This window comes from Erinaceus europaeus, chromosome 4 (genome assembly GCF_950295315.1).
Source record: "Erinaceus europaeus chromosome 4, mEriEur2.1, whole genome shotgun sequence".
NCBI lineage: Eukaryota > Metazoa > Chordata > Mammalia > Eulipotyphla > Erinaceidae > Erinaceus > Erinaceus europaeus.
Window position 1 is genome coordinate 18,853,070 of NC_080165.1, and position 117,476 is coordinate 18,970,545.

A 117,476-nucleotide genomic window follows, 5' to 3' on the forward strand; every position below is an offset into this window, starting at 1 on the left:
CAATTTCTTTTTAAATCCATGCAAAGTATTTTCGGGGGGGACCTGAGGCACTACAGCTGGCAGGCCGCAGAGCAAGTGTGTGTGTGTGTGTGTGTGTGTGTGTGTGTGTGTGGTCATAGTCATTAATTCCTCTCCACCTTCTGAGAGGCACCTCAGGTCACCTGTGGAGACTGTACCTGGTGATGAGTTGGGGCTGAACTTGAAGAAAACCACACATCACCGCATCCTCAGAGATGAAGATGTGCAAATGAAATGCAGATCAAAGAGAGTCAAGAGCTGGGGCCTAATGAAACTTCCTGAATGTGAACATTGCACAGTGTAGTGTTTAGGCTAACAGGAAGCATTTCCTTCCAGGTGACACTGATGATCAGAGATCCACAGGAAACTTCCCCCCAAACTGATGTTGGCAGGGGTCCCCCATTTACCACCAGGACCAAACGTGTCCTACATCCACTAGGCTCAAGCAGAGACTCCACAGCCATGCTGAAGGGAGCTTCTTGGAAAAGCAGGACAGCTCACCTGGGTAGATATCCCACCAAGAACAAGAATTGAGATCAAACCTCAGGTGAGTTGCTTCCCAGCCTTCTCTAGAAAGGCTGCCATGATGGGGGCCAGGTGGTGGCACACCTGGTTAAGCACTCACATTACAGTGCACAAGGATCCAGGTTCAAGTCCCTGGTCCCCACCTGCAAGGAGAAAGCTTGACAAGTGGTGAAGCAGGACTGTGAGTATCTCTCTTGTCTCTCTACCTCTCTCCCCTACAATTTCTCTCCATCTCTATCCAATAATAAATAAATTTTTAAAGAATATTAAAAAATAAAACTTTTAAAGAGAGAGAAGGAAAGGAAGGAAAGAGAGGAAGGAAGGAAGGAAGGAAGGAAGGAAGGAAGGAAGGAAGGAAGGAAGGAAGGAAGGAAGGCTGCCGCCACTAGGATGGGAGAAAGGTTCCCAAGGTGATGTATTGTGCCCACACCCGGCAAGTCCCCAGAGCCCAGAGGTAGAGGGGTACAGCCTGCACGTGAGCCTCCAGGATGGGCGTCAGTTCATTCAGAGAGACAGACGTCTGGGGAGGGCGGGGTGGACCAGCAGGGCTGGCTGCCATGGAAGCAGGAAGTGACAAGCCTCCCATGAAACCCTTAAGCCTTCCAGGCTCCTTTCGGTCCTCCTGGATCCAGCACGGAGGGCTCCAACTATGATCAAGCAGTCTCAATGTTGATCAGAAGGGGGCGTCTGTGTCCACAGGAGGGCCGCAGCAGGCAGGCCGCTCACTCCAGGAAACACTGAGCTCTAGGTCCCCACAGAAGGAATGTGGGCTGACAGAGCTCAAGGCCATTCTGTATCTCCTAATGACACATTCTTTCAAGTCTGGGGTGCACAAGTCTTTCATTTGTCCCCTTCAACTCTGAAAGATCTTTTCTTAGAGTTCTAGACTGAGCTTTTCTTGCCATCCTTCAACAGTGGGGTCTACAAGTTGTCTTCGGGTCTGTATTGTTTCTGGGCAGGAATCAGTGCTCAATGATTGTTTTTGTCACCAGGGTTTCCACTGGGCTTTGGAACCTGTATGATTCCACTGCTCCCACCAGACTATTCTTTCATAGAGAAAGAGAAAGAGAGAGAGAACAAGACACCGCAGCACTGTTCCACCATTTATAATGCTTCCCCTTCGCATGATGCTCCTAGGTGTTCAAACCCAGTTTTGATTGCACTCTACCAGGTGAGTTTTCTCCTGACCCGTCAGCAGTTAGGTTTTTTTTTAATTATTTTATTTTATTTTTATTTTTCCCTTTAGTTCCCCTTGTTTATCATTGTTGTCGTTATTGCTATTGTCTTTGTTGGATAGTACAGAGAGAAATGGAGAGAGGAGGGGAAGACAGAGAGGGGGAGAGAAAGAGAGACACCTGCAGACCTGCTTTACCACCTGTGAAGCGACTCCGCTGCAGGTGGGGAGCTGGGGGCTTGAACCAGGATCCTTACGCCGGTCCTTGCACGTTGTACCATGTGCACTTAACACACTGCGCTACCACCCGACGTCCCAGCAGTTAGTTTCATCTCTGCTCCTCCATCTGCATTTAAAATTCTCTCAAGGGGGTCAGGCAGTCACGCCGCAGGTTAAGCGCACATGGCGTGAAGCGCAAGGACCGGAGTAAGGATCCTGGTTTGAGCCCCCAGCTCCCCACCTACACGGGGGTCGCTTCACAGGCGGTGAAGCAGGTCTGTAGGTGTCTATCTTTCTCTCCCCCTCTCTCCATTTCTCTCTGCCCTATCCAACAACGGCATCAACAATAACTACAACAACAATAAAAAAACAAGGGCAACAAAAGGGAAAATAAATTTTTTTTTAAGTTAAAAAAAATTATCTCTTGGAATTCAGAGGTTAAGCGCATGTGGTATGAAGCACAAGGACCGACCGGTGTAATCAATAATAACTACAACAATAAAACAACAAGGGCAACAAAAGGGAATAAATAAGTAAATATTTTTTTTAAAAAATCTCTCTTGAACCATCATTTATAGAAACACATCTTAGTGTCACTTCCGGAATATGGATGTTGACAGGTCGATCCATACTCCCAGCCTGTCTCTCTCTTTCTCTAGTGGGGCGGGGTTCTGGGGAAATGAGGTTCCAGGACACATTGGTGGGGTCATCTGTCCAGGGAAGTCCGGTTGGCATCATGGTAGCATCTGGAACCTGGTGGCCAGAATTCCTACCCTCACCCGAACTTCCCAGTTTTGAAGCTGTGCAGCCAGAGAAGGACATTGTCCTGTAAGTCACACTACTGACCTTGGCTCTCAGAAGGGGACGGCAAGTGGGTCAGGACCAGCCCTGTGAGCAGAGTGCCAGGCAGGAGGCCTGGTGGGGAGCCACGGGCCCTGGGCCCGGGCAGCCTCCCCATCACCTGGCTCCAGCTTCCAACCCCCAGAATAAATATTACAGCAGGTGTCATCAATGGCATGGCTTAATGAAGAGATAATGACAATGAAATCAAGCGGTGGGGGGGGGGGGGGGGCTCTGACTGCCACCCAAGCCCTGAAATAACTCTGGGATCAGATATTAATAAACCATGATGCACATTGTTTAGGGAGAATTACCCTATTTTTCAACTGCTTTCAAACTTTTATTTTTCTTTCATGGTCTCTCAGTTTTCTCTGGCCCTGTTGCTGATTAGTTCCAGCAAAATCTGCCTACACTCATCAAAAGAAAGATCAGGCATTTTATTTTCAATTAACTTGCAGGAATCCATCAGAAGTCATACAGGGAAGCTCATCACTCATCGTCCAATTTCTCAAACGCCAGGAACAGGGGGGCGAGAGCAGAAACGGGGTGGGAAGCCACAGCAGCTCTCTCCATCTCAGGGCTGCTGTGTGCAGGTCTCCTGAGAGCAGGAGTGGGAGGAAGAGCTCCCAGCACGATTCCAGACCCCACCCCACCCCCGCCCTGCCACGCCACCGTCAATCCGGTCCTCTCCAGTCACAGGAGTGGTGACTGACCTGACCTCCCCTCTGCCATCTCCCAGAAGGTGGGTGGAGCTAGGGGTGCAGCACCCCAGCAAAACCAGAGCTGACCTGAGGGGTCGTCAGTGCCTTACATTCCCCGAATCTTCCAGTGGAGGCTGTCCAAGGAGGTGCTGACACTCTCGGCCTGTGCCCCCACCTGGCCTCACACTAGACTGTTCACAGCCGTGAACAGTCGCCTTCTCTGGTGCCTGTTCCTTGTCACAAATAATGTTCCACTCCCTAGTACCATGCATCACATTCCTGGCATGGAGAAAATGAGTGAAAAAGGGGGACAGAGCCAAGATGGCGACTCGGAGACAACACATAGCCTGAGCTCTGCAAGGAGGCTGCTTCAAAACTGGAAACTTTGGGTGAGGGTAGGAATTCTGGCCACTGGGTTCCAGATGCTAGCATGATGCCAACCGGACTTCCCTGGACAGACAACCCCACCAGTGTGTCCTGAAGCCCCGCTTCCCAAAGCCTTGCCCCACTAGGGCAAGAGAGAGGCAGGCTGGGAGTATGGATCAACCTGTCAACGCCCATGTTCAGCGGGGAAGCAATGACAGAAGCCAGACCTTCCACCTTCTGCACCCCACCATGACCCTGGGTCCATGCTCCCAGAGGGTTAAAGAATAGGAAAGGTATCAGGGGAGGGGATGAGATATGGAGTTCTGGTGGTGGGAACTGTGTGGAATTGTGTCCCTCTTATCCTATGGTCTTGTCAGTGTTTCCATTTTATAAATACAAAATATAAAAAATGAGTGAAAAAAACACCACGTGTATGGCATCAAAGAAAAGGACTCGAGGAAGGAGGGGGTGGACAGCGGGCTGGGTCCTGGGGAGAGGGGCGCAGGACCCAGGGCAACACGGCCAGTGGGCAAGAACAGAGAGGGAGTCAGAGGCAGTGACGAGCAGAGCTCCCAATGGCCCAGCTGCCCCCAGACTGATATGTGATAATGGCTATCTCTGGGTCAAGTGCTGCCAGCCCTGCCAGAAGAGGGTGGAGTGTTGGGTAGTATGCCAGCTCCCCCTGGCTTCTGCTTAACCAAGCACCGGTATGCCTGTATAGGGATTGGTTTGATCCCACTCAAAGCTGCGGTCTATTTACATAAATCACTTTTACATTTACATAAAGCACCACCCTCCCTCCAGGGCATTGGTGGTTCAGTGGTAGAATTCTCGCCTGCTCCGCCCCCTCTCCTTGTCACACCCTGATCTTCCACGAGTCACTTTTCTCTCCACCCTCTCTACCTCACATCCTGTTCACACCCTACTTGGAAAGTATATATAAGGACAGCATTGTTCGTTTTTAGTTTAGTTTTAGTTTAGCTCGGCTTAGATTGTGCTGCATCCTGCATGAATAAAGAGATACTGCCTACAGCTCAACCATGAGTCCCGGGTCGTCTGTCTCCCATCAGTGAAGCTCAGCCTGACAGTGGAGGAAGCCTTAAGTCTTGGGGAAGCAGTGATGGGTTCCCCAGCATCTCCCCACCCTCAGGTGACCCACTTCCCCAGGCTGGTGTGCGGCCGTCTGTCCACGTTCCTCCACGCGCTCCTCCTGATCACATATGCTCAGGGCCTCCTCAGACACATCACCGGGTCGGTCACAACACATGCCCGAGGCAGCACTCAGAGCACAGGAGGTGGCTCAGGTCCTCATGGTGGTGAAGCGTCCTCTCTCTCAGAGCTTTCTCCTGGCCAACGGACATGACAGCTTCTTTTTTTTTAAGTTTTTTTTTAATATGTATTTATTTTCCCCTTTGTTGCCCTTGTTGTTTTAACATTGTTGTGGTTATTATTGTTGATGTTGATGTCATTTGTTGTTGGATAGGACAGAGAGAAGTGGAGAGAGGAGGGGAAGACTGAGAGGGGGAGAGAAAGACAGACACCTGCAGACCTGCTTCACCGCCTGTGAAGCGACTCCCCTGCAGGTGGGGAGCCGGGGGCTCGAACTGGGATCCTTACGCCGGTCCCTGAGCTTTGCACCACGTGTGCTTAACCCGCTGCACTACTGCCTGACCCCCCACGACAGCTTTTTCTTGTCATCAGCACTACTGGGATGTCCAGGGCCATGTTGACCTGTGTCATCGAAGCCAAGAGAAGGGTCAGCCTGGACACCTCGGGCCCTCTTCCTAGGTGTCCTTGATTAGTGACCTCTCCACCTGCTCTTTCTCCCGTCTTCTCCACCCTCCTGTGCTTGGGCTCTTCTTTATCCCAAGATACCCTTCCCCTCCCTCATCCACATCTTCACACATCTACCTGGCTCCACAGGTATATCCTGGGACTTCCTGCTTGGACAGAAGACAAGGAGGTAAGAGTCACAGGTGTGTGTGCACGCGCCAGCCAGAGGGCTGCCTGTTGTAAGAGGCTTAAAGGACAGAGGAGCTCCTGGGGGGAAGTCAGGGCTCAGTTGGATGGGTGGAGGTGGGTTGGACTGGGAGAACCCTTCTGGCTTTTGTAATTGCTTCCCTAATAATCACAACTAGCATTATAGGAAATTAACCCCAATAATATTAAAGCTTATAGTGGGAAGTCTCAGTTTTAGAAGACAGTCATCACTACAACGCAGATTTGAAAGCAGCCTGTGGGATGGTGCCCTAGAATCCCTGCCCTGAGAGGGAACTGGGCCTGGTGTCGTTGCTCACAAGTGAAGTGCAGCAAAGTGATGTGATGTCACTTCAGCGATGAGGTTATGAAACACTTTGTTGTGCTGAAGGTTCAACTGCCCCTACTAGGGTGTGAGCCATTCTACAAACTCACCCACAGAGGAAGAAACTGGGAGAGGACATGCCAGCATGTGTGGGCACGGACATGCAGCTTCCCTGCTCAGCTTGCTGGAAAGCCATCACAGCTCACAACGTCACTTCACGAGGTGAGGCATGCCTGTACCCCATACAGAAACAGAGACAGTAAACGTCAGCGACTTACAGCCGCCAGAGCTTTGCTGGGGCTTCATACCTGCACAATTCCATCACTGCTGGAAGATTTCTTTTTCCTACTTAGGAGGGGAGAAAAAGGGAGAGAAAAGAGAGAGCACAGCACCACTGCACTGCTTATGAAGCTTCCTCTACATACATGGCATTCCTATGTGGTGGCCGGGTGCTCGCACCCAGGTCCTCATGTGTTCCAGTGAGTGCATTTTGGAATAACTACTGTACTGCTATGTATTACACACCCATCATTAACTCCTGGTGACAACCTTAAGAGGTAGCTATTCTTTTTTATTTATTCCCTTTTGTTGCCCTTGTTTTATTGTTGTAGTTTTTGATGTTGTTGTTGGATAGGACAGAGAGAAATGGAGAGAGGAGGGGAAGACAGAGGGGGAGAGAAAGACAGACACCTGCAGACCTGCTTCACCACTTGCGAAGCGACTCCCCTGCAGGTGGGGAGCCAGGGGGCTCGAACTGGGATCCTCACACCGGTCCTTGTACTTTGTGCTACGTGCACTTAACCCGCTGTGCTACCACCCGACTCCCAGAGGTAGCAATTTTTATTCTGACCTACTAATGGGAGAGGTACGCTCATCATGCAAACAGAGCCCAGCAATAACCCTAGAAATAATGAAAAGCACATTTTGAAGTGTCTGGATGCAGCGTCTTCCCTTCCAAGCTGCCCTCTGGGTCAGGCTGAATGATGGCACGTGCTGCCCACACGCGTGGGACGACACACCAGGGTGGAGACTGGAGACCGCGTGTAAAGTCAGTGCCCATCTCCACATTCAGGGGCTTGGGTAATTGTTCCCGTGAGGCACAGGTCTCTGTAGGTTCTCTCCAAATCTGCAGAAAAGATTCAAGTTCCTTGAGCCTCAACCTTGAAAAATCACAGCTGTCTTGGTGACACACATAGGGGCTCAGAGCACAGATGAATTTTTAATTTTCAATATCCTGGTGTAGATCATATTTTAAGACCAAATAAAATAACCCCTCCGAGCTATCAAAGCATTTATTTTTAAGTAAAACCCTCATGGATAAACCTCAGTGATCAGCATGAAACTGTGCCCACACTGAGCCTGTAAGTCAGTGACAATCAAGCACCGTGATAGTACCACATATGGAGTTTTATTTGATCATTGTTGGTATGCTTAACACTATTCTATTTACATAACTACTGTATTCTATTTACATAACCACTGCAGGGCATTAGTTCAATCCCCACTGGTTCATGATATGTTTTTGCTCTGCCCCCTCTCCTTGTCACACTCTGATTTTCACCAGTCACTTTTCTCTCCACCCTCTCTATGTCACATCCTGTTCACACCCTACTTGGGAAGTATATATAAAGACAACATTGTTCGTTTTAGTTTAGTTTAGTTTAGCTTAGCTTGGTATAGACTGCCCTGCGTCCTGCATGAATAAAGAGATACTGCGTACAACCCAGCCGTGAGTCCCTGTTCGTCTGTTTCCCGCCTGTGAAGCCAGCCCGGCGAAAACAACATAGCCCAGCAAAAACAACAGATCATTTTGGATAGAGACGGAGAAATTAAGAGGGAGACACGTCGAGTGCACGTTACAATGGGCAAGGACCCAGGTTCAAGCCCCCAGTCCCCACCTACAGGGGGAAAACTTTGCATTGCAGGTGGTGAAGCAGTGCTGCAGGTATCTGTGTTATCTCCTTCTCTACTGTTCCCTTCCCTCTCTATCCAATAAAGATAATACCAACAAAAATAATGCTACTAGCCCTGACAATTTTTTATAGAACAATTTATTATCCAGCAATTCAAAGTATTCTATGTCCTTTATATAGTTTCTTCTGCGATAATGACAAAATAACTTTTCAGCCATTTCCGTCATCTTCTTGATCAAATCTCCTTTACCGAATGTTCCACGTTATTACCCTTGATGCAAGGAGTGAGTCCACATTACAGCAAGACTTGAAAATTGTTGGCTACCTTATTAACATGTGTAGTGCTTCTAGTGGGTTTAGTCAGCCATTCACCATACTGTCTTCTGGGAAACAGGATGACCTCCATAATTGTTCAATTTATGTTCTGATGCATAAAATACGCCTTAGCTGGCATGGAGCAGAGTCTGAGTGGACGAAAGGTGCAAAGGCGCCGCGTGGAGGCCCCGGGAGCCTGCATAAACCCCCGAAACCAAGACGGGTATGATCTCCAGCACGGACTCGGGAGTCCCAGCAGGAAAAGAAGTAAAGCCGCGGGAACCCCAACATCCTGGAAGTCGAGGCCAGGCCTGCGCCACACCGGAGGGGCGCACTGCCCACATTGCTACACGCACTGAATATGCTCCCTGCTCCGAGGCCGAGCGGGAAAGGCTTAAATTTTTTTTATATTTATTCATTTATTCCCTTTTGTTGCCCTTGCTGTTTTGTTGTTGTAATTGATGTCGTTGTTAGATAGGTCAGAGAGAAATGGAGAAGAGAGGAAGACAGAGGGGGAGAGAAAGACAAGACACCTGCAGACCTGCTTCACCACTTGTGAATTGACTCCCCTGCAGGTGGGGAGCTGGGGGATGCAACCGGGATCCTTATGCCGGTCCTTGCGCTTTGTGCCACGTGTGCTTAACCCGCTGTGCTACTGCTCGACTCCCACCTCTGAATTTTTAAGGTGAAGGTCTATCAAGTGCCTAAGTGAGCCGGACTGTGACAAGCTGCAGGAACCCTCACCCCTTACCAGCATTCAGACCATACCCAACTCCAGCATGCCTGTCAGTGGTTAGGAATGAATGGCCACACAGTCCAAATCTTGACTTTATTTTTTTAATATAAAAAATGCAATTTTGGAAACCCACCCAACCTTTTCCCCTAACATAATGCTTTTACCTCTTAAAAATAAAAATAAAGTACTAATTCTATATACATCACATGTACCATACAAAAATGTATCCAAAGTTTCTATTGCTACCAAAGTGTTCTAAATTAAAACAAGTTACAGAAAGCCCCTCATTGTAAACAAAAGGTTACAAGTTACAAAATCAAATAACACACAGCCAGAGTCATTTATAGAACCACCAACACATCCTGCTCCCAAAGCAAGTTGAATTTTATGTGCCTGTATAAAAATGCCTATCAATATACTTTTGCAAATTTATTTTTCATTATAAAGCAAATGGATACACTTTCTACAATAAATAATCTGCTGGGAGGCACGCCCGTGGGAAGCTGGGGTGGGTTGGGGGAGGAGGCAGGCAGACGAGGACAATGAAGAGGACAAACACCCAGAGGAAGTGCCCGCCCCGCCCCGCCCCGCCCGCACAGGGTCGGCGGAGTGTTTTTGGTGATCTGCAAGTGATGTGCATGGCATAAATTTATTCTCCACCTCTCCACAAAGTACCATTCAAAATAATGTCATTTTCTTTCTTAAAATACACATTTGTCATTGTAAATTTACATCCCATCTTATTAAATAAGTGGTACTCTGTGTAAAGAATATGATTTATAAAATTATTAAACATTCAAAAGTCTTTTAAAAAGGGGGGGGGGAGGAAAAAAAAAAAGCTAGAGACCAAAGAAGTGAGGCCAGTGGCGCCCTTCAGTGTGACCCGTGGCGGGGACAGAATCACGCCTAGAGACGCGCCTGAGCCCCTCAGAGCGCCCATGACAGGGATGGTTCCACAGAAGGCTTGGAAATAAGACCTCCCCCCCGCCCTCCCCAGGGAAGAATGAAAGAACTACACCTAAAAATCAGAATAAGTTAAGTTTTGAACCATATACAAATATGTACAGCCTATCAACACTATGGACAAGCCCATGAATGGCACGGCAGCCTGGCCTCCGCATGCAGGTGTCAATCAATGTCACTGAGGTCACTGGCTGGCTCCCCGTGCACTCGGCTCAGGTGGTTCATGGCACGGTCAAAGGCGATCCGCACAGCTTTCCGGATGCTGGAGTTTCTCCCTTCCATCATTTTCAGCTTGTCTATCGTCTCATCAATACCCAGTGGAACCATTTTAGACTTCGGGAGCCACTGCCTTTTTAAAATAAAACATAAAATAAAAGAGGGGACAGTCAGAACTCCATACGTAATAACTTATCCATGCTTCATTCACATAGCTCAAAGCTCCCTATCCCTCAGACAGAAACACACAGCTGCTACAACCATCTCTGGACTCAAGTAGAAACGCCACTCAGGCAATCCGACTAGCAGGGAAAACTAGTCTGTCTGGACTCACAGGGTAGGGGACTCACAAAAACCAAGTGCCCAGCTCTCCATTAGCAGCCCCAGGACCCGCCACTTCCTGGAGGAGACACAAAGCAGGTGCCCAGTAGTCTTTCCTGAGCGGCCACCAAGGCCATACACAGGACAGAAACACTCCACTGCACATATGCTTAAGTGCACAGACATGCACACACCCACACAGGTTTGCACGAGTACATGTCTGCACACAGGGACACAGGCACAGCATCAGGTCGATGGCGTGGCCAGGGAGACCCTCTGAGGGTATGGAAGCCCAGCAGTAGGACAGGACTTGGCGCAGCATGAGCCTCTATACTAATCCAGGAGCAGCTGTCACGGGCCAGGCACGGGTCAGGGTGAGGAAAAGACTGAGGTCGGGGGTGCACGATGCCAGCACCCTGCCTGCCATACAACTCAACCCTGTATCCCTGCCAGTGCTCGTGACTGCCCAGGCAGACAGAGGCCGGCTCCGAGGCGCATGGAGCACCTCTACCTTCCTAAAAGCTGTGCCGGACTCCACACTAAACGCCCAGGGTACAGAAGGACCATGATTCCCAGGGACAGAGGAACTGTGTGGAAATCTCCAGGCACCGCCATCAACATATTGCCGACAAGTACTGTGGTAGTGGCTCCTTCAGCACAGCAGACAAACAGAGGAGTCAGGGTCTCAGCATGGCTCATCAGGGGGCTGAGGCAAGTGAGGCCAAAGGCATTGGCCTCTTACTGTGAGTACGTATAGATCCACACAGGTGAGGAGACTTCAGGGGCAGAAAAGAAAGCTGTGGGAGAAGAAATGTGGGGGAGCCCAGTCCAGCAGCAGAGTCCCCCCCCCACCTTGAACATCAGTGGAGACCACCAGCAGCAGGGTGTAGGGGTTCACACAACCTCCCTGCTTCTGGTAAGCTTATGTGTTGGCGCCAGGTGCCTAGAGCCCAGGGAGGCCAGAAGCAGAGCCAGACAGAGATACCCAGACAGAGAGCCAGCAAACCCAAGACCTTCCTCCGTGGCTTAAGGCACTTGCACTCACCAGCTCCTCTTGTTATCAAAGAACAGAACTAAGAAGAGTTTCTCATCTGCCTTGGTCTGCATATGCTCGCCGATCTTCAGCACATCCAGAGGTGGGGCGGGAATGGTGACCCCGTTGTGGTGTCCGGGCACACGTGGCATCTTGGGGTCAATAATCTGCCCAAAGAAGCACATGCGTGGGTCACAACCGAGTCCCACTCAACATACCCCTCCTCCCTCCAAGTCGTCTCCACCCTAAAGAAGGCTTTAAAGGAGCTCTAAACACCCCATCACCCCACACATGGTCTTGCAGTAAGTCAGCCACCCCCACCACGGTGGGTAAGGCAGCCCCAGGCCTGGAAGCACACAGCCATGTTGCTCAAGGTCTCCACTGTCGGCAGGGCAGCGGGACCACACCGCCATGCCTGACAAATGGACGTCCACCATCCCCAAAGCTCACCAGGGCTGGGTATGAGGGATAGCCACTGCACTTGGCCCACACGACTTTCAGGGGCTCGAGAACAGAGGCATCAGTCGAAATCCACATGTTGTTCTGACCAACTTCTGGGGAAAGAACGAACAAAGCGCGCTAAGGAACCAGGAAGAGGGCAGCACAGCCCTAGGGCCCAACATGCACCACGCCAATGTGAGGTTTCGCCAGGGACAGGTTTCCCTCTACAGCCCACCCCCCACCGCCACCGCCACCCCCAGCACCTGCCCCAGTCTGTAGAGGCAGACAGTCAAGCCTCAGTCTCTGTGGGTGTCTCACCCCCCGATGTAACCCTCTAGAGAGGTGCCCCCAGTCTACCTCTCCAATGATATCAGAATCAACCCATGGCCTGCCTTCTTCCAAAGAACCAACTGCCCTCTCCTCCCTTATGTACCCAACCCCGCAGGGAGCCCTATCCAATATACAAAACATCGCTGGAAACTAAGAGTGTGTGTGTGGTGGGTGTGTGTGGGGGGGCACCCATACCAAGCCCACCCACATTTATTCAAGGCACTGGCTTGATAAATCTCCCTGCTCAGAAGCTCACGTGCCTCCCTGCTGTGGGTGCTTCCCCAAACCCTGCTCAGTACACCTCCCAGGGCTCCAGTTCAACCACGTCCCATGGATTCTATCCCTCCACCAGTACTAAAAGCTGAGGGCCCACACCACCACATCCTACATTCAGCTGCAAAGGACAGATAAAAATAAGGAGATGTGGATGGTTTTGACTGATGCCCAGGAACCACTGGAGCTGAGCGCTTCACACAAAAACTATAGAAGTTGTTACTGGCCCTGTGGTGGTCCCAGACATGTGGCAGGTCCTGTCGAAAGTTCCTCACCGACCTACTGCTTTATGGGAAGCAGCATGGGCAGGCAAGGCTTGGACAAAGGGCACTGGAGACCCTGGCTCTGCTCCCACTTGGACAGAGTCCATTTCCCAACAACACCTGACACTGTGGTTTTTTTGGGATGCATTGGATCGACCTTCTCGTGGTGCATCCCGTGAGTACCCATTCATTGGGGAAACTGACGATCCTTCCTAGCCGACTGAATCCACATGGATCCCAGTCACTTTCAAAGCCAGCAACAAGCAGCTCCTGCCAGCTTTCAACCTGACCTGTTGACTGGCTACGGAAGAAGGGCAAACGCTAGAAGAAGAACTATGTGGTTGCTCGCATCCCAGCAGCATTCTGGACACATCAGAGAAGGCATAAAAGGAGGCCGAGCGTAAGCTTACCTGCAGCGATCCTGGCAGCTTTGGCATAGTTGCCATTCTCGATGCAGGAGATCAGCTCACTGCGGTCCTCCAGCGTGTGCCGCCGCACCAGGGCTGGCTTGCCCCGCCCACACTTGGGAGCACTGAAACTGGACGGAGAGAAGCAGGACAGTCAGCAGCTGCCACGGTTTCCCCAAGACACACAGACATGGGGTAGGGGGTGGAAATCCCTGTTACAGAGTGGTCTCCTCAGGGCAGACAAGCAGGGCTGAAAGTGAGCATGAGATTCTCATGAAAGCAAGCACTGGGAAAGAAGGACAAATGTAAGAACAGATTGTGAAACCAAGTCAATTGTTGGGTAATGGTGTGGTCTCTCCCGTCTCTGTTTCAGCTCTCTAACAAGTGAACATCACAGGAATGGGTTGGGGGTTAGTTAGTGCCCTGCAGGGAAGAGGACCTCACCTCGAGTCACAGAGTGGACCACTGCTAGAGGACAGGCTGGATTCAGAGGCACAGCGTCGGCGGGGCGCAGCCTTCCTCCCTGGGGTGCTGCCCAGCTCCTGTTCATTCCTGTCGCCCCCAAAGCCATTGGTGAGACCTGCAATCCAATGCACACAGGTCTTGAGTTCACAGCGTATTAAACAAACCTCTTCTCGGTTACCCCCCAGCAGACCTCAAAACACAGAAGTACTTGCTGAGCAGAACAAACTCAACAAATTATAAACTAGTACAGAGAACACTGGCCCAAAGGAGGTGTTCTGGCCATCCTAGAGTAAGTAGTCCGTCCATCTAGTCCATATCCTGAAGGCCACTTCGTTAGTGGACACCACTAGAGTGTGTTCCCCAGCCCAACTTCAACGGAACTACACAGTTAGGTTTTCAGAGGAAAGGCTTTAACATGAACCTCACACACCCTGGTGAGACACTAACACAACCTGAGTGCCCAACAGCATCTGAAACTCCTTGGGTGGTAGTGCCAGGTCAGCCCCAGAAACCAAAATTCACTGGTTTCCTAACATGCCAAGTAACTACGCAAAACCTAATACCATCATCTCAGTGTTTGAGAAACGATTATATCAGGAAAAAAGGAAGACATATTTGCCTAAGCCCAGCCTGCAATATCAGCACAGGAAGGGATGGCCGGCTAGGGGCAGATGAAAGAGCCTTAAGTCTGAAGCCCGACTTCAGGAGAATGTACAGCTATCCTGCCCCACCTTACCTCACCATTCTTAAAAATTAATTTTCAGAAGTTCATTTCTTTTAAAGTTATTTCCAGGAATATCCAAACTACAGGTTATTTTCACCTGCTGTGTATACGTTTGTGTTTTTTCAATGAGTATGGCTTATTTTTGTACATATAGTAAATAAACTTTGATGGCAACTATGAAATCAAGAAGCAGAAGCTTAATGGTCATGCAAAGAGACTCTCATGCCTGAGACTCCAAAGTCCCAAGTGTGATCCCCTGCACTACCATAAACCAGAGCTGAGCAGTGCTCTGGCCAAAAAAAAAAAAAAAGTCTCAAAGAAAAAGAAAAAAAAAATTAAAAAGCAGATGCCAAGAATATTTGCTAATCGCCCAGAAGAGAAAAGCACCTTCCTGGCAAGTTCATGCCAGATCTGCTGTGTTTCTGTTGAATTTAACATTTAACAATGAGCTTAAAGGGAAACAGGATTTTTCACATTTCACCCCATTGACATGCATAAGCAATCATTGCAACAGTCACTATCAGAATCTGCACATTTGTAAAAGTCTAACAAATTACTCTGGAAAAAGAAAAACAGATCCATGTAACATTATGGGACTAACACAAAGGTGGAACCATGGAACTCTATGAAGAATGACTCTATGATGGGAGCAGATAGCATAATGGTTATGTAGAGAAGACTCATTCCTGAGGCTCCAGAAGTCCAGGTTCAATCCCCTGCACCACCATAAGGCAAGAGCTGAGCAGTGCTCTGGTTAAAAAAAAAAAAAAAAAAATTGCTCTAGTTTGGAATATTTTCCCAGGACTCAGAAGGCTGGGGACAACAGAGAAGTTAAGGAAGACATCGAAGATTCCACAGTTCTCAGGAAAGGATGCCACAATCCCCCAGAAAAGAAATGCCCCAATGATTCTGAATCAGGCAAGTGAGCAGCAGTTCACCCAGCCAGGCAGATGAAGCCTAACATCCAGGATCTAAGATTAAGTTCTGAGAGCAGAAGCCACAGTCCTGTAGGGTCATAGCTAAGTCCTAGGGGGAAGCCCCGAGATGTCACCCACACAAGAACCAGGGTCAGACACACCCCATGGCAACAGTACAGGTCGACAACAATAAAAAAGTTGTGAAGACACTCCTTGTGGAGCCACATGGAGCTGAGGCTCAGAAATCCTCAACAGTCTCACTCAGAATCCAATACCCCTTCCCCTGCAAGTGAAGAGGTCTTTCTAGTGAAGTGAGTGTCGCCAGCAGTGACAGCTGTGTCGAGGCTCTTGGGAAAGCTCAACAAGGAGCAATGGGGGTCAGGAGTTAGTGAAAGGCTAATCCCAGTCCTAAAACAAGTGGTAGACAGCTGTGAAACCAAGCGAAGGGCAGGGTTTGCCTGTGCCTGGCGAAAACAATGTAAACTCCTGCTCCCTCATGGCCGGAAGCAGCAAAAATACGTAGGGAAAGCCATAATTTGGGAAATAAAGACAGGATAAACATCTCCCCTTTCACCTTCCTATAGATTAAGAGTGCACAGATGTGAGGGGGACAACTCTTCATCTACTATTCCAGCCTTTAGGTTCATGATTAGTCAACAACTTGTTTGGCTTTGTATGTTAACTCTCTTTTCAGCCACCAGGTTTCAGATGCTACCATGATGCCAACCGGACTTGCCTGGACAGACAACACCACCAATATGTCCTGGAGCTCCGATTCCCCAGAGCCCTGCCCCACTAGGGAAAGAGAGAGACAGGCTGGGAGTATGAATCCACCTGCCAATGCCCATGTTCAGCGGGGAAGTAATTACAGAAGCCAGACCTTCTACCTTCTGCACCCCATAATGACCCTGGGTTCATACTCCCAGAGGGGAGGGGATGGGATACAAAGTTCTGGTGGTGGGAATTGTGTGGAGTTGTACCCCTCTTATCCTATGATTTAGTCAATGTTTCCTTATATAAAGAAAAGAAAGAAAGAAAAAAAAAAGATGTGTGTGTGTGTGTGTGTGGGGGGGGGGGGTTCAGTTCAGCACACCCATAGACTGTCACTGAGCACCTACTAAGTACAGGCACTGCGAAACAAGCCCAGAGCGGTGAGGCCACTGTTGACTAGAAGTGGGCCCCACAAGAGCAGTGGAACTAGCCGGCCTAGACCTTCCTCCTGGTGGCAGTCACATCCCAGTCCTGTGCAAGCTTGGCTGCTGCCGCTCAGTGAGCCCATGGGGCCGGCCTGCCACAACTGGCGACAACACTCAACAAAGGAGCTCAGATGTCATGGGAGCTGGAGGTTTGCAGAGGCCCAGGAGTCATTCACAACAGCAGGTCTCCATGCAGCACAGAGCCCTTTGTCTAGCGCTACACATAGCAGAGCGCACTCCGGCGACTACTTCAGCATGAGGTGATTTCCTAGGAGCTAAAAGTTCACCAAAGGGGAAAAAAAGTTTTACGACAAGAGGCTGAAAGGAAAAAACCAAGAGCCACCGACTGACTGGTGAGCAAAACACTCCTGCTATCAGGCGACCTACACACGGTCATCAGAGGTGAAGCAAAAACTCAAACACCTTCTCTGGGCCCCCCCAAAGGCATGCATGACACACTGCATCAAGAGGCCCCCGGCCTAGCTGCTCCTCAGACCCCGTCTAGGACTGTTCTATGAAGGGCCACATGGGAGAGGGGTCCCCAAAGGGCCTTGAGATTCCAATCGGCAATAACTAAAACGAATCTTCTGGAGACGGGGACCTCCTCTACAACAAGAAGCCTCTGACGTTCCTCAAGGTCGGTAGCCACCGCATGCTCACTGGGCCCGAAGAACATTCCAGTTAGCAGCCCAACCACGAGACAGAGCAAGCAGGTGCTCCCTCCCTGCCACCACCCAGGCAGCCTCTCCGCTTCCCCTGAAGAGGACGCGGGTGACATGGGGCAGCTGGAGGGCCAGCAAGCACAGCACTACACTCAGCTCCCAGGGTGTTGGGGCAGCAGCGTCACTTTTTTACATTTTTATTTTTACTATTGGCAAGAGAATTGCATCGTGTGTGCATTTTCAACCTTTCAACAAAATCACAGCAAATAAGATTCCGACCACCCTGCGTTTGCCTAAACTGGTTCTGCAAAGCTATGATGGTGGGCAAGGAAGAGTGTCCTGGACCCAAGACGATCAAAGGCTCTTGGGGGAGGGGGGAGCACAGGAGCCAGGCGATGTTCAGCTTTGAAGACAGATGCCTTAGCTCGGTAATCCGGTGGGGCTCCAGAAGGAAATGAAGGGGAGAGAAATAAAGGGTGAAGGGGGTCTGGCAGAACCGCAAGTGAAGGTGTGACACGGAGGGAGAGGACAATGGTGTGTGGCCACATCGTCCAGCTGTGCGGCGGGAAGCACCCAGATGCCCCAACCCAGGACTCTGGGTCATTTCAGGCCCGCTGTGCCTGCTGAGGGTGGAATCAGAATTTCTGTCCACGAATGTCATCTGTGGAAGCAGCCGGCCTCTGAGCAACTGGACACTAAGGCTCCCTGTGCCTCAGTCAAGCCTATCAACAGGAGGGACCGCAGCCAAAGACACATCCCAGGCTGGCGGAAGGCGCGGCGTTCCCAGGCACCAGCGCGTTCCTCCGGCAGAGTCTGGCTCGGACTTACAGAGGGGGTGAGTGGGAAGGGGCAGGTCTCCTCCAAATGATGGTGTTTGTATTTTTGCTTAGAGGATGGCTTAACTGAGGTTTCCACCGTCATCCGCAAGAATTACGTGAAATGCAAGGAGGCAGTGATCCCTCTGAGTTCCAAAATGACCGCTTAGCAGAAGTCCAGTCCAGGTTGAGTAAGAGAAAATTATTAGGATCCAAAGAGTGAACTACCCAGCATGTTAGTAGTTAAAATGAGAACCTGGAAAACAGCGAAAAAGCCATTTAGTCTGACTGAAAGGCACAAGAGAACAGCCTCCTCCCTGAGCAGCCTAAGGACACGACGGGCCCTTCTCCCGCCCTCGTGCTCCCTCTCTCTGACACTCCCTGTCAGGTGACAAGGGAGTCACCCAGCGGGAGTCTCAAAAGAACAAAGACATTCTGGCCTGGTGGCTCAATGCTGAAAACAGATGAGTAGTCACAGAGGAGAGGAATTAGCTCTGAACCCCCAAAGGCCTTCTCACTCACAGCATTTCTGACCACAAGCGCAAGATGGCCCAGCATCTCAGAAAGAACACATCTTCTTTTTATTATTGTTATCTTTGTCTATTGGATAGAGACCGTCAGAAATCAAGAGGGAAGGGGATGATGGAGAGGGAGAGAGATACCTGCAGCCCTGCTTCAGCATTCGCAAAGCTTTCCCCCTGCAGGTGTGGACCAGGGGCTTGAACCTGGGTCCTCGCGCATTCTTTTTTTTTTTTTTAAATTTAATTTTATATTTATTTATTTATTCCCTTTTGTTGCCCTTGTTGTTTTATTGTTGTAGTTATTGATGTCGTCGTTGTTGGATAGGACAGAGAGAAATGGAGAGAGGAGGGGAAGACAGAGAGGGGGAGAGAAAGATAGACACCTGCAGACCTGATTCACCGCCTGTGAAGCGACTCCCCTGCAGGTGGGGAGCCAGGGCTCGAACCGGGATCCTTATGCCAGTCCTTGTGCTTTGTGCCACCTGCACTTAACCCGCTGAGCTACAGCCCGACTCCCAAGGGTCCTCACGCATTCTAACATGTGTGCCACCACCCGGCCCCACATCTTTTTTTTTTTTAACTCTAACTTGGAAATCTTGCAACACATGGGGGGAAACAGAGAACTCCCCACAAGGCAGAAAGGCAGATCACAGATGAATCTAGAAAATTCCAAAGATTTAGAACACTTCCAAGATTTCAGACTGAGAACTTGTGTCTCTGCAAGAAATTCAGGGCTTGCAGAGACACGCTAAGCAGCAGGCAGGGGTGAAGCCAAAACAGACACAGAATGAACAGCATCCAGATGTGCACCTCTGCTCTAGCACAGAGCAGAAGTCAGCTCTCGCTCTGATCAGAGGCCTCTGATCCCAGTGCTACCGAGGCCCGCAGGGTGTACAGGAGAGCATTACAGCTCAGCACACATCCCTGCAACTACTGCCATTCTGCAATCAGAAAGCCCAAATCTGTTTCAGCTGGGACCAGAACATTCCTCCAGAAGCATGCTCTGCGATCTCACCCCTGAAGTCAACAGTCAACTCCTAGAGAACTCACCAACATTACAGAAAACATGCAAGATTCTCAAGTGCAGGGAGTGGAAGGAAACAGAGGCATCATTTACACAACAGATGTCGTTGGTATTGAGCCCAAGTGTCCCAGACACCATGATCACCACCTGATGCAGCTTCACTGACATTCAGAAGTCAATGGTAGATCGGGGGTCCTAGACAGCCCCTCCATGAGCACGGTTACACAGCAGGTCTTTGAGCAACACTGTCAGCAGCCCATGCTGTTAACGGGACAAAAGATTCTGGCAGGGTGTGGGAACCATGGGCAAGCAGACACACCCTGACTTACCTCCTACAACGGACTAACTTCCCAATGCACTTAAAACAAAGGTGAGAGCGCCTAGAGGGCAGCTGTATATGGAACTTGTATACTTGTATACCCCCTATTGTATTAGTTACACCAATAGCCAGATCTAAGTAGTGTTCCAGTCAAAAGAAAGTGGGGCTAGGGGGTAGAAATATTTCACTAAACTTGGCAAAGAAAGGCCAAGGTATAGTTAAGAGCAACCTACCAATGCTGTAAAGTAAGCTCAGTCTCTATCTTTATTCTTTATATCTATGAACTCTGAAATAGCTCCTATTATTTAGAAACAACATATATCTAATAAATTATTTTTTAAAAAAGGCCTAGGGGGGCCCAGATGGTAGATCACCCAGTAAAGCACACGCAATACCATACACGTGGAGCTGGGTTTACGTCCCTGGTCCCCACCTTCGAAAAATAAACTTCACAAAGCAGTGCTGTATGTATCTCTCTACCTCCCCTACCCCTTCTTCCTCTCTCCCTATATCACCCGCTATAAAAAAATTTTTTAATTAAGATTTATTTATGGGACCAGGCAGTGGCGCACCGGGTTAAGTGCACATAGTACAAAGCACAAGGATCCCAGTTTGATCCCCCAGCACCCCACCTGCAGGGAAATCATGTTACAAGCAGTGAAGCAGATCTGCAGGGGTCTATCTCTCCCTCTCTGTCTACCCCCCACCCTCTCAATTTCTCTGTCCTATCCAAAATGAAAGAAAAAAAGGCTTCCAGGAGCAGTACAGATTTGTAGTGGCAGCACCAAGTCCCAGTGATAACCCCACAGGCATTGAAAGAAGAAAAACTATTTATTTATTTATTCATTTGTTTATTTATGAGAAAGATAGGAGGGATAAAAAGAACCAAACATCAGTCTGGTACATGTGCTGTCGGAGACTGAACTCAGGACCACATGTTTGAGAATACAGTGCTTTATTGACTGTGCCATCTCCTGGACCACCTAAAAAAAATAGAAATGGCCATCTGGTACAGTGGAGCTGTACAAGCACCAAGGTCCAGCAATATTCTTGGTGGCAAAAAATAAAATAAAATAAAATCTATCTATGTGGGTCCAACCTACCAAAACAAAAGCACATAGAGAATGCCTAGTGGTCCGGGATGTGGCACAGGAGATAAAGCACTAGACTCTCAAGCATGAGGTCCTGAGTTCATTTCCCGGCAGCACACGTACCAGAGTGATGTCTGGTTCTTCCTCTCCCGTTATCTTTCCCATTAACAAATAAAATCTTTAAAATAAAAAAATAATAATAAAATAAAATAGAGTTTCTACAAAATTAACAACATGTGCAAAAGTTCCCCACATGGTAAAAGGAAGATTTTAAGAAGCTACTTTCACAACAGAAAGAACGCAGGGCATAAAGTCAGTGTTAGGGCCTGAGAAATCCCCGCCACCAGGCACATCCATCAGCCAGACCAACAGTTGGTCTGGAAGCAGATGCAATGCCCTGCAAAGGGTTTCCCCAGTAATTTTCCATCTGACCCTGTCAGATTCACTTGTTGCCAGAAAAGAGCCACGCTGTGTCCCCCAGCTCCGTGCTCTCACAGCTAAAATAAAAGGCCAACCAGAAGAAGAAAATACCACTTCTCTTTGCAGACAGATCAGTGGACCAGAAGCAAACACAAACCCAGAGGGCGAGCCCAGTCAAGCACCATCCAGGGAGATGCCAGAGATAGTTCATGCCGAAGACTCTCAGATGCACAACCAGACTGCCTAACCAGAGGGAGAGGAGGGGCCATCCAGGCCTTCCTCTGAGATCAGAAGCAGCTATAAGGAGACATTCAGCCGAATAAAAAAAGTCCAGGAAAGGGTTGGCAAGAGGACTTCTCAGTTAATAAAACAGAGTTAAGTTACAGAAGCTTAGGAGTAAATGAGAAACACTTAACTTCCAAGTGTCATGTCAGCAGGTGGCAATAATCTAGCATATGTTACTAATAAAGCTACAAAGAACAGTGAAAAATATCAAAATGTCCTTTCATCAACTGGGCGGTGGGCTGCCTTTCACCCCAACCAACTTCCAGTAAGACTCTACAGGCCAGGCCCCACCTCTCACAAGTCTACCTGGAAACACACACCACATGAGATGACGGAGCACAGATCACAATATGAAGCTACACAACCCACAGGAGGACAGGTGGGACCACCCACACCAGACTTTCCCAGCCCGCCTCAACCTGTAGCAGAGGCTTTTCAAATAAAACCAGCACAGACTGTCTTCTTATCTGGGAACTAAGAGAATTCTGAACAAGAAGAATCAGCAGAACCAAAGAAGGTGGTACCCTCCCACCCAAACAACTTGCCGTGAGACCCACTCCCCACCCCCACCCCACCCCCCAGAAAGAGAGCGTGGCAGGGCAGGGCAGGGCAGGGCAGGGCAAGGCAAGAACAAGGCGCTCTGTGGCATTTACCTGTGTCCAGGCGCTTTCCCGGGGACCCCTCCTCCGCCTCGGAGTCTCCACAGGTGCTCCTCGACCTTTTTCTTGGCTGCAGAAGAGTCTCCAACCTCGGAAGGACTACAGACAAAAAGGTTTTGGTCCCTAGCTGAGGAGAAGTTGGCTGGGTTTCAGTGTTCTTGGCAGACTTTGGGGGGCTTACACTTTTCGATTTGCAGAAGAGAACAGAGGTGCGTCTGTTTACATCGCTTGATGGCTCCGCCACCGCGGAGGCCGCCGCCGCCGGCGCATCGCCACTACTGGCGAGAGTGGGCTCTGGAGGGTGTCCGATTACCAGTGCGCTCTGAGTGCAAGTGCTATGTGATTCATTATCAAATGTGACTCTTTTGAAAAGTTTACTCTGCTCGGGGTTGAGTTCTACTGGTTTGAGGGTTGGTGGTTCTGAATTAGTCTCCGAGTTTGAAGGAAGAGGTAATGCATCTGATGGTTCAAGTTTAGGGGGAGATTTATCTCCTGAAAAAATTATAAATAAAGTGATTTTTGAAAACTGATAATTATAAAAATCTATTATAAAACTTACTACAAATGTGAAGTCCACCAAAATACTAATTCAATTAAGGAAACAAAGCATCACACATAATTGTCTGCTAAGCAGCAGGGCCCAGTGGCCTGTGACCATCAGTCACACTGTGTGCCTTTCCCTAATCCCCAAGGTTGGTGTGGCCTGGCGCCTAGGTCCAGGTGCCCAGGAGCATAAAGTTACTCTCTGAAAAAAAACTGAAAGATTATCTCACATAAGCCAAAATTAAACACATCACACAATGATTTCTACGATCACTTACCTTGAAGAAGAAAAAGTATTTCCCACAGCTATGAACTGATCACCCCAGGACCCCAGGGATTCCTCCCCCACAACCCTGCCGTGGGCCAGAAGATCAGCAAACCCAAAGGAACATTTAGGTTTGATTCAGACCAGGGCTGAATACTTGGCGGCAATACCAAGGAGTGGCGGGCAGCTGGAATGGTTCTCAAGAGCAGGAGACCTATCGCTCAGCTCCACGCTGACTTCTGCACATACGCTGAAATGCTACTGTGCAATTGATTTTTTTTCCCCTTTAGTCTGACTTTAAGAATAAAAGCACAACTTTTGGAATAAGACTAATCTCTCTCAAAGGGTTTCAAAAATGACTAAGGACCAGGTTGATGGTGTCATCAGACTTTCCATCTAAGAAACAAAAGTCCCAGGTTCTCTCCATAGCACCACCATTAAGTCAGAAGTGAGCAGTGCTTCGTTAAAAAAAAAAAAGAAGAAATGAAAAAAGAAATCACAAACATAAAAATAAGTCTTTGTCCTGGAAAGCTGCTCTGCTTGTGAGTGCCCAGAGAGAGGTTCTCCAGGATACTGTGTCCTGGTCATCCCTGGCAGTATCCTGCTGGTACTCGCTGCTACCACAAAGAGGCAACAGGGGTTTCTTTCCTAGCAAGACTGCTTCTGGCTACAGGATGTGACAGGAAGCCAAAACTAACGACTTCAATGATCCTAAAGAAAATGCATTATCATGTGGTCTGGGTGATGGCACAATGGATCAAGTATTGGACTCTCAAGCATGAGGTCTTGAGTTCAATAACTGGTAGTACATGTTCCAGAGTGATGTCTTTCCTATCTTTCTCATCAATAAATAAAATCTTTTAAAAAACAAGAAAAAGTATTGTCATTAATATGGTTTTTATTTTGTAAACCAGAAAAATTCCCCAAAACCATCTGAAATGTGTACGGTTAATATTTTAAATGCAATAGATATTTGAAAAGCTCACTCTCAGGGTTTACTTCCAGGTTTACTTGTGTCTCTGGGTAATCATTTCCTGGGTGTTCCCTAGCTGACTTGAGTAGTGTCACAGATATGAAACCGGAAGCTACTTTTCTCTCTGCTCTTCTCTCAGAAGCTCTGGGCAGGCCTTAGTACACTTTGATGGCAACTTGCTTTCAAAAGTCCTTTGAAATATGCTGGAGCACACCGTGGGTAAGCCAAATACCATAGTAAAGTGTCTCCTCAGAAAAAGGTCATCTTGCAAAGAAATCAGTTTTAACAAGAAACACAAGCTTATTATTGAACTGGGTGTTCCAATACAAAAAGATTTGTATTGGATTTACAAAAAAAAAAAAAAAATGGGGCTAAGCTATCAGGGATCATACTGATGAGGGGGTGATGAGATTCTTCCAATCTACTGATTAAAATCACAAATAGGTTTAACAAAGTATTTGCAAAATACAGAGAAATACTGACCAAAACATTAGGAAGAAGAAGTAGGACTGTTAAATACATTTTGTTATTGACTAAGCTCTTACAGAGATTAACTCTTAAATCCCTGGTGCTGTTCGTGCAGACATAGAAGCTTCAGAGTATGCACACACAGGCTCAACCAGCTCTGGGAACAACAAGCTAGCATGTCTTCGCCTCCCTTGTCCTGCAGATTCCTCACTGTACTTTCTGCATCTTCTTCCTGCCCAGGCCCCGTAACAGACTTTGATCATGACTGTTACACTAGAAAGATTCTCCTAAGATCCTTGAGGCCTCTGCAAGGCTGCCAGTGGCAAATGCAGTGAAATGGGTCCTCCCTGCCTTCCCCTCACAGCTCCTCCTGGTCTAGAGTTCTCCGGGTCTCCTCACAGGTCCTCCTCCCCAGTCCAGCTCCCTCCTCCGCCTGGCAGGCTCAGACAGACACCCTGTCCCTGGCCGTACACAAGGAGGTCCTGGGCAACAGTGGTCCCCCCACCTTCTCCCACCTTCTGTGGTTCTGTGGCTGTTCTGTGTACCCACTGTTCCTGCTCTGCCATCACCTGAGTGCCCACTATCCCTGTTCAGTGGTCTGTGGTCTGCCAGGTCAGCTCACAGCAACTGTTTAAGGGCACTAACAAGGACAGATGGAAGGCAGTGGTCAAGCACAGAGGGCTCAGGTGACCAAGTGCAGACTGTCACCACGAGCTGAGGAACCCACACAGGCCACTATGTCCGTAGAGTCCCAATTTCCTCAAACACAAGAAGCAGAAAAGGCAGCGCCTTTGCCTCTGAGGTCACCAAAGAGAGTAAAATCCACAGCTGTGTGGGCCATCAGTCGTCACTATGTTGTCCGGTCCACCACAGGAGGTGTGGACTTATTAGGACCCGAGAGGGGCAATCTGGCTAAAGTGCATATACAACCTGAAAATAATTCTTAATAAGTCATTTGCTGCTAACGATTACATGTTACCTCACTGAATGTAAGACACACGCTCAATTAACTTATAGAACAAACTCTGGGGGGCTTGACTGTAGAGACTCATCAGAGTTTGTAAGAATAAAAATCAGCATCTGAACTTCCACTCATTGGAACTTATCATAGACACAAAAATGATTAACCACTCAAATGGTTTCAGACTCAAAATACCTAGCCTTGTCAATATTTCCAATAAATAAATAAATAAATACCTAACCTAAACTAGCTACTACAAGACAAATCTGCAAGAACAGCTCTACAATATTTTAACAGATGGTCACCAACTATAGTGGCCAAAGGCTTCCAAATCAAAATCCTAAGAGGATTCCTTCAGGCCATTTCTGGCCCACAACTGGTACATACACTGTCACATCACCATCCCTGCTTCTGCTTCCTCTCCTCACACCCTAAAAAGCTACACCTCTGTGTACTTCAGTGTATAAAGTACATACGCTCCGGGGAGGAGTGCACAATAAAGCAGAGCCTAGCTGTACAGAATCTCAGCTGCCCCTAAAGCCAACCTTCTCGAGCCTTCAGTGAGAAGGCCACAGTGCTGCAAAAGGACCAAACTCACCACATGACCAGCCCCACTCAGAGCCTTATGGCAACCACTACCTGTAGGTCCCCACTCTCCTCCCCAGAACCCTCATCAGCTCAAATCACGTTCTGTGAAAAGCAGAGACTAAGACCTGCTAATCACTCCCACAGGATTTACCAGGCATGGGGAATCAATGTTCTCTCCAGGTCCCAATAATACCTTCCCAGCACCTGCCCAGTAACCTGCAGTCAATGAAGAAAACCACTGCACCTAAGGCACTCGGCAGACCCCTCTGGAACACAAACTTGAGCGTGGGCAAGGAGGCCCACTGCTGATGCACATGGCCCACCACCTTCATCAGGCCTCCTTCAGGGCCAAGCCAAGGGACCCCCTGCCTTCATGTGAGTCACTCCAGCAGAACTGACAACCTACCATTACTCCCGTTCAAGTTTCTTCAGATAGAAACAACATCGTGACAAATTACATTGACACTACATTTGATATTAAGGAGTTGTTACTTTATTAAATATGATGGTTATAGTGCAGCAATGAGCTCTTGTCTTCAGAATTCTCTTGGCTTTTGTCCCATGGGAATTAACACAGGTGAAGATTTCTATGCTAATTCACACCTATCTGTGTTGGGCTGTTTTCACCAGTATTTACATAATTAAATACAGCTTCCTCTCCAGTTTTATGGAGATTCAGTATTTCTTTAGAAATCAGGACGGGAAGAAGCATTCCTGCCTCATAATCTCACTGGACTTGCAAGTTCTCTCATTTTTACCAAAAGACATGAGGTTTGACAAGTAGTTTCATTGTATGTACTTCCTTTTAAAATTACCCTGCTGCCCCAGGGCAGCAAAGCTGGTTCTGCTTTGAATCATGAGCAAAGGGAGGGTCAATGGCCAGACTGTAGGAGTGAAGTGCCGCTGGGATAACCCTTGAAGCAAAGCAGGCTTAGGGAGACCACCAAACTGGCAGGACAAACGACTCTGATGATGGAGAATTAACCTGGCTGACAAACTTTCCCTACTACTCTTCTCAGAGCGAATAATTGGCCAAGAGTGGTTCTCCCTAAAGAGAAGCAAATCATTCAACCAGGGCTGCCTGGGCTGCTAAGGAGACTGGCCGGAAGAAAACACAGCCTCTTCCAGGGGCGAACACTGCCAGTACTGCCATGTGCTAGAGTCTCATCCCCCAAAAGACAACAGGCCAGACAAACCAACCCACACTAAACCCCAGAGAGATCTGCTGTCAAAGGTCCCTGCCACCCAATGCTCCTAGAACAAAGCTCACCAAAGTCTCCAAGGCAGGGAAGAAAAGTAACCTATCGATGGGAGGGGCTTCACTCCACTCCTGTGTCTATATTTAGTTTACCCGAAAAGAAGTCTGCAGTCTGCATCTTACAGTATGCTAAGTCAAACACAGGAATCAAAGCAGAAACAAAAATAGACATACAAGGAAGAAAAGGATAAATTTTAAAAACCTGACTTGTGTGCACAGAAGATAAATTTCCTAAGAAGAAAAACAAAAATACAAGCTTACCAGAACTCTCTAACTCTGGTTTATGCTAGCCAGTTCATGCACCAAGATAAAAAGGAAGAGTAACCACAGAATATGGCTTTGATTTAGAGGAGTCAAAGGCGATTATCAACCTCTGCTTCATGGACTCCACCTAGATGGGGGTGAACCCCCAAGAAACTGCATGGCCATCACAATGAGCCTGGTGGGACATACCTACTGATACAAATGTGCATAGCAGACAAAAGGGCTTTTTGTTTGTTTGGCAAATTGAATAATTTTGGATGTGTCTTGTCTTAGTGTCTGTAATCCTTATTTGGATGGGGATAATATATCAAACCAACAGTTATGGTGGGGGGGGGAATCTTACTCCATCTCCTATTTTGTGCAACTAAAACTGCTCAGACTAAAATTAGACAACGAGTAAGGAGAACTCTCTATTAATAAATTCTACATGCTCAAACATTTCATCTTGAATCTTTCACAGAAGTCCATTTCAAACCCATTTCCACTACAGGGTTTCAGTGGTTGTTCCACTAGGCAGACTGGAGTTCTCCTGTGCGTATCTGCCTTCCATAAAACATCCCTGAATAGAAATCCTTTCCTCGACACACCTCCACAACAACTAAGAGCTGTGCCAAGGACCTTCAGGCAGCTGGTCTGGCCATATTGGCAGAAGGAAGTTCTGTCTTTAGTTTCCAGCTCACTGGTGACCAGCTGTGAGTTCCCTCCTTTCTTCAAAGCATCAGAGAGCAACGTTTTAAGAGACTAGTGCAAATTAAATGGCACGGCCTCATTCACACAACACATAATTGTTGCCCATCAAAACAAGCCACCTTCATGCTCAACCATTCTGGTAGGGTGGCATAAGACCTAAACCACTCCATGTAACATTTTAACCAAGGTAAGGGGCAGGGGGAGAATCTCATCTTGTGCCTTACACTTCATAACTAAGTGCCAAGATACAGTTCAGATGGCTTGAATTGTGAAGTCTTTTAAAAAGAAAGCAAAGAACTCCGTGATTGGGGCTTTGTGAATCCCCAACACAAAGCGAGTGGGAGTACTGGGAATCAACTCATTTTGACAGAGACACTGTCTGCACTCGGCCCGCAGTAGGAGGGCCTGCCCAGAGGCCCAAGTCTGTGTGCTTACCTTCCTCTCCTGTCTCCTGCCCCAGCAGAGTGCCTTCCTCTTCGAGGCTTCCAATACCTGATTCTGCGGGAGGGGGCTGGCTGTGCTGTTGGCTCAGCTTATTTCGAAGAAGGGCAATTTCTTTTTTTAGTAACTTGGCCCGCTTGCTCCGTGACCCGCTGGACTTCATGGCGCACGTGAGATCCAGTTTGTCCAGCAGCTCTCTCAGCTGCTCCTCCAAGACCATGTGTGCCCTGTTGGCTGGGTTCAGTAGCCTGTCCACTGAGGTCAAAGAATACTCCTATTAGTCATCAAATACTGGTGACTAAAAATGGACTAATCCCATATCCTCCCAAGTAAAGCTGGCCAGGACCCCTACCCCAGCCGTATGACCCAGTGGCTCAGGTCACGTCTGCTAAAAGCCCCAAAGGCCCATCCACCACAGTGAGCTAGCAGGAAAGGTGCTGGCACCAGAGGCAGGTGTATTCCAGTCCATGGGTATTAGATACTCTGGGCCAAGGACATGGAAAAAGTGCCTAGAGCATGCACCAAGCCAGTCTGGTGCCACCAAATTTGGCCCTCTTGTGAACACCAACAAACAGCCTGTGCTCGGTGAAGGCAGAATACAGAATACAATGACCTCAGAAGTGTGACCTCTACCACCTGGCAACAGGACCAGTATGCTGGCTTTATGTGCACTCGCTGGAGCTAGCATATCCTGACTGGAGTTATAGCACATGCTGACATATATATATATATATATTTTTTTTTTAATCACTAAAAGTTATTCCAATCAAGAGTTTGTATGCCAATGCTAGCCTTGAGATTTCATTTTTTTTTTTAAAAAAAAAAAAAAAGGTCCCGGGAGTCAGGCTGTAGCGCAGCGGGTTAAGTGCAGGTGGCGCAAAGCACAAGGACCGGCATAAGGATCCCGGTTCGAACCCCGGCATAAGGATCCCGGTTCGAACCCTGGCTCCCCACCTGCAGGGGAGTCGCTTCACAGGCAGTGAAGCAGGTCTGCAGGTGTCTTTCTCTCCTCCTCTCTGTCTTCCCCTCCTCTCTCCATTTCTCTCTGTCCTATCCAACAACGACAACAACAATAATAACTACAACAGTAAAACAACAAGGGCAACAAAAGGGAATAAAATAAAATAAATATTTTTTTAAAAAAAGGTCCCCTGGGAATCTGTGTGCTGTCTATCGACAACAACGATTCAGTTTACTCTAGCTAGTTCTGAGCAGGGTTGTCAGCACACCCTAAGTGATTCTGACAGGTCTGCCCGCGCATCCTGAGGTACATCTCCAGACACAGGTGATGGTTGTCAGCACACCCTGAGCGATTCTAACTGGGTCTGCCTGCGCATCTTGAGGTGCGTCTCCAGACACAGGTAACTACGTGGCTTTATTAAAACTGGGCTAGAAAATTTCCAAATCTGAATATCAAGGGTATTTACCAGAAAAACACTCAGGACTGTTTGTTGTTGTTGTTGTTGTTGTTGTTTTGGGGGGGATGGCCCCACTGAGGCACATGTGCATCTTTTTTTAAGATTTTTTAAAATATTTATTTCCTTTTGTTGTTTTTTGTTGTTGTAGTTATTATTATTGTTGTTGATGTCATCGTTGGATAGGACAAAAAGAAATGGAGAGAGGAGGGGAAGACAGAGGGGGAGAGAAAGATAGACACCTACAGACCTGCTTCACCGCCTGTGAAGCGACTCCCCAGCAGGTGGGGAGCCGGGGGCTTGAACCAGGATCCTTCGCCGATCCTTGCTCTTAGAATCACCTGCACTTAACCTGCTGCGCTACTGCCCGAATCCCCCTCACATATGCATTTTTTCATCACTCTCAAGATAGCTTTATTTCAGATAGGAAGAGACCACAGCACTGGAACTCCCCCTCATGCCGTGGCACTGTCATGTGGTGCCAGGACTCAAGTCCAGGCTTCATGCTGGTGTGGCACCTACCACCAGCAAAACAGCCAGATATATTAAGCACAAACTGCCTTAAATAAACAGCAAGGGGGGTTGGAGTGCAGGTAAGGGGTGGGGGGAGAACTCTCCTTCAGCATCACTGGTGATGAAACTGGTAAGAATAACAATCCAGCATCCTGCAGGATGGCTCAGCAGGGAGAGTTTGATTCTCAGCACTGAATGTGACAGAGTAGAGTCCTTTGTGGTTAGTGTAGGGGTATGGGGGGGGGTGTGTCATTAATAATCTTTTTATTTATTTATTCCCTTTTGTTGCCCTTGTTGTTTTATCATTAATAATCTTTTAAAAATAATTTTTTTAAAAAAGTTTACTTCCTTTTATTGGAACTTTGTATTTTGTTTGTTTGTTTGTTTAAGAAAGGATTAATTAACAAAACCATAAGGTAGGAGGGGTACAACTCCACACAATTCCCACCATCCAATCTCCATAACCCACCCCCTCCCCCGATAGCTTTCCCATTCTCTGTCCCTCTGGGAGCATGGACCCAGGGTCATTGAGGGTTGCAGAAGGGAGAAGGTCTGGCTTCTGTAATTGTTTCCCCGCTGAACATGGGCGTTGACTGGTCAGTCCATACTCCCAGTCTGCCTCTCTCTTTCCCTAGTAGCGTGGGTCTCTGGGGAAGCGGAGCTCCAGGACACATTGGTGGGGTAAAAATTAATATTTTTAAAAAGTGGGGAACAAAATGGAAATAAAGCACAAAGGGAAATGACGACTGTCTAAAATAGGACAGCCCAGTTCATATCACTCTAACAAAGTCCATAAATAAACACAACCTCAAAGATGTTAATGTCCACAAACAGAGCACTGGTGGGAGTCCCAAAGAGAACCTCTTATGAGAGCTTTATTCTGTCAGCAGGAGGGAGAGCTCTGCATATGCCCAGGCACACCTCAGGGCAGCCGGGAGGAGGTAGGCAGCACTGCCCATATTCCAGTGCAGAACCTCAAATCTTCCAGGCAGTGGACACTAGGCTGCAGAAATTTAGTCAAACAACTTCATAGTGACTTGCATGATTATTTTTTCTTTTTTTCCTCTAGGGCTGTCACTGGGACTCAGTGCCATTTTTTTTTCTTTCTTCCTATTGTATTCAACAGGACAGAGAGAAACTAGGGGGAGACACCTGCAGACCTCTTCACCACTCGTAAAGCGTCCCTGCTACAGGTGGGGAACAGGGACTTGAACCAGCTCCTCGCGTGGGTCCTTGCTCGTCATCAGGGGCACCACCACCCAAAGCTCACATGACTATTTTCAAGATGATCAATATTTATTTAATGGTTCCCTTAATCCCAGTCATTTGAGGGAGATCTCATGGGAGCCAGAGTGTGAGAGCCAGAGCACAATGGCCAATCAAGGTACAGAGAAGTCAGCCCCAAGCTCACAGGATGGGCGAAGGAGACAACAGCTGGGGCGTGTGAGAGGCATGCAGTGTGCTCAGGCTGAGCGCTGAGCAGGCTACCCCACAGGCCCCGTGTGCCGTACATACAAACAGCAGCCAGAATGTTGGCGGGAAAGCTAACTTGGCTTTCGGCACTTGTTTGTTTGCTTCCTCTTCTCTGAGACACAGCTAATAATCTTTCTCTTGCCTCAACGCAGTCTCAAGACTGATCAAGGGCCCTGCATATACAACCACAAGCAATCTGCTTCTAGGTCCATATCAAGTAGACCTGGGCTGGTTCATATGCCATCAATGGCTCTGTGTATCTCATGAATGAGCACCTGTGATGGTCTGCAAAGAGATGTGCTATGCATGTAAAATACACAGCCAATGACACAGAAGAAACCTAAAACCAATGAGACAATCCTGTCGCTTTTATGCTGGTGACATGCCCAAGTCTCCATACCCGAGATATGCTAGAATAAAGACAGAGTCTGTGTACAACTTCATTTGTTTAAAGGGCCACTCGACTATCTCAGTGGGGCCGGGTGGTGGTGCACCTGGTTGAGCGCACATGTTACAACGCACAAGGACCCAGGTTCAAGCCCCTGGTCCCCACCTGTAGGGGGAGAGCTTTGCAAGTGGTGAAGCAGTGCTACAGGTGTCTCTCTGTCTCTCTCCCTATCACCCCTTGATGTCTGGCTGTTACTATCCAATAAATAAAGATAATAAAAATGAGAAAAGGAAAATTTAAGTCACTCTCATAGTCTGTACTATTTCTATTTGGCCCGTGCTGACCAGGCTCTGTGGGAAGAGCGCTCTTCCGCCTGTTGCTGGACCAGCCCCAGTGCTTACCGTCATCCCAGGAGAAAGGACGCCGAGGGGCCGCAGCAGGCCGCTCAGGCAGGTGCATCCCCGTGGCCTCCTCAAAGCCGATGCTGTCCACCTGGCGCCTGGCCTGCCTCAGAACAACACCTCCCTGATCACGCAGCCTCACTGCGGCTCTATAAAACACCGTGTCCTTGGCATTGTACTTCATGCAGTTATCTACAATGAGATCAAAATCCTCCTCAAACTCAGTGAGGTTTTTATACCCTTGAGCTTCTAACCGTTTCCTCATCGTGGAAAAGTCCATGGGGTGTTTAATGTGATCCAAATAGTCTGGCACCTAGTTTCAAAGAGGAAAAACAGTCATTTGCAAACAAAACGAAAACTCTCATTCTAAATAACCAGTACACGCACTGAAAACTGCATATACACACAGCCCGTGACTCTTACACTGACTAGGGGCAGCACTAGGACACATCAAACAGAACCTGTGTCCTTCCCGGGGCCTGAGTGACTCATGTTTTCTTAGTCAAAAACAGTACCAGTGAGGTGGCCTGTGCAGATGCTTGCCAGTTACTACAAAGACCTCAGTGAAAATATTCATTCTCGTGTGTAGTATTTATACTCACGCACTACTTCCACGATTTAAAAGAGGAATTACATGACACAAAAGAGAGGAATACGAGTAGCGGTACCCACTCTTTGCTGAGTCACCAAGCGAGCAGCAGAACAGAGCAAGCCCTCACAGGCACAGAGCACTCACCTCCTTTAGACTCACTGGCTGGGCAAAGATCCGGGCAGGGTCTTTCTCCTGAAGTTGGTCCAGGACCGAGCGCAGCAGCACTGTGAGTGGGGTCAGTCGCAGCTCCAGGGCCATCTGCTCCACCTTCACCTGGGAAATGAGGGAATTCAGTCTCAGCCAGCACGTTAGCACCAGCAAACCCAGGTCTCCTGTCTGGTGGCTCAGCATGACCCAATGGGCCACAGTCAAGTAAAAACCCCATTATGCACTGCTGTATGTTTTACCTCAGTCACTGTCCCAAAATTACGAACATCAATGTCATACACAACCTGCCCCAACACCCACTGTTGGACAGCACAGTCCCTATGTCCCCCGGGCTACTAGTGCCATCTGGGACCTTGTGCCATCCTGCATCATCTTCGACAAAGACTACTATCACTCCTCCATAAAGCACCTGCAAATTCAGGACAGGGGGTCAGATGGCCTGTGTCCCAAAGGTTCACATGGAGTCTGAGGAAAGAAGGCTGAAAGTGGCCGGGGCACGGGCCATAGACGCAGAGGCTACGAGTCTCTGTATCCACCAGCAGGAGTCAAGTCTCGGGTACTGGAAGTCCACGTCACCCAAAACCCACTTGCAGGCTTCGAAGGTCCTAGGAGGCTCAGGGGAAACTGCCCCGCACTCAAGGGGCCACAGGCCCAGGCTCACCTGCTCCCGCTTGAGCTTCTCACGTTTGCGCAGCAGCTCAATCAGCAGCCGTGCGCGCTCCAGGTCATGCCGCAGCCTCTGCCAGTACTTCAGCTTCTCTTTGGCAGCTTGAATTTCCTCATCATTCTCTCTCTGGGAAAATAAACCAAGGGCAGGGATAGATATAGTTATGCAAAGAGACTCTCATGCCTGAAGCTCCAAAGTCCCAGGTTCAATCCCCCACACTATCATAAACCAAAACTGAGCAATGCTCTGATGATGATGATGATAAACAAAACTAAATCAATAACTGACCTCATGTCCTTCACAGTGAGGACCTGGTGGCAGACCCTGGGGAGCCCCACCCCTAACCACCTATAATGGCACATAAGAGTTGTATGCCATCTGGGCACTGACCACAGCTGGTAAGAGGGTCCTGCCGAGTACTGACAGACCTAAGGAAGCACTGAGCACAAGCGTACAGGCTCTGCTGCAAAAAGCAGTGGGAGAAGGGGTCTTCATTAGATGTAGAAAATGCTAGAAGCCCTTGAAGTGGGCAGCCACACAGACATACACCTTGGCCTTAGCACAGGAGTTGCCATCTAAGGGCACCTGTTGACCAGTGCCCCCCCCCCAATATCTCCAGGCATGTGTATGGATGGGGCTGCACAGGACAATACACCCTTCCCCAGGGAGGTTATCACCATGAAAACAAAACCCCACATCTCAAGGGTGGGACCTCCAACTTCCTGAACAGATGTACGTGGCCACCAAACACAGCCACAGACTATTCTTCTACATTCTAGCATTTCAAAAAACTAAAATGTCACAGAGCCAAGGGATCACTCACCAGTACAGTGCATGCCTTATAGCATGCATGAGTCCCTGTATTCAAGCCTGACCCCTGACCCTTGACCCATGCCCTATGAGAGCACCATAAGCTAAACCAGGGAAGCCCCACAAATGAAGCAGTATGCTGGTGTGTCTCCCTCTCCTCTGTCTCTCCTACCTCATTCACTCTTCCTCTTTAAAAAGACAGAATTCAGGGAGTCGGGCTGTAGCGCAGCAGGTTAAGCGCAGGTGGCGCAAAGCACAAGGACCGTCATAAGGATCCCGGTTCGAACCCCGGCTCCCCACCTGCAGGGGAGTCGCTTCACAGGCGGTGAAGCAGGTCTGCAGGTGTCTATCTTTCTCTCCTCCTCTCTGTCTTCCCCTCCTCTCTCCATTTCTCTCTGTCCTATCCAACAACGACAACAACAATAATAACTACAACAATAAAACAAGGGCAACAAAAGGGAATAAATAAATAAAATAAATATTAAAAAAAGAGAGAGAATTCTAGGGGCTGGGTGGTGGCACACCTGGTTGAGTGCACATGTTACTGTGAGCAAGGACCTGGGTTCAACCCCCCAGCTTGAACCTGCAGAAGGAAAGTTTCACGAGTGGTGAAGCAGGGCTGCAGATGTCTGTCTCTCTCTATCCCCCCATTCCTCTCGATTCCTGGCTGCTTCTATCCAATAAATGAATAAAGATAACAAAAACAAAAAATGTAAAGGAAAAAAAGTTTAAAAAAATAAAGAATTCTAAAAAACAGCCAGGAAGACTGATCTGAAAGTGTGCGTGAGTGAGGCCCTTGGTTCATTCCTTGCTACAGCAAGAAGAAAAATGTCATACCAATAAAGCCAAGGATCAGAGGGGGGTGAGGCCCAGGGGAAGGCCAGAGGGAGTGGGTCTTTGATGAGCACCAAGGTCCCAGGAAGCAGTTGAAACCAAAGTGCAGGAAAAGCTGCTTACGAAGACATGTTTACACAGCAACGTGACATGCATCCCCCAATTAGGCAGCTGGAGACCTTCCCAACATCAAGTCAGTCTTCCAGCTCCTGGAAATCACTACCACAGGCACTCCGTGTGCTATCAACCTGTCGCACACCAAACTGCTGTGCCCAAAGATCTATGGCGGCTCCTATGTCTCCCGTCCAGCCCACAGCTCCCGCCCACCCCTCTACCGCCAAGGCCCTGCCAGCCTCCTACTCTCAGGCACTTCCTGGCCCTTTCCTCTCAGCAGGGTTGGTCCTCCTCACACATACCTCAAGCAGTCATGGTCTACCCTACATGCAAACCAGCTCAATCAAACCAGAACCCCTGTGCTCATGGCACCAAGCACTTCGGCCAGGAGTGAGTGACTGGCCGGCTCTGCAGGAGGAGTACTCAGCAAGTGCACCTGAGACCCAGGACACTACCTCACGCAAGGAACCCCAAAGGTCAGCAATCCCAGCCCCCAAAATAAGATGCAGAGGAGCACAGCTCCTGCTGCTGAACCTCATACAACTTAACACCGTGTTCAGAGCCACCAGTCAGGCAGGCACACAGACACACTCCTGTCAATGGAAAAGCCTCTGTGAAATGGTGGACATGCGCACAAGGGCAGCACAGGAAGGAGGGGTTCACTCTGCAGAATGGTAGCGAGCAGGCACCCTAGGAAAGTGTCTGCCCTACACACCCAGCCAGGACGTACAGGGCCCCACCAGACAAGAGTCCAGTGCCTAGACTCAGGGATGGGCAGGGAGACCACACCCAGTCTCTCTCAGGGCCTGGATCAGAAAACAGATTTCTCAAGAAAGAGATGAGTGGTCCGGGAGGTGGCACAAAGGGTAAAGCACTAGACTCTCAAGCATGAGGCCCTGAGCTCAATCCCCAGCGGCACATGTACCAGAGTGATGTCTGGTTCTTCTCACCCCTCCTATCCTTCTCACTAATAAATGAATAAATTAAAGGGGGGGCGGCCAGGAGGAAGCACACGTGTGAAACGCAAAGACTGGCACAAGAATCTCAGTTTGAGCCCCCGGCTCCCCACCTGCAGAGGAGTCGCTTCACAAGCAGTGGAGCAGGTCTGCAGGTGTCTCTCTCTCTCCCGCTCTGTCTATCCCATCTCTCTGATTTCTCTCTGTCCTATCCAACAACAGCAACAACAATGGAAAAAATGTCACCAAAAGCATTTGTAGTGGATCTGTAGTGCTGGCACAGGGCCCAGCAATAAGAAGGGGGGGGATAGACAGAGACAGAGAGAGAGAGAGAGAGGGGTGGATGGGTCAAAATATAAAATTCTAATAACAAGAAGCAAGCAGCAGAGTGTAACAGTTATGCAAAAAGATTCTCATGCCTGAGACTCCAAAGTCCTAGGATCAACCACCAGCACTACCATAAGCCAGAGCTGAGCAGTGCTCTGATAAAAAAATTCTAGAGCAGGGGGAGATAGCATAATGGTTATGCAGAGACTCTCATGCCTGAGGCTCCAATGCCCCATGTTCAATTCCCTGCACCACCATAAGTCAGAGCTGAGCGGTGTGCTGGTGTAAAAAAAAAAAAAAAAAGGAAAAATTCTAATGAGTACTTTTTAAATTAAAAAAAAAAAGTAATAAAATTACACCAAAGCAAGGGAACAACTTGCAACCGTGAGGCTCCCAATTTGACTTCCACTGCCACATGTGTAGAGTGGTGTCCTGGCTTCTCTCTCATATAAAATAAGCATCTTTTCAATCCTATCAAGCAGCTGAGATGGCTCAGCTGGCAGTGTACACAGTTTGATCCCAAGCACTACATGTGCCAACCAGTGGAGTTATGGCTTCTCTCCCTCCGTCCTGGCTCTGTCTCTTGTGGCTTCTCTCATGTGTATAGATAAATCTTTTTGGGGGGGTGGGCGGGGGCCAGGAGGTAGCGCACTGGGTTAAGTGCACATGGCGCGAAGTGCACGGGCTGGCATGAGGATCCCAGTTCGAGCCTCCAGCTCCCCACCTGCAGAAGGGTTGCTTCACAAGTGGCGAAGCAGGCCTGCGGGTGTCTTTCTCCATCCCATCTTTCCTCCCTCTCTTCTCTTGATTTCTCTCTCTTATCCAACAACAGCAGTAACAATAACAACAACAGCAACAAAATGAAAAAATGGCCACCAGGAGCAGTGGATTTGTAGTGTAGGCACCAAGTCGCAGCAATAACCCTGGAGGCAAATAAATAAATGAGTAAATAAACATAATCATAATGAATAAAGTAACTTTTTTAAGTCTTAGCTAAAAATCACACCAAGACTTAAATGATCCATATGGAATATGACTGTTCTGGGCTTACCCCCTCCCCCAAAGGGCAACCCTTCAAAGACCAGCTAGGAAAGTACAGTGTATGCAGGCAGCCCTTCCACTCCCCCACCTCCCACAGTGAGACACTGGCTAGCCACTGCTTCTGCTTGGAGTGGTGGGTGGGGAACCAGGCTGACCCAAACCTCTAGTCAGAAACAGACTCTTGGGCTAAGAGATGGCCTGAGGTGAGGCGCAAAGCTCCCAGGCTGCAGCCCCAGTACCACCTAAGCCAGGGCTGAGAAGGGGAGAAAGACTCTTCTGCTTCTCAGTTTGTTGTAAGTGAATTTCCCTATTCCTATAAATTCAGCCTATTTATGTCGCAAGATATGACACCTCAAGGTGGCTAGTTCCAAACCAGCAAGTCAGCGTCCACTCTGACCCAGCACTCCAGGTCTTTGAGGCCAGCACTCCCCCTGCCCCAACTCTGCCATCATTAGAACAGGATTAAGGTCGCACATCCCTTAGAGTCTCAATCCTCCAGCAATGTCACACTTGCTTTCTGTCACCTCTGAAACTATTCTCTGGCCCATTCACCTACAAAGACCCACACCAACCTCCTGACCCCACTTGGGCCAGCTTCTGAGAAAGGGTTCCAGGCCAGCTGTGTCACAGTCTCTCCCTCCCGGCAGCATCCTAGAAGCCCAAGGAACCCAGTGGTCAGCACAACACAAACCAGCAGCCCCTGTGGGCTCACCAGTCCCATGGGCACTAGTCCCGATGGGGGAACACACTGCAGCCCCCAAACGGAGGAGGAGCACGCACAAGCAGGTCACTTTATAGAGGTCATAATAAAGACTCGATCACAGTAACTTCAGAACACTGTGCATGGACCCTGACCAGGGAAGAGAGAACAGCCCTATCGCCATACTCTGAGGAATGAAGGGGCTGAGAAGCACAGCACCCCAAACCTCTTTTCCAGAGTGTGGAAAGGAAACTCGGGGGCCGGGTGGTGGCGCATCTGGTTGAGGGTACATGGCGAAATGTGCAGGGACCATGTGCAAGGACCTGGGTTCGAGCCTCCAGTCCCCACCTGCAGGGGGAAACACTGCGAATGGTCAAGCAGTGCTGCAGGTGTCTCTGTCTCTCTCCCATCTCCACCACCCCATTCCCTCTCGATTTCTGGCTGTCTCTATCCAATAAATAAATAAAGATAATAAAATATTAAGGGGGTCGGGCAGTAGCACAGCGGGTTAAGCACATGTGGTACGAAGCATAAGGCCCGGTGTTCAGGATCCTGCTTCGAGCCCCCGGCTCCCCACCTGCAGGGGGCTCGCTTCACAAGCAGTGAGGCAGGTCTGCAGGTGTCTATCTTTCTCTTTCACCCTGTCTTCCCCATCTCCCTCCATTTCTCTCTGTCCTATCCAATAACAATGACATCAGTAAAGTCAATAATAATAACCACAACAACCTTAAACAAGGGCAACAAAAGGGGGAGAAAAATAGCCTCCAGGAGCAGTGGGTTTGTGGTGCAAGCACCGAGCCCCAGCAATACACTGGAGGCAAAAATAAAATAAAATAAAACAAAACAAAATATTAAAAAGTAGTAGTAGTAGTAGTAAAAGAAGGAAAATAGCTCAGGGAGCGCAATCTTCCCATCAGAGACCCAGAACCTTAATCATGTCCCTGACTAAGAAGTATATTTTTAACATCGAAATTTCCAAAACCACGGAACATCAGGCCAAGAGAGAGTCCACCTGGGAAGGCACGTGCCTCCCGTATGAAAGCCCTGTATTCAGGGCCCAGCAGCACCGGAGAGCAGCATGGATGACAACAAGGAAATTCAGGCAATGCGAAGAGCTGCTGGGCCCCCTCTCTCTCATCTGTCTCTATCTCTCCCTCACCCTCTTCTTCTCAAAAGGAAAGAATGACAAAACTAAGCCGAAGAGGTCATTCAGCAATGGTTTATCACTCATGTAGCAGCCCTGGGATCATTTCCCAGCACTACATAAAATTAGGAAATTTAAAATTTTTTAAAAAATTAAACCACAGGGAGTTGGGCGGTAGTGCAGCAGGTTAAGTGCAGGTGGCGCGAAGCGCAAGGACCAGTGTTAAGGATCCCGGTTCAACCCCCTGGCTCCCCACCTGCAGGGGAGTCGCTTCACAGGCTTTAGTAAAGCAGGTCTGTAGGTGTCTCTTTCTCTCCCCCCTCTGTCTTCCCCTCCTCTCTCCATTTCTCTCTGTCCTATCCAATGATGACAACAACAACAACAATAAATACAACAATAAAAATCAACAAGGGCAACAAAAGGGAATATTTTAAAAAACTTATTTAAAAAAAATTGAACCAGGGAGTCGGGCGAGAGTGCAACGGATTAAGCGCAGGTGGCACAAAGCACAAGGACCAGCTTAAGGATCCTCATTCAAGCCTCCCGCTCCCCACCTGCAGGGGAGTCGCTTCACAGATGGTGAAGCAGGTCTGCAGGTGTCTCTCTTTCTCTCCCCCTCTCTGTCTTCCCCTCCTCTCTCCATTTCTCTCTGCCCTATCCAACAACAACAACAATGGCAACAACAGTAATAACTACAACAATAAAACAACAAGAACAACAAAAGGGAGTAAGTATTTTTTAAAAAGTTGAACCACAAATGATACTTTAAATTAGCTCCACCCCCACCCCCCAGGCCAGGCAATGGGACCTGGGTTCAAGCCCCAGGTCCCCTCCTGCAGGGGGAAGCTTCATGAGTGCTGAAGCAGGTGTCTCTCTTTCCCTCTCTGTCTCCCCCTCCCGTCAATTTCTGTGTGTCTATCCAAAAATAACATTTTTAAATTTTTATTTATATTTATTTATTTTTGCCACCAGGTTTATCGCTGGGGCTCGGTGCCTGTACTACATATCCACTGCTCCTGGAGGCCATTTTTCCTATTTTGTTGCCCTTGCTGTTGCTCTTGTTGTTACTGTTATCAAGAAAGGAGTCTTTGGGAAGAGAGGGCAAGAGATAGATGGACACCTGCAGACCTGCTTGTGAAGTGGCCTCCCCCTACAGGTGGGGAGCCAGGGGCCTGAACCAGGGTCCTTATGCGGTCCTTGCACTTTGCACCATGTGCGCTTAACCCGCTGCACTGCCACCCAACCCCCCATAAAAAATATTTTTACAAAATTAGCCCCCCCTTTTTTTTAACCATAGTAGAAATAAGAAAAGTTAAGATGAAGGAATCCTTAAGAGTAATGGGGGGAGGGGCCAAGGCAGTGGCACACCTGGTTAAGCACTCACATTACAGTGCTCAAGGACCCGGTGTCAAAGCCCCTAGTCCCCACATGCAGGAAGGAAAAGCAGGGCTGCAGATATGTGTGTGTGTGTGTGTGTGTGTGTGTGTGTGTGTGTGTGTGTCTCTCTCTCTCTCTCTCTCCCCCTAACCATCTCCCTTTCCCCCTTTCAATTTATATCTCTATCCAATAATAAATAAATAAATAATAAAATTTAAAAAGAAACGAAAAGAATGAAGGGGAGAGATGCATGGGAAGACCACTGATTTGATAGCCAAGAAGAAAAAGGAGAAAAACAGAAGCACTGTTTCAACAGAGTTAAAAGGAGAGTTAATTCATCCAAGGGGCGGGGGGGGGGGGGAGATCAAGTCTTTTCTCTGTGCCAAGCTTGAGGTCAAGCTCCCCCGAGAGTCATGCCTAAACACAGAACACATCATGGAGGGGGGGTGCGTGTGGTGGGTCACTGAAGGCCTAGAACATTCCACAGCAGAGGATCCCACAGACCTGTCATCAACTGGTTCCAGAAAGCCAGAAAGCTTAGTCCCCAGTGGAGGGGCTGCTGACAGGCCCAAAGTTCACAGAGTCACTAGCGAGAATCGAAAGGGCCAGAGCAGCAGAGCTACGGCAAGGGTTGTGCCAGTCACAAGGTGATGCCACTCTCCTCATCAGAAGGCCAGTCCCTGAAAGCCCACTATGAAAGAAGAAAGAAGAGCTCGGGCCTCAGCTCCAGCTCTGCCACACCACTGAGTCACCCAGCCTCAGTCCAGCAAGCCTGGAGGCTCTTTCACAAGGCAGCCTACTAGTCACAGCATAAAGGGGACAATGTTACTCAGGTATTTTTGGAAATGTCTATTTGTGACAGCTCACACAGCCAATTTCTTACTTTCCGAATCCATTCTTCAGAGCCACTTTAATTACCAGATGGTTACAAACCCAGCTTCTGAGACGAGAGAAGCTTCTGGCTCTGTTCTTTAAAAAGCCAACCTCCAGTTTCCTTCCACTCATCTCGGGCCACATCTCCTTCCCCGTCCCCCGCAGTCAACGCTAAACTAGCCTTCAGAGCAAAGTCCTTCAGATACATTCTTTGCACAGTCTTCAAATCCCAGACTCCAGGCCTAGTTAACAGCTCTGTGCTCGGGGCCAGGTGGTGGCACACCTGGTTGCACGCACATGTTACAATTTGCAGGAGACCCAGGTTAGGTTTGAGCCCTGGTCCCCACCTGCAGTGGGAAAGCTTTGCGAATGGTGGTGATGCAGTATTGCAGGTGTCTCTCTGAGTCTCTCCCTCTCTATCACCGCCTTCCCTCTCGATTTCTGGCGGTCACTATTCAATAAATAATTTTTAAAAATTAAAAAAAAAAAAAAACCCTCTGTGCCCTTGAAGCCAGTGTCTCACCTCAGGCTGTTTCCTCCCCCTTGGAGCCCCTAACCCCCAGCCCACAAAGTCTCACTGAGAGAGTTCCCAGGCTTCCCCATAGCTCAAGTCTTAAGAAACATAAGGTCACAAGGATAGATGAGTGTCACCTATGCAAGCCCGTCTGAAAGTCCAAGGCACGTGTGGGTTCTCTCCACGTGCAGGGCTGCAGGAGACCAGGGTTCGGAGCACGAATGGCCGGCAACCACCTGCACCAGGTACTTGCTCCTCGGTGTTCCTTGTCTACTCAGTGTATCAAGAGGGCAAAAGAGACACCAAGAGGTGTGCAGGGGGGCACATACCTGCTGTGTGTTTCTTTGGGACTGCAGGCTGGACTGGAGCCGCCTCAGCAGGGGAGCGCCATTTCTAGACAGCCTTTTGAGTAGCCAGTAGCTGTGGGCTCTCTCAACAAACTGCTTCTTCCGCTGAATGGCCACCTGATTCGCAATCCTATTTAATCTAAAACACGGAAAAACTCAGAGTTTAGCTTTAAAGCAGAACATTAAGATGTTTTCAGCATGGAAACTAAAAATGACAGTGTTACTTTTAATAGACCATGTGTTCACACTTTCAACTGCTCTCTCCTGCTATTCTGTGGAAACACAGTTCACAAGCTCCAGCTGTGCATAGGCTGCGTCCACTAAAAAGTCTGTCAGACTAAAAGATGATGCAGAGCAAAGCTTTAATGTTTGTCATTTCGTACGTTAATGCTGTCCACACATACACTGGCTATTACCAACAGTTCACAACAGCAGTCAGCTGTCGCATCGTGAAATCTCACAAGTTGCTGATCCCTCAACAATGCTCACTCTCATTGGGGGGGGGGGGGGGGTTGTGGGGCATCAGTCCCACTTGGTCACCTCAGAGGAACAGAGGGAACAGCTGAAGACTGTGAGGAGCCATTATTCACTCAAACAAAGTATGCATCTTCAAGTGTCTTGAGACATCATGCTTTTGGGGCCTATCAAATGCACTTGGTTTGGAAAACATTTGCATGAGGGAGATGATCACTTGAAATTCTATACAGGCTGCCAGAAGCTTGCAACCCCCCCTTAAAATACTTCCTGCTGAAACAAAAGATGATTCACCAATCCGCCTCACAAGGACACTGAATGGTAATAAAATTCAAGCATGAACTTAAAGTTCTAACAGAACAAAAATACAAAATGCAACAAAGCATTGTTCATTATGCAACAAACATCAAACTTCAGAACAAAAAACTTAACCAACTTTAGGAACAGTGATGTTTTCCTTACACGTACTCATCAATGAGCAATCTTAGCCCTATATGCCCTTCACAAAAAACTCCTACTTTTATCCAAGGCGGTTCCAAACCATGCTGCCGTTCAGGTGATGCAGCACCTGTGGATGCCCTCAGAGGGCGAGCAAAGCCCCTCCAGAGATGGCCAAGATCTCCGTGCCACTTAAAGAGACCCGCTGTCATGTCTACTGGCAAATCACAGCTCAGGTGGGGTCCTTTCAGAAGCACTTCAAGGAAGCTCCACACCAAGCACAGGTCCCTCTGGGGCTTGGTGAGAAAGGTGGCAGAAGCGTCCACTGGCAGATGCAGAAATACAAGCTCAGCGAGTCCAACAGCCACCCAGGACCACATGGCCATGGGTCTACAGGTACTCAGTCACCCGGCCCTCTGCCACTGAAGTCTCCACTATCACAAGTGTGCAAACAAAGGCTTTGGGAAGTACACTGACAAAGAGCCCTCACAAGTGAGGCTGAACGGTCCAAGAGTCACTTTTGGCAAGTTCTAGTCTGACCTTTTCTAACTGCGACATAACTCACTCACAGCAAAATGCACACATCGTTCCTCTTCGGCAGAGTCAGGTCTCAAATGCTCAACTTTAACACTACCTAGTCAGCTTTTCTCCCCATTCAGATAAAACTTGAAGGCCAAGATAGAGAGGCAGCACAGTATCAGAGCCTCCCCCCCCCACCCCAGCTCTCCCTGTGGAATAGGTACTCAAACCTGGCTGGTCATACAGATGCCAAAGCGTGAGTCCTACCCAGTGAGCTATCCAGCCTCACCTAAAATGTACACATCTTAACAAAGAGCCCAGGGGACCTTCCTTCACATGTATACAGACACTAAAACACATACACAAGGGAGTCAGGCGGTAGCGTAGCGGGTTAAGTGCACATGGAGCAAAGCGCAAGGACCAGCATCAGGATCCTGGTTTGAGCCCCTGGCTCCACACCTGCAGGGGAGTCGCTTCAGAGGCAGTGAAGCAGGTCTGCAGGTGTCTGTCTTCCTCTCCCCCTCTCTGTCTTCCTCTCCTCTCTCCATTTCTCTGTCCTATCCAACAGCAATGACATCAATAACAACAACAATAACTACAACAATAAAAAACAAGGGCAACAAAAGAGAATAAATGAATAAATTTAAATAAAAAAGAAAGTCTTTAAAAAAAACACACACACTCTCTCAGCGTTATTGTGATGGTCATGGAGGCAACAGAGTGCTTTTTTTTTTTAAGATTTTTATTTATTTATTCATGAGAAAGGTAGGAGGAGAGAGAGAAAGAATCAGACATCACTCTGGTACATGTGCTGCCGGGGATTGAACTCAGGACCTCATGCTTGAAAGTCCGATGATTTATCCACTGTGTCACCTCCTGGACCACAATAGTGCTCTTCAGCAGTCTCAGTGTCTAAAGAAACACTGGCAACATGCTTATATAATATTCTAAGTTTCATGAAACAACCCTCTCCTCCAGAATCAGGAATCCAAAGCCCTGAAGAGTCATAGGCATGAGAATGAAAACTTCGATAAAAATGTATTTAAAGCTGCCCTGAAGTATTTATTGAAATCTAAAAGGATTTTAAAAAAAAAGAGTTAATGGGACTACTTGCCGGTGATATGTACATGCATGGCCCACACATTACTTCTCAAGAGTTTCAGAAACAGTATAAAATCTACAGGGAGTGATCCGGGAGGTGGCGCAATGGATAAGGCACTGAACTCTTGAGCATGAGGTCCCAAGTTCAACCCCTGGCAGCACATATACTGGTGTGATGTCTGGTTCTTTCTCTCTCTTCTCCTATCATTCTCATTAATAAATAAAAAAATAAAAATAAAAATAAAAAAATAAAATAAAATCTACAGGGAGGGCCCCTGTTTGTATGACCCGGATTTCATCGCCCAGTGGGGGAAGCCTCAATGCCATGCATCAATCCTCCCATCTCTCTCTATAAAAAGTCAGCTCGGAAAAAAAACGTCTGCTCAGAGCAATGAAGCCTAGAAAAAAAAAAGATACAAAGGAACAAAGGGGGGGTCGGGCAGTAGCGCAGAGGGTTAAGCGCATGTGGCGCAAAGCGCAAGGACCAACTGTAAGGATCCCAGTTCAAGCCCCTGGCTCCTCACCTGCAGGGGAGTCACTTCACAGGCGGTGAAGCAGGTCTGCAGTTGTTTATCTTTTTCTCCCCCTCTCTGTCTTCCCCTCCTCTCTCCATTTCTCTCTGTCCTATCCAACAATGACGACAGCAATAACAACAATAAAACAAAAAGGGCAACAAAAGGGAATAAAAAAATATCAAAAAACAAGCAAAAAAAAAGGAACAAAGGAAGGACGATATCTACAGTACCGGCAGACCCAAAGTTGCTCTCAAATACATAAATTACTCAAAAATAGGATGGGAGAAAACAGCATAATGGATATGCAAACAGACTCTCATGCATGAGGCTCTTGGGTCCCAGGTTCAATTCCCCACACCAACATAAGCCAGAGCTGAGCAGTGCTCTGGTAAAAAAGAAAAAAAAAAAAAATCATTCAAAAATTAAAAAATACTTTAATAGTAAAAACTATGTCAGGGGCAGAGGAAATAGCACAGTGGTAACCCCAAAACTCTCATGTTTCATGCCTGAGGGTTTAAGATACCAAGTTCAATTTCCCCCGAAGTACCATAAGCCAGAGCAAAACAATGCTTGTGGGGGCTGAGGGGAGTTCTTGGCAGCCTAGAAGGTAACACAGTAGACAAAGCATTAGACTCTGAAGCATAAGGTACCAAGTTCAATCCCCACTTTCCATGTGTTAATTCTGCTTCTCCCTCTCACAAGCAAACAATCTGTGTATCTTCCACTCCTCTCTCAATTTCTCTCTGTCCTTTCTAACAACAGCAGCAATAACAAGGGCAACAATATCAGGAAAATGGCCTCTAGGAGCAGAGGATTCTTAGTGCAGGCACCGAGCCCCAGAGGCCAGAAAAAAAAAAAAAATGAGTGTGGAAGGCTGCTTAATAGTACCAAGCGCGACTGAGGAGATAGTACAATGGTTATGCAAGACTTTCATGCCTAAGGTTCTGAGATCTAAGGTTCAATTTCCAACACCACCATCGGCAGAGGTAAGCAGTGCTGGGGGCAGGGAGATTTAAAAGGATCTAGTGTGATAAATCAAATATAAGAAACCCTAAATGTATATAACACATTAAAAAAAAAAAAAACACTAAAGCATACTGATGTTTTCATGGAGTTGTTTTGTTCTGTTCTGTTCTGTTTTTGCCTCCAGGGTTATTGCTGGGCTCGGTGGCTGCACCATGAATCCACTGCTCCTGGAGGCTATTTTTCCCCTTTTGTCGCCCATGTTGTTTTATCGTTGTTGTGGTTATTATTGTTATTGATGTTGGATAGGACGGAGAGAAATGGAGAGAGATGGGGAAGACAGAAAGGGGCAAAGATAAGACACCTGCAGACCAGCTTCACCGCTCTGCACCGCTCCTGGCGGTGGGGAGCCGGGGCCTCAAACTGAGATCCTTACGCCATGTGCGCTTAACCCTCTGCATTACCACCCAACCCCCTTTCACAGAATTTTTAAAGAGAAAAGTATAAACTTCCATTAAATATTAAAGAAGCTCTAGGCATGCCACATTCATGTCCAGTGGTGTGGAGCTTTAAAAGTAAAAACTATCTGTTTTTACTATTAAAATTATTACTAGTTTTTACTATTAAAGCCAAGGGATAGGAAGCTGGGGGGGGGGGGGGGTTTCCATCTAGAGCCCAGAGGAAAAGCCCCAGAGCTGCTCACAGGGGAGAGACAGAAAAGCAAGGAAGCTCTGCTTCTGAAGCAGACATTCAGGAAGAGAGCCATGAGCACTGGATTCTGGGTAAGGACTTCGACATCTGGGAAAAGGCATAAAATCACACCCCTTCTGTATACCCCACCAAACAAAGGCTAGACCTCTAAAGAAACGCCAGAGGAGGCTGTATGGCATGGGGAGAGGCAGCTCCAAAAACTAGTAATGGATTCCAGACATACCAGTTCTGGAAACAATGGCTTGGGGTTTTGTTGTTGTGTTGTTCACTGGGACTGGTTTGGGTTTGGGTCATCGACAGGCTGGTCTGCCTTTTTTTCAGAAAGACAGGTGTTGCAACACTAAAGTATCCTCTAAAGAGATGTGAGATGAACTTGAGCCCGGGCTGCACCCGTGGCAAGACAGGTGTGCTATCCAGGTAAGTGATTTTGCCAGTCCAACTGGGGCTGGCAAGGTGCCCCCCCCCCCCCCCCGGATAGTATACTCAAGCCCGCTGTGTACTTATTAGGAGAATACTCTTGTGATGTCCCCAGTCTCTGGAGAGTGTGACTCCAGAATACAACCTTATAACCTCACTTTTTTTTTCTTTTGCCACCAAGGTTATCACTGGGGCTCAGTACCTGCACCACTCCACAATTCTAGCAGGTTTGTTTTGTTTTATAGGTGGTGAGACAGAGAGGGAGGAAGGCAGGCAGGGCTAACTTCTTTGTACTTTCCTCACTGACTGAATATCTTTCTGTGGAGCAAACTCATTTTTGAGACAATTTAGGTTAGGAGAGATCAGGGTGGCACAAGAGAAATCAGACCACCCAAGCCTATAAAGAAAGGGGGGGGGGATAGTAATCAGAAGTAGTTTTGGAGGCCGGGTTGTGGCGCACCTGGTTGAGCACATGTTACAATGTGCAAGGACCCAGGTTCAAGCCCCCACTCCCAGCTGCAGGGGGAAAGCTTTGCAAGTGGTGAAGCAGTGTTGCAGGTGTCTCTGTCTCTTTTATCAACCCATTCCCTCTAGATCTCTGGCTGTCTCTACCCAATAAATAAAGATAACTTTAAAAAATAAATAAAAAAATATAGCAGTTCTGTGTGAAACTGGCTCCTGGAAGAATTCTATGTCCTGCTACAAGTGTCAGGACTATCCATGGGAGAGAGAGGAGGGAGACAAGGGAGGGAGAGAGAGGAGGGAAAGGAGGGAGGGAGGGAGAGGAGGAAGGGAGGGAGAGGAGGGAGAGGGGGAGGAGAGAAAGAAAGAGAGAGAGAGAGAGAGAGAGAGAGAGAGTGTGTGTGTGTGTGTGTGTGTGTGTGTGTGTGTGTGTGTGTGTGTAAACACTTGCAGTGTGGATCTATTCAGCCACCTAACAAGGAACTGAGATCTCTGGATCTAAGTGCAGATTCCAACTTCAGTGAAAATCCCACTAAAGTGCCAGTGAAGCCCCTCCCACAAGCTGCCCCACCTGCCTGCTCTGTGCAGGAGCCACATGAACAGCCCAGTCTACTGGGGGAACCTCCCTAAGGAGAAAGACGCTGATGGGAAAAAGACATGGTCAACAAAAACCTGGAGGGACTTCAAAGGGACGCCTGCTTCTTGCATCACAGAGAAGATGACTCAGCAAGAATTCCGTGACCAGCATCTGGGTTGGCTGCGAGCAGCAGCACAGATCCGATGCCAGGAGAACACAAACAGGAGCAGACATTATTCAGCAGACACCAGGACCACACCTGAGAAGACTTCCCTGCCCGATGGGATACACCTCCATTATCCAGGACGCCAGGACTCCTATGGCTCAGGAAGAGAAACAAGGCATACACAGCACATTGAGAACCACATACAACGCTCAAAATACACAGGAGCAACTCCCTTTTTCATCTGAAACACAGGAGCTGAGAGGGCCACGTTAAGCACAGCATCCTTCTGAGTGGTGGACAGGGGCATGGCAAGAAGACAGCACCATGGACCTGCTTGTCCATAAACATGCCATTTATATTTCCCAGTGTGCTTTTAATGGTTCTTTCCAGTCAGCTGCTGCCTTAGACACTTCATCAGCCCTTCTACTAAGGACACTGGGGGGAGCTAGCACCCTTACCCCTAGAGGTCCCCACCCTGCCTCTCTAAGCTCTATGAGCCAACACAAGTGGCCATGCTACTCTGCTGAGCGGCATCTGGGGCAGGGCTGCCGCCCACCCAGGGACCCTTTATTCTTCTTTCCCAGATCCACAGCTCACACACAGAAGGGAGCGAGACACCTGCAGCGCTGCTTTACCACTCGCAAAGCTTTCCCCCTGCAGATGGGGATGGGGAGCTCGGACCCGGGTCCTTGCACATTGCAACATGTGCGCTCAACCAGGTGTGCTACCACCCAGCCCCAAACAAACTTTTTATAATACTAACTGGTAGAACCTGCCAACACCCATGTTCAGTGGGGAAGCAACCACAGAAGCCAGACCTTCCACCTTCTGCACCCCATAATGACCCTGGGGGGAGGGCGGGGTCCATGCTCCCAGAGGGATAAAGAGCAGGAAAGCTATCAGGGGAGGTGGTGGGATACAGAGTTCTGGTGGTAGGAACTGTGTGTGGAGTTGTGCCCCTCTTATCCTATAGTTTTTGTCAGTGTTTCCTTTTTTTTTTTTTTTAAACCAGAGCACTATTCAGCTCTGGCTTATGGTGGTGTGGAGGATTGAACCTGGGACTCTGAAGCCTCAGGCATGAGAGTCTGTTTGCATAACCATTATGCTATCTACCCTCCACCCCAGTTTTCCTTTTTATAAATAAGAATTAAAAAAGAAAGAATAAAACTGGTAGAAATGTAGGGGGAAAATGCATACAAAACAAAACCCAATTCCCCACTTTTTACTTGGGCAATGGGTAAGCCTCGCCCTGGGAAAACCACCTTCATGATCATGGTGTCTCCCCTGCCAGTAAGTATCCAAACTTTTTTCTTGTATATTCAACAAGCGTTAAAATGTCTCTGTCCAGTTCCTACTACACATTCACTCTCCCATCTTCATCTAGTCTTAAGGACAACAAGAGGGTCCTCAGGGAAGTGAAGTGGCACACCTGATCCTTGATCCTTGTCATTAACTCAAGCTTATCACACAAGCATCTGCACTAAGCAGAGCACACGAACCATCCCAGTGACCGAGAGGACAAGTCACCGGCCTCAGGGGAGGAAGAGCAGTCCCTCAGAGCGGAACCACCACTCTTCTTTGGGGTGCCTGGCCCTGTCCTTGCATGAAGTAGGGCTGCCACAAAAGCGAGCAGGATCCAATCGGAAGAACAGTATCAGGAAAAGGCAGGGCTCCCAACACAAGGACGATTGGAGAATCAAGTAACAGACACCAAAATGTTTTCCTCTCAGAAAGGACAAAAAGAAAAGGAGACGTGGGAATTTCTCTCACTGAAGACCTGACTTTTCCTTATTTTGGTTTCTACAGTGCAGATTTTCAAAGAAATAGTTAACAAAATCATGAAAGACAGGAAGATGTGGGGAGAGCAACTTATGGGGAACTTAAAAAACAACTGTGATGAAAACCTCACAGGCAAAAAGCCATGAAGGTCACCATGGCAGTAAGACCCAACCAGAGAAGATGTTCTTTCTATCAAAATGCAGGTGGACAGACGGCTCACAGAGCAAAATCAGAGCTTCAAGGATGCCAGTTTGAGTGCCTGGCACCAAACAGAAACACCTGCATGGGGAAGCTCCTCTGTCCCTCACCCTCTGTCTGAAACAAAAAGAATAATGTTTAAAGGAGGTGGAGCAGTCAAGTGCAAGGGACAAGTCAACCACCTTACCACCATCCTATCTGTTTCTATCTGTTCAATCCCAGCCTGACTGCTCTGCCTCAGATTTCTTAAACAGGTAGATCAAGACTCACAACACCTACACCTTTGTTCTAGACTTTAATTAGAAAAATAGCAGCAGGGTGATGGTTATGCAAACACTCTCTCATACCTGAGGCTTTGAAGTCCCAGGTTCAATCCCCCGCACCACCATGAACAAAAGCAGTGCTCAAGGAAGGAAGGAAGGAAAGATGGGAGGAAGGAGCAGTCTTTCCTTGTGGCTTAGGAAAAAAAAAAAAAAAAAAAAAAGGGGGGGGGGTTGGGCAGTAGCGCAGCAGGTTAAGCACACGTGGCACAAAGTGCAAGGACCAGCATAAGGATCCCAGTTCGAGCCCCCAACTCTCCACCTACAGGGGAGTCGCCTCACAGGCGGTGAAGCAGTTCTCTGCACGTGTCTCTCTCTCTCTCTCTCTCCATCTCCCCCTCCCTTCTCCATTTCTCTGTCCTATCCAACAATGATGACATCAATAACAACAATAACTACAACAATAAAATAGGGCAACAAAAGGGAATAAATATTTTTTTTAAAAAAATGACACCTGGGATGTGGTGCAGTGGCTAAAGCACTGTATTTACAAGTGTGAAGTCTGGGAGCACGGCAGTAGTGCAGCAGGTTAAGCGCAAGAACTGGTGGGCGTAAGGATCAAGTCGCCATTCAAGCCGCCGGCTCCCCACCTGCAGGGGAGTCGCTTCACAAGCGGTGAAGCTGGTCTGCAGGTGTCTATCTTTCTCTCCCCTTCTCTCTCCATTTCTCTCTGTTCTATCCAACAACATCAATAATAACTACAACAATAAAACAAGGGCAACAAAAGGGAATAAATAAATATTAAAAAAAAAAGTGGAAGTGGGCGGTAGTGCAGTGGGTTAAGCACACATGGTGCAAAGCGTAAGAATTCTGGTTCGAGCCCCCTGCTCCCCACCTGCAGGGGAGTCAATTCACAGGCGGTGAAGCAGGTCTGCAGGTGTCTGTCTTTCTCCCCGTCTTCCCCTCCTCTCTCCATTTCTCTCTGTCCTATCTAATAGCAACAACATCAAAGACAACAATAATAAAAACTACAACAAGGGCAACAAAAGAGAAAATAAATAAATAAATAGTGTGAGGTCCAAGGTCCAGTCCTCTGCACTGGATGTGACAGAGTGGCACTCTTTTTAAAATATTAAAAAGATTAGTGTCTGGAAGGTGGCACAGTAGATAAAAGCATTAGACTCTCAAACATGAGGTCCTGAGTTTGATCCCTGGCAGCACATATACCAGAGTGATATCTGCTTCTTTCTCTCCTTCTATCCCTTCTCATTAATATTAAAATACATATATATTTAAAAGATTATATATGTACAAATTATTGTATTTACTGTTGACTATAAAACATTAATCTCAAGGAAATAAAACAGAAAATAATCAAACAAATAGACTATGAACACATCGCCCTTTTATTGAGAAGGCACTAGAGTAGGGGCCTGGGCAGTGTCTCAGCATGTAAAACGCATTCTCCACACCATACATGAAACACATACCCCACACCATACATGAAACAGTTCCCCACACCATACATGAAACACATACCCCACACCATACATGAAACATGTTCCCCACACCATACATGAAACATGTTCCCCACACCATACATGAAACACGTTCCCCACACCATACATGAAACACATTCCCCACACCATACATTAAACACATTCCCCACACCATACATTAAACACATTCCCCACACCATACATGAAACATGTTCCCCACACCATACATGAAGCTCGGGGTTGGCTCAAGCACCGTATGGGAGCGCCATGGACAGCACCGCCGAGGGCGCTGGGACGATGAAGCAATATTTTGATGCTTTTTCCTTTCTCTCCACCAGATTTTTTTCTTTGTCTCAGGGGCCAGGTGGTGGTCTACCCCATTAAGCGTACGTTAAGAGTGCACAAGGCTTTAGGTTCAAGGCCCTGGTCCCCAGCTGCAGGGGGAAAGCTTCATGAGCAGTAAAGCAGTGCTGCGGGTGTCTCTCTGTCTCTTCCCTCTACCTCCCCCCTTCCCCTCTCCATTTCTCTCTGTTCTATGCAACAACAACGACATCAGTAACAACTACAACAATAAAACAAGGGCAACAAAAGGGAATAAATAAATATTAAATTTTTTTTAAAAAATTTAGTATGTCTTTTAGAAGTTCTTCTGAGATGGGCAGGGTGGTGGCACACCTGGTTGTGTACACGTTACAGTGTGCAAGGACCCAGGTTTGAGCCCCCCGTCCCCACCTACAGGGGGAAAGGCTTTGCAAATGGTGATGCAGTGTTGCATATGTTTGTCTCTCACCCTCTTTATCCCTCCCTTTCCTCTGGATTTCTGTCTCTACCCAATAAATAAGTAATTTTTAAAAATTAAAAAAAGTGCATCTGAGGACCAAAAACATAGCTTACCTGGTCAGTACACCTGCTCTAGCATGTTTACAACCCAGCTTCAAAGTCCAGTACCCTGGGCCTAGGTGGCGGTACACATGGTAAATGCACACACTACAGTGCACAAGGACCCAGGTTCAAGTCCCTGGTCCCCACCTGCAGGGGGAAACTTAACAAGTGGTGGAGTAGAGTTGCAGGTGTCTGCCTCTCTCCTTCTGTATCTCCCCTCTCCATTTCTCTGTCTCTATCCAATAATAAAGTTAAAAGAAAAAGTCCAGTACCCACCTCATTGTGGTGTTTTAGTGAAGCCCAAGCAACAACAAAAAATAAGCAAAGATCAGTTCCAACGAGGGGTTAGAAGATAAATCATCAGGCAGAGATTTAAGAACAAGTAACATATGGGAGCACCATGATGTCAGCCAGAGTTCTATAGATGTGTAATGTCTCACCTCTCTCTCCCTTTTTCTTCCCCCCATCTCTCCAACTAAAATAAAGGGGGGAAAAAAATCAGCCTAGGAATAATGGAATCACACGTGCAAGGTCCTGGTGGCTTAAAAAAAGTCAGTCTGGGGCGGGCGCAGGGGAATAGATAGCATGTAATGGTTATGCAAGGAGACTCTCGTGCCTGAGGCTCCAAAATTCCAGGTTCAGTCCCCTGCACCAACACAAGCCAGAGCTGAGCAGTGCTCTGGTGTAAAATAAAAAAAAAAAAATTTTAAGTCAGTTTTGACTGCAAAGACCCTAGTTTTGACAGTGGTTTATGTCTGGATAAGACTTATTTAGTGGTCTGGAATGTGGCACTGTGGATAAAGCACTGGACTCTCAAGCATGAGGTCCTTGGTTCAATCCCCAGCAGCAATGTACCAGAGTGATGTTCAGAGTTTGTTCATTCTCTCTCTCCTCCCTCTCTCTTTCCCCCTCCCCCTCCCTCTCCTTCCCTGCCACGCTACGTGTGAGGCCCTGGATTTGATCAACTCCAGACAGGAGCAAAAGGGAGAGCACCAAAGAAAACTACAGAGGTGACAGAGTGGCACTTTGTCTGGTGCCGTCTCTCTGTCTCTCCTCCTCTTTTCAAGTACAGAATTAAAAAGTGGCCCCATGTGTACCACCACCTAGGCCCAGGGTACTGGACTTTGAAGCTGGGTTGTAAACATGCTAAAGCAGGTATACTGTCCAGGTAAGCTATGTTTTTGGTCCTCAGATGAATTTTTTTTAACTTTTAAAAATTATTTATTTATTGGCTAGGAGGTCATTCAGTACACTCATCGTACAAATATGAAGCCTTAGCCCATTCCCCAGCACTGCATTAAAAACATCATCAGTGTGTTGGCTGGTATGTGTTTCTTTACATCAAAGATATACTGAAACAAAAAACTAAAATTCAATGTTGTGAAGACAGTTTTACTCCATTTTACAGTAGAAGTATCTTGGAAGCCTCTAACTCAAATGAGACTTTATTTATGTTCACTGTGAATCATTTCCAAACAGTAAGACGATCCAAGTATCCACAGATAAGATGTAAGCTGTTCTTAGCAGGAATCCATTTGTATCTTCATTATATTGATAGCAGTTCCTTAATCAAACTGTTCTAAAGTCTATATCCTATTATAAAGCACATACTTCCTTAAAGCTCAAGGAAGCTAGGGTTTTGTACTCTCTGAAATTCACCAAATCACTTACCTTATGTTGAAAGAGTACTTCTTCTTAAATGAGTAAAAGAAAGCACATCAGTAATAAGGGCAGCTAACACGGAGGAAAGAAGCTGACCCATGGAAGTGGACACAGCTGGAGGGGAAGGGAAAGGGGCGGGGTAGGCCCCAGGACACACTTTCAAGAGTGAAGCAGAATCCTGCTCCCAACACTGAGATCTAGTATGAGTCTTACACTGACCACACAATCTACACGATGAAGTAAAAAGGAGAGAAGGGAGGGGAGGGGGAGAGAGAGAGAGAGACGAGGAGGAAAAAGGGACAGGGGAGAGGGGACTGGGAAAGAGGGAAAGGAAAAGGGAAGAGAGGCTATGGCAGAACAGAAAGAATGGAGATCACGCCTCTTCCATTGGATTCCAGTCCCGTGTGTCTGACTTGATCATGCTGTTTCCCTTTCCACCGAGTTATTTTAATAATCTTGCACAGTTCCCAATTTTAGGTAGGGAAGCAAGGTGAGGGAAGCATTCTGTCTTGCCAAAGATGGTGACAAATATCTGGAGTGGATAGGGCCTAGTCCCTGGTCACTTCAATCAACACAGCCAGGTCACACTGGCTGGCAGCATCTGGATCAAGGCTGGTGTGGGCATTAAGGAGGTGGTGCAGTGGATAAAGCAGCAAACTCTCAAGCATGAGGCCCTGAGTTCAATCCCTGGTAACACATATACCAGAGTGATGTCTGGTTCTTTCTCTCTCTTCCTATCTTTCTCAATAAATAAATACAGTCTTTTTTTAAAAGGGAACAGATAGACAGATGTAGCCATTTTGGAAATTGAAGTTTCCTTAAGAACTTAAAAGTAGGGAGTCAGGCGGTACCACAGCGGGTTAAGCTCAAGTGGCGCAAAGCGCAAGGACCTGAGTAAGAATCCCAGTTCGAGCCCCCAGCTCCCCACCTGCAGGTGTCTATCTTTTTCTCCCCCTGTCTGTCTTCCCCTCCTCTCTCCATTTCTCTCTGTCCTATCCAACAATGACAACATCAATAATAACTACAACAAGGGCAACAAAAGGGAATAAATAAATAAAATTTTTTTTAAAAGTTAAAAGTAGGGACCGGGTGGTGGCGTACCTAGTTGAGCACACGTTACAATTCACAAGGACCTGGGTTTGAGCCCCCAGTCCCCACCTACAGGGGGAAAGCTTTGCAAGTGGTGAAGCAATGTTGCAAGTCTCTCTCTCTCTCTCTCTCTCTCTCTCTCCCTATCACCCCCTTCCCTCTAGATTTCTGGCTGTTTCTATCCAATAAATAAAACAAAAAATTTTATTTAAAAAGTTACAAGTAAGTTATTCCATAGCTGCCCTAGACATGGCACAGTGGGGGAAAGCACTGGACTCTCAAGCATGAAGGCCTGAGCTCAATCCCTGGCATTGCATGTGCCAGAATGATGCTCTAGTTCTCCTCCAGCCCTTCCTCCCTCCCTCCCTCCCTCCCTCCCTCCTCCTCTTTCATTAATAAGCCTTTTGTTTTAAAAAGAAATGTATCTGCCTTAGAAAAACAAAAAGTTGCCATTATGATCCAGCAATCCCATTTTGGGTATCTACTCAAAGAATGCAAACAGAAAGCTATATCCACCCCAGTGTTTACTGCAGCACTACTTACAATAGCTAAAATAAAAAACTGAAGCTCCTATTGACAGATGTCGGATAAAGATGTGATGCATTTGTATGAATGACTACTACTTACCTATTAACAGGAAATAAATATTGCCACTTTGAGCTCAAGGACATTATTCAGAGAGATTAAATTATCAAATACCGGATGATTTCACCCACGTGGACAGTGTGGGTGGGGAGCTAGGGGCTCAATCGTTCTGCCAATCCTTGCGCTTTTACGCCATGTGCGCTACCACCCAGCCCCCTCTCCCCGTCTTGTTCTCTACCTTCTGTCTCAATTTCTCTGTCTCTATAGAAAAATAAGCTACTGGTTAAAAAAAAAAGAAAAAAGTAGGTATGGGAGACAGCATAATGGTTATGCAGTTAAGACTTCAAAGTCCCGGGAGTCGGGCGGTAGCGCAGTGGGTTAAGCGCATGCGAAGCCCAAGGACGCGTAAGGATCCCGGTTCGAGCCCCTGGCTCCCCATCTGTAGGGGGCGTCCCTTCACAAGCAGTGAAGCAGGTCTGCAGGTGTCTATCTTCCTCTCCCCCCGTCTTCCTCTCCTCTCTCCATTTCTCTCTGCCCTATCTAACAACGACGACATCAATAATAAGAACTACAATAACAATGAAAAACAAGGGCAACAAAAGAGAAAATTAATTAATTAAATAAAAGACTTCAAAGTTCCAGGTTCAATCTCCCACATAAGCCAGAGCTAAGCAGTGCCCTGGTAAAAATAAATAGATGAAGATAGAGAACTGGAGAGATATCTAAAATAGGAACCAAGAGACAGCTGCTATGGTGTTTCTCCTTCTCTCTCCTTTTCTCCCTTCTTTCTCACTAACTTAAGGAAAAAGAGAGAGAGAGCCCACTGAAAAGGTAGAGTCATGCAGAACCTCAGCACATCAATAACTAAGTAAAGATCAGGTGAGAGCTTACCTGGGACAGCATTCCTTACTATGTAAGAGGCTCTGGGTGTCAGTCTCAGCACATCACTGACACCACATCACTGACAGAATCCCAAGGATGGTAGAGTGCCTTCAGTGTACTGCTCCTTCCCCTCTCTCTGTCTCTCTCTCTCTCTCAGTAAAAATATTTTTTAAATAAATGGGGCAAGAACCACTCAGCAGCATCATATGTGTAACAAGGCCCTGAACTCAATCCCTTGTAACATATTTTAAAAAATTTAAATGTGGGTGGGGGTAGATAGCATAATAGTTACACAGACTCTCAGGTTTGAGGCTCCATAGTCTCAGGTTCAATCCCCCACACCACAAGCCAGAGCTGAGCAGTGCTCTGTGTTTTGTTTGTTTTTTTTTAAAGCATGGGGTACTGAACTTAATCCACAGCATCACATGTGCCAGAGTGATGCACTAGTTCTCTCTTATTCTCCCTTTCTCTCACCCTCAGGTTAATACAAAAAAACAAAATATTTAAGTGGTCTGGGAGGTGGCGCGATGGATAAAGTATTAAACTCTCAAGCAAGAGGTCCTGAGTTCAATTCCCGGCAGCACATGTACCTGAGTGATGTCTGGTTCTTTCTCCTCCTTTCTTTCTCATTAATAAATAAATAAAATCTTAAAAGAGAAACAAAATATTTTAAAAGAAAGTATTTTCTAATCTTGCATGAGATTCAAAGTTCAATCCCCGGCACTTCATATGGCAGGCTGCTGCTAATGTTGATTCTCCTCTCCTGCTCCCCTCTCCTAAACAATCTGTTTTGGGGGGTCGGGTGGTGGTGCACCCAGTTAAACACAATATGAAGTGCAAGGATGCCAGTTTAAGCCGCCACTCCCCACCTGTAGGGAGACGCTTCAGAAATGGTGAAGCCGGTCTACAGGTGTCTCTTTCTCCCTATCTCCCCTTCCTCTCAACTTGTCTTGTCCAGTAAAATGGAAAAATGACCTCCAAGAACAGTGGATTCATAGTGCCAGCACCAAACCCCAATGAGAACCCCGGAGGCAAAGAAAAAAAATAATGATTTTTTTGTGGGTTTGTTTCTTAAATGAAACAGAAGGCAAGAGAGCGAAACAGACACACCACAGCACTGAGGCTTTCTTCAATGCGGTGAGGGGTGGGCTCAAACCTGGGCCATGTGCATGGCAAAGCAGCGCACCATTCTGGAGGAGGATCTAGGTGGGGGGGGGTCAGTGTTACGAGGAAAACTAAGAGAAGTTACACATGTACCAATTACTGTATTTACTGCAACTGTAAACCATTAACCCCCAATAAAGGGGGGGAAAGTTAGAAGCCAGGTAGTGGTGTTTCTGGTTGGGTGCGCATGTTACCATGCACAAGGCCCCAGGTGTGAGCCCCCATCCCCACCTGCAGGGGGAGAGCTTTGCTAAATGGTGGAGTAGTGTTGCAGGTTTCTCTCTGCCTCAATTCCTCTCTACCACCCCTTTCCCTCTAGATTTCTGGCTGTCACTATTCAGTAAATACATCTTTAAAAAAAAAAAATTTAAGTTACTCTTAAAAAAATAAAGCAGCACACCATCCAAGTGAACTATTTCGCTGGCCCCAATGTTTTTTTGATAAGTATAACAACCCAAGAGGCAGTGCAGCAGTGGGTACGGCTGGGCTCTCAAGCACAGTGTCTTAAACTTAAGCCCCAACATCATGCATCATATACGCCACAGTAATAATCTGGTTGGCTCTTCTTCAAAATTTTCTTAAATTATTGGTGTGTGTGTGTGTGTGTGTGTGTGTGTGTGTGTGTGTGTACACACACATATATGTTATGTATGAAAACCAAAAATCTGAGTCTGACTCTAGTATTTTGCGACATCTTTGCTTCCACACACAGTACATGAATGAGACCACATTTTAGGAGATAACTTCATAAAGCAAGCATGGCAGTCACAGTGACACAGCTCCTGCCTAGACCCCTGAAGACGCTTACCTCTGCGGGGGGATGTACGGCGCGCACACAGGGGGCAGGGCTGCACAGGGCTCAGTCGCTGTTTTCTTGGCCTTCTTCGCTTTCTTCCTAACCTTGGATGTGGACCTGACTGCTTTCACAGAACTGTCTTTTCTACAGACACCATTTTTCATCTCGACATCCCCGTAAATGTTCAGAGGCCTCCGGGTGCAGCCGGGGGGCGTGTGGACATCACAGTAAGCGGTCTTTCGGACAGAGAAAGTCGTGGCGCCGCCAGTCAGCTCTTTCACGGGCTCCATCTTCATGTAGAGGCCGGCCCTTTGGGCACAGGTCACGTGAAAGGCCGTGTAGCAGTTCGCCTTGTGACACTGAATGCAGGCACCCACACCCTTCTGCTTACAGAGGTAGCACGTCAATTTCCACCGAGCCGGGGGGATGTTCCTCACACCGTCAATGGGCTCTATGAACACGGTGTTGGCAAAGCCGACCTCGGGGATCCACAGGGCACACACCACGTGGCCCCAGCGGTCATCATCTGTCTTTTTGAAGGCACCTCCCTTGTTTGGGCACAGCACACAGTCGGCAGGCCGGGCCCGGGACTGCAGGCAGTGTCGACAGAGCCACTGGCCCTCGGGGATGTAGGGCACCCCGTAGCACTCCTGGTGTACGGCCAGATTACACATGTCACAGAAGAGAATCACGTTGCTGTTCTGGCACTCACCATCCATGCAGATGCAGCACACGGCATCCTCATCGATCAGGGACTGTTGCTCCCCCTGCTTCTGGTTCTCGCAGTAGGATTCCTTCTCAAAGCGGTCCATCAGGAACTCAAAAACACTCTGAGACACAGCAGAGACACAGTCACTCTTGCGCTTCTCATTGACAATCTCTAGCCAGGCATAGTCCTCCTCGTCCATGTCATACTCCACCTCGTGGTCCAGTTCCTCCGCCGATTTCTCAATGAACTTGTAATACACAGGGGGCCTCCTGGGGGCAGACGGGGGGCTGTATTCCACAATGCGCACCTTGGGCTCAGGAAGCGCACTGACAGAGGCCGGTGTGCCGTGAGGGCTGGGCAGGGTTTCATTTTTCTTTTTGACTCTATTGTTTTTGTGACGCTTAGTTCTTAAGCAAACAGGTGGTCTCTCGCTATTTTCTTTATTGCTATTGCACTCACTCAGTTCTTGAGCAGTGAGGTCATCTTCTAATATGATCTCCAAGGGATCAAAAATACTGATCCGATGCAGGCGTCCTTCAATTTCTATCTCGACCATCCTCTGAGCTTGTGCGTATGTCAGTGTCTCTCGGGTCGGGGAATGTTTAATACTGCACGGGGAGGAAGGATGCCTTGCTGCAGCACCTCGATGACATCGTCCTTTCCTCCTCATTTGGCAATGATTACCTAGAACACAAGTCAGAGGTAAAGTTACTTCCGGGCAGAGTGCCATAGGCCTTAAGAAAACCACCAAAGCATGCTCAGGAAAGCTGACTAAAATGCTCAATCAAAACAAAACTCACAGCTAGCACATCTCTGAGGTCTCCAGAAGCACTCATCCCAGGACTCACAATCGCATTCCAACAGTCTTTGACAGACTGTCCCCCTGCCCCCGTCCACCCTCCCCAAAGATTCCTGGGAAGAAGAGAAGGTCAGGGGGACATGAAGTTACAAAATTAGGCATCTCTAAAACACTGCTAACCCCACCACTCACCAAACAATCAAGGTGGCTATAACCTCCCTTCCAAGGAGAAGTCCCACCCTAAGCCCAAGGAAGCCCATGCACAGGGGTGGATACCAGCAGGCACAGTGGATGTGTTCACTGCCTTCTGGTTACTGACCACTATTCCCCAAACTAGCTCTTCCCCTCTTCCCCTCCCTGGTAATGGGCAGCAGAGTGCCCTAGGAGCCAAAACACCCCATCCCTTCAAAGAGCCAGAAACCTCTGCCATGTTACTATTAATCACAGTGAACCCCAAAGGTGTCCCAGTCTGGTCACCCCAAGAAACCCCAACTCGGCCTCCGCAGAGTATGATGGGTGATCATCCCAGAAGCCCCCAACAAGTCAATGAGTCTACTCCCCGAAAGGGCACTCCCTAACTGGGCCCTGCCCTTATGTATTCAGACAGGAGCAGTGTGCCACCGACAGCAGCTCTGTTCTCTTCCTCTTCTGCACAATTGGAAAGGAAAGGCTCTTCTCTGGCTCCCCAGCAAGCATTACTCCCAAAACACAGGCACTGTTCAGAGGTCCTGCAATGGAGTTGCCTGCTGGTTGACCAGAGACTTGTGAGAATTTGCTCTTATCGGATCTCTGCCACCTGATGTCACTGAATTAATTTTCAGTCTCCCTTGTGTGAGAACTCCTTTAACACCCATCAAGGAGGTTTTCACGTTATAACTGACAAGGTCGCCCTCTCACAGACACAAAGTCTCAGTGTCCTCCCTCCAAAAACATTTTACAGATAAGAAGACGCAAAAATAATTTTTAAGAGATTATCTTGCAAACAAATTACAACTTGGAGCCAGGCTCGTATCTGGAACATCAGACTCCCACTAAAGCCTGAACATTCACACAATCTCAGGCCCTCAGGTCTTTGGAGAAAAACTCTCAAAAAGAAGCCTTCACTTTAAGTCTTGAAAGGAAATTCTAGTAGATCCTAAATGCTTTTTTTTTTTTTTTTGAGATTCTCTAAATCATGATTTTCTTTACTTTTTCTCAAAAAGTAACCCATGTTTTATGCTGAAATCTGAGAGAAAGTGAGGCATGAAAAATACTGTAATCAGGGGGCCGGGCAGTGGTGCACCAGGCTAAGCACACATAGTACAAAGTGCAAGGACTGGTGCAAGATCCTGGTTCAAGCCCCCGCCCCCCCACCTGCAGGGGTGTTGATGCACAAGTGGTGAAGCAAGTCTTTGCCCCTCTCTATCTTCCCCTCTGCTCTCAATTTCTGTCCCATCCAAAAAAATAAAAAAGGGGGGGGCCTCCAGGAGCAGTGAATTCATAGTGCTTACATGGAGCCCCAGTAATAACCGTGGGGGGGGAGCAACTGTGGTCACACCCCACTCACCTGCTCATCTCAGGGGCTGCCAGGTGCCCACTATCCCTATCCAGTGGATTCCCAGGCAGCAGTCAGCAAGACCACCACTCAGTAGCCCTGGACCTACAATTCCTTTTGGGGAGAGGTGGGAACAGCCTCCAGGGCGTTTGAAACAAACTGCAGAGGAGACCCTAATGTCACTACTGAGCCGGGAAAGAAGCAAGTTAGTTACCATATTAAAAAGAAAAAGGCCCCTGGGCAGGGGTAGACAGCACAATGGATATGCAAAGAGACTCTCATGCCTGAGGCTCCAAAGTCCCAAATTCAATCCCCTGCACCACCATAAACCAGAGCTGAGCAGTGTTCTGGTTTAAAAAAAAAAAAAAAAGGCAACAAGAAAAGGTCCCTTTCTCATCTACAGCACCAGACCAAGTGGCTCTAGGCACCAGCAGTCCTTTAAAAACCACTCTCTCCCAACAGGCAATGCAGCTCTTCCCCTGCCCACTTTCTACGAGAATTTCACCTAACATAACATCGACTGCCTCTGTAATTTGGAGGGAAAAAAAAAAAAAAAGAGCAATTGTGACGGGGAAAGAAGGCGTTTGGCAGCAAAGCACTGCCCGACCGACCGGCTACCTGCAGATCGCCGCGTTTCTGGCCCCCTGCGCTCCCCCGACTACAGCTGAAGACGCCTCCCAAGGGCTTTCGGGGAAAATCACCTCCACTGCACCCGGCTCGGGAGCAAGGGCCGCACGGCAGGGCCCTCGCAGGTCCAACACTGCGCCGCAGCTGGGCCTGCCCTGCCGGGGGCAGCTGGAAGGAAGCCCCCCGTTCAAACCCTCTCGGTCCAGCCCCAGCAGCGAGGGACACACGTCGGGGGTGACGAGGCTCTGCAGCGATGCCTGTGGTTTCCTGCCGCACACACGTTTCGTCAAAAGTCCAACTGCACCGCCAACAGCCACCGGCTCTTGTCAGTCCGACCTCGCCCAAGTTACGTCCGCCGAGGGGTGCAGGTTCACTCCCCGGGCGCTTCCCGGGGCGTCCCCTCCACCCGAGGCCGCGGCCGCCGGTGGGGCTCCGCTTTGCCAACAGTTGTCTTGGGCAATCGCTCACTCAGAGTGCGTCCCTCTTAGCAGGGAGTTTCCTGTCTTGGCAACACCAAGCCGGGTCTGTTACATAATGGACCCACTCGGCACGATCAACCACTCTCGTCCGGTGACAGGGCGTCGGTGGTGCCGGAGGCCGGTGGGGGCCCGGCGGCGGCGGCGGCGGCGGCGGCGGGGGCGGCGGCGGCGGCGGCGGCGGGGGCGGGGGCGGCGGCGGCGGCGGCGGCGGGGACGCGACGCCAGGCCTCCCCACACGCCATCCGGCCGCGGCCCGCCCGCCCGCCCGCCCGCGCTCCCGGGTCTCCCCGCCCGGCCTCCCCGCGCCGCCGGGGCTCTCCGGTTCGGCCTCCTTCCCCTCCTCCCCGGCTCCGCGGCGGCTCGGACGCCCGACAGCCCCGCCTCGCCCCGGCGCCCCGCCCGGCCGCCCAAGCAGCTTCCCTGTCTGCACTCCGGGTCGCCCGGCCTCCCCGCCCGGACGCCCGGACGCCCTGGCCACGGCCCGGCGGCCCCGACGGCCAGGCGCGCACCTCCCGCCCGGCTTCTCCCTCCTCAGCCTCCGGACCCGCCGCCCGCAGACCGCCCCGACTCCCCGGCCACCCGCTCCCCCGTGCGGACTCCAGCCGCCAGGCCTCCCCCGGCCGCCCGGCCCCCGCCAGGCCCCGCTCGGTCTCCGCGGCCCCGCTCCGGCCTTCGCGGCCCCGGCCCGCCGCCGCCCGCGGACAATGCGCCGCGCAAACATGGCGTCGGCGCAGGGCGGCCCGGCGGCGGCGGAGGCGGCGAGCTGGGCCCGGAGGCGGCCCCCAGCCCCCACTCACTCACCTCCGGGGCCGCGGCCGCAGGGCCGGGCGGCGGGCGGGGGCGGCGCGGCCGGGCGGCGCTAATGGCGCCGGGCTCCTCCGCCAACGGCCACGGGCCCGGCCGCCGCTGCAGGCGCGGGGGTGCGGGGTGCGGGCGGCGGGCGCGGCCGGCTTCGGGCGCGGGGGGCGGCGGGCGGCGGGCGCGGGGCGGCGGGGACGCGGGCCGGCGGACTCTGGCTCTCACTCCCCAGCGAAGCAAACAATGCGGCGAGCGCTCCGCCCGGCGCGCAGCGTGCGAGACGCGCCCCGCCCGCCGCCGCCATGACGCTGCCGGGGAGGGGAGGGGAGGGGAGGGGAGGGGAGGGGAGGGGAGGGGAGGGGAGGGGAGGGGAGGGGAGGGGAGGGGCGAGGCAAGCGCCGGAGACGCCGAGGGGGAGGAGCGCGGGGCGGGAGGAGCGGGGTGCGAGGGGCGAGCGGGGCCCGGCCGGCGCCGGGGCGGGGCGGGGCGGGGCGGGGCGGGGCGGGGCGGGGGGACCGGGCGCCAGCGAGGGGCTGCGGGCGGTGGGGAGGGGCTGGGAGCTGGTGGGCGCTGAGCGGGGCGGGGGGGCGGGGGCCAGCGGCCTTGAACCTGCGGTGCGGGCGCAGGGATCTGAGACGCGGCCCCAGGGGAGACCCGACGGGCTGGCAGGCTGAGTAAGGAAACTGCGGGGCAACTGTGGGGTCCTGGCTGGAGTGGTGGGGGGTAGGCGGACTCCAGAGGGGCCTGGGGAAAAACACTTGTGAAAGGACATGGGGGGTGGTCCGGGAGGTGGCGCCGTGGATAACGTGTTGAACTCTCAAGCTGTGAGGTCGCGAGTTCAATCCCGGGCAGCACATGTACCAGAGTGAGGTATGGTTCTTTCTCTCCTTCTATCCCTCTCATTAATAAATAAATAAAATAGGGAGTCGGCGGTGACGATCGGGTTAAGCGCACCTGACGCAAAGCGCAAGGACTGGCGTAAGGATCCCGGTTCGAGCCCCAGGCTCCCCACCTGCAGGGGAGTTGCTTCACAGGCGGTGAAGCAGGTCTGCAGGTGTCTATCTTTCTCTCCCCCTCTCTGTCTTCCTCTCCTCTCTCCATTTCTCTCTGTCCTATCTAACTATGACGACATCAACAACAACAACAATAATAACCACAACAAGGGCAACAAAAGGGGAAAAAATGGCCTCCAGGAGCAGTGGATTTATGGTGCAGGCACTGAGCCCCAGCAATAACCCTGGAGGCAATAAATAAATAAAATATTAAAAAATAAAAGGCCATGGGGAGGCGGTGGCGCACCTGATTAAGCACACACGGCAACACACACAGTGAGCAAAGACCCAGGTTCAAGCCTCGGTTCCCCACCTGCAGGGGGAAAGCTTCAGGAGTGGTGAAGCAGGGCTGCAGGTGTCTCTCTGACTCTTATCTCCCACACCCTTCTTAATTTCTCTCTGTCTGTAAAACAATGAATTTTTAAAAAGGCCATAATGGGATGCTGACAGGAAGTGGGGGGCACTGGATATACGCAGGTCAGGTGGGGTGTTCGGGGACCACTAGACTGGAGGAAAAAAAAAAAAAAAACCAAGCAAGGAGTAAGTGGAGTTGGAGTGAGCACCCTGAGGTACCCGATGGGGACAGTCAAGGCCCCTGCAGGAGACAGTGGAGATTGTGCAGGAGACACCTGAGAGGCTGACTTTGGGAAAAGGCATGAGTAAAATTCCCCTGCGGGAAGACCACTGGCCAGGATCATCAGTGTCTCCCTCTGATCTTTTTTTTTTTAATATTTATTTATAGGATAGAGACAGCCAGAAAGTGAGAGGGAAAGGGATAACAGAAAGGGAGACGAACAGATACCTGCAACGCTGCTTCACCACCTGCAAAGCTTTCCCCCTGTAGGTGGGGACCAGGGGCTCACACCCTGGTCCTTGAGCGTTGTAGCTTGCGCTCTACCAGGTGCACCACCACTGGGCCTCTTCCCTCTGATTTTTAATTATGGGAATGATTAGGTCCCTGAACACCATCCCTAGGATGGAGATAAAGCAGAAAGGACCCCTGGGTGGTGACAGAAGGTGCAGGCCTTCCTGAGCTGGTAAGACTCACAGGGACAGCAGAGCAGGGTACAACTTACCAAAATTGGTAAGACACCTGCAGACCTGTTTCTTCACCTGTGAAGCGGCCCCCTTGCAAAGGGGGGGAATCAGAGAGGTTTGAACCAGGATCCTTGCACCAGTCCTTGTGCTTCATGCCACGTGTGCTTAACCTGATGCACCACCGCCAGGCACGCTGGCGGGTGACTTCTATTGACAAGTACTTACGTTTCCCTGCACTGCATACAGGGTACAGGTTTGGATTGGGACTGCAGTGAAAGTAGCCCAGTGATCAGTACTGATTGAAGTCCCACCTCAGAACTGATCCTCCACACGTATCCCTGAGCCAAGGAAAAATAGGCCCCTGACCACATCTTCACTAACCAGGAACTACAAGTGACTCTAGCTATACAGATATTCACTGAGTCCAAACCCTAGGGCCAGGGCAGTTTCAACAAAGAAGAAAAGTTAAGTGAGGCCGGCACTCATTCCTCTCCCACCTTCAGCAAGCCAGATAAATATAAGTCAATGAGCTGGAACAAGAGTAAGGGACAAATTCAGGGGCCTAAATTGGGTATGAAACTTTTGCAGAGACCTACCATGGGGAGATGAGAAATTATGCGCATGTGTCAGCAACTGTACTGTAATCATCTGGTAGCACCCTGCCCCAGAGTGTTATAAATAAAGACAGACCTGTGAGGGTTGGGAAATGTTGGTCTGCTTCTAAATTCTGCTTCTAAGACCCCTTCTGTTTCATTGGTTTAACTCCCCTGCTTAACATTGTATTCTATTACATAACCACTGTTAACTAAGCACCGCCCTGCCTCCAGGGCATTGGTTTAATCCTCACTCTTTTGCACACTTTTTCCTTCTCCCCACCCCCTATCCTATGTACATCCTCTTCGGACCTGACACTTCCGCCTCAGGATTTATAAGGACAGGATTGTGATTATAGATAGTTTAGATTGTGATGCGTTCCACATGAATAAAGAGATACTGCTTCCAAGCTCAGCCATGAGTCCCTGGTCGTCTCTCTACCACCCATGAAGCTAGCCCAACCTGGCAAATGGCGCCTGAACAGGGACTGGCAGAACAGAAATGACTTCTTAAAGTTTCATGTTCATGAGGAGAGAAGAAAACAGACCCACACTTGGGCATACCAGAATGAGATCACCAAAGGATCTATAGCCAAAGCCTGATTGTCAGTTGGCAGAGTAGAAATTGTGGTGGTCTGGGAGGTGGTGCTGTGGAGAAAGCACTGGACTCTCCAGCACGAGGTCTTGAGTTCAATCCCCGGCAGCACATGTACCAGAGTGATGTCTGGTTCTTTCTCTCTCTTCCTTCCACTTTAATAAATAAAATATTTTTTTAATTGAAAGTTCTAGGGGGTCGGGCAGTAGCGCAGCAGGTTAAGCGCACATGGCGCGCAGCACAAGGACCAGCGGAAGGATCCCGGTTCAAGCCCCTGGCTTCCCACCTGCAGGGGAGTTGCTTCACAAGCTGTGAAGCAGGTCAGCAGGTGTCTATCTTTCTCTTCCCCTCTTCTCTCCATTTCTCTCTGTCCTATCCAACGATGACATCAATAACAACAACAATAATAACTACAACAACAAAACAACACGGGCAACAAAAGGGAATAAGTAAATAAATATTTTTTAAAAAAATAAATAAAATAAAACAAAATAAGTCTCAATTTCAACTAAAGTGACCTGAGAGTTGGTGCAATTGATAAAAGCAGTGTGTTGGACTTGCAAGCATAAAGATCCCAGTTCAATCCCCAGCATCACATATGTCAGAGTGATACTAATGTTCTCTTCACTCTCTCTTTACCAACAAATAAATCTCTATAAAAACAGACTTTTGAATCTGTTTTTACTACTCTATCTCTCCCCCACCATCCCTGGCTCAGTCTCTTATCCTCTATCTTTAAAACAAAATAAATAAATAAATAAATAAAATTTTTTAAAAAAAAAAAACGGACTTTCAACTAGAAAAACAGAAACAGGATTTGTAATTTTCAAAGCTAAGGAAGAAACAAAAATGGCATCCGAGTAATAGCTCCACTGATGAAACACAGGATTTTTTTTTTAAAGATTTTATTTATTTATTAGTGAGAAAGATAGGAGGAGAGAGAAAGAACCAGGCATCACTCTGGCACGTGTGCTGCCAGGGATCAAACTCAGGACCTCATGCTTGAGAGTCCAAAGCTCTTAGCACTGCGCCACCTCCCGGACCACAAAACACAGGATTTTTGAGGCTGCTCTGTGCCAAAAGTATTGGAGTGGCGCTCTGTCTTCTCTCTCTGAACACCAGAGCACTGCTCAGCTCTGGCTTATGGTGGTGAACCTGGGACTGTGGAGCCTCAGGCATGAGAGTCTGTTTGCATAACTATTATGCTATCTCCCCCACCCTAACATAAATCTTTTTTTAAAAAAAAATGAAACAAAATTAAAAATTGGGTGGCGGTAGATTTCATAATGGTTATACAAAGAGACTCTCTGAAGCCCCAGGTTCAATCCCCCGCACCACCATAAGCCAGAGCTGTGCAGTGCTCTGGTTGTGTTTCTGTGTCCTTCTCTCTCTGCATCTATCTCAAAAATAAAATAAAAATTTTTTTTAAAATGAAAATTGTGGTCTCGGAAATGGTGCAGTGGATAAATCATTGGACTCTCAAGCATGAGGTCCTGAATTCAATCCCTGGCAGCACATGTGCCAGACTGGTGTCTGCTTCTTTCTCCTCCTATCTTTCTCATTAACAAATAAATAAAATCTTTTTAAAAAATGAGAAATCGGTAGTGCTGGGAGTCGGGCAGTAGCACAGCAGGTTAAGTGCAGTTGGCACAAAGTGTAAGGACCGCGTAAGGATTCCCGGTTCAAGCCCCCTGCTCCCCACCTGCAGGGGAGTCGCTTCACAGGCGGTGAAACAGGTCTGCAGGTGTCTGTCTTTCTCTCCCCCTCTCTGTCTCCCCCTCCTCTCTCCATTTCTCTCTGTCCTATCCAACAATGGCAACATCAATGGTAACTATAACAATAAAACAAGAGCAACAAAAGGGAATAAATATTTAAAAAAAAAGAAAGAAAAAAAATTGGTAGTGCCAACAAACAACAGAAAAGAGAAACAGATAATTGCATAATAAATAAGGAACATAATATGAGGTGACAGGAATGAATTCAGGCCTTTGAGTGGCCAGAAAAATGACTGAATTAAATTCACCTCCTGTGGTCTAGGAGCTGGCACAGTGATAAAGCTTTGGACTCTCAAGCATGAGGTCCTGAGTTCGATCCCCAGCAGCACATGTGCCAGAGTGATGTCTGGTTCTTTCTCTCTCCTCTTATCTTTCTCATAAATAAATAAAATCTTTAAAAAATAAATAAATAAATAAATAAATAAATAAATTCACCTCCTAAAAGACAGAGACTCCCAGCTGGAATATAAATATTATCAAGTACTATTTATAAGAAATGCACCTAAAATATCAAGGCAAGATTGAAAATAAAAGGATGGAAGATTTATCAGATAACTCTTGTTGCTCAAAAGACCCTGAAGAGAAAGAACAAAAAAAATGGTTTCAATTAGAAGATACTTGCAGCGGTCTTATAAGTGATTCCGTATCAAGAACATTTTATATCCATTAGAAATGAAAGGGCAATAAAGTCCTAGAAAAAACAACAACAACAAACTTAAGGGAGGTGGGGCAGTGGTGCACCAGGTTAAGCACACATAGTACGAAGCACAAGTATGGGCGCAAGGATTCTGGTTCAAGCCCCCGGCTCCCCAACTACAAGGGGGACTCACTTCACAAGCAGTGAAGTAGGTCTGTGGGTGTCTATTTTTCTCTCCCCTTCTCTATCTTCCCCTCCCCCCCCCCAATTTTTCTCTGTCCTATCCAATTTAAAAAAAGAAAAGAAAAGGGGGAGTAGGGTGGTAGCGCAATGGATTAAGTGCACGTGGCACAAAGCACATGGACCTGCTTGAGGATCCCGGTTCGAGCTCCCCGGCTCCCCACCTGCAGGGGAGTCGCTTCACAAGCAGTGAAGCAGGTCTGCAGTGTCTATCTGTTTCTCCTCTCTGTCTTCCCTTCCTCTCTCCATTTCTCTCTGTCCTATGCAACAATGACATCAATAACAACAATAACTACAACAACAATAAAACAACAAGGGCAACAAAAGGGAAATAAATAAGTAGGTTTTTTTGTAATAAGAAGTTTTAAAAATCTTTAAAAAAAAGAAAAGAAAGGGGATCGGGCAGTGGCACAGTGGGTTAAGTGCATGTGGTGCAAAGCGCAAGGACCTGCACAAGGATCCCAGTTCGAGCCCCCGGCTCCCCACCTGCAGGGGAGTCGCTTCACAGGCAGAGAAGCAGGTCTGCAGGCGTCTATCTTTCTCTCCCGCTCTCTGTCTTCCCCTCCTCTCTCCATTTCTCTCTGTCCTCTCCAACAACGAACAACATCAACAATGGCAATAATAATAACCACAACGAGGCTACAACAACAAGGGCAACAAACGGGGGAAAAAATGGCCTCTAGAAGTGGTGGACTCATGGTGCAGGCACCATGCCCTGGAGATAAAAAAAAAAAAGAAAAGAAAAGAAAAGGCTGCTAGGAGCAGTGGATTCCTAGTGCTGGCACCGAGCCCCAGCAATAACCCTGGAGGCAAAAAAAAAAAAAAAACCTTAAGACCAGGTTCCCTAGAAAAATATGGAGAGTACTGATAACCTCACTCATACTGGAAATGCAAATTTAAACTACATCAAATAAAAACAAATGGAAGGCTGGGGTAGATACCACAATGCTTATACAAAGAGACTCTCATGTTTGAGGCTCCAAAATCCCAGGTTCAATTTCTCCTGCACCACCATAGGCCAAAGCTGCAAAGTGCTCTGGTAAAAATAAATATTAAAAAGAATTTAATGGTAATGTGACAATATCCAGTAATGGCAAGAATGTGGGTCAATTGAAACACGAACACCTTGCTTATCAGAATGTCACATGGTGCAATGATCTTGATAAATACTTTGGCATTACACAATGAAGTAAGATGTGTATCACCTAGCTGTTGGCATATAACAAACAACCCACCAACTTCATAGGTCAAAAACAACAGCAGCTTTTGTTCACAAATCTATTTGGCACACCTGTTTGAGTGCACATATTACAGTGCACAAGGACCTGAGTTTGAGCCCCTGGTCCCCAGCTGCAGAGGGTAAGTTTTACAAGTGGTGAAGCAGTGCTGCAGGTGTCTCTTTGTCTCTCTCCCTATCTCCCCCATCCTCTCAATTTCTGGCTGTCTCTAAGCAACAAATAAATATAATAAAAATTAAAAGAAAAGAAAAGAAATACCAGCTATGGGTAGACGTAGATAGCACAATGGCTATGCAAAGAAACATCATGCCTAAGATTCCAAAGTGCCAGATTCAGTCCCCTGCACCACCTTGAACCAGAGCTGAGCAATGCTTCGGTAAGAAAAAAAAAAGGCCCCACACGTATGGACATCTCATCTTTGACAAAGGGGCCCAGACTATTCCATGGGGAAAGCAGAGCCTCTTCAACAAATGGTGTTGGAAACAATGGGTTGAAACATGCAGAAGAATGAAACTGAATCACTGTATTTCACCAAATACAAAAGTAAATTCTAAGTGGATCAAGGACTTGGATGTTAGACCACAAACTATCAAATACTTAGAGGAAAATATTGGCAGAACTCTTTTCCGCATAAATTTTAAAGACATTTTCAATGAAACGAATCCAATTACAAAGAAGACTAAGGCAAGGAGGTTGGGCTGTGGCACAGTGGGTTAAGCGCACGTGGCGCAAAGCTCAAAGACCAGCATAAGGATCCCGATTCGAGCCCCCGGCTCCCCACCTGCAGGGGAGTCGCTTCACAGGCGGTGAAGCAGGTCTGCAGGTGTCTGTCTTTCTCTCCCCTTCTCTGTCTTCCCCTCCTCTCTCCATTTCTCTCTGTCCTATCCAACAACGAATTGCGTCAACAAGGGCAATAATAATAACCACAACGAAGCTGCAACAAAAGGGGGAAAAAATGGCCTCCAGGAGCGGTGGATTCATGGTGCAGGCACCGACCCCAGCAATAACCCTGGAGGAGGAAAAAAAAAAAAAAAGAAGACTAAGGCAAGTATAAACCTATGGGACTACATCAAATTAAAAAGCTTCTGCACAGCAAAAGAAACCACTACCCAAACCAAGAGACCCCTCACAAAATGGGAGAAGATCTTTACATGCCATACATCAGATAAGAGTTTAATAACCAACATATATAAAGAGCTTGCCAGACTCAACAACAAGACAACAAATAACCCAATCCAAAAAATGAGGGGAGGACTTGGACAGAATATTCACCACAGAAGAGATCCAAAAGGCCGAGAAACACATGAAAAAATGCTCCAAGTCTCTGATTGTCAGAGAAATGCAAATCAAGACAACAATGAGATATCACTTCACTCCTGTGAGAATGTCATACATCAGAAAAGGTAGCAGCAGCAAATGCTGGAGAGGGTGTGGGGTCAAAGGAACCCTCCTGCACTGCTGGTGGGAATGTCAATTGGTCCAACCTCTGTGGAGAACAGTCTGGAGAACTCTCAGAAGGCTAGAAATGGACCTACCCTATGACCCTGCAATTCCTCTCCTGGGGATATATCTTAAGGAACCCAACACATCCATCCAAAAAGATCTGTGTACACATATGTTCTTGGCAGCACAATTTGTAATAGCCAAAACCTGGAAGCAACCCAGGTGTCCAACAACAGATGAGTGGCTGAGCAAGTTGTGGTCTATATACACAATGGAATACTACTCAGCTGTAAAAAATGGTGACTTCACCATTTTCAGCCGATCTTGGATGGACCTTGAAAAAATCATGTTGAGTGAAATAAGTCAGAAACAGAAGGATGACTATGGGATGATCTCACTCTCAGGCAGAAGTTGAAAAACAAGATCAGAAAAGAAAACAGAAGTAGAACCTGAAATGGAATTGGCGTATTGCACCAAAGTAAAAGACTCTGGGGTGGGTGGGTGGGGAGAATACAGGTCCATGAAGGATGATAAATGACATAGTGGGGATTGTATTGTTAAATGGGAAACTCGGGAATGTTATGCATGTACAAACTATTGTATTTACTGTTGAATGTAAAACATTAATTCCCCAATAAAGAAATAAATTAATTTAAAAAAATGAATACATAAAAAAGGGGGGTTGGGCTGTGGCACAGTGGGTTAAGCGCATGTGGCGCAAAGCACAAGGACCTGCGTAAGGATCCCCGTTGGAGCCCCCTGCTCCCCACCTGCAGGGGAGTCGCTTCACAGGCGGTGAAGCAGGTCTACAGGTGTCTGTCTTTCTCTCCCCCTCTCTGTCTTCCCCTCCTCGCTCCATTTCTCTCTGTCCTATAGAACAACATCAACAATGACAATAATAGTAACCACAAGGAGCCTACATCAAGGGCAACAAAAGGGGGAAAAAAATGGCCTCCAGGAGTGGTGGATTCATGGTGCAGGCACCGAGCCCAGCAATAACCCTGGAGGAAAAAAAAAAAGAAGAAGAAGCAAAAAGAAAAAGGAAATACCTGCTACTATGGTGTTCATACCCACTTCCACCTCTACTTTTCATGACATGAGTGAGTGTTCAGAGCAGTACTGTTTTTGTTGCTTTTGTGGAAGATACTTAAATACATAGGTGCTATAGGCAAACATAAGGTTACTAGCTGGGTTCAGTTTTCTAACCAAGGTGTGAGAGAGGCTCAAGCCTACATTCTTATGCTGAGATCCCCAGACAGAAGTTGAATTTCCAGCCTTGGTCATTGGGCAATATCATGTGGCTTAAATGTGCTGGCCTCATTGTTAATTACCACTTCTTATAGCAGCTGCGTGTATGACTTTTTTTTTTTTTTAACTACTCAGTTCTGGATTGTACTTTGGTGCCTCAGGTATGAAAAGCTTTTTGCACAACCATTATGCTATCTCCCCAGCCCAGGAATAACCTTTGAAGATAATCACAATTATGGGAGGACTAATAAAAACTCTGAGGGAAGGGCACACTAGTACACTTGGTTAGTTTGTTTGCTTTGTCATGGGTACAAACTAGCTTCAGACCCAGTCCCCGACAAGCTGAAGGAAGCATCAATGCTGTGGTGTATTTCCCTCTGTCTCTCTTCCTCTGCCTTTGCCTTTCTATTTGGGGGGTGGGGGCAATCTGCCTGGAGAAGGGAGGGGGAATAAAGGACCCAGTGGGGTCCTTTTGGTGGAGGCTATGTATCATCTTAACAGGTCTTGCCAAGGGAAGTTTCTGACTCCTGGGTTATATGCCTATTAAGAATGACTTGCTTACTATTGAGGTGTTTTGTTTTTTTTCTCACAGTTTAGCAAAAGTAGGCACTAACTTGTAGAAAATTAATGTATGGCACCCCAAAAAGAATTTGGGTTCAGGAGTTGGGTGGTAGCACAGCGGGTTAAGCGCACGTGGTGCAAAGCTCAAGGACCTGCATAAGGGTCCCAGTTTGAGCCCCCGGCTCCCCACGTGCAGGGGAGTTGCTTCACAGATGGGATCCTTCACCACTTGTGAAGTGACTCCCCTGCAGGTGGGGAGCCGGAGGCTCTAACCGGGTCCTTGTGCAGGTCCCTGCGCTTTGCACCACATGCGCTTAACCCGCGGCACCACCGCCCAACTCCCTAAAAAAAAAAAGTTAGATTTATTTATTTATTTATTCTCTTTTGTTGAGCTTGTTTCATTGTTGTAGTTATTATTATTGTCGTTGTGGGTAGGACAGAGAGAAATGGAAAGAGGAGAAGAAGACAGAGAGGGGGAGAGAAAGAGACACCTGCAGGTCTGCTTCACTGCTTGTGAAGCGACTCCCCTGCAGGTGGGGAGCCGGGGGCTCAAACGGGAACCTTATGCCCATCCTTGTGCTTGGTGCCACGTGCGCTATCATCTGACTCCCATTAGCCAGTTTTTAAATCTGAATTAGCAAGCTTACTCCAATAAACTTTTGTGTGTGTGTGTGTGTGTCATTGCTGTCTTTGTTGGATAGGACAGAGAGAAATTGAGAGAGGAGGAGAAGACAGGAGGGAGAGAAAGACAGACAGCAGCAGACTTGCTTCACTGCTTGTGAAGAGACCCCCCCCTCCCCCCCCTCCCCCCCCCGCACTTGAGGATCCCGGGGCTTGATCCTTATGCCGGTCCTTGTGCTTTGTGTCATATGCTCTTATCCCATGTTGCCCTACTGCCTGACCCACAACACACATTTTTTTTTTATTATTACAACACACATTTTTAATGCCTGAAACTTCAGTGTCTGAGTTTCAATCCATAGCACCACCATAAGCAGAAATTGACAGTGCTCTGTGGTGGGGGGAATGGACACTATTACAAAGAACTGGATCTTTGAGAAGATTAATAAAATTACAGTGGGCAGGGTAGATAGCATAATGGTTATGCAAAGAGGCTCTCAGGCCTGAGGTTCCAAAGTTCCAGGTTCAGTCCCCTGTACCACTATAAATCAGAGCTGAGCAGTGCTCTGGTAAAATAAATAAATGTTAAAATTTATTTAAAAAAATATATATATATGTAATTACAACTGTCAGACAGGACTCTAAAAGGAGAAAGAAGATAAATTACCAATATAAAAAATAAAATGGGGGATGGGGGTAGATAGCATAATGATTATGCAAACAGACTGTCATGCCTGAGGCTTTTAAGTCATAGGTTCAATCCCCTGCACTACCATAAGCCAGAGCTGATCAGTGCTCAGGTTAAAAATAATAATAAAATAAAATAAAATAAAATAAAATAAAATAAAATAAAATAAAATAAAATGGGGCCCAGGTGGTGGCGCACTTGGTTGAGTGCACATGTTACAGTGCACAAAGACCCAAGTTCGAGCCCCCGGTCCCCACCTGCAGTGGGAAAGCTTTGCAAGTGTTGAAGCAGGGCTGCAGGTGTCTATCAGTCTCTCTTCTTTCCTATCACCCCCTTCTCTCTCAATTTCCTGCTGTCTTTATCCAGTAAATAAATAAAGATAATTTTTTAAAAAAAAAACCTTTAAAAATAAGATAAAATAAAAAATTAAATGGACCAAAGAGGTAATTCACATGCCTGGTGTATTTGAGAGGTTCCACTTCTTTAAAACATGAAAGCATAAAAGCATCAAAGACAACAAGCACTGGTTGTTGGAAAAGTCAGGACTTCTTTTCTTTTCTTTTTTTTTAAGTTTTTAATATTTATTTATTACCTTTTATTGCCCTTGTTGTTTTATTGATGCTGTTGTTGTTGGATAGGAAAGAGAGAAATGGAAAGAGGAGGGGAAGATGGGGGGGGGAGAAAGACACCTGCAGATGAGCTGCTTCACGGCTTGTGAAGCAGCTCCCCTGCAGGTGGGGGGCGGAGCCAGGGGCTCAAACCGGGATCCTTCCGCCGGTCCTTGAGCTTTGCACCATGTGTGCTTAACCCACCGCGCTGCCACCGGATTCCCCATGACTTTTTTTTTTCTATGTAAAAATTCATCATGACTTTTCCAACACCCCAGTAGATTATTATAAATGGCAGGTCAGTACTTTTCACTCCAGACCTCAAAGACATTAAAAGGGAAGTAAGAGAATTTTGAGGGGCCGGGTGGTGGCACACCTGGCTAAGTGCATGTGTTACAATGCACAAGGACCTGGGTTCAAGACTCTGGTCCCCACTTGCAGGGGAAAGCTTCATGAGTGGTGAAGCAGTACTGCAGGCCTCTCTCTCTCTCTCTCTACCTTCCCTTCCCCCTCAATTTCTGGCTCTCTCTATCCAATAAATAATTAAAGACAATAAAATTTTTTTAAAAAGATAAATTTGAGGGTGGGGGAGACAGCATATGGTCATATAAACAGATTCTAATGTTTGAGGCTTCCAGGTCCCAGGTTCAATCCCACTGTACCACTATAAGCCAGAGTTGAGCAGTGCATGGTAAAAAAAAAAAAAAAAGAGAGAGAAAAAAAGCAAAAATTTTGATTTATATGTCAACTTCGCTGGATCATGATGGCCAGATATTTATCAAACGTTATTCTGGCTATCTCTATAACTTTGCTTTTTGGATGAGACTCACATTTTTAAAAACTTTTTTTCCCCATTGGATAGAGAAAAATCAAGAGGGGAAGAGAAGATAGGAAGAGTGAGCAAGCTGCAGCCCTGTTTCACCGGTACTAAAACTTCCCCTGCAGATGGGACCAGGGGCTGGAACCCAGATTCTTGCACATGGTAACTTGGACACTAACCAGGTACACCACCACCTGTTCCCTTACACTTATATATTTTTAAATATTTATCTGTTGAGCTGGGGTAGATAACATAATAGGTATGCAAAGAAACTTTCTCCTGCCTGAGGATCCAAAGTCCTAGGTTTAATCCCCTGTACCACTACAAACCAGAGTTAAGCAGTGCACTGGTTAAAAAAAAAAAAGTTATCTAATTAATTCATGAAAGAACTAGGCACATATGATTTGATGCTGGGGATCAAAGTTGGGACCTTTATGCTTGACACATTGTGGCACTTTTTGTTCCTTTCCTTTTTTTTTTTTCTTTACTGAGGCTTCCACTCTCTGGGCCAGTTTAGTCAGACATAAAGAGACAGTGGTCTAGGGAGTTGGGTGGTAGTGCAGCAGGTTAAGCTCAGGTGGCACAAAATGCAAGGACCTGTATAAGAATCCCGGTTCTAGCCCCCAGCTCCCCACCTGCAGGGGAGTCGCTTCACAGGTGGTGAAGCAAGTCTTCAGGTGTCTATTTTTCTCTCCCCCTCTCTGTCTTCCCCTCCTCTCTCCATTTGTCTCTGTCCTATCCAACAATGATGACGTCAATAACAACAACAGTAAAAAACAACAAGGGCAACAAAAGGGAAGATAAATAAAATTAAAAAAAGAGAGACAGTGGTCTGGGGAAACAGCCTAATGGTTATGCAAAAGTCTTTCATGCCTGAGGCTCAGAGGCCCTGTGCTCAACCCTCAGCATCACCGTAAGCCAGAGCTGAGAAGACTCTGGTCTGTCAGTCAATTTCTCTCTCATTAAAAATAAATAAAGTATTTAAAGAGAGAGAGAAAAACAGAGAGAGAGAGAGAGAAACAGAAAGACACTGTAGCACTAAGCTTCCTCCAGTGCAATGCGGATCTGACTCTGGCTCAAACCTGGGTAAATCAGTGGACTTTGAACAAAGCATAATTTTTTTCCTTTCCAGAGCACTGCTCAACTCTGGTTTATGGCAGTACAGGCTGGGTGGGGATGGGGGTGGGTGCTTGAACCTGGGACTTTAGAGCCTCAGGCATGAGAGTCTCTTTGCATAACCAGGTGGCCCCATTTAATCACTTGAATGCTGGGGTCCTGGTGGTTGAGATCACATTATACTGCACGTATACCCCTCTCAATGCCACTGTCTACCCAACAAGGAATAAGTAAATAAATTACTATTTAAAAAAGAGAGAGAACAAGAGATTGATCTCCAGCAAGGACATTTTCAGCACATGGCCTTCTAACTTCTCTGCACTATCAGCTCTTCCTGGTTCTACAATAGACTACCTTTGGACTTGAACCTTGACTCTTTTTTGAATTTTCTGCTTGTTGGCCTCCCTCATTAGATTGGAACTCTCCACACCCAATACAAAGATAAAAAAAAAGAGGCAAACAATCACTTAATCAGGACAAAATAGAGGTCATTACTATGGGTATTATAGATATCAGAAGGATTATCTTTTTCTAACTTTCTAGTCCCTCTCAATTTCTCTGTCTCTACCCAATAAATAACTAAATTAAATTTTCAAAAGATAAAAAGAAAATGTGGGTTTTATTTTAACTTTTTATTTTATTTTATTTTATTTTATTTCTTTATTGGGGAATTAATGTTTTACATTCAACAGTAAATACAATAGTTTGTACATACATAACATTCCCCAGTTTCCCATTTAACAATACAACCCCCACTATGTCATTTATCATCCTTCATGGACCTGTATTCTCCCCACCCACCCACCCCAGAGTCTTTTACTTGGGTGCAATTTAACTTTTTTTTTTTTAAATATGTGTTCCCTTTTGTCGCCCTTGTTGTTTTATTGTAGTTATTATTGTTGTTATTGATGTCATTGTTGGATAGGACAGAGAGAAATGGAGAGAAGGGGGGAGACATAAAGAGGGGGAGAAAGATAAACACCTGCAGACCTGCTTCATCACCTGTGAATCGACTCCCCTGCAGATGGGGAGCCAGGGGCTGAATCTGGATGCTTATGCCAGTCCTTGTGCTTTGCGCCACATGTGCTTAACCCACTGTGCTACTGCCGACTCCCAATTTATTCATTTTTTAATGCTAAAATTCTAAAATTTATAATTTAAGTTTTAAAATTTTTTTTTAATTTTTTTTTTTATTTAAGAAAGGATTAATTAACAAAACCATAGGGTAGGAGGGGTACAACTCCACACAATTCCCACCGCCCAATCTCCATATCCCACCCCCTCCCCCGATAGCTTTCCCATTCTCTATCCCTCTGGGAGCATGGACCCAGGGTCATTGAGGGTTGCAGAAGGTAGAAGGTCTGGCTTCTGTAATTGCTTCCCCGCTGAACATGGGCGTTGACTGGTCGGTCCATACTCCTAGTCTGCCTCTCTCTTTCCCTAGTAGGATGGGTCTCTGGGAAAGCTGAGCTCCAGGACACATTGGTGGGGTCTTCAATCCAGGGAAGTCTGGCCGGCATCCTGATGACACCTGGAACCTGGTGACTGAAAAGAGAGTTAACATACAAAGCCAAACAAATTGTTGAGCAATCATGGACCCAAAGCTTGGAAAAGTGGAGAGGAAGTATTAGGGAGGTACTCACTGCAAACTCTAGTATACTTCTGCTTTCTTACTTTGGTGCCATACTCCAAACTCAGTCAATTTCTGCTTTGCGTTTCTACTTCTTTTTTTTTTACATGCATAACATTCCCCAGATTCCCATTTAACAATACAACCCCCACTATGTCATTCATCATTTTTCATGGACCTGTATTCTCCCCACCCACCCACCCCAGAGTCTTTTACTTGGGTGCAATTTAACTTTTTTTTTTTTAAATATGTGTTCCCTTTTGTCGCCCTTGTTGTTTTATTGTAGTTATTATTGTTGTTATTGATGTCATTGTTGGATAGGACAGAGAGAAATGGAGAGAAGGGGGGAGACATAAAGAGGGGGAGAAAGATAGACACCTGCAGACCTGCTTCATCACCTGTGAATCGACTCCCCTGCAGATGGGGAGCCAGGGGCTGAATCTGGATGCTTATGCCAGTCCTTGTGCTTTGCGCCACATGTGCTTACCCCGCTGTGCTACTGCCGACTCCCAATTTATTCATTTTCTAATGTTAAAATTCTAAAATTTACAATTTAAGTTTTAAAATTTTTTTCTTTTTATTTCTGTTTTTTGTTTTTTCCGCCAGGGTTATTACTGGGGCTCAGTGTCATCTGCACTATGAATCCACTATTCCTGGTGGCCTTTTTTTTTTTTTTTTCTATTTTATTTTGTTAGGACAGAGAGAAGTTGAATTGAGAGGGGAGGGGGACAGAGAGGAGATGGAGACAGAGAGAAACCTGCAGACCTGCTTCATGGCTTGTGCAGTGTGCCCCTGCAAGTGGGGAGCAGGGGGCTTGAGCCCTCATCCTTGTGCTCTATAACCTGTGCACTCAGTCAAGTACGTTGCTGCCCGGCCATGGGTTTTTAATTTTTAAGGTTTTTTTAAAAAATATTTATTTATTCCCTTTTGTTGCCCTTGTTTTTTTGTTGTTGTAGTTATGTTGTTATTGATGTCGTTGCTGTTGCATAGGACAGAGAGAAAAGGAGAGAGGAAGGGAAGACAGAGAGGGGGAGAGAAAGATAGACATGGGGAGCCAGGGACTCCAACTGGGATCCTTACACTGGTCCTTCTGCTTTGTGCCACCTGCGCTTAACCTGCTGCGCTACTGCCTGACTCCCATTTTTAAGGTTTTTAAGAATTTATTTATTTATTTATTTTACCAGAGTACTGTTCAGCTCTGGCTTATGGTGGTGTGGCGGATTGAACCAGGGACTTGATGGAGCCTCAGGCATGAGAGTCTGTTTGCATAGACATTATTCTATCTATCCCCCACCCCCAATGTAAGAACTTTTTGTTCTTCAAAAGATCTGTGAAGAGAATAAGATAGATTGCTAGCTGGAAGAAAGGATTTACAAACCATCCTTATAACAAAGAAAAATTCAACAGTAGAAAAGTAATCTAGTAGTCCGGGAGGTCGCGCAGTGGATAAAGCACAGGATACTCAACCACGAGGTCCTGAGTTCAATCCCCAGCAGCACACATAGCAGAGTGATGTCTGGTTCTTTCTCTCTCTGCCTAGCTTTCTCATGAATAAATAAATTCTTTAAAAAAAACAAAAAGTAAAGTAATCTGGGAGGGCGTGGTAAATAACATAATGGTTATGCAAAGAGACTCTCATGCCTGAGGCTCCAAGTCCTAGTTTCAACCCCCAACCACCCATAAACCAGAGCTAAGCAGTACTTGGCAGTATATGCAAAAGTGACCAGTACTATTAGCTACAGGGGGAACTCAAGCTAGAAGTACAAAGAAGTATCTCTCTACTACAAGGACTGGAATAAGTGCTGACTACTAACACTGGTGGGCATGTGGAGAAACCCAGCCAATCATACTACTGGGAATGTGAAAGATGCAGCAGCCCCAGAAACACAGTTTTGGCTGTTGTCCAAAGACTAAACATATAAGTGCCAGATGATTCAGTTTTGCTCTTAGGCATTTATCCCAGAGAAATAAAGACTTGCATATAAATATAGACAAATAATTAAAGAAAGAAGTCAACCCATATCTGCAACCTTAGGAGAACTACTATAGCTTGCAATGGAGGAAGTGGGGGTACAGAATTCTGGTGGTGGGAACTGTGTAGAATTACACCCCTGTTATCTTAGGATTTTGTCAATCAGTATTTAGTCACTAATAAATTTTTTTAAAAAGGAAGAAAGAGGAAGTCAGTCAGTAGCGCTGTGTGTTAAGCGCACTTGGCAAAAGCTCAAGGACCGGCATAAGGATCCCGGTCCAAGCCCCAGGCTTCTCACCTGCAGGGCAGTTGCTTCTTTCTCTCCCCCTCTCTGTCTTCCCCTCTTCTATTTCTCTCTGTCCTATCCAACAACAAAAATAACAACAATAATACTAACTATAACAATATAAAAAAAGTGTAGTCCAGGAGGTGGCACAGTGGTAAAACTTTGGACTCTCAAGCTTGAGGTCCCGAGTTCGATCCCCCGGCAGCACATGTGCCAGACTGATGTCTGGTTCTTTCTCTCTCCTACCTTTCTCATAAATAAATAAAATCTTTAAAAAATATAATAAAAAAAAATAAATAAAAAAAAGTAAAAGAAGGGAGTCGGGTGGTAGCACAGCAGGCATCATTATTACATTATCTCCCCTACCCACATTCTTGTTCCCTTTCCTTTAAGATTTTATTTATTTATTTATTTATTTATTTATTTATTTATTTATGGGATGAAGATGGGAGAAGAGAAAGAACCAGACCTCACTCTGGTATATGTATTGTTGGAGATTGAACACAGGACCTCATAACTGAGAGTCCAAAGCTTTGTCTACTGTGCCACTTGTATGTAGTACTAAGTGTAAGGACCCAGGTTTGAGCCCCCCTGGCTCCATACCTGCAGGGGGGACATTTAACTAGCTGAAGCAGGTCTGCAGGTACTTCTCTTTCTCTCTCCCTCTCTGTCTCCCCCTCCTTTCTCAATTTCTCTCTGTCTCTATCCAGTAAAAATTTAAAAAATTAATACAACATGGGAGCTGGCACAGTGGGTAAAATACTTGACTCTTGAGCATGAGGTTCTGAGTTCAATCCCTAGCATGGAATGGTTCTCTCTTTCTCTTTCATTAATGAATAAATGAATACACAAAATCTTAAAAAAAAATTTAGAGGTAGTATAGCATAATGGTTATGCAAAAGACTTACATGTCTCCGGTTGGTTCAATTCCCAGGACCACTATAAACCAAAGCTCCCTAGAGCCATGGACATTTGGGATTGGGAGAGGAAGGGCTTCTCTGCACCAGGCTGTTCTGAGTCTCTCTGTGTGTATTTCTGTCTCTCTCATTAAATAAGTAAATATTAAAAAAAAAAAAAGACAGAAGTCCTATATTGTATGACTCAATTAAAAAATATTACTAAGTGACTCAATTTATTGACACAAAAATGGTGTTACATTTTAAAAAATATTTATTTATTTCCTTTTTTGCCCTTGTTTTTTTATTGTTGTAGTTGTTATTGTCATTGTTGGATAGGACAGAGAGAAGTGGAGAGAAGAGGGGAAGACAGAGAGGGGGAGAGAAAGATAGACATCTGCAAACCTGCTTCACGACTTGTAAAGCAGCCTCCCTGAGGTGGGGAGCCGGGCGCTCGAACTGGGACCCTTACACTGGTCCTTGCACTTCGCTCCACGTGCGCTTAACCCGCTGCGCTACCGCCCAACTCCCAACTGTTACTTTTTATTTTTTTTTCCTCCTCCAGGGTTATTGCTGGGCTCGGTGCCTGCACCATGAATCCACCGCTCCTGGAGGCCATTTTTTCCCCCCTTTTGTTGCCCTTGTTGTAGCTTCGTTGTGGTTATTATTATTGCCCTTGTTGACGCAATTCGTTGTTGGATAGGACAGAGAGAAATGGAGAGAGGAGGGGTAGACAGAGAGGGGAAGAGAAAGACAGACACCTGCAGACCTGCTTCGCCGCCTGTGAAGCGAGGGGGCTCGAACCGGGGTCCTTATGTCTGTCCTTGCACTTTGCGCCACGTGTGCTTAACCCGCTGGCTACCACCGGACTCCCACGAACCAGGATTCTTTTTTTTTTGCCTCCAGGGTTATTGCTGGGGCTCGGTCCCTGCACCATGAATCCACCGCTCCTGGAGGCCATCCCCCCCCCCCCCCCCCCGTCCTTTGTTGCCCTTGTTGTAGCCTTGTTGTGGTTATTATTGTTGTTGGTGGTGTCGTTTGTTGTTGGATAAGACAGAGAGAAATGGAGAGAGGAGGGGAAGACAGAGAGAGGGAGAGAAAGACAGACACCTGCAGACTTGCTTCACCGCCTGTGAAGCGACTCCCCTGCAGGTGGGGAGCCGAAGCTTCAACCGGATCCTTCCGCGGGTCCTTGCGCTTTGTGCCATGTGCACTTAACCCGCTGTGCTACCGCCCAGCCCTCAGTTAATTATATTTTTAACGATGGAGGACAGACTAATGATTGTCAGAGATGAGTGGCAGGTGGAAACAGGAGACAGGTCTGACCCAAAGGACAGCATAAAAATAATGAGGTGACTCTCAGCCAGTAGAGCACAGGTCTTGCATCAAACCTTTAGGTTTGATCCCCAGCACCACATTTACGAGTCGTGCTCGTCTTCTCACTCTCTAGCGGACCACTCTGTCTTGGATGAAATAAATCTAAACAAATTTGGCTGGCATGGGGAGCAGCTAGAACAATGCAGATTCATCCACAATCCCTTTCTGCTGTTCACCACCACCCATGATCCATCCGTGTAGTTTCTGAACAGTCAGCGATTCCAGGTTTTAAATAGTTTGTAAATTTTCAGTTTCTACACACTTTATCATCCACTCGTGATTTTTTAATTAAAGCGTTTTAATTCCTTTCTCTGTTCAGCTGTTAATGCTGAGATCCATATTTAGTTTTATAAGCTTCTCCGTTTTTTTTCTTTTCTTTTTTTTTAATTCCTTTTTATTATGATGATAGAGAAAAACAAGGTGAGAGAGACACTCCTCTGGCCTCCTCCACCACTCCTAAGCCTCCCCTCCTACAGGTGGGAGCTAGGGGCTTGTTCCCCGTGAAGTAACTTTTTTTCCTTCTTTTTTTTTTAATTTTTAATCTTTATTTATTTATTGGATAGAGACAGCCAGAAATTAAGGGAAGGGGGTGATAGGAAGAGAAACAGAGAGACACCTGCAGCCCTGCTTCACCACTCTCAAAGCTTTCCCCTTGCAGGTGGGGACCGGGGGCCGTTTTTTTTTTCTTTACTTTTTTTTGGCTCATTAATTTTTTGTTTGTCATGGAAATGTAAGAGTGGAATATTAATACATTTCAGTTTAGTTCTGTAGTGTCAGGAATTTTTCAAAAAAAAAATTAAAAGATGGACTGGAGCTTTTCCTATGTGAATAGAAACTGAATGCCAGTGGTTTATTTGGGTCTTAAAAAAATCTAAACAAATTTAAAAAAATAGATAGGAATGGGAATATCGCATGGTTATGCAAACAGACTTTTTATGCCTGGAGCTCTGAAATTCCAGATTCAGTCCTATAAGCACCATCATAAATCAATGTTGAGCGCTGCTCTTACGAAATACAAATAAATCACCCTGGGGGACTGAGTGATGGACATCCAGTTAAGTGCATATAGTAGGAAGCACAAGGACCCATGCAAGGATTTGGGTTTGAGCCCCCGGTTCCCCATCTGCTTCATGAGAGGTGAAGCAGGTCTGCAGGTGTCTTTCTTGCTCTCTGTATCTCCCTCCTCTCGATGTCTCTCTGACCTATCCAAAAAAATAGGAGAAAATAGATCTGAACCCCAGTGGTAAACCTCTAGGCAAAAAACAAATAAATCAATGAAGCTAGAGAGCTAGTTCACCAGGCAGAGTGCCTGCATTGCCATATGTGCAGTCCAGGTCTGAGCTCCTGCACTACATGGGAACATCTTAGGCAGGAGTTTCATGGGTCGTAGAATGGTCTTTGCTGTTTTCTCTTTGTCCTCTCTCTCTCTCTCTCTCTTTTCTTTTTTTTTTCACCAGAGCACTGCTCAGTTGTGGTTTATGGAGGTAAGGGAGATTGAACCTGGGATTTTGGAGCCTTAGGCACAAAAGTCTTTTTGCATAACCATTTGTTATTTGTCCTCTCTTTCTCAAAGAATGAGAAAACAACAAACAAACCTACAAACAACCACCACCAACAAAAAAACACAACAGCTCCCCCCAGGTGCGGCATGTAGCCATGTTATCCCATGTGTGAGACCTCGGTTTATTTCCTGTTGTTGAAAACAAAAAATCTGCTTTGAATTTGTTCAGAGGAAATGACCAAAAGGATCCTCAAAGAACAGTGGTGCTTCTGTGTGACTTGTTGGGCAGGGAAGTAGACAGTGTGGAGCTTCCTGGAATAGCTCCCAGTATGGTCCAACCCTAGGCACCAGTTAATGGGCTCCTGTGTAGGCAGATGGCAGGGAACACGGAAGCAGGCACTTTAATAGGTGAAAACAGCCTATCAGAAAAGAGTACACATACTGCACCAAAGTAAAAAAAACTCTTGGGGGGAGGGTTCAGGTCCTGGAACATGATGGCAGTGGGGGTTGGACTGTTATGTAGAAAAGTGACTTAAACCATTAATTCCCCAATAAAGGAAGTAAAAATAAAATAAAAAGAGTACACAGGGGCCATGAGGTGGCTCAGCCTAGAAAAAGCACCTTTGGCCATGCACAAGGACCTAGTGAGTTCCCGGCTACATGTGACCACCTGCACAAAGGAAGCTTCATGTGTGGTGGAGCAGTGCTGTGGTGTCTGTCTTTCTTTTCATCCTGTCTCTCACTCTCTAGCTAAAAGAGAAAAGTCTAATTTCTAGCCCACTGAGGGGATACATACTGGGTGGTGGGATATGTTGGGTAGGAATGATGACTGCATGGCAGGTGGGGGCATATACTCAGGTGGGGGTTGTCCTCCAGTGGGGAGAGTCAGGCTCACCCGGTGTCACACCTCACTCCACCCTCCCACTTGCCCTCCAGCCCCCACCACCAGGTTTTTATTTTTTTAATATTTTATTTATTTATGAGAAAGATAGAGGGAGAGAGAAAGAACCAGACATCACTCTGGCACATGTGCTGCCGGGGATCGAACTTGGGATCTCATGTCTGAGAGTCCAAAGTTTTACCACTACGCCACCTCCCGGACCACACCACCAGGTTTATATCTGCCTGTCACCTCCCTACCCTTTTTCCCACCATCCCTAGAGCCATGGGCATTTGGGGTTAGAGGCAAGGGTGGGGTTTTTTCTCTACACCAGGTTATTTTGAGCAACAGATCTCAGATCCTTAAGGTCCTGCCCATAAGGTAGGGTGTGTGTGTGGGGCGTACTGTACTGCCACTCCAAACAACAGTAGACTCTGCAACCACAGCACTGGCTTGAGATGAGAATGCTGAGAGGAGGACCTCGTGGGTAGGTGTTTATGCCCCACCGTGCCCTCCCCTCCTTGGCCTACTTCCTGGGTCTTGTAGGGGGTGGGGCAGACTACTGGACCTTCCAGAAGAAAGAAAAGTGGCAGGTGTGAAGCCTGCAGTCTTGGGGTGCTCCCACCCATCTCTGGGTCCTAAGGCCCACAACCTGAAACCGAGCCTGAGTGGTCTTCCCTATCTTCCCACACTCCCTACTCCTCATGCACTGCCCTGACTTCCCTAACCTCCCTGCCCCCCACCCCTGAGAGCATGGGGGGGGGAAGGGGGCGGAAGTCTATGCCTGAGAGTCCAATGCTTTACCCACCGTGCCACCTCCTAAGACCACACTTCTCCTCTTCCTCCTTCTTCTTTTTTTTCCTCCTCCTCCTTCTTTATTTATTGGGAGGTTAATGTTTTATAGTACACAGTAAATACAATAGTTTGTACATGCATAACATTTCTCAGTTTTCCATATAACACCATCCCCCCACCAGGTACTCTCCTTCTTCTTACTATTATTATCTTGAGTGGATGCAGACAGTTAGAAATCGAGGGGGAAAGGGACAGAGAGAGAGAGAGAGACAGACAGACAGACAGTCACCTACAGCCCTGCTTCACCACTTGGAAAGCTTTCCCCTTGCTTGTGGGGACTCTTGCTTGTGGGGACTCTGGGCTCGAACCAGGTACTTGTGCATTGTAACATGTGCGCTCAAGTAGGTGAGCTATCACCGGGTCCCGAACAGTCCCATATTTCCACAATGCACTTTACAGACCCACCTGTGGAACTTTCTCCCCTGAGCTCTCTGGACCTAGAGTGACTCAGTTTTGCCTCTGCGTGTGACTTGCAAAACCCCTCAATGTGTGTCCATCAGAGTCCTCATACAGGAGACAGTTAATATCACTCCCTTCTGTGTAGCATGAGGGGGGTACACAAATGAAGGGAACGCTGTGGTGAGGTTATAGTGGACCTTGATTGTTTTTTTTAAAACTGGACTACTGGCAAAGCCACTCCCTAGCACAGTGCATGAACACACCCACACACACCCACACACCCACACCATCGCCTTCTCACTGTCCTGAAACAGGAAAGTATGCTGAGGATCAAACAGGTGGGCCACATTTATGGCACCACCCTACATCTGACGTCCAGGAGGGGGAGGCTTCTCGCTGGGTTGGCCCCATTCTGCAGTTCTGTGAGGAGTAGGAGGTGCAGGAGGAAAGTTTAAGTCTCTCTGCAAGAGTAGTTACCATTCCGTGGGGAATCTTCTGTCCACACCCAACTTCATCCTGGCAAGAGGAGTACTCCGTTCACACCCCAGCTCTGCCGTCCACGGAACTTTCCCCTGGTGCCACCCACGCAAGCCCCTATGTGGCGCCAGCACTAGAATCCAGAGCCTCACACATGGAAGGTGTGCGTTCTATCAGGGGAGCCCAGCCCAGGCAGTCACTGTTGAAGGAAAGATTTTTTTCAGCTACTGTAGGAAGACGAGAGAGGTAGCATTTGTCTTTTCTCTTCCACACAAAAGCAGCTATAGTTTAAAACAGGATCGCAAAGGAATGGCTTCTGGGCCAAATTGCATCTGCAGAATGCATTAGTTGCACAGAAAATTGCAGTAAGAAATTATGCTGTGGGCTCGGAAAAAACCATAATGGTTACGCAAAAGACTTTTTTCATGCCTGAAATTCTTAAGTCCCAAGTTCAATGTCAAACATTACCAAAAGCCAGAGTTGAGCAGTGTACCGTAAAAAAAAAAAAATGCCATCAGTGCCCAGATCGCTCGCCATCTACTGCAGGAATGGCTGGTTTCCGTGGTCAGCACCGACGGCACCGGGCCTGGAAGCTGCGCAGAAGCCTTAGGTTAAACTTAATCCCGGGGCCACAGCGAACAAGGCCACGTGGAAACTCCTTATCGCCTTAGATTTAAGAGCTTAGCTGCCCTGTTCGGCCGATACACCTGCGTTTCCGGGGATCCCGGGCCGAGGACAGTGAGTGGGGCACCGCACAGCAGGGTAAGCGGGGTGTAGGCGGGGCCCTCCGTGCACGCGACCGGGGCGGGACTACGTGGCTGCGCCAGGTGCACTTGTCGCTCGCGCTGCACTTTTGGGTAACCCCGCACGTGAACCCCCGGTCCCGGAAACTCCTAGGGAGCCGCTGCCAACCGACAAACCATCGGAGAAACCGCAGGCCTCCGCTCCACCCCGGCCAACAACGTGCTTTAGCTCCCGCCAGCCAAGCCAGCCAAGCCAGCCGGGGCGGGGCCAGCGCGAGCAGGGAGTGCGCCTGCGTACTCAACCCGGAACAGCACGGGGGCGGGGCCCGCCTGCTGGACATGCGTCTGCGGGATCTGCCTGGCCGGACCTTGGAGGCCGGCGCGGGGTGTGCGCCTGCGTAGGCGGATGGGCTGTATTTGAGGGCGGAACCAGCGCGCAGGTTCTGCGCCTGCGTGGTTCTCCCGGCCAGGCCAGGGAGCGGGGTCGGCCCGCCTCTTCCGAAGCGGCTCTGTTCCTCAATCGGCCCGCCCAGTAGGTCCCGGGGCGGGGCGCGTGCGCCGGCACTGCGCCTGCGCGCGCCCGTCCCGCCCCCGCCCCTGCGCCGCGCGGGGCCCTGGGAGGGGCGCAGCGTCCGGCGGCGTCGCGGGTGGCGGGCGGCGGGCGGCGGGCCGGCGGGAGGGGCGGCGGGGGCAGACAAAGCCGCGGCTAATGAATGGAAGCGCGTCGGCCCGGCGCCTTGCGTCGTTTGCAGCCGGGCGGGAGCCGCGCCGGCCCGAGTCCCGCGCCCGAGGTGAGCGCGCGAGCCGACAGCCGGCCTGGCTCTGCCTCCTTCCCGGGCAGAGAGCACGGCTCCGCGGCCCGGCTGTCCTGTCGCGCTGCCGGGGCCTGGCCGGGCCGGGGGTGGGGGTGGGGGTGGGGTCGGGGGCCGACCAGGTCGGGCGCGGAGTCGGGGGGCTGGGACAGGGAGCCGCACCGGGTGTGCGGTCGGAGGCGGAAAACGGGGTCTTGCCGGTGGTGGGGTGTGGGGGCGGCGGGGAGGGGTCGGAGTCGGGGAGCGGATCGGACCTGGGGTGGGGTCGAGGGCGGGGGGCCGTTTGACCCGGCGGGTGGGCATGGTGGGGGGCGGGAGGTGGGGCCGGAGCCCAGGCGAGATTTGGGACCGGACGGACGGACGGACGGACGGAGGGGCACTGGTGTCCCGGGCTGTGTCTGCGCGGGCTGGGGTCGCGGCGGCGGTGCAGCCCTGGCGCTGGCTCCCCGGACCCCCAGAGCCCCGGAGCCCGGCCCGCTGACAGCTGGTGCGGCGGCTCCGAGACCCGGCTTCAGGATCCTGTGGCCCGAACCCCTACAGCGACCAAAGTTGGTGGGGACCGCGCCCCTCGCCGCGGCCAGCCGGGTGAAGTTTCCCAGGAGCCCCCTGCGCGCGGCGGGCTTCCCGGTTCCGGTCCCGACCCGGCGGCAGCGGAGGGAAGTGGCCGGCTCGCGCCGCCCGGAGGGGCAGGTGCTGGCTGGCTGCCTTTCTCAGTGGGCTTGTTTCTGTTTTTTGCCTTCTATCATCGCGGTGAATTGCCATACAAATCAAGTTGTTATGGCTGTTTTGTTTTGTTTTGTTTTTAGCTTTTTTTTTTCTTTTCCTAGACAGGTTTCATTTTCATTGACGTTTCAGCAAGACAGAACTAGGAGCTTTATTTATCATGTAGATTCTAGGAAGATGAGACAAGTTCCATACTACTGTTTGCATTTGAAGTGGATTTGTGGGTATGGTCATTCACATTTAATTAGTAAAAGTGCCAATTTGATTAAAAAAAAAAAAAGAACCATTTACGTGTGTGTGTGTTTTCCAATTGTAGTTGTTTTTCTGGGCCCAAGTAAACTTTTTTTAAAACAACTTTTTTAAAAGCCCGAGTACTGCTTTTGTTCCTTTTTTTCCTCCCCCCACCCTGTGTGTGTGTGAGATCCACACCAGCTCCATTGCCTAATTGTTCTTGGTGCCTGGAGGGTTGAAGGTGCAGCTCTCTGGAAACCAGTCCCCCAAGCCAAGCCATCAAACGAAGCTTCTGTTGGTTTTCTGTTTGTACAAAAGGGAAGTTATTTGGTTTTGAAGTTAATTCTGATGAGGTTAAATGTACTAATCTGAGTTCTTAGAGAAAAAGAAATTGACAGGGAAGGGGAAAGTTAGGAGCGGCAGAGACAGACACCTGCAGCACGTCTTCGCCGCTCTTAACGTCTCCCCCCTGCAGGTGGGGAGAAGGCTTGAACCTCAGCCCATGGGCTTTACCAGGTGCAGCACATCTAGCCCCCCCCCCCCTGAATGTACTGTATTTTTGATCTGTGAGAGAGAGGAGAGGAAGAGAGAGCCAGAGCATCACTCCAGCTCTGTGCTAGGGAATGAACTCTGGACATCAGGCTCAAGAGTCCAGTGCCTTGTCCACTGCACCACCACCTCTGGGGCCACTAAACGTAATATGTTTAAATATCCACTTCAGTTGGCGCGGGGCGGTAGCGCAGCGGGTTAAGCGCAGGTGGCACAAAGCGCAAGGACCGGCATAAGGATCCCTGTTGGAGGAGCCCCAGGCTGGCAGCCTGCAGTGGAGTCGCTTCACAGGTGGTGAAGCAGGTCTGCAGGTGTGTCTGTCTTTCTCTCCCCCTCTGTCTTTCCCTCCTCTCGATTTCTCTGTCTTATCCAACAACAGTGACATCAATAACAATAACCACAACAACAATTAAAAAACAAGGGCAACAAAAGGGGAAAAAATAGCCTCTAGGAGCAGTGGATTCTTAATCGAGCCCCAGCAATAACCCTGGAGGCAAAAACAAAAAAAAATCCACTTCAGACCTTATGAGAAGAGTTTGCTAAAGCAAGGCTATCCTTGTGACTTTTTATATGAAAATAGTAATTACTGTTTTCTTTATATCATGTTGCTGATATTAGGAGATTAGGACAAATTTAGCTTCAGTTTTCTAAAAAGTGATGGATAGGCAGGGGAAACAGCATAACGGTTCTGCAAAAGACTTTTTTTAAAAGATTTTATTTATTTATTAATGAGAAACATAGGAAGAGAGAGATAGAACCAGGCATCACCCTGGTACATGTGCTGCCGGGGATTGAACTCAGGACCTCATGCTTGAGAGTCCGGTGCTTTATCCACTGTGCCACCTCCCGGACCACACAAAAGACTTTTCATGCCTGAGACTCTTGAGTTCCCAGATTCAATCTCCAGCAGCACCATGAGCCAGAGCTGAGCAGTGCTCTGTGTATGTCTCTCTCTCACTCACTAAAATAAAAAAAAAAAAAATAAAGGGGCTGGGTGGTGGCACACCTGGTTGAGCACATGTTACAATGCTCAAGGACCCAGATTTGAGCTCCTAGTCTTCACCTGCAGGGCAAAAACTTCAGGTGCCAAGCAGTGCTGCAGGTGTCTGTCTGCCTCCATATCTATCTCTACCTTCCCTCTTGATTTCTGGTGGTCTCTATCCAGTAAATCAATAAATAGGATACGAAAGTAATTTTATTTACTTTTTGCCTCTAGGGTTAGCTGGGGCTCAGTGCCTGCACCATGATCCACTGCTCCTGGAGGCTAGTTTTTCACTTTTGTGAAAAAGTTGCTTCTCGTTATTGTTCTTATTGCTGTCGTTATTGTTGGATAAGATAGAGAGAAATCTAGAGAAGAGTGGAAGACGGGGAGAGAAAGATAGACACCTGCAGACCTGCTTCACCACTTGTGAAGCGACCCCACTGCAGGTGGGGAGCCAGGGACTTGAACCGGGGTCCTAGCGCTTTGCCCCATGTGTGCTTAACCTGCTGCGCTACTGCCCGGCCCCCATGAAAATAAATTTTAAAGTACTATAATGGTTGTATAAAGGACTTTCACATCTGAGGCCCCAGACTCAGGAATATAATCCTCCATACCACCATAAGCCAGAACCGTGCACAAATAAATAAGTGGTGAGTAAGTCAGATTTCAGTTTTGAATTGATTTCATTTGTGTGTGTGTGTGTTTGTGTGTTTTATTGATGTTGTTGGATAGGATAGAGAGTAATGGAGAAGAAAGGAGGGGAAGACGGGGAGAGAAAGGCTGCTTCCGCCGCCTGTGAAGCGACTCCCCTGCAGGTGGGGATCCAGGGCCTCAACTGTGATCCTTATGCCTGTGCTTGTGCTTTGCGCCACATGCGCTTAACCCGTTGCGCTACCGCCAGACCCCCCTGGTTTTATTTATTAAATGAAGCTAGCTGAGAGGAACCTGACAGGAATTTGACTCTACATCCAGGTCCACACACTTCTGTAATCTTTAAACTTGTCACAGTTTACAGATGTTCTGGAAAAGATCTAGAATGATTTGCAAGGTACTCTGAATATTCAGAAGTTTCAGAGGACATTACCATTCTATACTATGAGAAAGTTCATACTTTCAGTTCACTTGACTCTCCCTGGGGCCCTCCCCACTTGGTTTTGCTTTATTCCTGATGGCTTGGACTTAAAGGTCTTTAATGTCATCACATTCAAGGAGGAAGGAGGGCCAGAGCACAGCAGTTATGCAAAAAATGGAGACTGACATCCCAGGCTCGATCCTGGCGTCACCATAAGACAACGGTTGGGTATGTTCTGGTTTAAAGAAAAAGTAGGGTGGTGGCACACCTGGTGGAGAGGACATGTTATAGTGCACCAAGGACCCAGGTTCGAGCCCCCACACCCACCTACAGGGGTAAGGCTTTGCAAGTGGTGAAGCAGTGTTGCAGGTGTCTCTGTCTTTCCCTATCACCCTCTTCTCAATTTCTGGCTGTCTCTATCCAGTAATAAAGATAATAAAAAATTTTAAAAAGAAGAAAAAGGGGAGTTGGGCAGTAGAGCAGCAGAGTTAACGAGGTGCAAGGGCTGGCGGAAGGATCCCAGTTCAAGCCCCCGGCTCCCCACCTCCAGGGGAGTCTCTTCACAGGCGATGAAGGTCTGCAGGTCTGCAGGTGTCTGTCTTTCTCTCCCCCTCTCTGTCTTCCCCTCTTCTCTCCATTTCTGTCCTATCCAACAATGACAACATCAGTAACAACAATAACAACTACAACAATAAAAAACAACAATGACAACAAAAGGGAAAATAAATAATAAATATTTAAAAAAGAGGGGGAGTTGGGCGGTAGCCCAGCGGGTTAAGCGCATGTGGCACAAAGCACAAGGACCAGCATACAGATCCCGGTTCGAGCCCCCAGCCCCCTACCTGCAGGGGAGTCACTTCACAAGCAGTGAAGCAGGTCTGCAGGTGTCTGTCTTTCTCTCCCCCTCTCTGTCTTCCCCTCCTCTCTATTTCTCTCTATCCTTTCCAGCAACGACGACATCAATAACCACAACAATGTTAAACAACAAGGGCAACAAAAGGGAAAATAAATACAAAAAAATTAAAAAAAGAAAAAGTAGCAGCAGCAGCAGCTTGAGGAGTTCCTGGAGGTGTCCAGCACCTTCTTAACATATCTAAGGCAGAATTTCAGTAGAGGTCGGAGAAGTTGGTTGAAAGGTCTTACCTGTACAAAGGTGTGTTTGTACAAAGCTTATGAAGGGAGATGCGTGTCTGTGTTTCAGATTCCTGTCCAGTGTGGACCCTGGAATGTGAGCAGTTCTGGCAAGTGCAGCTGCCAGAATGTCAGTAATGGTCAGCACCATGCTCTCCATGTGTGCTTCTCTGCCTGGCATCAGCCCCTCCAGCTGCCGGTCTCACTTTCCTCTTCAATGTGACAGTCGCCTTACAAGGGCAGGGAAGCTGGTGAGTGAACAAACCGCTGGGGAGTATAGGACCTCTGCTGGGTCAGAAGCATTCTGTTTTCTTCAAAACTTCTCAGCACAAAATAATCCGAGTCAGTGACTATCGTCCTTATTTCCCCCTCTGCTGCTTTCTTTTTTTCCTTTTCTTTCTAGTATTACAAAAGTTTAACAAAGTTTATCCAGGAAATTCACACAAGCCAAGTGTTAAGCATTGGGTGTATTTATTTTATTTATTGGATAGAGACAGAAATTGAGAAGGAAGAAGGAGATAAAAAGACACCTGCAGGGGCCGGGCGGTAGCGCAGCGGGATAAGCTCATATGGCGCGAAGCGCAAGGACCGCATAAGGATCCCAGTTTGAGCCCCCGGCTCCCCACCTGTGGGGGTGGTGGCTTCACATGTAGTGAAGCAGGTCTGCAGGTGTCTTTCTTTCCCTGTCTATCTTCCCCTCCTCTCTCCCAATTTCTGTCCTATCCATCAGCAACAGCAGTGGCAACAGTAACAACAGCAAGGGCAATAAAATGGGGAAAATGGCCTCCAGGAGCAGTGGATTCGTAGTGCAGGCACATAACCCTGGAGGCAAAAAAATAAATACAAATAAAGACAAAAGACAACTGCAACACTGCCTCACCACTCTTAAAGTTTTTCCTTCAGGTGGGCACTGGGGCTCTGAATCCAGGCCAAGTACACTGTAGCATGCGCACTCGATCAGCCGGGTGTGCCAGCCAGTTTTTATATCAGTGAAAAGATGCCGTGGGGAGCAGTGGTGCACCTGGTTGAATACACAGGTTTCTAAGTGTAACGAACCTGTTCCCACCTGCAGGGAAGAAACTTCACAAGTGATGGAACAGTGCTGCAGCTGTCTCTCTCTTACCCCTTATTTCTCTGTCTCTGTAAGTTAAAGAAAGGGGGCCAAGTGGTGGCGCACCTGGTTGAGCACATGTTAAAATTCGCAAGACCCCGTTTTAAGCCCCCAGTCCCCACCTGCAGGGGGAAAGCTTTGCAAGTGGTGAAATAGTGCTGCAGGTGTCACTCTGTTTCCCCCTACCCTCTTGATTTCTGACTGTCCTGTGCAATAAAGATTTGAAGGGAAAGAGGTTGAGTAGTGGTGCACTCGGTGGAACACACCTGTTGCCATGTGCAAGGACCTTTGCCAGCAGTGGCAGAGCTTCACAAGTGGTGAAGTGGTGCTACAGGTGCTTTTCTTTCTCCTTCTCCCTCTTTAAAATTTCTTTGTTATCTTTATTTGATAGGGAGAGACAGAGAGAAACCTGCAGCCCTGCTTCACCACTCGTGAAGCTTCCCCCTGCAGGTGGGGAGCTGGGGGCTCAAACTGGGATCCTTATGCGGCACCACCACCCAGCCCCCTCTCCCACACCCTCATCACCGTTTTTTTTTTCTTCCTACTTTATTATTTTATTTTATTTTATTTTATTTTTTTTTCCCTCCAGGGTTATTGCTGGGCTCGGTGCCTGCACCATGAATCCACCGCTCCTGGAGGCCATTTTTCCTCCTTTTTGTTGCCCTAGTTGTTGTAGCCTCGTTGTTGTTATTATTGCCATTGTTGACGTTGCTTTGTTGTTGGATAGGACAGAGAGGAATGGAGAGAGGAGGGGAAGACAGAGAGAGAGGGGAGAGAAAGACAGACACCTGCAGACCTGCTTCACCGCCTGTGAAGCCACTCCTCTGCAGGTGGGGAGCCGGGGGCTCGAACTGGGATCCTTACGCCAGTCCCTGCGCTTTGCGCCACGTGCGCTTAACCCACTGTGCCACTGCCCGACTCCCTTTCCTATTTTATTTGATAGGACAGATTGAGAAGGAAAGGCAGAGAGAAAGATACCTGCAGATGTGCTTCACTGCTTGTGAAACATAGCTTCCCCTACAGGTAGGAAGTGAGGGCTCGAACCCAGGTCTTCGGGCATGGCAATATGTGTGCTCAGAGCAGTGGATTCGTGGTGCAGGCACCAAGTCCTAGCAATAACCCTGGAGACAAAAAGAAAAAAGAAGTACAGACTGTTGAGGGCAGAATCTGGGATAGAGTCTAGTGGAGAATATTCCTCTAATAACTTCTTTTTTTTCTTTTCTTTTCCCCCCTCCAGGGTTATCTCTGGGGCTCGGTGCCTGCACTAAGAATCCACCGCTCCTGGAGGCCATTTCCCCCCTTTGTTGCCCTTGTTGTTTGTTGTTGTTGTTGTTGTTGGATAGGACAGGGAGAAATCGGGCTGGGGAGACAGCATAATGGTTATGTAAAAGACTTTCAAGCCTGAGGCTCCAGAGTCCCAGGTTCAGTCCCCAGCTCCACCATAAGCCAGAGCTGAGCAGTGCTCTGGTAGCTCTCTGTGTATCTTTCTCTCTGTATCCCTCTTTCACTAAAAATAAATAAATATTAAAAAAAAAGGACAGGGAGAAATCGAGAGAGGAGGGTAAGACAGAGGGGGGAGAGAAAGATAGACACCTGCAGACCTGCTTTTCCACCTGTGAAGCGGCCTCCCTACAGGTGGGGGACCTCGGGCTTGAACCGGGATCCCTGCACCAGTCCTTGCACTTCTCGCCATGTGTGCTTAACCCACTATGCTACGGCCCGACCCCTGCACCCCTCCATGACTTCTTTTGGAGGGTGAGGATGTTGAATCCAGTCCTGAAGGAAGCAGGGGTGCCCAGGTGAAGGCATGGGTGAGCAGTACGGGTTTGCTGAAGCGCGACGGTCCTGTGACGGAGTCGGTGCCTGCGCTTTGCACCAAGTGCACTTTACCCTCTGCGCTACCGCCCGACTCCCTGGTTCTTCATTTTTACCTGTTTCCCGTGCTCCTTATAACTAAGAAAACAAAGCAGATACTGAATTCTCTATTCCCCCATTTCAGGGGAAAGCAATTGGTTGTGATACTTAATTTTATTGTGATAATTTTTCTTCTTTGAATATCAGTGTAACTAATGTTTTTTTCTTATGTCATATAAATTTCATGTCTCCTGTATTTGCTCGGATAATTATAAATTGATCATTTGGGAACCCTTCCATCATCTGGCTTCTGTTTTGCTTTGTTTGCTTTTTTGCTTTTGTTTTTGTTTCTGGCACCACAGTGACCCAGGTTTCACTTCCTTCTTCAGATCTGCGATAACGTATTTCTCCAAAGTATTTTGATTCCTTTTAATGCATAAAGGCATGGGGAGCAAAATGGACATGAGGCAACCCCCCCATCACCACCCAGATGGGACGTTTGGAGCTCAGGAAGCCTGAGAAGCCCGTCTCTTTCTGGAGCAACACATGGCCAGTTACAAAAAAAAGGGGTGTGTGTGTCCTGTAGTAGCGCAGCTAAGGATTCGGGTTGGAGCCCCTGGCTCCCCATCTGCATGGGGGTTGCTTCATAGGCGCTGAAGCAGGTCTGCAGGTGTCTCTATCTCTCCCCCTCTCTGTCTATCCCCCCCCAATTTCTCTCTGTCCTAGCCAACAACAATAACTACAACAACAAGGGTAACAACAAGTGCAACAAAATGGGAAAAATGGCCTCCAGGAGCAGTGGATTTGTAGTGCAGGCCCCAGCAATAACTCTGGAGGCAAAATGTTCATGTATCATTGTTCTGTAAGTACCTGTCAGACAAACAAAGCTAGGAGATATTTTATTTTAATTGTAAAGCTTTTTCCCCTATCTCTTAAAATATATTTCAGATAGAGACAGAAATCAAGAGATGGGGGAGACCGAGAGACACCTGCATCACTGCTTCACCACTTGTGAGGGTGGGGCCCAGCAGCTTGAACTGGGTTCCTTGCAGTGATAACTTGTGCACTCTATTAGATGTGCAAATGCCTGCCCCCTTATTTATTTATTTATTTATTTATTTATTTATTTATTTATTTATTATGTATTTATTTTTGCCTCCAGGGTTATCGCTGGGGCTCAGTGCCAGCACTATGAATCCACTGCTCCTGGAGGCCATTTTTCCCATTTTGTTGCCCTTGTGGTTATTGTTATTATAGCTGTTGGTGTTGCTGGATAGGACAGAGAGAAATGCAGAGAGGAGGGGAAGACAGAGGGGGAGAGAAAGATAGACACCTGCAGAGCTGCTTCACCACTTGTGAAGACCCATCTGCAGGTGTGGAGACGGGCTCGAATTGGGGTCCTTACACCTGACCTTGTGCTTTGTGCCACCTGTGCTTAACCCACTGTGGTATCTACCACCCAGCCCTCTTTATTTATTTATTTATTTATTTATTTACTTTGGTTTGGTTATGTATTTTAATTTCTTTATTCCCTTTTGTTGCCCCTGTTTTATTGTTGTAGTTATTATTATTTTTAATGATGTCGTTGTTGGATAAGACAGAAATGGAGAGAGGAGGGGAAGACAGAGGGGGAGAGAAAGATAGACACCTGCAGACCTGCTTCACTGCTTGTGAAGTGACTCCCCTGCAGGTGGGGAGCCAGGGGCTCGAACCGGGATCCTTATGCAGGTCTTTCTGCTTCACGCCACGTGCGCTTAACCCGCTGCGCTACCGGGCCGACTCCCTTTGGTTTGGTTTTTACCAGAATATTGCTCAACTCTGGCCTGTGTGGTGCTGGGGATTGAACTTGGGACCTTTGGTGCCTCAGGCATGAGCAGCTCTTTGCATTGTGCTGTCTTCCCCGACTGGGACATTTTATTATTATTTTTAAATATTTAAGTGATCTGGGAGGTGCGCAGTGGCTAAGGCACTAGACTCTCAGTCTTGAGGTCCTGAGTTTGATCCCTGGCAGGACATGTACCAAATTGATGTCTGGTTCTCTTTCTTTCTTTCTTTCTTTCTTTCTTTCTTTCTTTCTTTCTTTCTTTCTTCTTTCCTGCCTTCCTTTCTTTTTTTAAATTATTTATTTTTCCCTTTTGTTGTAGTTATTTTTTTTTTTAAACCAGAGCACTGCTCAGCTCTGGCTTGTGGTGGTGGTGGTGGTAGTGGTGGGTGTTGGACCTGGGACTTCAGTGCCTCAGGCATGAGAATCTCTTTTGCATAACCATTATGCTATTTACCCCCTTGTTGATGTAAACCAGTCCTGCTGTACTAACTGCCGATTCCCATGAAGTTTCAAAGTTTCAGAGTCGTGAAGTCTCTCTTTCCTTTTGCCTCTCGGCACTGCTCAGCTCTGGCTTATGGTGGTGCAGGGGATTGAACCATACACTTCGGAGCAAGTCTCTCTATTGCTGTCTCTTTCTTGCTATCTGAAAAAGTCATCATGAAGCAGTGTAGTCCTGGCTATGACTAGAAAAGAAAACAATCATTTCATATGCTTGTGTAGTATTCCATTATGAAGATATACCACAGCTTCCTTCAGCACTCCTGTTGGATTCTCCCTCCCACCCCATTAAGTTTAGAGGGAAAGAGTAACAGAGAAAGACATCATAGCACAGTTAAGTAGCGTGATTCGTGAAGCTTCTGGTGGTAGTGCTCATGTGTATGTATTTGTGTGAGCTATCTCCGGCCTCTACTTAAATACATTAAAAAAATAAAATAAGCTTTTATTCTCATGAGAGAGAAACTGGGGTGGAGGTAGATAGCATAATGGTTATGCTACAAAGTCCCAGGTTCAATCCCTGGCACCACCGTAGACCAGAGCTGAGCACTGCTCTGGCAAAAGAAGGGGAAAAAAAGGCTGCTGTAATGTGCGCACAGTTTTCACCTGTGTCTGGTAGCAGTCTATCTCTGTTTTAAATTCAGATCTTGCTATCCACACAAGCAATATGCAGCCAGAGAGTAAGTTGGGATCATAGTACTGGTTTAGTGTTGTCTTTTCAGACATGACTACCACTGGCCAGCCTCCAAATTCCCACACACAACTATGAAAAAAAAAAAATCATGGGGTGTGTGGGAGAGAGAGTTATAGCACTGCTCAGCTCTGACTTAAACCTGGGGCCTCAGGTATAAAGTCTTACTTCCATGCTATACCTCTAGTCCCTCTTTTTTTTTTTTTTCCTTTCTTTTTATTTATTTATTTATTTTTTATTTAAGAAAGGATTCATTAACAAAACCATAGGGTAGGAGGGGTACAACTCCACACAATTCCCACCACCCAATCTCCATATCCCACCCCCTCCCCCGATAGCTTTCCCATTCTCTATCCCTCTGGGAGCATGGACCCAGGGTCATTGAGGGTTGCAGAAGGTAAAAGGTCTGGCTTCTGTAATTGCTTCCCCGCTGAACATGGGCGTTGACTGGTCGGTCCATACTCCCAGTCTGCCTCTCTCTTTCCCTAGTAGGGTGGGTCTCTGGGAAAGCTGAGCTCCAGGACATATTGGTGGGGTCTTCAATCCAGGGAAGTCTGGCCGGCATCCTGATGACACCTGGAACCTGGTGACTGAAAAGAGAGTTAACATACAAAGCCAAACAAATTGTTGAGCAATCATGGACCCAAAGCTTGGAAAAGTGGAGAGGAAGTATTAGGGAGGTACTCACTGCAAACTCTAGTATACTTCTGCTTTCTTACTTTGGTGCCATACTCCAAACTCAGTCAATTTCTGCTTTGCGTTTCTACTTCTTTTTTTTTTTTTACATGCATAACATTCCCCAGATTCCCATTTAGCAATACAACCCCCACTATTTCATTCATCATTTTTCATGGACCTTTTTTTTTTTAAAAAAAAGATTTATTCCCAGTGGTCCAGCAGGTGGCACAGTGGCTAAGGCACTAGACTGTCAAACATGAGGTCCTGAGTTCAATCCCTGGCAGCACATGTACCAGAGTGATGGCTGGTTCTTTCTCTCCTCCTATCTTTCTCATGAATAAATAAATAAATTCTTTAAAAAAATATTTATTCCCTTTTGTTGCCCTTGTTTTATTGTTGTAGTTATTATTGTTGTCGTTGTTAGATAGGACAGAGAGAAATGGGAGAGATGGGGAAGACGGGGAGAGAAAGACACTTGCAGACCTGCTTCACCGTTTGTGAAGCGACTCCCATGCAGGTGGGGAGCCGGGCTCTAATTGGGATCTTTAACGCCGGTCCTTGCGTTTTGTGCCACCTACGCTTAACCCGCTGCGCTACCTCCCAACTCCCCCCTTTTTTTTTCCTCCAGGGTTATTGCTGGGGCTCGGTGTCTCACTACAAATCCACTGCTACTGTAGCCATTTTATTGGGTAGGACAGAGAAATTGAGAGGGGAGGGAATGATAAGGAGAGAGAAAGGCACCTGTAGACCTGCTTCACCACTTGTGAAGTGATCACCTCCCTGCAGGTGGGGAGCCGGGGGCTCGAACCAGGATCCTTGAATGGGTCCTTGCACTTTGTACTATGTGTGTTTAACCTGGTATGCCACCGCCCAGCTCCCTAATTTTTTTTAAGTCAGCATTCCTCTCTCCCTCTGTTTTTACTATTGTTACTGCCATCAGGATTATCTCTGGGACTTGGTGCAGGCACTGTGAATCCACTATTCCTGGCTGCCATCACCTCGTCCCATCCTCCACCCCATGCCTTTTATTTATTTATTTATTTATCTTTGGCCTTTCTGTTTTATTTGATAGGACAGAGAGAAATTGAGAGGGCAGAGGGAGGGAGAGATAAAGAAAGACACCTGTAGACCTGCGTCTCCGCTTGTGAAGTATCTCCCCTGCAGTTGGGGAGTGGGCTCAAACCCAGGTTCTAGCACTGTCCGACCCCTTTGTTTAAGATAGAGGTTTAAAGCATTAAAATATTAGGGCCAGGCATGGCATGCCTGGTTGAGTGCACGTGTTAACAGTGTTCAGGGAACCACATTTGAGTTCCCAGTTCTCACCTGCTGGGGGAAAGCTTTGCAGTGGTAAGCAGTACTGCAGATGTCTCTCTCTCCCTCCCTCTCTCTCTCTCTCTCTCTCTTTTTTTTTAACTTTTTAAGTGTCTTTATTTATTTATTGGCTAGAGACAGCCAAATCTTGAGAGGGAAGGGGTTGATAGAGAGGGAGAGAGACAAAGAGACACCCACAGCACTGCTTCACCACTTGCAAAGCTTTCCCCCTGCATGTGGGGACCGGGAGCTTGAACCTGGGTCCTTACGCACTGTAATGTGTGCGCTCAACCAGGCGCGCCACAGCCCGACCCGTCTTTCTCCCTGTCTGTCACCTCCTTCCCTCTCAAGTTCTGGCTGTCTCTGTCCAGTAAATAAATAAAGATAATAAGATACTGGGCGAGGGAGATATGCAAAGAAGCTTTTATACCTCAGGTTCAACCCCTGCATCAGCATAAGCCAGAGCTGAGCAGTGCTCTGATAAAATAGTAATAAAACTAAAATTAAAGTATTGGTAGAACAGCTGGGGAAATGGTTCAGCAGGTAGAGCAAAGGCTGTTATGCTGGCATGGTGCTCTGGTTGAGAGAGACAGACAGACGCCACAGGGAGCAATGAAGTTGCATGGGCGCAAAGCCCCTTTAAAGATCTGGCAAAAAAAAAAAAAAAAAAAAACCTCCAAGTTAGGACACTTGTCTTAGTTTGAGGCTATACTTTTTTTTTTAAGATTTATTTATTTATTCCCTTTTGTTGACCTTATTGTTTTGTTGTTGTAGTTGTTGGTGTTCTTGATGTTCTTCATGTCGTTGTTGTTGGATAGGACAGAGAGAAATGGAGAGAGGAGCGGAAGACAGAGAGGGAAGAGAAAGACTGACACCTGCAGACCTGCTTCACCACTTGTGAAGTGACTCCCCTGCAGGTGGGGAGCTGGGGCTCGAACCGGGATCCTTCCGCTGGTCCTTCTGCATGTTTCAACCCAATTTTTCCAACACCATTCATGAAGAGACTCTCCTCTCCCCACTTAGTAGGCTGAGCACCTTTGTTGAGAGTAGATGATGTGCTTGCCACACCCATGACTATAGATTTGGCCACACGATTTAGTTAAGAGCTTAACCTAAATGTCATCTTTTATAGGTAATGTGAAAGGACCATCATGCTACCCAGAGGACTGCGGTTGATCTTGAAGATGAAGAACAGGTCTCCACTTTGTAAATTTGTGTCGACACTGTGAAGTAACTAACAGAGCTCCTGGCAGACGGTGGCGGCCTGTGTCCTGATATGAGATGCTCAGAAGTCACACATGCTCTTTCTCACTCAGATGTCTGGTTATTTACAAACATCCCAAAAGATAGTTCTGTTGAGGAAGAAAAAACTGAATAAGCAGAACATTTGGGGACACACATGAGCACTTGGATCCATTTTTTTTTACCCACATAAGATATTAACATGATGAGGTAGCCAGACAGTTATGGTCAGTCATGGAGAATAGCCCAGAAACCTGCCCCAAAGGGGATAGTGGTTTTGTTTCTGATAAAATAAGTTTTAAAATAGAAGAAGAAGATGAAGATGGCATTCCTAATAATCACAGTTTGGAAAGCGTGGACTTTAAAAAAGAGCATGAGGGTCGGAAGCCAGCTGATAGCGGTGATGAACAGGCTGAAGACGGGGAAGCAAACCGCAGCCATGCGCTGCCCGGAAGGCACCTGTCCCCTGACAATGAGGATGACTGCGGGGCCCTGTTCTCTCAGTACAGCAGCACGCTCTACAATGTGGCCATGGAGGCCGTCACCCAGAGCCTTCTCTCCAGCCGGAACATCAGCTCCAGGAAGAAGTCTCCAGCTTGGAAGCATTTTTTCATCTCTCCTCGGGATAGCACTAAAGCAATATGTATGTACTGTATGAAAGAGTTCAGCAGAGGAAAGAACGAGAAGGACCTGAGTACGAGTTGTCTCATGAGGCATGTGAGGCGCGCTCACCCCACTGAGCTCATTCAGGACAACGGAAGTATGGCAGCTCTAGCCTCTCTCTCTCCCCCTTCATTGCTGCTCCCACCACAGCCTGCAGACGCCGGAGACTTGAGCCCCGTACTCTCACCCGTTAAACTTGTCCCCAAAATGGCATCTAAGATTCCATCCCCTGATCAGATAACCGAGGAATCTATGTCTTTAGTTTTGCCTGAAGAAGTCTCCTGCAATGTGTCTGTCTCTGAGAAGTATAGCAGGGAAGAATCCCTGAGGGGATTGCCTCCTCCCCTCCCCACACTCCATTTTGATGAAACTGTGGAGAACGGAACTGAGAAAAGCCTACCCCTCCCAAAGAGCACGTCTGGTTCCAGGAGAAGGTCAGCCGTTTGGAAGCACTTCTACCTGTCGCCTCTGGACAACTCCAAAGCTGTCTGCATCCACTGCATGAACGAGTTCAGCAGAGGGAAGAACGGGAAGGACCTGGGCACAAGCTGCCTCATCAGGCACATGTGGCGGGCGCACCGCTCCATTGTGCTGCAGGAGAATGGGGGGGGCACGGGCATCCCACCCCTGTACTCGGCTCCGCCTACCCTGCTGCCTGCCCTGCCGTCTCTGGAAGGAGACCCCAACTCTCTGTCTTCGTCTCCAGGGAAGCTGGCCCCAGAGTCCCCCTCCGCCTCCTCTTCCCCTGACCGGCTACCTGAAGACCTGCAGTCGCAGCTGCACCCCGGAGAGGCACTGATGGAAGATGCGTCGGTGTTGTCATCCTCTGATGACGTTGGTGAGACCTCACTGGTGTCCTCTCCTGAGAAGCAGCAAGGCGACAGGTTGAGCCCTAGACTGTTTGAATCTGGTGCTGTGTTCCAGCAGAACAAAAAGGTTATGAAGAGACTCAAGTCTGAGGTGTGGCACCACTTTTCCTTAGCCCCCATGGACAGTCTCAAAGCTGTATGCAGGTACTGCAGCTGTGTCATCAGCCGGGGAAAGAAGGGTGACGTGGGCACCAGCTGTTTGATGAGGCATCTGTACAGGCGCCACCCCCAAGTTGTTGGCAACCAGAAGGGCTTTTTAGGGGCAAGTTTGGCCAATTCTCCATATGCTACTCTGGCTTCTGCAGAAAGTTCCTCCTCCAAATTAACTGGCTTGCCAGCAAAGGTGACAAAAAATAGTCAGGTTATGATTCCCGTTAATAGTAAAAAGACCTCAAAGTTGTGGAATCACTTTTCTATATGCTCTGCAGATCCTACTAAAGTTGTGTGCTTGCACTGTGGCCGGACAATAAGCAGGGGGAAGAAACCAACAAACTTGGGCACCAGTTGTCTCCTGAGACACTTACAGAGGTTCCACGGCAATGTCCTGAAGACGGATGTCCCCCAGACCACCCGCTCCTCTTCTCCAACCCCCCCAGTGCCCCCAAACTCAGAATCATCAGGAACTTCCTTCTTCGACAGCACCAGTGAGAAGTTTTATGACTCTCATCCAGTTGCCAAAAAAATCACAAGTCTCATTGCTGAAATGATTGCACTTGACCTCCAGCCATACTCTCTTGTAGACAATGTTGGCTTTAGCAGGCTGCTCGAATACTTGAAACCTCAGTACTCCTTACCCTCCCCTTCTTACTTCTCCAGGACTGCGATCCCAGGTATGTATGATAATGTGAAGCAGATCATCAAGTCGCATCTTAGGGAGGCCGAGAGTGGTGTGGTCCACTTCACCTCTGGAATATGGATGAGCAACCAGACCCGAGAGTACCTGACACTCACTGCCCACTGGGTCACCTTTGAGTCCTCAGTCCGTCCACACTGTGAGGACCACCACTGCTCAGCCCTTCTAGACGTGTCTCAGATTGACTGTGACTACAGTGGCAACAGCATACAGAAGCAGCTGGAATGCTGGTGGGAAGCCTGGGTAACCTCCACTGGTCTTCAGATCGGCATCACAGTGACTGACAACCCCAGCATAGGAAAGACACTGAACGAGGGCGAACACTCGAGCGTGCAGTGCTTCAGCCACACCGTGAATCTCATTGTCAGCGAAGCCATTAAGAGCCAGAGAATGGTCCAGAACTTACTTAGCATCGCACGGAAGATATGCGAACGGGTGCATCGGTCACCCAGAGCAAAAGAGAAGCTAGCGGAGCTGCAGAGGGAATATGAGTTGCCACAGCACCATCTTATTCAAGATGTCCCATCCAAATGGAACACTTCCTTCCATATGCTTGAACGACTCATTGAACAGAAAAGGGCCGTCAACGAGCTGTCGATCGAGTGTAATTTCAGAGAGCTGATCAGCTGTGACCAGTGGGAGGTCATGCAGTCTGTGTGTCATGCCTTGAAGCCGTTCGATGCTGCGAGTCAGGAAATGAGCAGCCACGTGTCCACTCTGAGCCAGGTCATCCCCATGATCCACATTCTGAACAGGAAGATCGAGATGCTCTTTGAGGAGACGATGGGCATTGACTCCATGCTGAAGTCTCTGAAGGAAGCCATGGTGAGTCGATTGTCTGCCACCCTTCATGACCCCAGGTACATCTTTGCTACACTGCTGGACCCTCGTTACAAAGCCTCTCTGTTCTCTGAGGAAGAGGCGGAACAGTACAAGCAGGATTTAATCAGGGAACTAGAATTGCTGAATTCTACCTCAGATGACACACCTGTCTCCAATGGGCATGAGCCAGAGACCCCACCACAGAGCTCTGCTGGGGAGGAGAGCCTGTGGTCACTCATGGCCAAGATGAAAAAGACAGGCTCTCGGGAGAAGACCCGGGTACCTGAAGATACGGTTCTGGCCTACCTGGAGGAGGAGGTGCTGGAACACAGCTGCGACCCCCTCACCTACTGGAACCTGAAGAGGGCAGCCTGGCCAGGCCTCTCCACTCTGGCTGTCAGGTTTTTAGGCTGTCCCCCGAGCATTGTCCCTTCGGAAAAGCTGTTCAACACACCCACGGAGAGCAGTTGCTTTGGCCAGTCTAGGCTCATGATGGAACATTTTGAAAAACTGATCTTTTTGAAAGTGAACCTCCCCTTAATATGCTTTCAGTATTGAAACTCAGATGGAGCCACCAGACTCAAATACTGTTGCTCAGTAGGCATCAGCCACTTGTCCTGGGGCCAATGGCTCGCTCGGGCGGGCCTGTGTGACGAGACCAGGCACTCAGGTCTATGCGAATTCCATTGCCCAGCCCTCCCGCAGTGTCTGCTTGTGCCTTATACCTTGTCCATCAGGCCAGGTATCACCAGGTTTCATGGTGTGTGTTTTAGCAAGTCCATTAGAAATAACCTGTCTCGTCAATTATGAAATAACGATGATTAGGTTTGAATTTATAACTGTCAAGTTTTTGGTTTTTTTTTATAAGTTGGGGGTTTAGTAATTTGTTTTACTAGAATGGCTGAGAAGATGTAAACAGTTTCATTCTGTAGGCTTTTTATTCAATTATGTAAAAACCACAAATCAGGTACTGTATGTTAGTTAAAAATTGCTTTAATTGCAACACAACAGCTTTCATAGCTGTCAAATGAAATTTGTAAATAGGAGGTGGAGTTCAAGCCATCCTGACTGAGCAGGTTATAACTGCAGGCACTAAAATGTTGAACACAGAATATTCTGGAAGGTAACTTTTTTACTACTACAGAGATGCAGAATTTGAAGACAAAATTAAATGTTAGTGAATCCTGGATGTCACTTCAGTGGTGATTTGGTGAAGAGGATGTCCCGTTTTACGTTTTATATTCAGGTTCTTATGGTCAGTTAAGGCAGCATCCTCACTACCTGTAACAGGCCCCTTTATGCCTGTTGTTCAGCCAGTACACAACATGACACGTTTACGGCTGTCCCATTGGTTAAACCTCTAAGCCTCTGACTTGGTGTCTACACGATGAAGCTAGCTTTTGAAATTTGAAATGTGTGCACTGACCCCCAGTTTGATCAAACTCCCAGTATAAAATTTGTTTTTCAAAGAGATGGCTAATTAAGCAAGAAATTGTTTCATTACTTTGGAAGAATAGCCTTAGATGTTTAGATTTTACTGTTCCCCCATAAATAAGGGAAGATTTAGCCATCGCTGGGGTATTTTAGAATCCTAAGGACATCGGAATGAAATCCTAGTTGTCAAGATCCTATAAACAATGACATTTCTTCAGTTTTGCTTCAACATGTGGAAAAGATTTCATTTTTATCATTTCAAACCAATTAAACATTCTGGGTGAAACAGGTAACTCAATTTATTTGCCTATGACCTTTTAGAAAAGTTGTTAAAATACTGTATTATTAATCTGAATTTGCATTGACTATGTTTTAGTGTATTTATAAATGACGAACACAGTTTTTGAAATTAAACTTTTTATTTGCAATTTTCTACAGCTGGAGAACACAGACTTTTTGTTCTTAGGACAAAGGAACAGTGATGTTCTTTCGGGACTGACATGTAGAAGCCACACTTTATGTAGGACTTGAAATTTCATCTTAACCTCAGATGGGATGCTGGGGAAATTGCTAATTCTACAGTTCGGTCAGGCTGCTTAATTTTCCTGATCATTTTATTTATTTATTTATTTATTTGTTTTTTATAATGTGTGCTCAACCAGGTGCACCACTACCTGGTCTCTATATAGTTTATTTATTTATATCAGAGTACTGCTCAGCTCTGGCTTATGGTGGTACAGGGGATTCAACCTGGGACTTTGGAACCTCAGGCGTGAGAATCTGTTTGCATAACCATTAGGCTATCTACCCCTGCCCTTCCCTAATCATTCTAATAATAAAGCCATTGTATAAGCCTCAGGGATCATCTCATTTAAGTGAGTAAATGCCCTTCCATATTAGTAAAACACTGAATATCATTTAAAGTTAAAATACCCATCCCTGGGCTAGGTGGTGGCACACCTGGTTGAGCACACATGTTACGGTGCGCAAGGACCCAGGTTCAATCCCCGGTCCCCACCTGCAGGGGGAAAGCTTCACAAGTGGTGAAGCAGTGCTGCAGGTGTCTCTGTCTCTCTCCCTATCACCCCCTTCCCTCTCAATTTCTGTCTCTATCCAACAAATAAAGAGAAAAATAAATAAATACCCATCCCTCTCTGAGAGAGAGCAGCTGCTATCAGATCGCACCTCCCCAAGAACTAGCACAGACAGACTAAAAAAACGTCATTTTAGGGGGCTGGGCACTAGCACCACGGGCTAAGCACAGGTGGCGCAAAGCGCAGTGACCGGTGTTAAGGATCCTAGTTTGAGCCCCTGGCTCTCTCCACCTGTAAGTGGAGTCGCTTCACAAGCGGTGAAGCAGGTCTGCAGGTGTCTGTCTTTTCTCCTCCTCTCTGTCTTCCCCTCCTCTCTCCATTTCTCTGTCCTATCTAAACAACAATGACAGCAGTGACAACAATAACAACACAACAATAAAGGCAACAAAAGGGAAAAGGGGAAAAAAAGTCACTTTAAAGAGCTCTCTGAAGACATCGGAAGCACTTGGAGTTGAAGAAGCACAGTACCAGAGAAGGGGCAGGAAGACTGCAAAAGAGAGCCTGCTACCCACTGCACTGCTAGTGTTTTCAATACCCATAGATCCCCGGGACATTAGTTAAGCCCAGGGCCTGGCAGCAGATGTCAGCGAGTTGGTGTTGATGGCCCTGGAGTGGGAAAACCAACAGTGACATTAGAGATGCCATATTGACTATGTTTCCAGGAGTCACAATCTTGGAAAGAAGGGAGCCAACATGCTGTTCAGCTTCCCCCAGAGCAGGTGCTAGTTCCAGTGAGGCTGAAGAGACCCTCTGTACAGAGGGACAAAAAAATGATCAATGCCTGCCAAAGAGGAAACCAGGTTTCCAAGTGAGACTAGGAGATAGCTCACCGAGCTCGAGTAAGTACCTTACCATGCGCAAGGTTTGAGTCTTAGTACCACACGGGAGCAACATGGACGACACTGAGGGAGTCTGGATAGGAGGAGCAGTACTGTGGCGTCTCTTCTTGTTGCTTAATTATTTTTTGAAGAGGTATTGATTTCATGAGTTACAGACTGACAGGAGAGAGCCCAAAGCATGTGGTGCATGTACCAGGGACTCAACCTGGGACCTCATGATTGCAAGTAGTGGTGCATGCCAAGCCACATCTCCCTCCTTGACAGCAGGAGAGGGGCTGAGGAAAGGCTCACCTGGTACAGCACACACTGCCTTGTGAAAGGACCTAGGAGTTCCTGGCCACCGCATAGGAGCACTAAGCAAAGGGGAAGTTTCCCAGATGAGGGAGCAGTGCTGTTCACTCTCTGTGTCTCTTTCGCATTCTATCTGAAAACAACACTGTTGGGAGTAGTAGAATCGTGCAGGCACAAAACCCCCAGCAAAGGCCTCCTAGCAACAACAAAGACAGCAAGTAAGAATTGTTGCCCCACAAAAATCTTCACTAAGATTTTTTTTTTTTAAGATTTATTATTGGATAGAAACAGAAATTGAGAAGGAAAGGAGAGAAATACCCGCAGTCCTGCTTCACCACTTGTGAAGTTTACCGACTGCAGGTGGGGACTAGGGGCTTGAACCTGGGTCCTTGCACACTATAATGGAGTGCTTAACCAGATGTGCCACTGCCCCCCCCCCTTTTTTTTTTTACCAGAGCACTGCTCAGCTCTGGCTTATGGTGGTGCAGGGGATTGAACCTGGGACTTTGGAGCCTCAGGCATGAGAGTCTGCATAACCATTATGCTATCTACCCCCCCCCCCAGGTTTTTTAAGATTTTATTACTGAGAAAGCTAGGAGGAGAGCAAGGAAGAACTAGACATCACTCTGGCACATGTGCTGCCGGGGGTTGAACTCAGCACCTCACGCTTGAGTCTAGTGCTTTATCCATTGTGTCACCTCCCTGACTGCTAAGATAAAATTTCTCATTGTTTCTTAGAGAAAAATGAGAGAACTCAGCATTACTCTGGCATATTTGACATGGGACCAAACTCATGCTTGAGCATCCAGTAATTTTCCCATTGTGCCATCCACATCATCAGAAACTTTAGTGCATGTATTCAGAATACTTAAAAGTAATCAGTGAGTCACATATCTGGCAAAGTTGAGGGAGTTGGGTTTCTTTTTATTTATTCACTCATTTACTTATTTTGCCTCCAGGGTTATTGCTGAGGCTTAGTGCCTGTGCTATGAATCCACTGCTCCTAGAGGCTCCCTTATGTTCCCCTTTTTGACTAACACATCTTTTAAGAGAATGAAAGGACAGAAAGAGCACTGCTGGGGGTCGGGCAGTAGTTAAGTGCATGTAGCCCAAAGCGCATGTGGCCCAAGGCGCAAGGACCAGCGGAAGGATTCTGGTTCAAGCCCCCAGCTCCTCACCTGCAGGGAGTCGCTTCACAGGTGGTGAGGCAGGTCTGCAGGTGTCTATCTTTCTCTCCCCCTCTGTTAATGGTACCATTACAATGCGCAGGGACCCAGGTTTAAGCACCCAGTCCCCACCTGCAGGAAGAAAGCTTTGCGAGTGGTGAAATAGTGCTGCAGGTGTCTGTCTGTCTTCCTATCACCCTCTTGATTTCTGGCTGTCTCTAGCCAATAAATAAAGATTAAAAAAAAAAACACATTCTGTACAATGTGTTGTGAAACTACTGAAAACTTCTAATAATGTAAATCAAAGTTAAAAAATCTGAAACTGGGGCTGGGTGGTGGCACACCTGGTTGAGCACACATTACAGTGCCCAAGGACCCTGGTTCAAGTCCCAGTCCCCACCTGCAGGGGGAAAGCTTCACGAATGGTGAAACAGGACTGCAGATGTCTCTCTATCTCTCTCTCCCCTCTTCATTTCTGACTATATCTATCCAATAAATAAGTAAAGTTAATAAATTAAAAGAAAAATCTGAAACCTAGGGGCTGGGTGATGGTGCACCCGGTTGAGCACACATTACAATGCGCAAGGACCCAGGTTTGAGCCTCTGGTTCCCACCTGTAGGGGGAAAGCTTTGTGAGTGGTGAAGCAGAACTATAGGTGTCTGTCTCCGTCTATCACCCCCTTCCTTCTTGATTTCTCACTATCTCTATTCAATAAATTAACAAGTTTTAAAAAATCTGAAACCTCTATTGTCCAGAGAGAAAGACGATACCAAAAAAAGACATCTCACCACTTGGCAGCCAGCTCTAAGCATGAAGAGATTTCTACGGTGTAGGACTTTCCTTGGGGAATCAGGGAAGGTTTGTGTTAAGCCCAGGCAGTGCTGATCCTCCAGTTCTGTATTTAACACCGGGCTGGGGACAGGATCCAGGGTATATAAAACCTGTGGGAGACACAGGTGCCACTTGGCAGTGAATCCCACAGTCTTGATGGCAGAAGCTGGTGGGGGCCATTTCAGATCAGCTCTGTAGAACAGACCCTGAGGTAAATCCATCCCCGAGGCATGCTCCACACACCTCCAGCTAAAGGCTGGGCCCGTTACACACACGCACACGCTCACGCACGTACACACACAGTGCTCACTCCATCAGTGGCTGGGAATGAGGCCCAGCTCCCTTTCAGACTACCTACCGACTACTGTTGACCCAAGCCACAACCTACTGAGACTTAGTACAGAGGGTCCCTGCGGCGCTTTTTTTTTTTTTTTTTCTACTAGAGAAAAGAGATAAAGGTAAGGGGAACCACAACATCACTCTGGGACATGTGCTGCCAGGGACTGCACTCAGAACCTCATTTTTATAAGTTTACTGTTTTATCCACTGTGCCACCTCCCAGACTGGCTGGGGCACGCTCACAGCCAACTCCTGATCCTGCCCATGCCTGCTCAAACCTCCAGCACTTGGACCCACAATTCTTTGTCACTGTCCAGGCCCCTAAGCCTTGGGCGCATAAATGCTGTTGGACACAGCCACTAACCCTTGGTCTCCCCAGACTCGTGAACATGGCACACAGGTACCGCCAAACACAACTGATTCTCTGGCTACCCAGGTCTATTCCCACACAGAACCCCGGTTCCGGCCTTTATGTAATACCAGACATAATGAGATGGATAAACCCACCTGCACCAAGACAACAGCATGGGAAACAGCGCCAAATTCAGCCAACTATGTAAACTAAGACTTCACAGAAACAATTCTAGGGATTAGGCGGTGGCGTACCTGGTTAAGCACATAATATTATGGTGCACAAGGACCTAGGTTCAAGCCCCTGGTCCCCATCTGCAGGGGGAAGCTTCATGAGTGAAGCAGGGCTGCAGGCGTCTCTCTTGTCTCTATTTCTACCCTCTCTTAACATCCCTATCTCTAATAGTAAACAAAAAAATTTAAAAAAACAATGCTGATTATACTTTCAAAATGAGATCAATGGAAGAAAATCAACAAGATCGGGGATAGTTAGCACCTGGTAGAGTGCATACATCACCCTGTGCAATGACCTGGGTTTAAGTCCCAGGTCCCCACTGTAGCAGGTAAACTCCCTATCATTTGAGACAAATGTTTAAACAGCTATCACAGAACCTCAGGATACATTGGCTGGACTGAAAAATACAATGAAAGCCCTGCTCCACCACTCGTGAAGCTTCCCCCTGCAGGTGGGGGTTGGGGGCTCGAAACTGGGTCTGTTCACTGTAATATGAGCATTAAACCAGGTGCACCACTGCCCAGCCCCTGCCTGTGTAATTTCAATGCTTCTGGGAGTCTTTTTTTTTTTTTTTTCCCAGTCCCAAGATTTTTTTTTTTTTTTTTTTTAACCAGAGCAATGCTCAGCTCTGGCTTATGGTGGTGTGGAGGTTAGAACCTGGGACTTTATAGCCTCGGACATGAGAATCTGTTTTCATTACCATTATTCTTTTTTATTAAATTTAAAAAAAATATTTATTTTCCCTTTTGTTGCCCTTGTTGTATTGTTGTAGTTATTATTGTGGACAGAGAAAAATGGAGAAAGGAGAGGAAGACAGAGGCAGAGAGAAAAGACACCTGTAGACCTGCTTCACCGCTTGTGAAGTGACTCCCCTGCAGGTGGGGAGCCAGGGGCTCGAACCAGGATCCTCATGCCGCTCCTTGTGCATTGTGCTACATGCGCTTAAGCTTAACCCTCTGCACTAATACCTGACTCCCTCATTACCATTATTTTCTATCTACCCTCCACCCAAGAATTTGAATTAACAGGAAGAACTTTCCCAGACTGGGGAAGGAGGCAGATACTCAGATCCACGTACACAGACAAAGATACATGTGAGGGGTATGAAGGTGTGACTTGGGGATGTGTGTGTAGTATGTGCGTATATGTGTGGTGTGAAGCACCTGTGTGCACATGCCTGCCAGGGACCCCAACTCTACTGTCCTCAGTGCCTGGCAGTGAGAGGTACACTTTGGGACTTATGCTTTTCAGCAAAACATAAAATTGCCAAAATTACCACTTAAAAATGAAACCTCAGAGGGGCCGGATGGTGGCGTTCCTGGTTGAGCACACGTTATAGTGCACAAGGCCTGGGTTCAAGCCCCTAGCCCCCACCTGCATGGGGAAAGCTTCAAGAGTGGTAAAGCAATGCTGTAGGTGTTTCTCTGTCTCTCTCCCTCTATCTCCCTGGTCCTCTTAATTTCTGGCTGTCTCTATCCAATAAGCAAACAAAGATAATATAAAAAAACATAAATAAAACCTCTGAGGCTGGGGAGCTGGAGCATAATACTTATGCAAAAGAGGGGCCAAGCTGTGGCGCACCTGGTTAAGTGCTCACATTACAATGTGCGAGGACCTAGGTTCAAGACCCTGGTCCCCGCCTACATGGGAAAAGTTTCATGAGTGGTGAAGCAGGGCTGCAGGTGTCTCTGTCTCTCCCTCTTTATCTCTTCCTTCCCTCTCAATTTATGTCTCTATGCAAGAAAGAAACAAAGGAAAGAAAGGAAGGAAGGAGGGAAGGAATAAAGAGTTGGCCAAAGGCTTAAGCTAGCACTGAACAGTGCTCTAGTCTTTTGTGCTGTATTTCATTAAAATAGAATAAATAAAATATTAAAATAAAACCTAGGAGGCTGAGGAGATAGCATAATGGTTAGGCTAATAATAACAATGATAATAAATAAATAAATTCAGGGGCTGGGGAGTGGCACAGCGAGTTAAGCGCACATGACGTGAAGCGCAAAGACCGGCCGGCTTAAGGATGCTGGTTTGAGCCCCTGGCTCCCCACCTG

General features: G+C 47.7%; 2 protein-coding genes and 1 non-coding gene across 8 annotated transcripts; 2 read left to right on the plus strand and 1 right to left on the minus strand.

Moving 5' to 3' along the window:
• Positions 1–9,188: 9,188 nt before the first annotated feature.
• Positions 9,189–65,878, minus strand: BRD1 (bromodomain containing 1). Of its 4 annotated transcripts, none has more exons than XM_060188809.1 (13): positions 65,648–65,868; positions 60,711–62,091; positions 43,542–43,698; positions 34,517–34,648; positions 33,832–33,960; positions 33,096–33,408; positions 28,900–29,160; positions 22,449–22,946; positions 13,801–13,936; positions 13,360–13,487; positions 12,093–12,196; positions 11,655–11,809; positions 9,189–10,421 (listed from the first exon to the last, which is right to left on the minus strand). In XM_060188809.1, exons 2-13 carry the CDS (start codon positions 62,075–62,077, stop codon positions 10,238–10,240), a joined length of 3,564 nt encoding a protein of 1,187 aa, XP_060044792.1. In that variant the 5' UTR covers positions 62,078–62,091; positions 65,648–65,868; the 3' UTR covers positions 9,189–10,237. The 4 variants fall into 4 exon arrangements, 2 of the variants coding, with proteins under 2 accessions (XP_060044792.1, XP_060044793.1); XM_060188810.1 differs by having other exon boundaries at positions 22,449–22,553; positions 65,648–65,866; XR_009549394.1 differs by lacking the exons at positions 9,189–10,421; positions 11,655–11,809 and having other exon boundaries at positions 22,449–22,553; positions 22,636–22,946; positions 65,648–65,872.
• Positions 65,879–91,542: 25,664 nt separating this feature from the next.
• Positions 91,543–110,714, plus strand: ZBED4 (zinc finger BED-type containing 4). Of its 3 annotated transcripts, XM_060188812.1 has the most exons (4): positions 91,543–91,724; positions 96,504–96,684; positions 100,347–100,409; positions 105,531–110,714. In XM_060188812.1, the coding sequence occupies exon 4, from the start codon at positions 105,875–105,877 to the stop codon at positions 109,403–109,405; it is 3,531 nt and encodes a 1,176-aa protein (XP_060044795.1). In that variant the 5' UTR covers positions 91,543–91,724; positions 96,504–96,684; positions 100,347–100,409; positions 105,531–105,874; the 3' UTR covers positions 109,406–110,714. The 3 variants fall into 3 exon arrangements, with proteins under 3 accessions (XP_060044795.1, XP_060044794.1, XP_060044796.1); XM_060188811.1 differs by lacking the exon at positions 100,347–100,409; XM_060188813.1 differs by lacking the exons at positions 96,504–96,684; positions 100,347–100,409.
• On the plus strand, positions 102,300–102,481 carry LOC132538511 (small nucleolar RNA SNORA23). The gene has a single exon (XR_009549865.1). It is a non-coding gene; the product is annotated as a small nucleolar RNA SNORA23 (small nucleolar RNA).
• Positions 110,715–117,476: the final 6,762 nt, after the last annotated feature.

Bases quoted from the DNA above. Each gene is read 5' to 3' on its own strand.
- ZBED4 (XM_060188812.1), top strand. From the start codon at position 105,875: ATGGAGAATAGCCCAGAAACCTGCCCCAAAGGGGATAGTGGTTTTGTT.
- BRD1 (XM_060188809.1), bottom strand. From the start codon at position 62,077: ATGAGGAGGAAAGGACGATGTCATCGAGGTGCTGCAGCAAGGCATCCT. The intron at 43,699-60,710 runs GTAAGCGTCTTC...TCCGTGTTTTAG, and splicing joins CCGTACATCCCCCCGCAGAG to ATTAAATAGGATTGCGAATC. The intron at 11,810-12,092 runs GTGAGCTTTGGG...TTCTTTGGGCAG, and splicing joins ATCCCTCATACCCAGCCCTG to ATTATTGACCCCAAGATGCC.